At 47.9% G+C, this 133,836-nt stretch overlaps 1 protein-coding gene across 2 annotated transcripts; it reads right to left on the bottom strand.

Moving 5' to 3' along the window:
- Nucleotides 1-23,969: 23,969 nt before the first annotated feature.
- GALNT16 (polypeptide N-acetylgalactosaminyltransferase 16) lies at nucleotides 23,970-119,332 on the bottom strand. Of its 2 annotated transcripts, XM_003263623.3 has the most exons (16): nucleotides 118,581-119,332; nucleotides 57,781-57,938; nucleotides 53,927-54,025; nucleotides 53,321-53,388; nucleotides 52,699-52,764; nucleotides 50,143-50,264; nucleotides 47,164-47,251; nucleotides 45,544-45,628; nucleotides 45,113-45,216; nucleotides 39,887-40,013; nucleotides 39,057-39,149; nucleotides 36,895-36,978; nucleotides 31,174-31,315; nucleotides 30,356-30,481; nucleotides 26,204-26,343; nucleotides 23,970-25,108 (listed from the first exon to the last, which is right to left on the bottom strand). In XM_003263623.3, the coding sequence occupies exons 1-15, from the start codon at nucleotides 118,755-118,757 to the stop codon at nucleotides 26,206-26,208; spliced, it is 1,677 nt and encodes a 558-aa protein (XP_003263671.1). In that variant the 5' UTR covers nucleotides 118,758-119,332; the 3' UTR covers nucleotides 23,970-25,108; nucleotides 26,204-26,205. The 2 variants fall into 2 exon arrangements, with proteins under 2 accessions (XP_003263671.1, XP_030668388.1); XM_030812528.1 differs by having other exon boundaries at nucleotides 23,970-26,343.
- Nucleotides 119,333-133,836: the final 14,504 nt, after the last annotated feature.

Below are 133,836 nucleotides of genomic sequence, written 5' to 3'. Positions count from 1 at the left end.
TGTACTGTCCTAAAAGCTGACCAGGCTGAGTTGGGGAAGAGAGGACAGGGTAGTTTTCTTAGTATGATTGTCAACTTTACATCAGGATGGTCTTCCTTTATCAAATTGTTTTAACTAATCATTTGAAGGTTGGAATGAAAATCAGGATTAATACATAAATTGATTGTTACTATATTTGTAAGGATACTTTTATGTTCATGTTCATTTTAATTTTTTTTTTTTTTTTTTTGAGACAGTCTCACTCTGTCACCCAGGCTGTAGTGCAGTGGTGCGATCATGCCTCACTGCAGTCTCAATCTCCCAGGCTCAGGTGATCCACCTTAGCCTCCTGTGTAGCTGGCATTACAGGTGCACACCACCACGGCCAGCTAATTGTTTTTTGTAGAGATGGGGTCTCCTTATGTTGCCCAGGCTGGTCTTGAGATCCTGGACTCAAGTGATCCACCCGCCTTGGCCTCCCAAAGTGTTGGGATTACAGGCATAAACCACTGCACCCAACCTAGGGATACTTTTGGAAGAAATATTAATTTATATGTTAGCATAATGATACTAGTATTGCCACTTAGACATAGCATTTTACTGCCTAGGAAATATTTCTACATCTTTATCATCACAGCAACCCTTTGAGATAGGAAATAATTATATCTCTATTAATGGTAAAAAAAAAAAAAAAATTAGATTGCCTAAGTGATTCACCAGATCACAAAGCAATACCAAAATTCTAGATGAAAAAGACAAGGTTTTAACCTCGAAGACCTTGAAGGGGAGCCCCATAATATGAATAGCTGTGCTAAATAATGGACCTCTAATTCTTGTCAAAGGGACCTTTTTAGACTCAATCAAATATTTGGATTCACAAGACCTGAAGAGGTCTTACTTGGCACCAATTTAATCAAAAGCATAGGGGACACAGACAAGAGCTTGCCAGCCCAGCATCATCAAGTGTTTCTCTTCTATGGGAGTAGTCTTCATGGCAGTTCACACAGCCATCCAAGAATTATCCTCTGAACACACGGAAACACCCAGTAGCTCAGATGCAAGAGATAAGACTTAGGTAAGTGCAAGAGCTACCCCAGCTTAGAAGCTTCGTGTACAACAAGAGTCACTAACTCTTGTAATAGCTTCATGGACATAGTTTCTAGGTCCCTGCAAGGAACATGCCCCATTTACAAGTCATGGTATTCAGAGAAACACAAGGCCATGTCTTCCCATCAGGTATTCATTGTTTCTCCCAGTCTAGGTGTAATTTATCATATAGGGGCCATGTTTCTCATAAGCAGTCTTGTCTAGTAATACATTGCACCATTGTGTTTCCTCAGGAACAGAGCTACAATGTTAACCCAAGTTGACCATGAGTCAGTGTATTACATAATGGTGCAATGTATTACTAGACCAGATTGCTTATGAGAAGCATGACCCTAAGTGGTTACCTTGGGTTAACTTTCTAGCTCTGTTCCTGAGGAAACATAATGGTGCAATGTATTACTAAATAGGATACTGATGGAATGATTAACCTCAGAAGAAAAAGTGACATGGAAAGTTGAAAGAGTTTGTGTTAAATGGTCTTAACTCATTAAATGGGTAAAATGAATTACTATCTTGGAGGAAAGGAGGCTGGGCATAGAATGGGGAGTCAGAAGAACAATTCTCAGAGCTCATACAGGGTGAGGAAACATAATCTGACCACTAGAGTCCTGTGTCACCAACTAAGGGATTCACTGAAGCCTCAAAAAGTGTTAAAATTTGTAATAAGACCAATGGTCCCTTAAATTAAGGCTACTATAGACTTACCATAGCAAAGTTTAAAAATGGATCTTAGGCCAGGTGTGGTGGCTCACACCTGTAATCCCAGCACTTTGGGAGGCCGAGGCAGGAGGATCACATGAGCCCAAGAGTTGGAGGCTGCAGTGAGCTATGATCACATCATTGTACTCCAGCCTGGATAGCAGAGTGAGACAGTATCTCAAAAATAAAAAGTATGACAACAATAGTGTAAAGGACAATAGGGGGAAATGGAATACATGGTTGAAATGTTTTTTAACGTCGAAGGTAGACTGAAAAGTTAAAGATGTCTATTTGAGGGCCAGGCATGGTGGCTAATGCCAGTAATCCCAGCACTTTGGGAGGCCAAGGCAGGAGGATCACTTGATGCCAGGAATTCTAGACTGCACTTGAACAACATAGCAAGACCCTGTCTCTATGAAATAAAAATTTAAAAATTAGCCAGATGTGGTGGCATGTGCCTGTAGTCCTAACTACTCAGGAGACTGAGGCAGGAGGATCACTTAGACCCAGAAGTTCACAGCCTCAGTGAGCTATGATTGCACTCCAGCATGGGCAACAGAGTGAGAACTTGTCTCACAATAAAATAAAGATCTCTATTTGTAAACCCTAGAGAAATCACTTAAAAAAAAAAAGAATCCAAAAGAAGATAGGATATCAGGATAATGTGGAAACCGGTTGGAGGAGTTGCCATGGTAATGCTAACTCCCACCTTCATCTACAGGCTTTTGTTGTGGAGTATCTACTGTGTGCCAGGACCCCAGAACAAAGAACAGGTGGGAAAATAGATAACAAATAGCAATATGGTAAATTTAGACCCAGTCATTAATAATTTCATTAAATGTAAATGGTCTAAACATTTCAATGAAAAGACTAGGATTGTCAGACTGGATCATGAAGCAAGAAACCACTATATGTGGTCTATAAGAAATCCACTTTACATGGTAAGACACAGATAGGATAAAAGTGAAAAGGATGGGGAAAATATGTCATGCAAACACTAAGCATTAGAAGCAGGAGTGGCCATACTTAATATAAGGCAAGGAGACGTCATAACAAGGAATATTACCAGGGATGAAGGGGGATGCTTTGTAATGATAAAAGTGTAGCTTCATCAAGAGACATAACAATCCTAAAAATATATGCACCTGCTGTGGATTGAATATGTCTCCCAAAGTTTATGTGTTGGAAACTTAATCCCAAATTCAACAGTGTTGGAGGTAAGGCCCCTAATAAGAGGTGATTGGGTCATGAGGGTATGAGCCTTATGAATAGATTAATGTCATTTCCGCAGGAGTGAGTGAGTTATCATGAGTGGTCTTGTCATAAAATTCAGTTCAGTCCCCCCTGCTCTTTCTTGCTCTCACTCTTTCTTGCTTTCTGCCTTCCAGCATGGGATGACATGAAGGCCCTTGCAAGGTGCCAGTGCCATGCTCTTGGACTTCCAGGCTCCAGAACTGTGAGCCAAGTAAGTTTCTATTGTTTATAAATTACCCAGCAAGTATTCTGTTACAGCAACAGAAAACAGACTAACACATCACTCAATGACAGAACTTCAAAATACATGACTTAAAAACCTCAAGATATTCTAATGTGCAATATACCATTCTAATGTGCAATATACTGTTCAAAATGTTGCACACCTGAGTATCTTGAGCAGATTTTTATTTGGTTGGTCTGTGGTGGACTCGTAGTCTACAATTTTAACAAACTTCCAGGTAACCACACTTTGACTAGCAAGATATCCTACACAATACTGCTTTTCATGAGGTAGCACAGGAAAATGCCTGGTATATAGTAGGTGAACAGTAAATAGTGATAGAATCTGACTAAACAGAACAAGGCACATAAATGGCTACAAAGATGAACAAGAATGATCTTAGGCAGTAGGGATAGAGAAGAGCCTAAACTTTAGTACATGGAGCAATATAACATTTTTATGGGAGGGAATGCTGGGGGAGTGTTAAGTGGACAAGGAATCATAGTAAGTAACAAGCATAATATTGAAACACTAGTCACACTCTAGGCTAGACATTAAGGCAAGTGAATGATGGGCTAGGAGATAGGAGGGGCTGAGAGGCTGAAATCATGAGGGCACTTGAAAGATGGAGAAGTTGAAAGAAGCTAGATGATGGTCTGAGAGGAATTTCAGTGATACCTTAAAGGAGGGCCAGGCACAGTGGCTCATGCCTGTAATCCCAGCACTTTGGGAGACCGAGGCGGGCAGATCACTTGAGCTCAGGAATTTGAGACCAGCCTGGGCAACGTGGCAAAACCTCATCTCTACAAAAAATGCAAAAATTAGCTGGGTGTGGTGGCATATACCTGTAGTCCCAGCTATGCAGGAGGCTGAGGTGGGAGGATTGCTTAAGCCCAGGAGGTCACAGCTGCAGTGAGCCAAGCCGAGATTGTGCCACTGCACTCCAGCCTGGGCAACAGATTGAGACCTTGTGTCAAAAAAGAGAGAGAGAGAAAGAAAGGAAAGAGAGAGAGAAAGAAAAGAAAAAACAAGAAGAAAGAGAAAGAAGAAAAAGAAGAGAGAAAAAAGAAAGAAAAGGAGAAAGAAGCCTTAGAGGGAGATAATCTCTTAGTGATTTGCTTTCCTGTCTACTCCACTGCATAGTTTGTCTTATAAGCCTAAGAAAGATGTTTTGCCTTTGAAGATAATAGTAACCCCTTCAGCTAAATTTAGAGATCCTGTGTCAACATATCTAGCATACCCTTTCTTTTTTGTAATTATACACTTAAGTAGATGTTCAGTTTGAGACATACTGTGAAAAAGTTGGTTTAAAAGCCTTTTCTGTGCCAGAGGTAATTTTCTTTATGCTTTTCAAGAGAGTATGAAGAGGCTAATGAGAACTGATGACATCACTTAACTGAGACAGGCCCTGCATTCTTGTCAATAGATATTTGAAGTTAAAGTGTGTGGACTGTAATTTAAGAGAAATGGGATAGATCATGGTTTCTTTCTTGGAAGCCCAGGGTGGGAGGAGTTGTCATGGTAATACTAACTCCCACCTTTACCTACAAGCATTTGTTGTGGAGTACCTACTGTGTTACAGGACCCTTGGGCTTGGCCAACTATATTGCCTCTCTAGCCTTGGAGAAAAAGAGTGTAGTTGAGTCTTTTGGTGTCTGTTCCATGGTGAGTAGTTTGAAGAGTATCCCACAGTTCTGGGTCCTTGCCCTGCAGTGGCCCTGGCCATTCGAGAGATCACTTTGTCCTTGACACTGTCAGTGAGCTCAGAGACCTGTTAGAAGCATGGTCACCAACTTCCACCTACAATGCAACTCCAGGAAGGATTACCACAATGCTCATCCCAGTTTATTTTGCAAATCCCAATGGGAGGTTGCAGGCATGATGACAGAGGGCAGGAAACCTCGTGTTTCTTGCAGAGTGTTAGGAAAATATTTGAAGGTGCAGGTACTGAAAGGCTGTCGAGGACAAATGCTCATTAGAATGAAGTTGATGAGAGATGAAAGTCTTGCTTGATACCTCAATGTATCCTCGATACCCTTGCTTCTCTAAGCCAGGCCCTCTGAATCTTTTCAGGTACTTGGATGGAGAAATTACTTCTTTCCGTCTTATAAAAGGCTAAAGATCCCAGGCATGGTGGCACGTGCCTGTAATCCCAGCTACTCGGGAGGCTGAGGCAGAAGAATCTCTTGAACTTGGGAGGTGGAGGTTGCAGTGAGCTGAGATCGCACCACTGCACTCCAGCCTGGGCAACAGAGTGAGACTCCATTTCAAAAAAAAAACAAAAAGGCTAGTGATCACTACTAAGACAATTATGTATTTGAGCCTTGTGACCTGTATGTGAACGGTGAGCATCTCTGAATACTACTCAGTATTCCTGCAACAGACCAGTGTAGATATTGGGATTCCACAGTTTGTATAAGATTCTGTGTCAACACACCCCGTATCAGTGAGTCAGTGTTTGCAGCCAACACGGAGCATGTTGCCCCGAGAGCCTGTGGATGGGAGGATCACTCAGGCTTCCCAACAAGGGACAACCGCCTCACCTCCCCCTGCCCATCACCAGCTTTGATAGCCACTCCAACCCCCAGCCACCTTCTGCCTAGACAAGCTCCTCTTCCTACTTGGGCTCTAACTCCTCGCTGCAGGCCACTCCTGCACAGGGATGCCCTACTCATCCTGCTCATCCATAAAGGTAATTCCACATTTATGTGACCAGCTGTCCTAGTAACAGTTATGCCGTTTCCACCTCATTTTCACTGTTTAACTTAATCCTCGGGTAAGTGTAGAGCCAGGTGAATGATAACTATCATTATTATTTATTATTTATTATTATTATTATTTTTTGAGACAGTCTTGCTCTGTCACCCAGGCTGGAGTGCAGTGGCGCGATCCTGGCTCACTGCAACCTCCGCCTCCCAGCTACAAGCAATTCTTCTGCCTCAGCCTCCCAAGTAGCTGGGATTAGAAGCTCGCGCCACCATGCCCAGTTAATTTTTGTATTTTTTGTAGAGACAGGGTTTCACCATATTGGCCAGGCTGGTCTCGAACTCCTGACCTCGTGATCCACCCACCTCAGCCTCCCAAAGTTCTGGGATTACAGGCGTGAGCCAATGTGCCCGGCCAGTGATAACTATTATTACAAAACAAACTCTTAAGAGTTTTGCACACTTTATATGTACATTATACTTAATCAAATGTATTCCCCAGCAATATTTAATATTGCTGTTAGGCCGGGCGTGGTGGCTCACGCCTGTAATCCAGCACTTTGGGAGGCCAAGGCGGGTGGATCACGAGGTCAGGAGACCGAGACCATCCTGGCTGACATGGTGAAACCCTGTCTCTACCAAATAAAAAAGTTCAAAAATAAGGTGGGCATGGTGGTGTGTGCCTGTAATCCTAGCTACTCAGGAAGCTGAGGCAGGAGAATCACTTGAACCAGGGAGTGGGAGGTTGCAGTGAGCTGAGATCACACCACTGCACTCCAGCCTGGTGACAGAGTGAGACTCCATCTCGAAAAAAAAATAAAAATAAAAATACTATTAATACAATACTACCAGAAAGAAATCTAAAAACATTCATGTTACCGTGGAGTTACCCCTGTGTCTTAGTGGAGGCCAAGGACCCCAGGGCAGTCCAGTCACCAGCTGCTCAGGCAAGGAACCTTGTTCACCTTCCGGCACTTCTTGATTCTCTAATAGGCCGTCCTTGGCCCTTTGGTAAGGGCCAAAAGATCTGATAAAAACATAAGGACTGTTTGTTTGGGTTTTAAAATTATATCTATTAAGCTATTTCAAGAAATATTTCTAAATTGCTAAAGCTGCTCACAAAGCAGTAATCACCCTAGCATAGGTGAGATCTTGCCTTTTGCATTGATTTGCACTTGGTGCACCGTTCCTGTTGGCGATGGAGGGCAAAGGAGAAGATAGCACCAGGAGGCTCCTTTGCCCATCAGTATAAGATTCCAGCAGTATTAATGAATTATTGTGATTTTTAGATTTGATAATGCCATTGTGGTTATTTTTTAGAGTGTATACTGAAATATTTACAGATAAAATAACATACATTCACAGATAAAATGACATATATGAGATGTGCTTCAAATAATCCAGTGGAAGGGTGTAGATGAAACAAGATTAGCCATAAATTGATAACCTGGGTGGTGGGTTTCACCTCTTCTTTTTCATATGCTTGAAACTTTCCATAATGAAAAGTTAAAAAAAATAAAAGATTCGATAACAAAGTTATATCCTGTCTTGGCCACTGCATAGCTATAGTGCTAAAGCCAGTAGGAACACTTCTAAGACTGACAATGCATCCATGATCCTTACTCCTCCATAGGGCTTTACCCTTCACAGACCACATTCACTGCTCCGCTCCACCTGGATACGCTGCCCCACCCTCTCCGTGCAGCCTGAGCAGAAGAGGGAATGATGCATTATCAAAGCAGGGCCACAAAAGAAGCCTTTGTTGAGGACGACTTGTCTGGTTGCTTGGCAGGCGGAGCTTGCAGGGAAACCGAGGTAGCTGCTGTGTCAGGCTGGCGTTCTGTAAGCCTGGGAGCAGTGGGGAATGTTTGGGGCCACTGAAGCTGCATTTCTGACACATGCTAATCAGCTTGCCCAGGGATGTAAAAAGAGTCAGCACTTCAAACTAAATTCTGGTGAAATTTAACAACCCTTTCTTAACCACCTCCCTAGACTGCTTCCGACTGGACACAAGAATGCCAATAGAAAAGAAATTTCCCACCTCTGACAGCTTTCCAATGCCAGTTTGTAAAAAGCTGCCAAATGTGCCCAGCCTCACTCAGTGTGGGCATCCCCAAAGGAGAAGAGCAAATGTGTTTTCTGAATTCCCAATTTCAGGCCTCTCCACTTATCTCTACAATCTTCCCCAGTCTGGTCGGGAAGTAAGCTGTCCTCAGGGGGACCTTAGAGAGCTCCTTCAGGGAGTCTGAAGACTCATTAAGCTGACAGTTGACAGCTGATTTTGTCATGCTAACTTTAGACTGTTCCTAATCAGGAGCCACTAGTCCCTGAGGTGGTTGTGATCATTGCCTATTTGCAAAAGTAGGTCTTTCTCTAGTTTTGAGTGCACGTGGTTGCGTCACTCTGCAGGTAACGTGGACAGAGCTGGGGAGGCCAACAACATGGATGTTCCTCGTGAAGAAAAGTTAACCACTCCGTTCCCTAAGATCAGCCACTTGCCTTGAAAACACATGCCAGTGGTTCACAGTGGAGCTCACCACCCCTCCTCATGGACCCCATCCAAAGCAGCTCTTCCGGTCTTGAATGGTGTTGCTAGCCAGCCAACCTTTCAAGGCTGAGTTCTGGGTACAAGCTTTGATTTCTTTCTTCCTCACTTTCCACATCCAGTTGTTCAGCAAGTCTTGCTTTTATCTTTGTCTCTCTGCCTCTGTTCATTTATTTAAGTATTCATTTCCACAGATATTTACTTAGCACTTACTATGTGCCAGACACAATGTTAACATCTGGGGATATAATGGAATAAGACAGTCCGCCATGATCCCTCCTTCCATTCGTATGTGTCCTCCTGTTTGGGCCCTAATCACAACCCCAGTGCCTTCGTCAGGCCCTCATCAGTTATCATCTGCAATAGTTTCCTAATTGATCTTCCTACCTCGGGGTGACTCTCGATCAGTTAGTCAGTCATCATTCTCTCGTTACAAATGACAGAAACCCACTTTGACTTAGCTCAGGCAACAAGAGTGAGGGGTATAGTTTATTGAGTTGTGTAAACAAATTACAGGAATGGCCAGAGCACGGGTGAGTCTTAGGATCAAGTGGAACCAGAAGCTGATGGGCAACAGGAATGCCTGCTATTTCTGGTCCCTGCTTCCCTTTAAGTGTTAGTGTCATTCTCCCTACAGGCCAGCTTCTTTCCCACAGGGATGCCCATTGTCTTCGAGTTTTACCACTTTAGAAAGATTCCTTCTTTCTAGTCGAGTTAAAAAATCCCAAGAAATGTTCTGACTGGACTGGCCTGGCTTGGGTTACCTGCCCTGAGGACATGGTGGGATCTGTGTGGTGGGCAGCCTCTGAGATGGCCCCCAGTTATTCCCGCCTCCTGGTAGTCATGCCCTCATGTAAACCCTCCTCTTAGGGGAAGGCTGAACTTATGAATGACTCTCCTAAAATAGCATACAGCAGAAGTAATGAGATCTCGCTACCAGCATGAAGTTACAGAAGGACTGTGGCTTCCATCTTAGGTGTGCTCTCTCAGTCTCTCTGAAACTGTTGGCTCCAAGGGTAGCCAGCTGCCATGTTGTGAGACAGCCCTATGGAGACAGCCCATGGAAGTGAGCTTGGAAGCAGATTCTCTAGCCCTGCTTGAGCCTTGAGATGACTGCAGCCCTGGCTTGACACACTGATTGCAGGCAGCCTCATGAGAGTCTCTGAGCCAGAACCCTCAGCTAAGCCACTCCTGGATTCCTGACCCATGGAAACTGTGAGATAATAAATGTTAATTGTTTCCAGCCACTAAATTGTGGGGCAATTTGTTACACAGCAATACGTAGCTAATAGAGTCTATAATAAAATGGAAGCTTCTATTCAACCCACAAGGGAAAGAGCTTTTCCCAGAAAAAGGAGGCAGGCGGTTTTGGCTGATAAAGAGTAGACATCCATCACTACCCTCTAATAGTCTGTCTTCTTCCGTGCTATGGAAGAGGACGTTTTTCATAATGAAAATCTGATTATGTCACTTTCTTGCCATTCTTCCTCTTTTCTCTTCTTTTTTTCTTTATTTAGAGACTGGATCCCATTCTGTTGCCCAGGATGGAGTGCAGTAGCACAATCATGTCACTGTAGCCTCGAACTCCTGGGCTTAAGCAATCCTCGCACCTCAGCCTCCCAAGTAGCTAGGACTAAAGCCGTGCACCACCATGCCTGGCTAATATTTAACTTTTTATTTAGTAGAAACAGGGTCTCCCTATGTTGCCCAAATTGGTCTGAAGCTCCTGTCTCAAGCAGTTCCCCCCAACCCTGCTCCGCCGCTGCTTCCCAAAGCACTAGGATTATAAGTGTGAGCTGCCATGCCTGGCCTTCCTGCATGGAATTTTTTTTTTTTTTTTTTTTTTTTTTTTGCCCTGCACAGCCCCTGCTTGGAATTCTTGAAGCTCTCTATCACTCCTAGTTTGTTCATGCTGTTACAGCAAAGTACCATAGACTGGGTGGCTTATAAACAACAGAAATGTATTGCTCCAGATCTGCAGGCTGTAAGCCCAAGATCAGGTGCCAGGATGGTTAGGTGCTGGTGAGGGGAGTCTTCCAAGTTGCAGATGGCCACCTTCTTGTACCCTCACATGGAGGAAAGACAGAGAATTCTCTAGGGTGTCTTTTATAAGGGCATTAATCCCATTCATGAGGGCTGCCACCCTCACAACTTAATCACCTCCCAAGAGCCCCTACTTTCTAATAGTTAGGTTAGAACATATGAGTTTGTTCTATGGGGGTTAGGTTTCAACATATGAACATATGGGGGTTAGGTTTCAACATATGAGTTTGCGGGGGTGGAGCACAAACATTCAGTCCCTTGCACATTCTTAAAACCCAAATTTCTTAGCTTGCCACCCAAGGCCTTTCATGATCAGCACCTGCCTACCTGTCAAAACTCAGCCCCCACAAATCCCACTCCCTGTTCCCTGTATGGACCGCACTTCTTACAGTTCCACTAGTACACTCCACAATCTATCCATGCCTCTTATACATTCTCCCTTTTAGGGGCACATCTCATTCCTCAAGGCTCATACACTTTAACCCTTAATCATAGATTAAGGCTCCATTCAGGCATCACCACCTCCAGGAAGCCTTCCCTGATAACCTAATCCCTCCACCCCGCCATGTTCTGACATGGCTTATATTGCACTGTGTGGGATTGTTGGTGTGATTGTCTACTTCCCTCAGTTATCTCTGCTCTTTGAAGAGTGAACTACATATTTCACATTGGAATCCCCAGTGCCCTCTAAATAATAGGTTCTCAACATATGTTTGTGATTACTTAATCAATTAGCTAGTTAATTGATTTATGGTATCAGGGAATTACTCTCACTTGTGTCTGCCTATTCATACCGGTTCCATTATAAAGGAGTATGGGGCAGGGAGGGAGGTCAGCTTTCATTTTTATTAACTAAGGTTCATAAACAAATGAAGTACACATGACCCTTGATCCATGATGCCCTCAGAGAGTTTTACAGCAAAAACTAGAAGCTAATTTAGTTGTAGTTATGAAGGAAATCATCAGGGTTTTATGAGAGAGAATAATATTTTGAGCTGCTTGAACATGGATGAGCAGAGGCCGCTGTAAGGCCTGACATTTAAGCTGAGACCTGAAAGATGAGAAGGAGCCCCCCAGGCAGAGTCGGGGAAGCACGCAGAGGATCTGCTGTGGGAAGGTGCTAAGCAGAGAATAACTTGGTGCCTTTGAAGGATTCAAAGACTGGCACAGTGAATGAGAGGGCGGCTGGATAGGTAGGGAGGGGGCCATCATGGATTGAGGTGGGGGCTAGCCAAGGCACTGGAGCTTACTACATGGGAAACCCCCATGGGCATGCATCCGCTCTACCCATGCTGCTCATTCATTCATGTCATTCATTCATTCCTCTGTGAAACCTTGCGTCACTACTTTCTCTGCCCAGAAAGCTCTTCCCCAGACAATCTCTCTGACTCCTATCACCCAAGTCTTGCATCAAATGCCAACTCCTGCCCCGTCTGAAGTTAGCCCTTACCCCTCCGCACCATCTTCCTAGTGACTTTCCATTGTCCCATTTTATTTTGTACATAACACCTATTACTATCTTGGAATAAACTTGTGCATTTGTTGGTTTACTTGTTTCTCTGTCCCTCTAGACTATATGTGCTATGGAGTCAGGGACCTTACGTATGTTGTCTACTGCTGTGTCGCCTGTGCCTAAACCCTGCTTGGTATGTAGTAATGATAAGTATTTATTGCATTACTTCATGCAAATAGCCAGCAGTGGTTTCCTTTTTTTTTTTTCTTTTAAGCTCAGGGGTACATGTGCAGGGTGTGCGGTGTTGTTACATAAGTGAACGTGTGCCATGGTGGTTTGCTGCACAGATCATCCCATCACCTAGGTATTAAGCCCAGCATTCATTAACTATTCTTCCTGATGCTCTCCCTCCTCTCCCTGAGCCCTCCAACAGGCTGCAGTGTGTGTTGTTCCCCACCAATGTGTCCATGTGTTCTCATCTTTTGGTTCCACTTATAAGTGAGAACATGTGGTATTTGGTTTTCTGTTCCTGCATTAGTTTGCTGAGAGTAATGACCTCCAGCTCGATCCATGTCCCTGCAAAGGACATGATCTCATTCCTTTATATAAATTAGCCAGTAGCTTTTACTAGCTACCATGTGCCAGACCCAATGCCAGGTACCAAGACAAAATAGACATACATTCCACCCGGAACCCTGACTCAGGGCCGGTTTCACTGGCATGCAACTTGTGCGCCTGTACAGAGCTCTGAGCTTAAAAGAGCCCCACATTTGGTTCAATACTCCACTGTCATCATTTTGAAATTATTAATTATTTATGAATTAGATGACCCATATTTTCATTTTTCACTAAAGCCTCCAAATTATGTAGCTGATCCTACCCCCGCTTTAACTCCAGAAAGCTCCTAGCACATTCACATTTGAAAACAGTTTAGGGACAAGTCAGTAGACTTGGCATACTGTTGTTAATAATTTTAATAGAATTGCCTAATATATTTAAGGAGACATAAAGAGTAAGTGGTTTACAGAAATAGCACAGCTTAAGACTCAGTTCTGGGAATCAGACATCGTTGGATTCCAGGCTCTGCCATTCCTAGCTGTGTGACTTTGAGAGACTCACACAACATCTCTGAACCTTGATTTCCTTATTATAAATGGATATCATGATAGTGTCTACCCTGAAAAGCTGGCTTGATAATTAAATGAAATAATACTTAAAACACTTAGGTCAGGTTCTGGGTGTTCTGAAAAGCGGGTTCCATCACCCAGCCACCCGCTCCCCCTCCTTTGGCTCCTTCCACTCTCCTGCACACTCCTGGGTTGGGAAATCTGGGTCAATGTGAGTGGCTCCTAAGTGAGAAGAATATTGAAGAGAAAAAGCAAGGAACTGTGACCTTCAGGGAAGCAATAACATTTTGCTTAAAAATTGCTTGAGCAAAGAATTTGTAGATATTCGCAATTTGTATGCAAATAAAGACTCCTATATCCTGAGCTGAGACATGGCCCTGGGCAAAAGCTTGAAGAAGACGACTGTTGGACCACAGAGAAGCCTGCATCAGTTTCTCTTTGCTGCCAGTTTAAATGAAAACCTTAGATAATTTCAAAGCTGCAGTTTCCACTGCCTTAGCCTTTCAACAAATCCATTAGTATGGAAGGCAGTTTTCTAATAAGGTAGATGCATCCCCATCGGTATGTACTGCATCATCTCTGCTGTATAATCTTTGTTCTCACATTCATTGTCTGTTTAATCAAGCACTGATTTGGCATCCACTTGCAAATGCTGTGTCTCCTATGCCTGATGAAAAAGAATTTTCAGTGGGTCAAACCTCACCTAATTTCATGAAAACGCAAGTCAACAGCCAAATTAAAAGAGGAAGCCAAGAACAAACTGACAAAGAACAAACCCCCAAGACTCTTAGAACTGAGGGAGAACAGTAATTTTATTGTACTCATCACCACTTGTTCATTCATTCAAGAAACACTTACTGCAAGCACCCACCATGCATGGGGTACTATAGTAAGTGCAATAGACAAGTCTTCGTCTTCATGCAGTCTGCAATCCAACTGGAGTACAGAAAAGCACAGGCCATTCCAATGCAACCCTGATTCAAGGTAAAAGCGGGGAAGTACAGGCACTCAGGGAACCTCTAGTGGGGGCCCCTCACCCAGTGGGTAGGGATAGGGGTAGAGAATCTCAAGGAAGCTCCTGGCATTCTTGCCCTTGAATTGCATCCATTTGTCCGATCCGTCCCTGACGGGATTCCTCTATCTGCAAGGTTAACAAGATCAGCATGCATCTGGCTTGAATGCGTGCCCCCTTTATTGCCCCCTTTTAGCCCTAACCAGGGCTAGGACTGGGGTTAGAATCAGTGCCTTCCAGGAGAGGCTCATCTTGCCTCAACAGAGCCTCATTCCATTCATTCATTCATTCATTCATTCATTCATTCGCACACACTTATTGACCACCTCTTCTGTACCAAGCTCTGACAATCCAGCCACGAGCAGGACAAATACTTCTTCCTCAAGGAGTTGGGGCAGTTTTTTGGGCACCATGCCTCTTTTTCTTTTATTTACTTCAGCTCATTGACAAGTATTTAAATCTCACAGCACCCCTAAGAAGTAGTTATTATTATCCCTGCTTTGCTGGTGAGGGGACCGAGTTTCAGAAAGTTCAAGTAACTAGCTGCAGGTTGCCCAGCTAGGAAGGGAAAGGCTTCAACTCTAGGTTAGACTCCAAGCCTCTTCTCTTTCTCCTCTGCTGGGCAGACCGAATCCTGGGCTGGGAAGGGGCCTTCCGACAGCAGCTTTCTCTGTGTTGTTGATAAATATCTGTGGGTCCTTCTCGGCAGCTGACTGCCATCCTCCCTCAGGCCTGGTGATGGCAGCAAGGCCATGCGCTGTATGGTCCCCACAAGCAGAGGGCACTGGCCGAGGACTGTCTCCGCAGCCTGCATTTTCCTTGCTCCAGGGAGCCCTAAGTCATGTCAGACAGGGATGCAAAGGTGGGACAGCTATGCTCTGAAGACCCCAAACAGAACCACTCTTCCTGCCTCATAACCTTCCCTCCCGGCCCCAATATTCTGAAGGTTTTCAAAGCCTTGTTGAAACATCAAGTCCCCTGCTGAACTCACTTTGCTTTCTTCACAAGGTAAAGCAAGTGTCATGAAACAAGGTTTCAAAGCCAGACCAGCAGTCTTCCACTCAGGAACGAAGTAGGTGCTGGGACTCCCCAACCTCCTCTCTCTGGTCAACTTCCCACCATTTCAGGCCACCATGTCTGAGCTGCAAGGTCTTGCCCTGATGGCTGGAGATAGTCCTGACCAGCTGGAAAATTCAAAGCTTTAGAGTCTAGCATCTCTGGCCTGCCCAGGGTCGCATAAACATATCCTGAGGATTCCCAGACTGCTGTTTCCACTTTACAAGGCCTGACGACAGACATTTTCCCATTTGATCTGTCCTGACATCATACCCATTTTTCAGTTGAGAACAGTGAGGCTCAGGATGCCTAGGCAGCTGGCCGAAAGTCTCCCAGCTCAGAAATAGCTGGGCCAGAGCTACAGCAATTGTTCTCTTATTGTAAGGCTGAATTCTCTCCATCCCTGCTGTCCAACACAGAAAACCAGCCAAGAAATAACTGAGATGGACATATTTGGTTATAATAATTTTAAATAAGCCTCACTGCTTAATGAGCATGCAGAGATCCAGGCACCTAGTGGAAGCCGTGGGGCTCCACAAAGCACCCTGGAGCCTCCACCTCAAGTGGACAAAGCCACAAGGCAGGGTACACACGGGTCTGAACAAGCTCAAAACGAATGTCTGAGGACAAATAAGGCAGAGCAGAGAACCTTGAGGCCAGGAGGACGTTGGGAACAAATAGCCCTGGCCAGGAGGCAGGGAGAAAACATGCCATGCTGGACATAGCTCTGGGCCCCCAGGCCAGCTCAGTCAGGGGTCTCACCCTCCCGAGCCCCAGAGAAGATGCCTGGCCCCAGGCAGACCATTCGCAATCGCCTCCAGAGCTGCATCACGGGACGTTGTATCCTTGGATCTACTGTGTCCTGTGCTCCCAATGTCCTGCCCTGTGACTTTATTATTTGTTTATTTATTTATTTTGAGACGGAGTCTCATTCTGTCACCCAGGCTGGAGTGCAGTGGCATGATTTCGGCTTACTGCAATCTCCGCCTCCCGGGTTCAAGCAATTTTCCTGCCTCAGCCTCCTGAGTAAGCTGAGATTATAGGCGTGCGCCACCACGCCTGGCAAATTATTGTTGTTTTAGTAGAGATGGGGTTTCGCCATCTGTGCCAGCCTGGTCTTGAACTCCTGACCTCAGGTGATCCACCCACCTTGGCCTCCCAAAGTGCTGGGATTACAGGCATGCGCCACTGCACCGGGCCCCCTGTGGCTTTAGGTGCTTCGGCCTCTCATCTTGTTTCTATATCTGCAAAATGATGATTGTGGAACCAACCTTGGCCCATTGTACCTCTGTTCTAAGAATCAGCCATGTAAGGATATGGGATGTGGGGACAAGAGCTCTCAGCCTGTTAGAGCTTTGCACAGGGCCTCAGTGTCCTCAAGTGCAACATGGGGATAACAGCGCAAACTTGTCAGTGTTCTATGAATATACAAACTGATGCATGAAAGGCAATAAGGAGCAGCAAGGAGCATGGACCCTGGATCAGACTTCATGATTTTAAATCCTGGCCCTCCATCCTGCCAGCTGGTTGATCTTGGGCAGATATGTTCACTTCTCTGGGCTTTGATATCTAGTTTGTAAATGGGGTGGTATTGAAAATACCTACCTGATAGAGTTGTAAAGATCAAAGAAGATAAAATGTGTGTCTCAGTGTTTGGTTAGTGACTGACAGGACCAGTTATAAATGTCATTGAATGGAGTACTCATAGAAAGGACTTTGCCATGTAACTCACGGTAAAATGTATGCCCTTTCTGCAGGCTGGAGGATGCAGCACTGATTCCTTGATTAATAGACCTTCTGAGGCAGAAGCTCTTCTAGAATGAAGTCAGCAATATGTGGCTGGTATTGGGGAAGAAACTCATAAATCATGCAAAGCGAGGCTGGCATGTGGCAGCTGGTTCAGCGGCAACCCTCAGCCCAGCCCAGTGCCCACTCTCCCTCCACCTCAGAGGGATCCATCACTGCCCAGAGCTCTGTGGCAGGCAGCTGGCTTAGCAGAGGCAAGGCCCACAGCATCCAGCTCTCTGAGCCTTCTGCACCACGTGGTGATACGTGGCCCCGTTAGGGGACCAGAACCCATCTCAGTCACCAAAACAGTGGCTCTCAAACCTGAGCATGCATCAGAATCCCCAAGAGGCTTGTTAAACTCAGAGGGCTGGCCCAACCCCCAGAGTTTCTGATTCAGTAGGTCTGAGTGGGGCCCAAGGGTTTGCATTTCTTTGTCTTTTCTTTTCTTTTTTTTTCTTCTCTTGTCTTCTCCTCTCCTCTCTTCTTCATCTTATTCTTCTTTCTTCTTCTTCTTCTTCTTTTTTTTTTTTTTTTTGAGACAGAGTCTCACTCTGTCTCCCAGGCTGGAGTGCAGTGGCACGATCTCAGCTCACTGCAACCTTCACCTCCTGGGTTCAAGGGATTCTTCTGCCTCAGCCTCCCAAATAGCTGGGACTACAGGCACTTGGCATCATGCCTGGCTAATTTTTGTATTTTTAGTAAAGACGCAGTTTCACCATGTTGGCCAGGCTGGTCTCGAACTCCTGGCCTCAAGTGATCCACCTGTCTCAGTCTCCTAACTGGCCTCTTCTTTTTTTTTTTTTCTTTTTGAGATAGGGTCTCACTTTGTTGCCCAGGCTGGAAGTGCAGTGCTGCAATCATAACTCACTGCAGCCTCAATCTCCTGGGATCAAGTGATCCTCCGACCTCAGCCTTCTGAGTAGCTGGGACTACAGGCATGCACCACCACACCTGGCTAATTTTTAAATTTATAGTATAGATGAGGTCTCACTATTTTGCCCAGGCTGGTTTCAAACTCCTGAGCTCAAGTGATCCTCCCAACTTGGCCTCCCAAAGTGCTGAGATTATAGGCAGGAAACACTGTGCCTGGCCAAGAGTTTGCATTTCTTTTTTTTTTTTTTTTTTTTGAGATGGAGTCTCACTCTGTCCAGGCTGGAGTGCAATGGCACAGTCTCGGCTCACTGCAACCTCTGCCTCCTGGGTTCAAGCGATTTTCCTGCCTCAGCCTCCTGAGTAGCTGGGACTACAGGCGTGTGCCACCCGCCTGGATAATTTTTTGTATTTTTAGTAGAGATGGGGTTTCACTGTGTTAGCCAGGATGGTCTCTATCTCCTGACCTTGTGATTGCCCGCTGCGGTCTCCCAAAGTGCTGGAATTACAGGCGTGAGCCACCACGCCTGGCCCAGAGTTTGCATTTCTAATAAGTTCCCAGCTGAAGGGGCTGGTCTGTGGGACCATTGACACATGCTCCTGTGGGAATGAGTTAAACCTAGCTGTTTATCCGTGGGCAAATTTCTTCCCTCAACTGAGCCTCCCCTCCTCATCCATAAAGTGAGTGCATCAGAACCTACCTCATTGGAGTGCATATGGTAGCCTTACTAAGATTCTGGGTACCCAGAAAGTGCTCAATCTGTGTCAGTCCTCAGCATCACCGACACATTGTTGTTGAGACAACTAATGAATAGGGAGGGTGGAGTTGTGGTGATATCAAATTTATAAGAAGTGAGAGGAAAAATGGACAAATGTATATTGCGTGCTTTCTGTATGCAAGGTACTAATTCCTAAATGCCAAAATGCTTTATCATTAAAAGACAAAGCAAAACAGAAACAAACCCAATTAGAATGCTTTATCTTTAATTAATTCATTCAGCAAACATTTGCTGTAAGTCTGAGAAGCAGGTTCTGTGCTGTAGCAGTGGGAGGTATGAAGCTGGAGTAGGCATGGTTCCTATCAGCAAGGAGCTACAATCTAACAGAAAAAAAGAGGACAAGACTAGAGAAGACAGGAACACGCCACAGCGTACGGAGGAAGGTGATGACAGGCTGGGAAGGAACACTCAGCACCCTGAAGAAGCAAGCTGGAGAGGTTCTTTTCAGACAGGTGGGGGATCAGGAAGGGTTGCCTTGCAGAAGCAGCATTTATTTGTCTGGGAAAATGGGTAGCATTTAACCCATGGAGTTAACAAAGTATGGGGCAGAAGAAACAGCAAAAGCACAAACAAGAGAAAGCAGAAAGCAACTTCACACTACACGACTCAGGTCACTTTGGCTGATTGTAGGGTGAGGAAGAGAGTGGGAGCTGAGGTTGGCTTGGCTGTCTGCTGTCAGGCATTGGATAGTTGTGACCATTGGTGGTTCACGGGGCTCCTCCAAAAGCATTCCACGTTCTTTGTGGGGCAGGTGTTCAGCACACCACTGTGGGCTTGATGATGGGCATGATGACGATGCACAGGTGTGAGAGCTTGCATGGTCTAGGAGGGGGAACCCCCAGGAGCTCTAAGCACTGCCAAAGCCAGCTCACCTTCCCAGCATCCTTCAGAAGGAGAAATCAGTCCCAAGCCCCTACGATGGCTGCAGGACCAAGGCCACACCGCACACCCAAGAGAAAGCCCCCAGTGCCACTCTGCTGCTCCACCTGCTGCCCCCACAACTTATTGTGACCTGATTTAACCTTAGCATCCCCCCACACTCCCACCCCCATGGAGACCAAGGCTCTGGAAGGCAGAGTCATCCTGGGCGAGGGGCAGCCCCTGCCCTTGTGAGCAGAGAAACCTGGAGCTCTGCAGCTGCCCAACAGGGTTGTGGGAACTGCAGTCCACCCATGGGGAGAGGAGCAAGCCTCCTGCCATGCTGAGAGCCATCTCTGACTCAAACTATGGGGAGGGGCCCAGACAGAGACCCCATAGAGGTGGCCCTAGAGCAACTGTCTCCAGAGACCCTTACCTCCTGGTTCTCCTGCCAGAGAGTCCCCCAGACTCTCCTGCTATCCCTGGTTTCCCATCCAACTGAGGGTCTCCCAGCTGGGGACTCTCCACCACTGCTGGGCTCAGACCTCCAGGTCCAAGATGTGGTCCCTACATTCTTCTGGCTCCTGGGGAAGTACAGTAAGGAGTACAAGGGTAGCCGTCTTTCCCCTTGGCTTCTCCCTCTTGCAGTGAGTCCAGTGCTGAGTGTCAGGGTACTCAATCCAGGGCCCAGCTTATTCTGATTCTCTCCTGCACAGCTTCCCCTCTCTGGGCCTCCAGCTCTCCTTCCTGGTGCATGGGAGTAGAAGACTTAAATGTGCAAACGCATCACTTGGGCCACTCAATACAAACACAGGCATTCTGAGCCTCCCAGTCTGGGTCAGACCCAGGAGCATACAGGTCTACAGTCCCTCCAGGGATACTGAGCAGGTTATCTGGACCACATCTTAAGAGACACATATTTGAAAGACAAATTGTTGAAAGACAGGCTTTGTTTTCAGATGGCTTGAGGGGATCAGAAGCAACCTGAGAGCATGGCAAAAACAAGTCTTTCCTGGAATGCCTCCACCATGAGTATCCCTTCTCTCCAGACAAGGATCACTAATTCTCATGCCAACTAGACCCACCTTCCCGAAGGAAGAATACTGAGCCCTGGAGGAATGGTCCCTAGCTCAAGAAGAACAAGCTGTGTCTGTTGGGGTTGAAATGGCTCCCATAGCTTCCTTCTAGAATTCTCCCATTGTAACAGGCTGGTCTACATCACCACGATGCTGCCTGCAGGGTAAAAAGCCCAGGCCACCCAGCAAGGTGCCAGCTGAATTGCCATCTCTGCTAGTGTGGCCAGTGGACTTCACCAGACCTTAGCCAGCCCAACCTTTATCCAGCCTGAGGCAGGCATTGCCTGGAATGTCATTTCAAGCTGTCCTGGAAGCATCGCCTTCTGGGGAGAGAGAGCACCAACTCACTGACCCCTGGGTGAGAACTCCCTCTCCTTGCTCCCGTAGCTCCTGCTTTCCCCTGTAGCTTTTATCATGTGGTATCACAGTTGCTGCTGATTGGTCCATCTCCTCTGCTAGAATATTTGTTCTCGAGGGCAGGGACCATTTCTGTCTTGTTTACATTTGTGTCGTCACCCCTAGCAAAGTGTTTGGCATGTAGCAGGCACTCAGAAAATGTTTATTAATAATAGTAATGACATATTGATTAAGTATTTGGAAAGGGCCAGATGCTTTGCAATCAGGCTTCACAAAAAAATCCTTAGAGGTTATGAGTACCCCATTTAACAGGTAAGGAAACCAAGGCTGAGAGATGAAATAACTTATTCAAGAGCTCGGCCAGGTGTGGTGGCTCACGCCTGTAATCTCAGCACTTTGGGAGGCCGAGGCGGGTGGATCACGAGGTCAGGAGATGGAGACCATCCTGGGTAACACGGTGAAACCCCATCTCTACTAAAAATACAAAAGGAATTAGCTGGGCATGGTGATGGGCGCCTGTAGTCCCAGCTACTCGGGAGGCTGAGGCAGGAGAATGGCGTGAACCCAGGAGGCAGAGCTTGCAGTGAGTGGAGATCATGCCACTGCCCTCCAGCCTGGGCGACAGAGCAAGACTCCGTCTCAAAAAAAAAAAAGCTCACAGCAGCTGGCAAATGGCAGAGTAGTGAGGGATCCAGCTGAATGGGTATTTTTTAAAATTGATTTGAATTTTTATTTATTTATAGAGATAGGGTCTCGCTATGTTGCCCAGGCTGGTCTTGAACTCCTGGGTTCAAAGGACCCTCCCAATTCAGCCTCCTGAATATTTGGGGTCACAGGTGTGAGCCACTGCGCCTGGATTGAATGGGTCTTAAAGACCCAAGAGTCCACACCCCTAGTACACTCTTCTCCACGCTTCACAGGGCTGAATTCAGCAGGAGAAGGTGTCCTCAGATGGCTCTGAAGCCTCAGTCCAGGTCGGCTACCCAGACAGCCCAGCTGCCAGGCCAGGAGAGTCGGCCCTCCCCTGCTCCATCTCCAGGTCTTTCCTAAGTGCCTGGCAGTGAAGACCTCTTCCCATTAGAGAAGCTGGCTGGGTCGCCCCCTCCTTCTGGAGGAGCACTGACTCAGACCATCACAGGGACACACAAATACCAAACACACTGAGAACATTGTTGGCAATGAAATTACAGACGTTATAAATGCCAGCCTTTCCCTTCCAGGTTTCCTTTCCTGTTCCCTGGTGGGAGAGGACCACACCCCGTGCAGTGCTGGGAGACATCCCCCGCAGGCCTTGGGGTGCTGGAACCCCGGGAGGACAGTCATATTGTCCAGGTTATTTCTCCCAACTGCAAATGGAGACAGCCTTCCTGAAGGGCCGGGGGAAGAGCCCTTGTAAAAACTGAAGCCAAGTCACAGAGGCCCAGGGATCCTCAGGAACTGCTCCCTGCTGTACAAATGAGAGTCTGGCCTCGGTGCAGAAGTCCCTCCTGCCACCCCGCCCGTAGGCTCTCGGGGGACTCTCCTGCCAGTGACGCAACTGTTAATACCCAGCCTGGGGCTTTTGCTGATTCCCCCAGGGGCTGGCTAAAGGCTGACAGCCTTAGCTCCTAGGAAGAAAACTGGGTGGCACACAAAATGGGCTTTGGGAGAGGTAGTTTTGGAGGAGAGCAAGCAAGAGGAGAGAGCCTGACTCAGGAGGAGCAAGCACCAGAGCCCTCCAAGGCTGAGGGTGAAAATAGATGGAGAGTGGAAATGGGGCTCAGCGGGCCAGGAGGGAGCCCTGAGTAGGCGGTGGGTGCTGGGCTGTGCTCCCTGAGAGGACGGAGGGGTGGATGGGGGAATGGAGACTGCAGCCAGAGTCTTTTACAGTGACTTGCCTCCTAAGCCCAGACCAAGCTGGACGTTGTAGCCAAGGTGTATTCTCTGCAGCCAGCTAGGACATTGCTCCAGGCTCTTCAGGCCAGAAGTTCTGGGTAACTCCAAATCAGCAGCCCTACGGCAAAGTGGGGCTGAGGGCAGAAATGGCTGCTTCCAGGAATGGCTAGTGGTGTGCTGGCCTGCCGACCACAGTTCATATGTATGTTGAAGCAGCGTTTATTTTTACCTGGGTAGGTTCAGCTTCTGATCACAGACATGGTGGGGGTTTTCCATTGGTTTCCATGGGAACATTAGGCAGAGCATCTGCTACCCAATCAAGCAAAGCTGGTCTGGTAAGACTCTTTTCAGAATTATTTTGCTGTTTTTACCCAGGAAGTATGTCCTGCCTGAATTTGTACTGTTGCCTTCTTGTGTGGTAGAGCAGGGGAGGGCAGCTCCAAGGGGACAGGGCTGGCTCACAGGGAAGGAGAGAGGGCTGGCTAAAGGCAAGCATGGCAGCAGGGCAATATCTATTTGGAGAAGCAATTTGCTTTCCATTTCTTTTTTTTTTGAGACGGAGTCTTGCTCTGTCCCCCAGGCTGGAGTGCAGTGGCGCGATCTCGGCTCACTGCAAGCTCCGCCTCCCGGGTTCACGCCATTCTCCTGCCTCAGCCTCCCGGGTAGCTGGAACTACAGGCACCCGCCACCGCGCCCGGCTAATTTTTTGTATTTTTTTAGTAGAGACGGGGTTTCACCGTGTTAGCCAGGATGGTCTCGATCTCCCGACCTCGTGATCCGCCCGCCTGCGCCTCCCAAAGTGCTGGGATTACAGGCTTGAGCCACCGCACCCGGCCTTGCTTTCCATTTCTAAGCCCCAAGTAGGATCCCATAATGAGGCCACAGGAGCCTGGGCTCCACCTGACCTGCGCTGATTCCTGGTTTTGGTCCAAGGCCTGCCCTTGCAGTAGGGCCACCTGTTGGCCCCCACCAGAGCAGTCAGGAGTTCCTGGGGCACCACAGGGCATGGAGGCCGACGAGCAAGCTACCAGGTGCAGGAGAAGGCTAGACTTGAGCATGTTCAGTTTCACTTTTACAGAAAGGAGGCCCTGACTTTCCCCACGAGGCGGGGGAGGGTGTGCTGAAGGGCTAGGCCTGGAGGCAGAAAGGAAGGCGCTGGTGCATGTGGATACGTAAGAAGTGGTTTTATTCCAGATGTGTGTTTCATGAAGACGAGGTCCTCAAGGACAGCTAGTGGCACATGCTTTGGTCAAGAAGAGGAAAAGCAAAAACAGAATAGGGCTGAGTTGCCACAAAGGACCGGCTGATAAGTGCAGAGCCTGATCTGACCACAGCAAAGGAGAGAGAGACCCTCTTGAAGGCCCTCTGGTCAGCAGTCCTCTTACATTCAACAGGAGCAGCCCCTGCTCCCCAGCCCCAAAGGTCCATGCCCGAGTGTGGCCCAGGCCGTCTAGTCCATCCTCTGGGGAGAGGCCTTTGCCCTGGGCCCAGTTCTGTCCTAAGCTGTGGCAGGAGGCTTCCCAGATGAACAGGGGATCTGAGGCTGCACCTGGCTGTGGAAGAAACATCACGACAGAGGACAGGCAAAGCATGGCCCTGGGGGTGAAGGGCCCTGCGCTGGCAAGTCCAGAGGGGTGCGCTTGGGCACGGGAGTGCTGCCGAGAGGACGCTGGTGAGAGTCAGGAGGCGAAACTGCTGGAGAGCCCTCCAGAGCAGGTGCTGCGGGCCACAGACACTTGGCTGCCGACCCCAAGGGCCGCGTGGAGGGAGCAGGCGCTGGCAGTTTGAGCACACCAGGGAGGAAGATTGGGGGTGGCAGCTTGGGCAGACAGTGGCTTCAATCCAGAGCAGAGGTTCAGGCCCTTTGGGGATCAGGTACCTCTTTTAGAAGCCATGGACTTTTTCCCCAGGAAAATGCATGTATGCACACACATGCAGTATTTTAGGGACAATTTCAAGAGATTCCTAGACCCTCTGGAATCCATGAACTCTATGGGTATGTGGATCCTTGGCCTATGAAAGACCGGGGGCTCCTGTGGTAGGTATATCTGCCCCAGGCTGGTCTGCTTCGTAGGGGAGACCCCCAGGGTCCTGGTACCAACAGTCATTTGCCCAAGAGCCAGTAGGGTGAGGAAGCAGGGTGTGGGGATAGCAGGAGCAGTTCCAAGACAAGGCCATGGGGTAGATGTGTGGATGTGTTCTCAGCAGCTGTGAAAAAGGAACTGGGAGTTCTCTTCACAAACAGGAGCCACAGCCAGCCTCCCAGCCCAGTGCAATAGCTGACCCTTCAAGAAAATCCCTCCTGTAGTGGGGAGGGGAATAAGAGTGAGGTTGAGCCCTAATGACTTAGGGGCTCTTCATGGTCCAGAAAGGAAATTCCCTTCTTTCCAACCACCCATGATGCTGTATTGACAGAGGCAAAAACCTTTGAGAAAGCAGGAGTCAAAAATGGCAAACGAGGCTGGGGCTACTCAGGAATGTGTGTGGCTACCCGTCCTTTCAGTGGGTCCTGGAGGCAGGGACAGGGCACTAGCTGTTCATTAATGCCTGAGAGAGAGGTCTCAGCCTGACACATGGCCAAACAGAAGTGGAGTCTGTTTAATAAACTACGCTTGAATCTTCCCCTAAAGATCCCTCTGCAGCCTCTTGCTAAGAATGTGGGCACCCACAGGCACAGGACCGGAGGAGGCAGTGTCAGGCTCAGACCCTGGGGCTGGTAAAGTGTGGAAGGGACTGCATCCTTGTTCTTTCGGTGCTTTGCTGCTCTTCTATCCATGTTCATTTGCAAATTACCCATCCTTTGCTGCCAAGACACCATCCGTCCCCACCCAACCCAGCGCCACCCTGGGCTTGGCATCTCTGACAGGTCACCGGGCTTCTCACCTCCTTCCTGTTCTTTAGCTACCCCTGCAGGCTGCCCCTCTCCCCTTCCCTCTTCCCAGCCTTCAGCCTCTCCATCCACACTGCCCAGTTTCCCCTGGCCCTGCCTGCCTGCACAGCTGGGTCTCATGACCCAAAAGACCCCTGTGTGGGTTTCTGTCCTTGCTCTCTCCAGGCAACGAAGGGAAAGACCACACACTATTGTCCCGGCCCCAAGAAGCGCCAAGGGAGAGGACAAAGGGCCAGGGGCACCTACTCAGTCTCTACCCAGCAACAGTCCAGCACCCTGACCATCTCCTCTCCCGGGGCAAGGCCAGGACAGCACTGAGGGCATCGGGGCGCGCCCGCCTGCGCCCTCCTGGAACAAGCTTTGGAGAACGTGTGTTGTGGTGGGTATTTGCTGATGGTCCTGGCGGAAATGTGAGGAGATGGGAACAGCCCGCTTTGCACTCCCCCACCCTAACCCCCTTCCGGTCCCAAAGTCTCATGCAAAAGGTACAGGAGGCCCCAGGGCTACCGTCATGTGTGTGGCAACAGCTGCCACTGCTGGGCCTGGGCGTCAGCCTGACACTTGCTGGTCACCAGCTGGGCAGGCTTCGTCTCCAGGCAGAGGCCACTGACTGAATGCTGGATGAAAGATCCTTTTCTCCTCCATTTCTAGGAGGAATGGAGATGGGTTAAGAGAGGAAGGAAAAAACAATGATTTAAAAAAAAATATTGTACTTTCATTCCACATGTATGTACACAACCCTTGTATCTAACTAGGACACATCCCCCTCCTCCTTTTTTTTTAGGCATGGTCTTGTTCTTGCAGTGGTGCCACCATAGCTCACTGCAGCCTCGAACTCCTGAGCTCAAGCAATCCTCTCGCCTCAGCCTCTAAGTAGCTAGGACTACACATGCACACCACTAAGCCCAGCTAATTTTTAATTTTTTTGCAGAGACTGGGTCTCGCTATGTTGCCCAGGCTGGTCTAGATAGAACTTCTCACCTCAAGTGATCCACCTGTCTTGGCCTTCCAAAGCACTGGGATTACAGGCATGAGCTACCATGCCCAGTCATGCCCCTCATTTAAATCAGGCTGTGTGTTCCTATGTAAGAGGCTGCCCCCATCCTACCCCTAACACCAGCTTTAAGCGCTGCCCTTCCCAGCGGGGCTGTTGCTTCTGTAGTTTGCAGAAGTTCCTGTCCAGATCAGAGGAGGAGGCAAAGCAGAAGTCCCCTGTGTTTATTCACAATTTAGCTTGGTCGCCACGTGCAAATCTGCATTTCTAGCTTCTATTTAGTTATTGGACCCAGTTTCTTACGTGGCATCAGTTGCTGGGGCTGAGGATTTGCCCTCTGCCTTAGATGGGGTTCTTGTTCTCCAGGTCACCATAGTTCCTGCCTGGTCCCGACTTTTCTCCTGTTGGGGTTTTCCCACCAGCTCCCTGTAGGCACTTGAGCTTGTCAGTCCTGGCCTAGGTAAATCTTTTATTTCTGTAAACATTATTTCTTCTTCCTAAGCTTCTGACCTGTGAGGCCAGTAATCTACACCCCCTAGTGGGAAGCTGCCTTCTTTGTAGGGATGAAGTCTGGGGCCAGCAGGGTGGTGGGAGACTGGAGGTCTCGCATCACAGAGGCATGCAGGGGCTCCTGGTCAGTGCCTTCCCCTCCTGGTGCCTCCCCGACCCCGGGTTTGACAAGGGGGAGAAGAGTTGCTACTGCAGAACATTATGGAAGTGCCTGGGTGGAGGATGGAGTGTTGCTTGGAACATTTATGAGAAGGGATGAGAGGCAGAGATCCAGGTTTCAAGGCTCAGGGAAGAATAATAGTAAGATAGGTCTATTTTGGGTTTCTCTCCTATTTGCCTCCCATGCAACCACCTCCCCTCTTCCATCTTCTCTCATTCACCGTGTCTTCGATTAGAGGCAGGAGTGCTTGTGACCATGTGGAGGAAGCCCAGAGGGCTCTGAGGGCAGTGGGTGGACAGGGAGCAGCTGGGGGGAGAAAGATGAGCCCACCCAGCTGCAGGGATAGGGCTGGGGCTGCGGGGGGATGTGCACACAGGGTGCAAGGCAGGTGCGGAGCCTGCGCTCCCAGTGGGAATGCAAGGATGTGATGGGTAGGGCTGAGACCCAGCATCTCTGGGCCCACATGGCCCCCGCAGAGAGCCTAAAGGTCAAGGGCCTTTGGATCCCCCCTCCTGTTTCTTCATGCTCTTCTAGTCCTTGAGATTTACCTCACGTAGGCCAAACCTCCAGCAATGCCCAGCTGGAGAGAGTATGGCCATCCTCACCCCAGGGAGTCTTGGTGCTTGGTGCTACCTCAGCATCTAGCCTTCGGTAATATAGTGTCTTACTCTCTTCTTTCTCTTCCACTAAAGTGTGAATTCCCTGGGGGTCAAGGACCATGTCCTTTCATCCTTGTGGCCAACATGATCTGTACATTCTCTGGCACAAGGTAGGCACCCAATGACATTTTGTTTGTTTGAGACTGAGTCTCGCTCTGTCGCCCAGGCAGGAGTGCAGTGACATGATCTCGGCTCACTGCAACCTCTGCCTCCTGGGTTGAAGCGATTCTCCTGCCTCAGCCTCCTGAGTAGCTGGGATTACAGACGTGTGCCACCATGCCCGGCTAATTTTTGTGTTTTTAGTAGAGAGGGGGTTTCACCATTTTGGTCAGGCTGGTCTCGAACTCCTGACCTCATGATCCACCCACCTCAGCCTCCCAAAGTGCTGGGATTACAGGCATGAGCCACTGCACCCTGCCGTCATTTTGTTTTAAGATGAACGAATGACTGAATCACCCAATCATTAGGAAGTGCTCCCCAAATAGCAGGATTCTCACTTCCTATCAGTGCTATTAGGCACAATCTCAGGGCTTCTTGACTCTCCAGGCCACTCAATTCTGGGCTTGTCTGAGAAACAATGTCACATCACCCACTGTCCCATCTCCACATCTTGGTTCTTGCGGATTCCTTGTGAGGTAAGCAGGGGAGGGAGCCCCTTATTTTGTAAGTGAGGAAACTGAGTGAAGGGAGGGGGAGGGAAGACTGAGCTGGGGCCTGCTGACTCCATCACACCAGGTCTGAGGCACAGGAGCCTCTCAGATACAGGAAACCCAGCTAGCCTGGGAAACAGGACGAGCAGGGGACCAAGAAGGATGGCCCGGATTCCAGAAGGCATTGGCAGTGGGATAGCTGCTCATCCTGTCCTCCTGGGAGGAGAGGGGCACAGGCACCCAGAGTGCCATCGGGAGCCTGGCAGGACTTACAGGGGCAGAATGAATGAGGCCAAGGAGATTCCTACACACCCCGTAGGCTGGGTCAGCACAAAGGGGGAAATGTGTGATTCAGCCCCAGAGGGACAATTGAGTGGAGGCTTTGCTCGGAGATAATTCCTCAGCGGGAGGGGGTGGGCGTGGGCTCAAGGATTTGCCCTCAGAGAGGTGGGTGCTCTAGGTGCAGGGGACACTGCACCAGCCCCACTGCAGGGCAGGGCTGAGGGTGGGCTGCATCCCCCCACCATCCAAAAGGGCTTAAGGTTTCCCACAGGTCCAGCAAGTGGGCTAGGCACACAGATCCCTCAGACACACACAGGCTGGAGGGAAAGGATGTGGCTGCTTTCCAGAATGGCACAACAAACTGCTGTTCATCCTTTAAAAAATGTGCTGACCCAAGCAAAGAAAAAGGGGGTAGGAGGAAAACCCTGCAGGCCAAATAAGAGACCCAGGCACCCTCCTCACTGCTTGCACCGACTGAGGCAGGCACAGGGAGGGCTTCTGAGGAGGGTGAGCAGGGGAAGAGCTGGAGCAGCCTCTGGGCCTTGGGTCCCAATTCCCTGGGTGGCGAGGGAGCCCTCCAAGACAGGAAGGGAGTAGCACAGAAGGGAGCTGGCTGGCTCTGGAAATGCAGCTTCTGGTTCCACTGTCACTGGCTGCTGTGTAACCAGACCAAGTGACTCCACCTCTCTGTGTATCAGTTTCTTCCTTGACCCTGACCTGTCTCCTAGGATTAGTGGTGACAGTGTGGGTGGGAGTGTCGGATGAATGGAAAAAGCAGTGCTCACGTGAGGCTGGTCATGCCAGCTTGGACATCACTGTGTCTGGAGCTCAGTTTCCCTAGTCTGCCAGCAGTCAAGAAATACTTATTGAACATCTACTATGGGTTAAGACTGTGGGCCTAGAAGTCACTGACCTGGGTTTAAATCCCAGCTCCACCCCTTCTCAGCTGTGTGATCTGACATATATTCTTTAGATTCAGCGAACCTCAGCTTACTCACTTATAAAATGGAGGTAGTACTAGAACCCACGTCACCGGGTGGCTGGGAGGATTAGATGAGATGATCTATTTCAAACTTCTAGCACAGGCTGTCAGTAAAAGCTAACACTTATTTGAACTGTGGTGGTTGTCAGGAGCTAGGGATACAGTGTTAACAAGACAAGTGGTCCCTGCCTTCATGGAGCTCACAGCCTGGCAGGATGGCATTAAACAAATAATTACCCAAAGAAGTATTTCCTCATGGGCAGAATAATTGGCTTGACCTAGATGTAGACTCCCCCTCCCCCAGATCCTCGCTCTGAAGGGCTTATTTGAGTCAACCAGGGGCTCTCCTGCCAAGGTCTGCCACCCTGAGGCATGGTCCCCTGGGGCTGCTGGGCCTCTGTGCCAGAGGCAAGGAGACTCACCTGCTTGCCTTCTCTAGGGTTGCACATCTGCAGTATGACTGGGGATCCGGGGGAGGACATTAAGGTGGAGGTGGCTGCCAGGCACTTCCCCTGCTGCTGGATGAGGTGGTCACTGAACAGCCATGCCTGAAAGGCAGGGAGCAGAAAGGCCAAGTCAAAAATACAGCGATGGGTGGAGAGATGGGTAGATAGGGGATAAAGAAAACACATGGCATATTTTTGTAAGATTTCTACAAATAATTGTAGGAGCTAGGGTGGGTGTATGGGTATTCACTGTATAATTCTGACTATTCTTCTGTATGTTTGAATTTTTTGATAAAATACTGGGGTGGGGGAGCTTAGCTGGAGCTGGCCAGAGGGCAATCGGGGCTGTGCCAAGGGACTGTGGGAGATGAGAGAGAATGACAAGACATGGAACCAGGGCAGCTGAGAGCTGGTCCTCACTGGAGTCTCCATGACCTGCTTTAGTTTCGATGTGGGTGCAATACTCATATGTTGCACCCATGTGTGCACAGGAGTCTTGGACATTGCCTGTCGCATGAGCCGACCCCAGCTGGATCTCAGGAGAGAACTGGGCACTATCTGGGCAGCTTTTCTCCCTCGGCAAGAACAAAGCAGGTGGTGCACACAGGATACCCAAGTGACAGGCTGGAAAGGGGATACAAATGTGTAGGAGCAGGGTCTAGGGGCCCCTGGCAAAGTGGGTTTGTGTAAGATGTAATCAGAGGAGGAGAATGAGTAGGGGGAAATCCCTCACCCCACTCCTGGACAATGCCTCCAGCTCTCTCCCACTCCCATTCCTACCCAAGGTCCTTTACCTGGGCGGGCTGGGGGTTCTTGGCAGACCCTCTGCAGATCCCCATTCCAAGCAGGAAGTCACCTGCTGTGTTCTGGCCCTGAGATTCTAAGCAGTTCACCCCCTGCTTAATGATGCCGGGGAGTGCTTCCTTCACAGGGACCCTGAGACAAAAGGCAGCAGTTAGGCTTGTGCTTTGCCCCCCTCCCCAGGCTTACCTACACCCTCTGCCAGACGTCAGCATCCCATCAGCTCTGGGAGCGTCGAAGTCTCCGTGGGAAGGGGCCGGGGAGCAGCCTGGCCAGTAGGGGGAGGTGAGGAACAGGAGTGGCCTCTGGGAAGACTGGGCCTCGGCCCCAGGGGTTCCTCCAAGTGGCTCTGGGAGCCTCTGCCCTGGAGGCTGGGCCTGAGACATAGAGGATGGGGGAGCCATGGGGGGAGCTCAGGCTGGAAAAACAGAGCCCCTCAGTCCAGAAAGATGAAAGCCTCAGGAGAGCCTGGGGCCAAAACGTATGCTCAATAATGAATCCCAAAATGACAGGGAAGGGAGCGCTTTGAAGAGGCAAATTAAACACAAATATGAAAATGTGTTTAATCTCAGTAATGATAAAAGAACTACGTATCAGAGTCACCAATGTTTACTTACCATGTATGTACATTTGTACACACACACACACACACACAGACACTTAATTTAATGACAATGCCCAGTGTTGGCAACAGCTGTGAGACTGAATCTTCTCACACCTTCCTGGTGACAGCATAGATTAGCACAGCTTCTCAGGAGGGCAGTGTGCTATTATGTCTCAAAGCCCTTAAAAATGCACACATCTTTGACCAATACTGCCCCCTGTAGGAGCATATCCTACAGAAACAATTATAAATGTTGTAAAAGATATTCATCTCAGAGTGGTTGATTATATTGAAAACACCGGAAATTTCTAGATATCTAACAACAGGAGCTGGGCTAAATAAATTCAGATTCATCCATAGGATGGAAAACCCTGTAGCCATTAAAAATGACTTATGGCTGGGCATGGTGGCTCACACCTGTAATCCCAGCACTTTGGAAGGCCAAAGCAGGAGGATCACTTGAGGCCAGGAGTTCAAGACCAACCTGGGCAACACAGAAAGACCCCATTTCTACAAAAATTAAAAAAAAAAATTATCCAGGCACAGTGGCACATGCCTATAGTCCCAAGTACTTGGGAGGCTAAGGTTGGAGGATCACTTGAGCCCAGGTGGTTGAGGCTGCAGTGAGCCATAATGCCACCACTGCACTTCAGTCTGGGCTTCAGAGTGAGACCCTGTCTCAAAGTAAATAAATAAAATAAAATTTAAAAAAATGACTTTGTGAAATGATACTTGCTAGTATGGAAAAATGTTCACAGCACACTATTAAGTAAAACAGGCAAGTTTTAAAATATTACATTATTAAAACACTTTATATGCACAGGAAAATATGCTTACACACACACACACACACACACACACACACACACACACACACACTGACACCTTATGGGTAATAAACCTGAGGAAGCTGCCGGCCCCAGCTGCTGCAGGCTTGCCTACCTGAGTTCAGGTGATGTTCGTTCTTGGATTAAGGACTCACCAGGCCTGGGAGTTATAGGGGAGCAGGAGGGATTACAGTGTGTGTGTCTTCTCTGCCTCCTGTTACCTCTGTCGGTGAAAGAATCTGGGCCTGGGGGATTGGGCCATTATAAGATGTTTGGCATTCTTTGATGTGGATATCTGCAGGATCTAGGCCAAACCAGGTCTTCCTTCCTCAGGGGTGGCTAGAAGCCACAAAGTTCCAGAACTGATCTGCTCACAGGAGGCTCAGAGAGACCCTTTCAATTACTCTCCCACACCCCTGACAGCAGCCTGTGCCTCTCCAGCCTCCCTTTGGGAGGCTGTGCAACTCTCTAGCAGAGGTGGCAAACTGCTGGCTGCCAAGCTGAATCTGGACCCCGGACATGGTCTGACCTGCATAGCGTGGTGGTTGTTGCTTTTAATTAGTTGGCAATATTGAATGATTTTAAGGTTACATAGAAACCTTCAAATCTGAATCTAGCTTCCCTTGAAAAAATTGGAAGATCAGGCCACAATGAGCTTGCATTCCAGCATGGCACTAATCCACCGTGGTGAGTAGCAGCTGCCCCCTCTGAGTGAGGCTTTTGCATCGCATTTTGCCACAGTCCCCACAACTCTCTATTGTCTTATCCTTACCCCTTTGACTTACTGACATCACCTGCCTGACCACTGTAAGAATCTGAGTTTGCAACCCCTGCCATGTGCAAGCATGTTGGAGGGCAGGAGCTCCACACTCGCAGCCTCATCCAGGAGCAATGTGTTACATTTCCCTTCTCTACAGGGACAAGATGGGTACTGAGGTCTCTTTGATAACTGCTCAGGGGGAATACAGCACAAGGGGTTGTTCCAGACCCTGCTACTCCCTTGTTGCTTAGGGTGTTGTGCGAGCTGATCAGCTTTCAGAGGTGAGGTGGATACTGACCAAGAGTGGCAATGCCCAGTGATGCTTATGGAAGAAACCCTAGGCTTGGGAGCAATCTCAAGATCAGATGCAGCTCCTAAGCTGTCATCGTGGTAGCAGTCCTGGAGCAGCTGGGATAGCCGTTGTCACCATCCTTCCCCAGCTCCCCAGCAGTGCCAGGCTAAGCTGTCCTGTTTGTCAGCAGCCCTCTAAACTCTGCATCCACTTCCTTCTCTATGAGTCTCTTCTATGTACACAGGCTGCCATTAGATCCATTCCCCAAGACACTACTTCTTTCTGTTAGAAAACTGGCATACTGGTTTTGTTAGAAGAATGCGTACTGCCATTTGCTTGGAATTAGTGTCATGAACGTGCAATGTCTACTATGCAACTAGCACCCTCACAAACATGGTGTGCTTGTGCAATGCACAGCCTGAACAACTGTCCCTGACAGTCCTAATGCAAGTAATAAATTAGCAGTTGCTGAGGCCAGCTGCAGAGCTCTAACCTGGAGAAGGAGCAGAGCCACGGCAGGCCTAGGAAAGCAAAAGCCTCTTCTTTCAGCCTCCTCAGTATCCCCACTGACTGTTTGCAAGTGTAGGCAACTATTTAGGGACCCCCTGTTTGGAGGAAAGTTGGTATCACTCAGGCCTAGGGGTCCCCTTTCTAATCAACAAATTGACCCACTCCTGGCCCCTCATCCTAGGAACTGGGGGTGAGTAATCCAGATAGGAATGAGGTCTGGGGTTTCCATCTTACCAACAAAAAATTATTTTAACTTTCACACAGTGGCAGAACAGACAGAAGAGGATGTCTGCTCCTCATCAATGTAGCTGGTTCATCTACTCTCCTACCTTGTGATCGAGCCAGGTTTCTGATAGTTATGAGACACTTCTTCCCCTTGGTCCTTGGGGGTGTCATCAGACCCTGTGGCAGGGCACTGAGGTTGGAGAGGAAGGGCATTCCCAGGCCTCCCCCACTCTTCCCACAGGCTGCCCAGCTCCTGCCCTAGGGCTGGAACTAGTGGGCTTCACCCAAATGTTGTATGAACGCTGACACAGCATGAAGAAGTGACTGCTCTTTTTTCTTCAGGGTCTCAGAAATGATGCATCTGAATGAACACTGTCCCCTAGAAGTGACCACTTCAGGAAGTTGCATTTTCATAAATTAATGTTCTTCCCATCACAGCTAGTGTCCAGGGAGCTGGGGTTATCTAGGCCACTGACTTTCTTCCAATGACACTGCCGTTGCTCACATCATTCTGGAACTTCTTGGAAATTGCTCCTAGAGTCAGTTTAATCTTGTTCATTTAGAGTCATGCTGTATTTGGGACCTGGGATTATAATTATCTGGGTTAATCATCTCTAGCTTATTCACTGCACTTGGCTACAACTTAATGGTGGCTGTTGGCCAAAAATCAAACCTGTCCTCAAAGTACAAAGATTTGCCTCTTTCAAGGACATGCAAGCTCTGAGGGGTGGAGTGTTCCAGAAAGCCATGGCAGCATCCTTGAGAGAAAGCTGGCAGTGGTGGGAAACGTGTTCCCCAAGGTGACAGCTATAGAGAGAGCATGCAGCTTTTAGACATGATTGAGGCATACAGACTGTGCAATTTATTCCATTAAAAATATTTACTGAGTGCCCATTTTATGACAGGCACTGTTCCAGGTGCTGGACATAAAGCAGTGAACAAACAGATCAAAGCCTCCACCCTCATGGAACTTAACAGGCAAGTTCAGGGAGATACAACAAAATTAATTGGCCAGATAATGCCGATGATAATAACGGCTACAAGGAACATGGAGGAGCCGATGCTGGGGAGGGAGGTGGAGCTGCAAACTCAGAGTGTTCAGGGAAAGTCTCCCTGGGAAGGGGACGTTTGAGTTAAGGCCTGAGGAAGGTGAGGAAATGAACCACGTGGATGTAACCCAGATACTGAAAAGGCCATCGTAGCTTATTGCCCACAGTCCTGTGAGAACGCACACATATTCCTAGGTAACTACAGCCCGAGTGCACACATCATTTGCATTTTGTTTTCTCATTTGCCAGAGCAAACATTTCTCTGTGTTTTCTTCACAGTTTCTATGATTATAATATTAATGGGTGCATAATATTTGTTTAGATCTATGTATGGTGATTAACTGAAGCCAGCCCCTATTGTTGATTCTCTCTTCTTTTTCTTTTCTTTTCCTCTCCCTCCCTTCCTTCCTTCCTTCCTTCCTTCCTCCCTTCCTTCCTTCTTCCACCTTCCCTCCCTCCGTCCCCTCACCTCCCCTCACCTTCCCTCTTCCTCACTCTGACACTTAGGCTGGAGTGTAGTGGCATAACCAGGGCTCACTGCAGCCCCTACCTTTCGGGCTCAAGTGATCCTCCCACTCACAGGTGTGTGCCACCACGCCCAGCTAATTTTTTGATTTTTAGTAGAGACAAGGTCTCATTATGTTGCCCAGGCTGGTCTCAAACTCTTGGACTCAAGTAATCTCCTGCCTTGGCCTCCCAAAGTGCTGGAATTACAGGCATAAGCCACTGTGCCTGACGGTTTCTCATTTTTTCACCGCAGCTGTGGATCTACAGGTCAACAGCTTCTGTTTTGGTTGCTTTATTTGCTTAGGATAAACTCACAGAAGGGAGAGAACAGGGCTAAAGGGGACGAATGTCTCTGCAGCCTTTGCTATGTAATGCAGTGTTGTTTCCTAAGGGGATAACTTCCATTTCTAGATCTGAAACCATTAAAAATTCGGTTCCCGGCCGGGCGCGGTGGCTCATGCCTGTAATCCCAGCACTTTGGGAGGCCGAGGCGGGCAGATCACGAGGTCAGGAGATCGAGACCATTCTGGCTAACACAGTGAAACCCCGTCTCTACTAAAAATACAAAAAATTAGCCGGGCGTGGTGGTGGGGGCCTGTAGTCCCAGCTGCTTGGGAGGCTGAGGCAGGAGAATGGCGTGAACCTGGGAGGTGGAGCTTGCAGTGAGCCGAGATTGCGCCACTGCAGTCCAGCCTGGGCGACAGAGCGAGACTCCGTCTCAAAAAAAAAAAAAAAAAATTCAGTTCCCACCACACCTAATCTATAACTCCTAGTAATGCCCTCTCAGTTCCCCCAGAACCTTCACAAGAAGATAAAACCCGGCAGCTAGAAAGCCAGATCACCAGTGTTGAGGAGATCTAAGGGTGGGGTGGGACCCAAGCCGCTGGCCCCAACCACCCCCACCCGCCTGGGGGATGCACAAGATGAGGGCTGCACTCACGTGAGCTCTGGGTAGACGTTCTCCAGGTACCAGCGGAAGGACTTGCAGTTCATCTTCTTCCTCTGCTCTATCCGTGTAGCCACACTGTAGGAGGAGGCAGGGCTCGGGCTTTGGTCTGCTAGTGTGGAAGGCAGCCCAAGGGAGGACGCCAGAGGCCTGTCCCCCAGCCCTATCTATCTCAGGCAGGCAAGGACCAGGAGACTTCCAGCCTGCTATGTCCAGCCCTGGCCACTTGTCTGATGTCATTCTCTGACCTGCAAGCTCAAGGCAGGTCTCCTGGCTATTCCTCACTCATCAAATTCCTGCCTGGAGCTCGCCTTTCAGGGTGAGCACAGACCATACGGGACCATGCCTTTCTCTCGGCTTCTCACTCCTTAAGACCTCAGTTAGCAGACCATGAACTGGTCTTTATCTTTGCAGAATTAATGAGAAGTACAGGAGGAAGGTCCAACAGCAGGAAGAGCAAGCTTTAAACATCTTTCAGGTGTGTTGGCAAATAAAACCATTAGATGTGTCCTTGGGACACCGCCATCCTCACCTTCCTCAGGTACACCCACCACAATGGCCACTGGTTGATGGCCCTCGTCACCAGCTATCTGAGCCTCAGTTTCCTCTACATTCAACTGGGGACACTACCACTCATCTCAGAAGGCTTTTGTGAGAATCAAGTGAATTAAGGGGACATGAAGCATTTAGCACAGGGCAGGTGCTAAGTAAATGTTAGTTCCTCATTACAAGAAATATTTAGTGACGTAACTTATTTTTTCAAAAAAAGGGAGATAGATATGAATAAATAGGGAGAAGATTCATTGATGATCATTAATAGTGTTTTCAAACTTTTCTGACCACAAGCTTAAGTAGGAGATAACTATCTTACATTGTAATCTAATACGCCCCATGTACAGTCAGCCCTCAGTATCTGTGGGTTCTGCATCCATGGATTCAACCAACCTTGGATCAAAAATACTCAGGAAAAAATTTCAGGCCAGGTGCAGTGGCTCATGCCTGTAATCTCAGTACTTTGGGAGGCCAAGATATGCAGATTGCTTGAGATCAGGAGTTTGAGACCAGCCTGGCCAACATGGTGAAACCCCATCTCTATTAAAAACACAAAAAATCAGCTGGGCATGGTGGCACGTGCCTGTAATCCCAGCTACTCTAGAGGATGAGGCAGGAAAATCGCTTGAACCCAGGAGGTGGAGGTTGCAGTGAGCCTAGATTGTGTCACTGCACTCCAGCCTGGGTGACAGAATGAGACTCCATCTAAAAAAAAATAATAATAAAAAATAAAAAATTCCACAAGGTTCCAAAGCCAAACTTGAATTCGCCACGCATCGAATACCACATTGAATCCATGCAAATGAAGTGAAGTGTAGGCATTGTATTAGGTATTATAAGTAATCTAGAGATGATTTAAAATATTCAGGAGGTTGTGCAGAGGGTATGCAGATACTACACTCTTTTATATCAGGGACCTGAGCATCTGTGTGGATGCTGGTATCCATGCGGGGTCCTGGAACAAATCCCCTGCAGATGTAGAGGGGCGACTGTACATGTGTAGGTACATGCATGCACACACATGCACCCACAACTGAAATAAGAGTTTCAGAAGGACGATACTAACCCTTAGCTGCAATCAACTCTTATTTTCTATCCTGCTCTGCACTAATCTAATCTATAGTGTTCTACTTCTCTCTCTCTCTTTTTAAATGCTGGTCACGACCCACTAAATTGATTTCACAACCCATCTGCATTTTGAAAATGCTTAACTAGACCATAGTCCTAACAGTCCGTGACAGGAAAATAGGCTAACAGATCTCAGTTTTGAACAGGGAGTGGAGGCAGAACCCCAACTGCTTTCTGCAAGCAGCCCCTTCCTAAGCAGCTCCACAGATGCCTGTTCTCCTGCAGGCAGCTGTGGACAGGCAGCTCTTTTTCATAAGCGAGCCTTCTCTCCCCATGAGATTTCATGCTCCTCAAAGCCTAAGGTCTTATCTCTGTGGTGGCATTCCCTCCCAGGACCCAAAGAAGCCCATTAGAGTGGGAGCTCAGTGGCTGGGGAGGTGGTGGGTGGTTCCCTGGCTTACACACCACTTCGTATTTTGCTGGGGTTGTGCTAATGTGGGTAGAGGGAGTCAGACAGTGGAGCTGGAGGGGCCCACCTGCCGAAGGCCTTCCCGATGGCCGAGGGCCGGGCCTCATAGTAGTATTGCTTGTATTCATCCATCCACACTTCTGCAGTGCGCTTGGTATTCCTAAAAGGAGAGGAAAGAGCAAAATAAGGTCACCAGGGAAGCAACAGGGTTAGCGGTCAGGATCAAGATTAATTGATCCATGAATACAGGACGATGAGAATCTCAGGAGCAAGGTGATACTTGGATGGTATAGATTAGCACAATCCTTTTGGAAGACAGTCCGTCAATACCCATCGACTTTGTAGGCATGCAGCTAGCCTTGGGCAGCTGCTGCTCCAAACCCTGTACAAATAAGCACGAGCTCAACAAGGTGAAGAACCATCCACATGTACGAGGGTGCTCATGACAAGTCCCTCATCCTCCCCTGCCAACCTCCTCAGGAGAGCAGACCATGGAGTGGTCTTCTAGGACATTACCCACTCTCCCTTGAGACTAGGGCACCCTGTAGCTGGGGATAGGGATGGACAGATGGTTGATCAAGTCAGGGTTGGGACACTGGCATCCATGACCAGCACTTGGGGCTCCATGAGTGGAGAGCATGGCTTAGTTGGGGATTTGGCCAATTTTCCGAGACTCATATGGACAAAGGAAGTCAAGGCAAGAGAGACCTGGTGGCAACTCCCTCCACCCCTGAAGGTACCTGCAATCCCAGGATGTTACCAGAGGGGGCAAATGGGGAAACTGAGGCCCAGGAAGTGAGGTGGCTGCCCACAGTCACATAGTGATAACTGGCAAGGCTGGGGGCTTGGGCCTTGGTGTCCTGCTCTGAGTCCCGTGCTCCTTCCTTGGTGACCTACCTGATGTAGGTGAGGGCATTACCCTCAGGGAAGTTGTAGGGGTGCCGTTTCCTGAAGACATGGCCCACCCGGCTGCAGGGGACGATCTCCAGACTGCCACCACACATCCACACCCTGAAGGAGAGTTCTGCAGGAAATGGTAGCCGTCAGGAGGAGGAAGGGGTTCCTTGGCAAGTGAGGGTGGGAAGGGGCTGTCTTCCCTTCCCTTTGGTGTCTCACTGGAGGTACATGTTGGGGTCGGGGCTCCTGGGCCTGCTCAAATGGAGTGCTCCCACTCCTTGCACGTGTTCCTGACTGCCCACTCTACGTGTGCACATGCACACACACACACACATATACACATGATCCCCATGGCCCATTCCAGGAAGAGCAGTGGAAAAAGCTTGAAGGAACACCAAGAACATAAGTAGGAGGAAAACAAGCAAACAGCAGCATCATTTCCAGGCTCTGAATAGAAAGCCCCAGCCAGACATGAGCTAAGGAAAAACACATCTGCTCATCAGCCAGCTCTGTGCACCCACGAGGTCGGAAAACCAGCTGCCAACCAAACCACAGGCTGCTCCAGCTGGCACCTCTTGGGCTGGCCCCAACCTCCCTCTTGACCCAGTTGGTCTCCTTGTTCAGGCTGTCACTGGCCCTCTTGAGCCATGCCTCCTTTTGACAGCGGTGGTGGAGCTGAACCAGCTTTTGTGGATGACTGTGGTCCCCAGTGGTGTCGGGAGAGCAGTGGCCATCCTGCTGCCCAGAAGGGGACTTCAAAAGTTACCACTCTGATCTCCACTCACCAGTTGCCATTTATGGTAAGGATCCACCTTGACAGCTGGCTGAATCTCACATAATCTCTTTTGATTTCCTACTTTCCTTCATATTAACCCTGTAGTCTCTTCCCACTCCTCAGCTGGCTCTAAGGACACTCATGATCTCCAACCAGGCCTGGGGGCTCTCACCTGGCGTAGCTGGTCAGGACCCTCCCAGTAACTAGCAAAGGGCAGAGTGGAGGAAGCAGGACTAAAGCCCACCTCTGGCCAGCCTGTGTGCACCAAGTGATGTCCAGATATGGTTCAGGGCCAGGACTGGACACTTGGCCTACCTGGACCCACATGTAAGGATGGCTGTATCAATGGGCTTCCCTAGGTCTGCCTATAAACTGCCAGGCATCCGTCCCTTCTCCTGGTCAGAGCTCTGTGTTTGGCCTCAGCAACTAAGGTTTAGAACCGGGGACAGTCCTGGGGGGCAGAAGATCTGCATTCTGGTTCCATTTCTGCCATCCCAACTTTGTTATGCTAGTTAAGTCACTTCATCCCACTCAGCCCATAATGTCTATAATAGTATTAACTATTGTTATTATTATCAACAATGGCCATAACAATAGCAGTAACCATCTATTTACTGAGTACTTACTACACACCATGCTCTTTCTATCCAATATCTAATTCTCACTGCAACCATGTGAAGTCAGGATTATTACCCTTATTTTTTTTTAACGAGGACTTTGAAGTTTAAAGATATTAACCTCTCCAAGGTCACTCAAATATTCAGTTGCAGAAATGCAGCATCAAGTTCACATTGTGTCCAGCAAGCCACCCTGTCAGATTCTTTAGTTCACTCAGCAAATTTTCATTATATGTCAGACATTGCTCTAGATTCCCTTGTACTCTAGCAGGGACGTGAGGAGACGGGAACTCCATAAAATAAGGAGCAAAAAAATACAAGTAAACAAGAAAATGCATAAAAATGTAGCATATCAGCCAGGTGCAGTGGTTCACGCCTGTGATCTTAGGACTTTGGGAGGCTGAAGGTGGTGGATTGCCTGAGCTCAGGAGTTCGAGACCAGCCTGGGCCACATGGTGAAACCCCGTCTCTACTAAAATACAAAAGAAATTATCCGGGTGTGGTGGCATGCACCTGTAGTCCCAGCTACTTGGAAGGCTGAGGCAGGAGAATTGTTTGAACCCAGGAGGCAGAGGTTTCAGTGAGCCAAGATCATGCCACTGCACTCCATCCTGGGTGACAGAGGGAGATTCCGTCTCTAAAAATAAGTAAATAAATAAATAAATAAATAAAATGAAAAAAATAAAAATAAAAAATAAAATAAATAGAGCATATCAGATGGTAGTTGGGGCCATGGAGAAAAATGAACCAGGCTGGGAGCTGAAGAGGGCCAGTGGATGGTGGTGGGGGAGGACTATGACTGCATTTTAAATTAGGCTGATAAGGGGAGTTGTCACTGTAAAAGGGACATTTGAGCCAAGACCTGAAACAGGTGAGGGAGCAAGTCCTGTGGCTAGCAGGAGAAGAGCATTCCAGGCAGAGGGGCCAGCAAGGGCAGGTCCCTAGAGGCAACAGCACAGCTGGCAAGTTCAAAGAGGCCATGCTGGCCCGGGGCGGTGGCTCACGCCTACAACCCCAGCACTTTGGGAGGCTGAGGCAGGCGGATCACCTGAAAGTTCAGGAGTTCGAGACCAGCCTGGCCAACATGGTGAAACCCCGTCTCTACTAAAAATACAAAAATTAGCCGGGCCTGGTGGTGTGTGCCTGTAATCCCAGCTACTCAGGAGGCTGAGGCAGGAGAATCGCTTGAACCCAGGAGGCAGAGAGTGCAATGAGCTGACATTGTGCCACTGCCCTCCAGCCTGGGCAATAAGAGCAAGACTCTGTCTAAAAAAAAAAAAAAGGAGACAGTGCAGCCCACATGGAGTGAGGCAGGGTGGGAGAAGTGGGAAGTGAGGGCAGGTGTGTGGCTGCAGGGAAGTGAGGGCAGGTGTGTGGCTGCAGGGCTTGCAGGGAAAGGCAGATACCTTGTAGCCAGTAAGGAGTTTGGGTTTTCCTTTGAATGACATGAGAACTCTTGCAAGGTTTTGAGCACAGGAGCAACATAATCTATGTTTTAAAAGGATCCCCAACACATCTTTGTTGGGGATCCTAACTTTGCACATCTGCCAGCCCCACTCAAGGTGGCCTCTGGGCTCCCGAGTTTGGAATTCTTTGGGGACAAAAGAACACGTCTTGGTTTGGAACTCTCCCTTCCTTCAATAAAGGAATAAAAGGAAAGTCTCAAACCCACCAGCGACAGGAGTCTCACAGCTCAAAACTGGTCCCAGCGGCTGAACATCTGAGCACTGCAGCTAGCCTAGACATTTCTTTGAATTTCTTCTAAGAAACAAAACCCTTGCCAGAACCACTCTGTGGTTCACCTTTCAAGTTCTCCAACCACGGAGCCCTTGCCTCAGGCAGAGTTTGAAGTGAGCTATTTGATCATTCACTTGTTTCTCTGTCTCTAGCCTCAAAAAAAAGAAAAAAAAAAGAAAAAGAAAAAATGGCCTTTGGAGGCAGAGCAAGGAGACTGTGGGTTTCCCAGCTTTCCAAGTCTTCACAGGAAACTGGCTTTGCCAAAGCCCTTCAGGCCGAGATTGAAGACACAAAGCAGGTCACTTGGACCCAAAACACATGAAAGGGGTCAGAATGGAGGGGTCACTGCACCCCAGTTCCCAGAATTTACTCCTCCGAACCCTGCCTGGAAACAGCCTCCAAAAGCAAGCTACAAAGCTGGGGCAGTCCCACGCCCATTCCCACTCCAGCTGGTTTTGAGTGGGGATCAGGCCTGTTGCAAGCCCCCTCACTGCTATTTTCCTGATCAGGGAGAAAGAGTTAAAGAATCCCTGCTCCTAACGTCTCAGAGATACAGACTGTGCCTTTGCCAACGTCCCACAACACATAAGTGGCTCTGGTAAAGGAGCTGCATATGCCCATTAGATGTGGAGTTTCCGGACTGAAATCTGGAAGGCAGCATCCACCTCAGTCTTTCTACCTGTCAAATGGGTGAGATACCACCAGCCTTAGTTATTGCACAGAACACCTGGTCAGGAAGAAGAAGGAAGCAGTGGGAGAGGGCTCTGTGAAGGACTGGGTCCACCAAGAGGGCAAGAACAGGCCACCAAGGACCTATCCCTGCTCCTGCTCCCAGAATGGTGCTCCCTACCGCCCCCGTCTCCACATGGCTGTTTGTGAGACTGCCCCTGCAGGCTGCACTGCTGGGTTCCCTTCCTCAGGCAGACAGGGAGGCACCAGCAGGAGATGACGGGGTGGGGGTAGAGTGAGGGTGAGTGTTTAGCCCTGATACTCTCTGCCTGGTGCCATGGGCTGGCTGCATGTGCCCCAAGACCACAGCTCCATCGTGGGGTGCTCCCTCACCCTGTCTTTCAGACCTTGGGGTGGTTACAGCTCCCAGAAGTCACAGCCCTGCCCAGTACTGCACTGTCCCTGCGGTTCCCTCTATCCTGCCCGCACCATGTAAATAAGCCCTTTAATAAACACTCAAGTCGGTTGCGCCTTCCATATTCTGCCAGGACCCTAACTGATGCCACCCTTTATCTAACCTCCATCTCGCATGCAACCCTGTTTTGCAAATGAAGAAACTGAGGTTCAAAGAGTTGACTGGCTTGCCAGCCCACACATACTGGAGTCCAGAGTTTGGGCTCCGATCCCACTTGGTAACCCTTCCCTGGTAGTCTGCGGCCCGAACACCGTGAGCTGAGAAGCAAATGTGTGAGGGTCCAGCCCCCTCCAGCTCCCTACTGGAACACCTTGCCCCCACCTCTGTCTCCTTCGCTGCTGCTTCAGGGCAGGGAGGGGCAGCTTCCTGTGTTTCTGAGTCTAGAGACTGCCTAATGACAGTGGCCACCAGCACTGTGACCTGCCTTTAACTCGTCACCTCATTTAGTACTCATAACAATCTCTTGAGGAAACTCAGACTTTAAAGGGCTTTAACTTGCCCAGGGCCAAACAGCATGCAGGTGGTAGGGCCAGGGTTTGCACCCAGGCCATCTGACTCCATTACTTAGCATCTCACCACCACCCTCTACCACACACCTCCCAGCCTTGCTGGTAGGGAAGCAGCCACGTGTGTAAGCTGTGGTCTGTGATACAGTTGTGTGTTCTTCCACACACATGTCCAGCCATGTGACCACGGGCTCCCCCTGAATAGAACCTCTTTGTTTACTAGCTGTGTGGCTCTGGACAAATTGCTTAACTCCTCTGTGCCTTGGGTTTTAAAATCAGTAAAATGGAGATCATGATACTTACCTCAGAGGGTGCTTGAGAGAATTAAATGACCTCATGTGTGTAAAGTCCTTAGAGCAGGTCCTCACACATAGAAAGTGCTCTGTCAGGGTTAACTATGGTTATTACTGCTGCTTTTATTTTCACTGTCACTATTTCCCAACTCACCAAAATTCTCTCCCCCCCAGATGTCCATCTGGGCATCATACTTTCCCAAGTGGTTAAACCAGGACTTGTCAATCACGAAGATTCCTCCAGCTATGACAGGTGTCCTGGGAGCAAGGAGAGGGAAGAGGCAACACATGAGCTGGAGAAGCAAGGAGGCCCTTTAGATGGTCCCAGGACCCAAGACCGTCTGCCTCTAGATCCCTCCCTGCAGAGTCACTGGGGCAGGATGTCTGGCTAGCTCCCTGGCCCCCCACATCTGTTCCTGTGGCCTCTGTCCGCCCTGTCCCTGCAGACAGGGTCCGAAGGCCCAGAACAGAGTCAGCACTTAGTGCGCCTCAGGAGCCCAAGCGACCGATACAGCCCCCCAAGAGCCTCCCAGGCCCCTGACCCAGGGAAGGAAGGGGTCCCCCAGAGCCCACCGCAACCCTGACCTTATGGGCCTGGTGGGGTCTGTCCGGGTCATCTTCTGCTCAAGAGGGATCTGCTCCCACTTGAAATGCAGGCTCCAGTCGAACCCTAAGGGACACAGCAAGGTGAGGACAGAGCTCAGGGCAGAGCTGCGGGCTGCTGAGCCCCTTCACTCCACCACCTCTCGGAGTCTCCCCTGATCAGAGTCCTGGGCTCTTCGTGCAGTCCCTCCTTCATTCGGAATAAGCCAAGCCCCTCCTCTCAGGGAGTGTACCATCTACTGGGTAAGACAGAAACTACAAAGATAAATAAATCAATGGAGGCTATGTCAGCTGGGGATGAAAGTACTAAAAAAAAAAAAGAAAAGAAAAGAAAACAAAGGAGGAGTGCCCATACTATTAATATTTTAGTTAGAATAGTCAGGAAAGGCTCTCTGGTGACTTTGGAGTAGAGACCTGAATGAAGGATACATCCATGCAAATACCTGGAGAAAGGGAATTCCAGGCAGGGGCAGCTGCCAGTGCCAAAGCCCTGAGGTGATTTCCCAAAGGGGAAATGCCTGGCTCCCTTCAGAATCCCATTCAGACTCACGATCTAACTAATGGCTGGGTCCATATACTGGGAGTCCAGATCCCAAACGGGAAATCCACTGTGCCCGCTAGCTTCCAGCAACAGATTCTGTAGAGCAGCACAGTTCCATAGAACTCTCTGCAATGATGAAATGTTCTGTATCTGCATTGTTGAATATGGTAGCCACTGACTTCATGTGGCTACTGAGCCTTGAAATGTAGCTAGTACAGTTAAGGAACTGCCTTTTAAGTTTTATTTAATTTGAATTAATGCAAGTTTAAGTAACCAAAGGTGACTATTATCTACTGTACTGAACAGCCCGGCACAGTCCAAAAGAAATGTAATGTGAGCCACAAATGTAAGCCAAATATGTAATTCAAAATGTTCTAGTAATCACATCAGAAAAAGAATATATGAAATTAATTTGGATGAAATATTTTTAATGTAATATATCAAAAATATTGTCATTTCAACATGTAATCAATATAAAAAATTACTAATGAGGTAGCTTACATTCTTTCACACTAAGTCTGGGTAACCTGTGGGTTTTCTATGCCTATAGCACTCTTAATTCCAACTAGTCACTTTTCAAGACTAGTCATATTTCAAGAGCTCAATAGCCAAATGTGGCTGATAGTTGCCATACACAACACAGGTCTTGACCATCTCTGGGGCACACGTGTTAGGAAGTCATGTAAGGCCGAGGGCTCCCCACTCCCCATCCTCAAGACAGCTGTCACATCATGGCCTTCTGCTGGGACTTGTGGCCATGATCCCTAGGCTGGCAGCATTTGGGAAGAAAGTGTCAATATTTGGAGGGAGGGAAAAATGAGAGACTAGTCTGGCTCTGCTACTGATTGTATCAGAAGCCTGCAACTGCCAGCTCTGCTCCTTTGTCCCCAGTCCGAGGGCTGCACCCAATCCCTCTTCATTTTCTCTTTGGAGGTGGTGGAAGGGGTGTTCATGAGGCTCTCTGGCACAGCCGGAAAGAGCAGCAAGCAAGGGTTTTTGCCTGCCTAGCCTCATGTACCTCCTTTCATGTCTACAGCCCCACCCCTGGGAGCAGAACTCACCTCCACGAAGGTCAGCAGATGCTGCAAGGTAGGCAAAATTATCCAGACTGATGACATCAATGATGGGACTCACCACGCGGGTGTGGTCCTAGGAGAGAGATGTGAGATGGCGTGAGGCCTGGGACTTCTCTGCAGAAAAAGGCCTAGCTGCCTGCTCTGGGTAGAAGGTCTCTCTGAGACATGGGGCACTCAGCACTTCCTGCAGGGTGTGCCCAGGGCTGCCCCTCAACCCTGGCAGGCTCCTGGCAGCTGTCCTGCATCACCACACCCAAGCTCCTGGATGTTCCTATTTGACTCCCATGTACTCTCCAAGCCTCTTCCTCACACATCATTTTGAGCCCTGCTAGAATCTCACCTACTCCATGAAGCCTTCCCTGACTGCTGCAGGCTGAAGGATTTTTTCCTCTTTTAAGCTACTCTTACAATGACAGCCTAGATGATTCCTGGGACAGTGACTCATTGTGCTGCCTGAAGTGGCTCTTCTATTTCTGGTCTGAACTGTTGTTTTATTAATATGATTTACCTTTGTATTATAGTTGTTTGAGTCTTCCCAATGGGACTACTAGCAGCTGGAGGGCAGGGGCTCCGAGGTCCCCATGTAATCTGGGTGCTATCCCTCTCATACCACATCCACTGTTACAAGGTCAGACTCACCACTCCCCGCATCACCTCCCAGAACACAAATCCAAATCCAAAACCTTGATGAATAATGTTGATTTTGCTGGCCTCTTTTTTTGGGTGGTAGATTATGTCATATGCCACATGAAAAACTTCATCACCCTTCATGAGCCTTCTCATCTTTCGCCCTCCATGGGGGACACGGAACAGAGCCTCTTCTTTCTTCTCTTTCCCCACTCTGCTTTCACCTCCCCAAATCCTCTTGTCTGGAACTTGGAATCCAGCTCTGCCCCTCAGTTCCAATCCTAGATCAGGATAACAGAAGCCTGGGATGGGGCTGATCAGTGGAGACCTTTGATGGTTTTTCAGTGCTCTGTGGAGGGCCTCACCTCATCCTTTTTATAGACTTTTTTTGTGCTGCGATATAAAATCACAGGTTTAAAGTACACAATTGATGGTTTTTAGTATATTCACAAGATTGTACAACCATCACCACTATCTTGTTCCAGAACATTTCACCACCCTGACAAGAAACCCAATCTACTTTCTGTTTCTATAGATTTGCTTATTCTGGACATTTCCTATGAATGGAATCATATAATGTGTGGCTTTTCATGACTGGCTTTCACTTCACGTAGGTTTTCAAAGTTCATCCATGTTGTAGCATGTATCAGTTCTTCATTTTTTTAATGTCTTGATAATTCTGTTGTATGGATACACCACATTTTATTTACCCATTCGTCAGTTGATAGGCATTTGGATTTTTTCTACCTTTTGGTTATTCTGAATAGTGCTGCTCTGAAGTTATTGTGTGAACATATGTTTTCATTTCTCTTGGGTATACACCTAGCAGCTCCACTGCTGGGTCATATGGTAACTAACTTATGTTCAAACTTTCGCAGAACTGCCAGACTGCCTTCCAAAGTGGCTGCCCTACTTTACATTCCTGCCAGCAATATATGAAGGCTCCTGATACGGTTTGGGTATTTATCCCACCCAAATCTCATGTTGAAATGTAATCCCCAAGGTTGGAGATGGGGCCTAGTTGGGGGTGTTTGGGTCATGGGGGTGGATCGTTCATGGCTTGGTGTTGTCTTTGTGATAGTGAGTGACTTCTCATGAGATCTGGTTAGTTTAGAAGTATGTAGTACCTCCACCCAACTCTCTCTTGCCCCCACTCTTGCCATGTGAGGTACCTACTCCCCCTTCACTTTCTGCCATGAATAAAGCTCCCTGAGGCCTCCTCAGAAGCCAAGCATACGCCAGCGCCATGCTTGTACAAGGTGAGCCAATTAAACCTCTTTTCTTTGTAAGTTATCCAGTCTCAGATACTTCCTTATAGCAATGCAAGAATGGCCTGATACAGCTCCTATTTCTCCATGCCCTTGCCAGCACTTGTTATTGTCCATCTTTTGGATTATAGCCAGCCTGGTAGGTGTGAAGTGGCATCTCATTATGGTTTTGAGTTGCATTTCCCTAATGACTAATGATGCTGAGCATCTTTTCCTAGGCTTATTGGCCATTTCTATATCTTCCTTGAAAAAATGTCTACTCAAATCCTTTGCCAATTTTTTTTTTCTTGAGATGGAGTCTCGCTCAGTTGCCCAGGCTGGAGTGCAGTGGCGTGATCTTGGCTCACTGCAACTTCTGCCTCCTGGGACCAGGTGATCCTCCCGCCTCTGCCTCCCAAGTAGCTGGGAGCACAGGCACCCGCCATCATGCCCAGCTACTTTTTGTACTTTTGTAGAGATGGGGTTTCACCATGTTGGCCAGGCTGGTCTTGAACTCCTGATCTCAGGTGATCTGCCCTCCTCGGCCTCCCAAAGTGCTGGGATTACAGGGGTGAGCCACCGCTCCAGGCCCCTTTGCCAATTTTTAAATTGGGTTATTTGTCTTTTTATGGTCGGGTTGTAATCACCTCATCCTTTTCTGCCATCTGTCCAAATCCTCCCTGTTCTGGAGAACAGTAAGCACGTGGCAGGGGCCCTCCTACCCTCTTCTCTCTTTGAGAACAACATCCTCTGCTCCCTCTTGCAAGGGTTTCCCAGCCTGGACAAAAGCTGTCCCAGCACAGGACCTAATTCTCCCAGGAGAAAAACCACACCCGTTTGCAGCAGGAGCTTTGTAGCTCACCCAGGCTTTCGTCCAATTTCATTCTCACAATAACCCAGTGGGATAATTATTACAATTATCCCCATTTTCAGATGAGAAAACTCAATAAGGTGAAGTCACTCAGGGAGAAGTAGACTATTTGGGCTTCCTACGATGCCTGCCCAGCTTCAAAGACTGTCCCATAGGCCTCGGTGCCGGGCACGTAGTGGCTGAGTCCCCAAGGACGCCCAGCTCCCCAGGGCGGCTCACCTCCTTCACCCGCTGCAGCATGGGTGGCAGCCACTCAGTGTTCACTTCGCAGTGGCTATCCAGAAAGGTGAGGACGGTAGCTGCAGCCACGTCCGCCCCACGCACTCGGGACCGGATCAGCCCTGCAAGAGGAGTAGACAAGGCTTGGCGCTGGGACTGGGCCAATTGGCTTCCCACCTGTCCCCCAAAGTCCCAAGGCTCTCCTCTCCTTCAGGGGCTGAGGTTTCCTGAGTTATTGTGATTAGATTTGACTTTATACTTTTGCTTGTTTCCTGCCTCCCTCCCTTGCTTCTTCTTATCCACCCATCAACCATCATCACTCCAGGGTCACACCCCGAGTGCCCTCTATGTGCCAATCACTGTCTGGGCTCTAGGGACACACTGAAGAACAGTCACAGTTTAGAGCGTGGAAAGTGCAATAAAGTAGTTTGATCCCAAAGGAGAACCAGAAAACAAAACTTCTTCCCATGGGAACCTCCAGGTGGTCCCCTCCAGCCATACCCCTATGTGTAGCATGGAGATAATCTTCAGACTAAGATAGGCTTAAGTTTGTATGGCAGCCCCTTCCCTTCCCTTCAGCATGTTATTTAACCACTCTGAGCCTCAGTTTTCTTATCTATAAGATTCAGAGAGATAATAATCCCTGACTATCAGGATCAAACAAGATGATAGGGACAGAGCTTGGTGCCTGGGAGACCCACACACGTCAGATTCTATTCTTCTGTGCCTGTCCCCTGAGAGCCTCATCAGCCTCATTTTGGGCAGCACTCTGCTCTGGGCGGGAACCTGCCTGGTCAGGAGGGAGGAGGCCCAGCTTCTCCTGCCCCTGCTAGAGCGGCCATGCCTGCCCTGTGAGCTGTGGGAGGGAAGGGCCTCACTCTTAGAGCTCTGAGTATAAGCAGCTCCTTGGAGACATTTCCCTAGCCACGCCTCTGCCCCACACTCTGCCTCTAGCTGCCTACCAGCCCGCCAGCCAGCCAAAAGCCCATCAATCTCCACTCCAAAAGTGTCTACAAAGCATCGAGTCATAAATTTACATTTACTGTTGTCAAATCCAGGGACAGCATATTCCCAGACTTGACGGTACCTACAACCCAGTGGCTTGGGTAGTATTTAACTTTGGCCACTTCCATCATGGTTTGAAGGTCTCCCTCACTGATATTCTTGTGGCCCCTTGGCCTGACTGGTCTTTTTTCTTTCCTTCTTTTATTTTTTTTTTTTCTTGAGACTGAGTGTTGCTCTGTCATCCAGGCTGGAGTGCAGAGGCCCAATCTTGGCTCACTGCAACCTCTGCCTCCCCGGTTCAAGCGTTCAAGTGATTCTCCTGCCTCAGCCTCCTGAGTAGTTGGGGCTACAGGCATGTGCCACTACACCCAGATATTTTCGTATTTTTAGTAGAGATGGGGTTTTAGCACATTGGCCAGGCTGGTCTTGAACTCCTGACCTTGAGTGGTCTGCCCACCTCAGCCTCCCAAAGTGCTGGGATTATTTTAAACGTATCTATCACATCCCTCTCACTCTAAAACCTTCAGTGGCTCCCTGCTACCTCTGCCTTATGAAGTCAATGCTTTCTTCTGGCTTCCAAGGTCTTCTATCATCTCAATTCACTCCATCCATTCCCCCTGCTGACCAGGCCTGGGGTCTCGCAGGAAGGGAGTATGAGTAGAGGGAGGTTAGGAGGCTGGCCTTTGGGTTGGGCCCCACAGGTTGGAACCATGGCTGCTCTATTCATCACCCTGGGCAAATCGCTGAAGCTCCTTAAACCCCAGTTCCTTTGTCTGTACAATGGGCACAGTGGGCTGAGTACAAGGGCTGAAAGTAGCAAAGTGGATGCCCGCAGGGAAGGAGCCCTCAGGAAAGGGGCTGTTAGTATTGTGCATGCCCGTACCCCCGACTGATGCCTTTGCTCGCAGAGTGCACAAGCCGGCATGCCCTCCCTTGCTCCCCTTTACCTGTCTCATGATGCCCCCACACCCCATTGAGGCCCATTCCTCCATGGAAGCCTTCCCTGCTCACTCCAGCTCTCCTCTGATCTCTATGCTATTCATACACAGCCACAACCAGCCTGTGGCTGCAGTGGATTCTGACCCCTTGGCTATGTAGTTACCCTCCAAGGGCAGGGACTACGCTTTGTACTTCCTTCGAGTCCCCTAGAGTGCCATGCACAATGCCACGCTATAGCAGCTACTCCAAAACACGTCTGGATTGGAAGTGAGATCACATCTGCTTTATGCTTCTGGATTTTTCTCAAAGCCTTTCCACACAGCCTGTCTCATGCAATCCTTACAATCACCCTGCAAGGCAGAAAGGGACTGTCTTATCCCATTTCTCAGGAGAGACAGCTAAGGCAGTCAGAGATGGAGCAACTTGCCTCCAGTTGTGCCTTGATGGGGCTGATCTGGGAAGGAGGAGTCTTCTGCAGAGCCTGGTCCCAGCCATCAGGAATGCAGCAGGGCCATGTTGGCTTGGTGTGCCACAGCACCAAGAGAGAGTGGGGAGGTGCAGAGGATGTCACCAAGATGGGCCCTCGGTGGGACCCAGGGTGCAAGGACTCACCTTCCCGCCGATCATTGCGTAGGCACTTGACCTTGGGGATCCTGGTCAGGAGTAGACAGTCTTCCGCTGAGGACGTAAAGAGGAAGGCAAGCTCATTTAGACATGGGCTTCAGGCCACTAGTAGATTGGCTGCCATGAAAATTGCCCCATACTAAGCCCAGGAAAGGGCTGGGGATGGGGATGGGGAAGGGGTATGGTCATCACTACTGGCCGAAGGGTTGCCCTGCCCCACTCTCAGGCCAGACTGAAGAGTGCCTGTACCTATGGCAGTACTCCACTCCACCTCAGGGAGCACCGGAGAGCACGCTGGGGGTGGTTACCAGCCCAGCTATCATCTGCATTTAGCAGTTGTAATAATGAAGGATGCTGTTGATTTTCTTTACTATTTAAAAAAAATATCATCTCACTAGTGTCCCATCCAAAGCAACACCCACTCTTCTTTTCCCTCCTTTGACACCAGGGAACAGGACCAGAGAGGGGTCCTAGAAAAGACAGGATCCCTGCCGGGGGCAGAAAGGTGTCTGCGATGGTCAGGACAACCTCAGGGTGCTTGCCTTGGTGTTCTGGGGAAACGGGGACGAGGGTGGAATGGAGGGCTGCAAAAAGGAAGGTGACTACTCACGATCTGAACTGAAGTCATCCACTAAAATGATCTCCTGGATCAAGTTGGCAGGAGTTCGGTTCAGGACACTACAGTAGCAGTGGAAACAGAGAAAGAGCCTGGGATTTAGGAACCACCTCCCATTTTTACCACTCCCTGGGCCGCGGGTCTCCCCAGCCCAGGGCCGGCATGCTGGGCACTCCTACCTGAATCCTATTCTTGTCTAAGTTCATTGAGGAAATGGGGAGATGGGAGTTCAACTTGACCACAAGCCCAGGCTTAGCAGGAAGAATCCACCTCCAATCCACCTCTCTCTGACACTGACAGACACTGCTGGGCTTCCATCACCCTCCTGAGGCCTCCTGTCTAGCCCGGCCTCCCTCAGCTCCTGACACCTGCATTTCTGCCCTCGTCCTGGACATCTGACCTGGTGTTTGACTGTCGCATTCCTCTAACAGTTTGACTTCTGGGGTCTTCCAGGCCCTGATTCACCAGTCTCAGCTTCTCAGAAGTATAGGACTCAGCCTCCAGCACCTGCTGGGCTTCATGCTGTCTGGCCACAGCGCCCAATCCCAATGTCCTCCCCTGCTAGCGCCACTGAGATGAGAGTCCCGTGGCTGGACTTACCTCTTCACCGTGCGCAGCAGGGTGGAACGGGCCTCATTGTGGAAGGTGATGATGACGCTGGTGGCTGGCAGGTCTGAGGAGTAGGACACAGACGGGCAGCTGAGAAGGGAGCACAGAGGTCAGAGCCGGCCATGAGGGCATCCTCAGGGCAGGTCAAGGTTTTTCTTTGTCCCGTCAATTGTGCCTGAGAATACTTCTGCGAGGCAGAGAAGGCACACCCACAGCCAGGCCAGAGGCCCCGCGCCTCCACCTCCATGCTGCATCCCACACTGGCCCAGAGCCCAGATGCCACCCATCCTGGGGTCCTGGGAGGGAAGCAGCAGGTTGGGAGACCTTCCAAGGCCCAGGGGCTCTTTACCAGATATCTCAGAGCCCCCAGACGGGGCTCCCTAGTATGTACAGGTACTGCACCAGGCCCCAGGATACAGCCCTGACCACACTCTGTCATATGGTGGGGGGTATATGCGAGAGGGAAAGCTACCTCTTTGTTTGTCCTGATACCCTGGAGCTTCTTCCTTCTCTCCTCCCAGCTCAGGACATTTGGTAGCATCTGCAGAGGAATCACCCCTACCCTGGCTGCCAGGGAATTCCTCCCTCTCACTGCCCAACACTGACAGCCCTGCTGCAGACAACAAGCTGGGGAGCAGTCTCGCTCCTCCCAGGGTCCTGGGTCCCCTGGAGGAAACAAGCCTCTGATAAGACACCAAAGGCCTATCCCGTCACTCCCTCCCTCCCCAGCCATCCACAGACACCACATTTTCTGGCCTACTGCTCCCTCTCCTCTAGAAAGGGAATGAAAACAATTCATTCCTGCCAGACTTCATCCCTGTTGTTTCTGCGCATGCATTTATTTGCGCTCCTGGGGTGCTGGAAGGTGGCCTCCGTTGCTGGTTTTCATAGCAATCTTCTTTATTACAATTGCTCTCTGACTATTCCAGCGGTGACCATTTTTTCATTATGGCATTCATTCTACTGACAGCAGCTTACAGCCCGAATTCCCAGGCCCATTTCCTGCCCTGCAGAGCAGACTGGGTCAGACAGGCAGGAGTCCCACTAGCCTGGGACCCCCCTGGGGGAAGTCTTGAGAGGCTGTGCAATAATTCTCCTTGAGAGGAGGTGTAGGGTAGTGGTGGCGGAGGGAAATTTACCTTCTATTCCTTGAGAAACCATGCTGTTCAAGGGCCTACGCACTGTGGGGGGCGGGAGTGAGCTTGGCCAGCTGAGCTGGGGTGTGCTGGGAACAGCAGATACCTCCTAAGTGTGCACCCTCCCAGTGCTGACCTCCAGGGCCCCAGTCCTCTGTCCTGATCCCCCAACCATCTGGTGCCCAGGAAGGAGGGAATCAGGACAGCGACGTCTCCCTGAAGGGGGCAAACCCACCCACACCCCATCTGAAGGGTGAACTTGACCTCCCCACTGGCTCCCTCCAACCCTTTCGGCATGCATGCCTCTGGGATTGATGTTACTCAGCATGGGGGTTTATCTGGCTCCCAGGAGCCAGGAGTCTCTAAAGGGGTTTGTTCCAGCCCTGAGTTTTGAGTTTGGAGCTGGTGGGGTTTTCTCTGTGATCCTCCTCAGCCTGTCTTATGTGGTTTATGTCCCTTTGCTCCCCTGGAGGGGGCTCCCTAGATTGAGGGCTGGACCAGAAATGAACCTGACAATTTGGAGTCCAGCGGACACTACAGCCTGCAGGGCTGCAAGGAAGAGCAGCTTCTACCAGCGAACTGGCCCCACCATGGCCTGCCCACCAAAGCCAGCATGTCCTTTGCTTCCTTACACATGTGCACACACACACACCGTGAGCCACCTCGGCTTTCTTTTTTTTTCTTTTTTGGGATGGAGTCTCACTCTGGCACCCAGGCTGGAGTACGGTACCGTGATCTTGGCTCACTGCAACCTCTGCCTCCTGGGTTCAAGAGATTCTCCTGCCTTAGCTTCCCGAGTAGCTGAGATTACAGATGCCCACCACCACGCCCAGCTAATTTTTGTATTTTAGTAGAGACAGGGTTTCACCATGATGGCCAGGCTGGTCTTGAACTCCTGACCTCAAATGATCCACCTGCCTTGGCCTCCCAAAGTGCTGGGATTACAGGCATGAGCCACCGTGCCTGGCCCACCTCAGCTTTCTGACAGGGCCCAGCGGCAGCATGTGGCACCTCATCAACCCACCACCACCCTGGATTTAAAGCGTCTCATTTAAAAATGTACATAGCCCCCAGGGCAATTCCCCCTTTAAGTTTCTCAGTGAGCACCTGAGAAGGTTCAGGGTCAGGTAAGCTGGGGGGTGAACAGAGATTATCCAGGACAAGCCCTCACTTCACAGATTGGGGCCAGCAGATCCTCCAGACCCTGGGACTAGGTCAGCCATGGCTAGGGCTGCCCGTGAAAGGTCTCTAAGTGGAGCTATGTGGATGTAACCTCTTCTGCAGCACAGGCAGACAGGAGGGGACGCTGCCCAGGACTGGGTGAGAAAGAACTTCTGAGGCCCAGCAACAGCCAGCAGACCTGGTGTTGGCCTTGCCATGTAGCAGGAGTACTGCCTTACTTGGCTGCATGAGTGGTTTCTGGAGGCTGACAGTGCTGGCGTTACAGGACAGCAAGGCCGAGGTCTGGGGTTCCCCCAGCCCTGTGTTCATCTCACCTTGCACAGGCCACCAAGCACCCTGGACTTCAGGCATGCATCTGTGAGTGACAAGGAAAGTGCTAGAACCAGGCCCTCTTGCACCCTCACCTCACCTGTACTCTTTGTGCTGTGAAGTAGCTGCTTCAGAAGTAAAGGCAACCTTGATCCAAGTCATTGTTGCTACCCTCAAACCAGGACCAGACGGAGGCCCAGCCTAGCTCTGAGCACATAGCTGCAGGCACAGCCATGGGTCAGCTCCAACAGCGCCCTGGCCATTCTGTGAGATGTCTGCACAGAGCGCAGAAGAGGGGCCCAACCTAGCCCGGGTTGGGAAGGAGCCTTCCATGGAGGAGAGGACAGTGAGCCAAGTGTCCTCGAAGTGAGCCAAGTAGCTCAAAGGGTAGGTGGGACAGAGGAGGTGCGTTTGGGCAGAGGAAACAGCATGTGTGAAAGCAAGGAAGGAAGGAGGGAGGAGTCTGGGACTGCGGGACCATCAAGTGCTGGGGGAAAGGTGGGTAAGGCCAGGTCACGGGGAGGGGAGGGTGGTGCTTCAGCATCAGGAACTCAGACTGTTCCTGCAGGTGATGGCAGGAAGAGGAAAGGCTGGAGATGGTGACTTTCATGCTCTAGACAGAACACACAAGGGCCTAGACCCAGAGAGGGGCTAATGCCTTGCTTAAGGCCAGTCACTCACACTGAGCTGGGATGAGAGTGGAGGCTTCCTTGGTCCTGGTCTAAGCCTCTCCCACCTCACCATACTGGGAGAACTAAGAACAAGACTAGGAAGCATTTCTGGGATTTACTGAGGAGGTGGAGCTGTGGTGCAGGAAAGGGAGGTCAATGGGGTGGGGCACAGTACCCCACTGTTTGCAATGGGCAGGGCTGTGACTCTCTCCACTTTAGGCACCACCAGTAAAGCCCCAAGAGCGCCTGGCTCACCCACCCCCACGGACCTCCTTTGGTCTCCTCCCAGGTCACTTTTGCTGGGACGCCAGACTGAAGTGCCTTGGGGCGTCCTTGGCCCCAGCTGAGCGGTTTCCTTGGTCTTGGCAGGGCCTCAGTAGGTCAGGTAAACAAGCAACAGAGGGTGAGGGTTTTTGAATGTCTAAATCACTGGACACAGTCTGAGGAAATCATCCTCATTTCTTAGATACATGTAAAAGAAGACAAACTAAACAATGTTGGCCTTTTCTCAGCCTTTCTTCCTCCACCGAAACGATGGAGGCTGTACCTGTAATGGCGGGTGTCCCGGATGGGCCGGTCCGGGCTCAGCTTGTCACTCTCCAGCTGGTTGAAGGCGTGCTGCCTGTAGGGGTCCTCTCCGGCCTTCAGCTGCTTGGCCGACAGGTAGGCCTTCTCATCAAAGCCTTTCGAGGGAGTTCCTGTCACCTGAGATGAAGGTCAGCATCAGAGAGGATCACAGGCAGGAGGACCCCACCGCATGGCGAGTGCTCAGCACACACCAGGCGGGAGCCAGCCACATGGCCTCATTTGTGCCTTACGCCAACTCTATGAGGAGGAGACCATTATCTCCCCCCATTGTACAGGTGAGAAAACTGAGGCTCAAGAGGATTTCTTTCTTTCTTTTTTTTTTTTTTTGACACAGGGTCTCATTCTGTCACCCAGGCTGGAGTGCAGATCTTGGCTCACTGCAACCTCCACCTCCTGGGTTCAAGTGATTCTCCTGTCTCAGCCTCCCGAGTAGCTGAGATTACAGGTGCGCACCATCACACCTAGCTAATTTTCATAGTTTTAGTAGAGACAGAGTTTCGTGGTGTTGGCTAGGCTGGCCTTGAACTCCTGACCGCAAGTGATCCGCCCACCTCGGCCTCCCAAAGTGCTGGGATTACAGGCATGAGCCACCATGCCCGGCCATCAAGAGGCTTCTTAAAAAGCATCCAGGGTCAGAGCTAGTAAGTCACAAGGTCTGGATTTAAACTGGTCATTCTGATTCCAAAGCCCATGCTCTTAACCAATGTTCTTTGCGGGATATGGAGAGGGTGAGTCCTGGAGTGCACCAGACCTCTAAGGCAAGGTGTCCTGAGGGGACTACAAACCAGAATGGACACTGCCAAGCGCCTGCAGATTGGCAGTCTCCTAGGGAGAAACCTGGGCCTAGCCCTGGGCTAGGCATTATATGAGGCACCCGATCAGTAAAACACCAGGGCTTGGACAAGCTGCTGCATAAAGAACTACCTGTAAGGACAGCAAACCCCTGCAGGCTGATGCCAGAGATACCAGAATTCAAGTGCTCAGACAGTGATGCATCTTCTCTGGGACTTTTGCTTGCTCCTAAAATGGCCCCTGTAAGATCCACTGGTCCCCAGGCACTAAGTGCTGGGCAGTGATGGATGGCAGATGCCATCGCCCATCCCCTTCCTTCATGGCCACACCCTACCCTGTGCTCCCAGAGTCTCCAGCAACAGACACTGGGGCAGGACACATCTGAAATGAACAGATGGATGCACGCACCCTGACATCTCATTACTTGAACCAAACTGCTGGCTGGATATTCTCCAGAGTGCCATGAAACATCATCAACTGTAGGTACATTCCAACTCCAACTTTCCACCCAACCATCGGCCCTGGGCTGAAGCTGTGGCCGCAGAGGAAGCAGAAAGGAGGGTGAGAATTGCCCACTCACAAAACCCTTGCATGAGGACCCTATCACAGGCCTAGTCCTAGAGGGATGGTCCCAGCAAGGCAGCTAGACCTGTGGGGAGTGGATCACTGTGTGGAATGACACTGGGACTGTCACCAGCAGCTCAGGGCCTCTACGTTCCCCTGAGAGCTTGGCCCCCAACCTCACTGGACAGGCATGCCCAGGGTCCAGGGAGCTCTGATCTCCAGAACTGCTGCCACTCTGTAGCGATGCTACCTTCTAGGGTTGCCTCCTGTCCTAGGAGCCAGTTGGAGGTTCCCCGAGGGCAGAACAGTGAGGGAGATGTCCTCGTGTCCACTGGGCCCACCCCATGCTAGACACAGATGCTCATGATGGTAACACTGCTGTGGCTGCTGTGCTGGAACATTGAGGTGGTGCCATGCCAGAGACTGAACAGATGTGGCAGAGCCCCCAGTGAGCTCAAAATTCATTTCAGGAAAGACGGAAGGATGGAAGGAAGGAAGGAGGGAGACAGGGAGAAAAGGAATGTTCTGGCATGAGCCCTGGATTGCCAGAAGGATCCAAGCCATCCAACTCTGAAAGGGAGAGTGATTCTTTTTGTCCTTCCCACCTGGGAGAGCAATGGATGCCCTCTTAGCTCTGGGTCAGGGAAATGGAACGGAGCCTCCAGTTGATGGCAAAGGAGCTAAAATTAAAGAAAAACTGCAGAGGGATGATTTGCTGAAGCTCCCAAAGGGAGAGTGTGCACTTCATTATCCTCCAGGTCAGCTGTGGGAAATAGCCATGTTTGTTTATTTAGGACTTACGGCCACTCTGTGGGCTCAGGAAACCTCTGAGTCCTCATCCCACACTCATTCATTGCCCAGTGAACATTGACTGACAGTCACCCATCTACCAGGCACTGGGGCACCCTTCTGAATCACCTAAATATGCATTCATTTGTTTATGAATGTTTGCATTCACTCATCCATTCATTCATGCATTCATTCAACAAAGCTCCACCGAGCGCCTCCTATGTGCCAGGAAGCAGAAGTAAGGTTTCTGAGATAGTTCCCCCTGCCCCAGCCTGCTGCCTTCCCCACTTCATTCAAGCCTTCCTCAGGGCCATGGAGACTGTGGTGGAAGAATGTCTGCTCAGGCCCAGGCTCTCTAGAGAGGTTCCTCCCAAGGCCTCGAAATTGAGTTACACATCCTCAAAGATGCTACTGGGAAAAGTAAAGTCTGCTGTTCCCTTCCACAAGCCATACTCTCTGGGTGATCCAACCCCACTCCAGGTGGTATCAGGGTTTGGGGTTTGACTCTTCACCTTTGAGACAGGTGTCATGGAAACAGTAGGCCCAGAGGCCTTAGCTCTCCTTCCAGGATGACCCTGCCATTCCTTAGGGTTGGAGCTGAAATGTCAGTTGGCCCTGAGCCAGTGAAGTGTAGGGGATCCTGAGGAAGGGTAGGTTGTGGCTCATGGCCACAATTCCATGACCTCTGAAGGGCTTTCACTTCCTCTCTCCTCAGCTTTCTCTGGCCTCGCCCCGGTCACCACCCAGAGCTGTTCGACTTCCAATATGTAACCCCAGTTCCCATGCCCAGACCATAATCATTTCCTCCCAGCTCTTGAACTCCTCCTTTTGCCTTTAGTCCCATTCTTTGATCTTGAGACTTCAGATCTTTGAATGTCCCATGGGTGCCCCTAACTTGGCATCTCAAAACAAATTCCCCACTTATCCCAAAGCTGCTGCTGCTTCTGCATTCCCTGTTGCAGAGATGAGCAGTTCCACCCAAGTCATGAATTCACAAAATTGTCTTTGATGCCCTCCCATGTTCCATAGCCTGATTCAATGTCTGCCCTGTGTATTCATAGGCAGTGTACTTAACAACACTGGTATTAACTCAGCAAATACTGAGTGAAAACCTACTGTGTACATACACTGGGTAAGAGGCTGGGAATGTGGAAATAAACAAAAGGCAACATAACCCCTAGAACAGGAATCCAAGCATCTGGTCCCTTTCGTGCCCCATCCCATGCCAGGCTTGGCCATGGAGGATCAGAAAGAAGAAACCTCCAACCCCAAGCTCAGAGCAGAGCTGGAGAACTGACCACAGAACCTCACCCCACCCCAGCTCCCACTGGAGTGGGAGTCTGCAGATGTCGTGTGACCAGTGGATGCTGTTTCCCTCCTCCCCTCTTCTAAAGGGGAACTGTGCTGCTGCTAGCCTGCATTCCGTCCACGTTGCTCACTAAGTGTATTGGCGAGGGAGTAAACGCATCATGTGGCACTTGGCTGCAGGACCATGAGGAGCTATATCTGGACCAGCTCAAGAGACTGGAGATCCTGGGCTTGGAGCCACTAGATGGGACCGGCTTGGCTGCCCTCTCTGGAGGGGGTAGTGAGAGTATTTTGGGTTGTTGGTGGAATTCTTATGTCAGGCAGGGGCACATGTCACATGACACTGACATCTGTGCTTTACTTCTCTTTCTTTTCCACTAGATGGTGAGCTCTTCCTCATGGGGCTCCCTGCACCTGGCACACAGTAGGTACTCAACAGGTGTTTGCTGAATCAAGGAATAGATGAGTAAATGAATGAATACCTAAATATTGTCCCTGCTCTCAAAGGACCTATAATCAATTGGAGAGAAAACAGCAAACAAATGGGACCCTGTGATACATCATGCGACTTTCAGTGCCCCCCTCTCTCTCACAGACTACAAGCCCCCAAGCTCACAATGGCCTAAGGCGCTCTCTGGGCAGGTGTCACCTTGCTGAACTTGCTTCCAGTGTTGCCCCTTACGCGCTCTGCTCCAGCCACACTTTCTTTCTGTGGAAGGCTCCTCTGTGTAGGGCCTGCAGGGCCCTGCTCAAACCTCACCTCCTCCGTGAGCCTTCCCCGACCACCATACGTAACTCTGTGACCCCAACCCAACCCTCTCATTCCCTGCCCTCCTGCACTGTTTTGCTTCTCCTATGGCACTCATTGCAATCTCACAGTCTATATGTGCTTTACTTATTTATTTTAGGGTTTTGGCTACCTTCCCCCACAAGATTATAAGCTTCACCAGGGCAAGGGTTTTCTGTTTTGTCTAATGCTGAATCCCAAAGCCCAGAGCAGAACCTTGGTGATTGTAGACACTCAAAAACAATAGCTACTGAATACATGTATAATCTCAAGCCTCTCCTTCCTCCTTTTCCCACCATCCCTGCACCTTTGGCCAAATACAACACTTGAGACTGAGGTGGACCAAGCTGGCGTATGGTAGTTTTTGCCTGTCTTGGAGATCTTCTTCCCCACTCATAGGCTCCTGGCAGGACTTTCATTCACTGTCCCCTGTCCCACCAACACCCCAAGCACCACCACAAGGGTGAGCACAAGACCCTGGCTAGGCCAATCTCATTACTGCACCTCTAGACACAGTGATTGGTTCAGGAATGGTCGTTTGATTTGATCTGGGCCAGTCAGAATCTTCCCTGAGACTTTTCTATACAATGAACTTTTTTTTTTTTTTTTGCCAGCACTGCCAAGAGTGCAAAATGAGAATCTTCTTGTCCATCACATGGAGAAACCTTGTCTGAAAAATGAATCAAGAAGAAACAATCAGAACCAAGAGATGTAAAGTATCTATCTACCTACCTACCTACATATTTTTTTTAAAAAAACTGATTTGAGTTGGGTGTTCTTCTCTAGTGACCAAAAGTTCAGAGATATCAGTCCTGCAGTTCTTCCAATAAACAGAAAATCATTCTCCACAAGTAAAAAACAAAATCAAACCCAAAACCCAACAAGTGAGTCACTGACAACAATGACAGTCACTGGTGGCAATGCTCCATTCCAAAATATCAGGCCCGTCTTTGGCATTTGGCCAGCGGCTTAAGTCTAGAGTTGGGTGGGGCATTCCCAGCCTTCCCCAGCAGGCAGGGCTGTGTTCAGGCTTAGAGACTGGGGGTTCCATCTGGACCATGGCTCCAGAAGCCCTGGTGTTGCCATGGTGAGGAAGGAAGGTTGGAGAGATGGTGAGTGACAGGCTGAGGAGCCTCCCACATCCTTCCAGCCTCCTGCTGAGAGTTCTTGGCTGATGTTTAGACAGTTGCCTCCCTCCCCAGTCTTTGTACTTTTAGGGACTGCCAAATCCAGCACTTCCGTGTCCAATAGGTCAATCACATCTGAAATGGTTTAAGTTGACATAATGACTTTTTTCTATAAAATGGGAAGAATTACTGTCTCACCTTGGACAGCTTTATTTTCAGTCTATCATTTCGATTAGACCTTGAAACTACCCTAACTTGCTTCAGTTTTTTTTTCCAGCTAGATTTGCTTATTGCTTCCTGCTAAATTTAGGAAACAAACAGCAAAGAGAAGGTTTAAAATAAGAAAGGAAAATATTTTCCATGTCATTCTCATCAAAAACAGTTCAGTCCAAATCTCCAAGCCTTGTAAACTTTCTTTTAAAACATACACATACCCCTAAATTTTAGATTTAAACAGCTCTGACTCATTTTAAATAATTATTGCCCAATTTTCTTTTACTGCCAGTAAAACAGGTACCTGCTGGGTTTACCTTTCACTAAATTTCAATGAAACTGCAAGTAAAAAGGCTCTGGCCCTATTTTATGGATGGCCCCTGATTTTTTTCCTCAGTCTGCTATAAACCAAAAACACCTGGTGAATAAAATGTGATTTCCAACCACTCCCCACTCCCCTGGGAGTAAAATCTTACCTGATTCTCTGTCCCAAGTTGAAAGACTGCCATTCATTATGAGAGCTGGGAAGCTAAGCACATAATTCAACATCTCTGAGCTCAAGGTCTCAGGTTCCAGCTCTTCCAAATGAAAAGGAGGGTTCCACAGGGCCTCCCTGAGCCTGCCTCAGGAAGTAGCTAACCCCACTGGGCTGCCAGTGGTCTCATCCAACCAGACAAGGTGCTGCAGGCTGCACAGGGCCAGGAACCTCAGGTTGGGTACAGGGGAGGCCTGAGTGGAGTATCAAGGGTCCCTCAGGAGTCTGCTCCAGACATGTCCCCATCTTCTGCTGCACATTGCCTCAAAAGTGGCAATTATAGAAGTGACTGGCCAGGGCTTTGAACTCTCATGGCCCTGGTATAGAATGGCAGTTCTTACTGCTCTCTGGCCTTGGAAAGTCACTTACCCTTTCTGAACATGTTTCTTCTTCATCTGGAAAATGGAAATTATCAAGAATGCAATGTATATAATGTGCTTTGCACAGTGCCTGGCACATAAATTGTGATTATTATTATTAACTAATTATTATTAACTATTATTATAATATTACGCTGTCTGCCTTTTTATCAGTAGTTCTCAACCTTGGCCACGTGGGAAGATGGCAAAAAGCCTGATGTCCAGGCCATACCCAAGACCAGCTAAACCAGAATCTCTGGAGGTGGGACAAAAGCATCAGATATTTTTAGAGCTCTCCAGGCAGTTCCAATGTGCTACCAAGTTGAGAGCCGCTGCTTTGTACAAACTCATGATGGTGAGGGGCTAATCATGGGCTGGGGAAATCAGAGGATCTTGGAACTATGAGGGACCTTAAAGGCTGTCTCCTCTGACCCCGTTTCCAGGAAGGCTAACCGTGAGTCTGGTTTTCGGCCTCTATTTGTATCGACCAGGAACTTCACATCAGCAGAGCCAACTGAAACTCAGCTAGAGCCACCATGGTTACTATGGAAATCCACTACCTTGCAACATTTCTGTCCAACAGGCCTGGGAGGCCCTAGTTTAATTACATATCCAGAACACGAGATAGGAGCTGCCTAGGGAGACCCACCCAAGGCCTCCAGTTAGATTTCCCAACACATCCTAATATGACTCCTCCAGGGGTACTGATGACTGCACAGCTTTCCAACACTAGTGGTTTCACTGAGAAAGAGTTCCTGTGGCCTTATGAGTGCTTGTGGTTCCAGTGATCTCACCAAGAAAGTGGAGGGAGGCCCATTGCTTATTCCCTAGGGATCTGAGCCAACCAGGGTCCTCTACCTAAGGCTGGGCCAAGGCATCAGGCCCGCCATTCCAGGCAGTCTCTGCTCAGACCCGAGGGTCCCCTCCAGGTCAACCAGGCTCCCCAGGTCTCCATTTCCCACCCTTTGCCCAGCCCAGAGGCCATCTGAGGATGGAGGGAGTGTGAGGCTGGTTCATGCCAGAGATATGTGATGCTCAGCTTGCATCTGATTATCAGTTTCACCAGTGCAAATTGAGCATCCCTGGGTCTGTGAAGGGTACAAAAGCCCTGCCTGATCCTTCCAGCCACAGCTGCTGTAGCCCAGGGTATGGGGAGAAGACTGGGCATCTTCAACAGGAATGAGCTGATACTGATGGCTCATTGAGGGTCTACTGTGCACTGGGTGCTGTGCCAAAGGCTTATTTCTATCTCCAAATGCTCCTCTTACCCTTATTTTACAGAGGTGGAAACTGAGGCCTAGAGAGGTACAATAGTATGCCCAAGGTCACATAGCTGCTGAGTGGCTTAGCCGGGACCAAAATTGAGGCTGTCTGGCCACAGAGCCTAAGCACAAAGCCTTCTCTGTGTGCCTTCAGACCAGCTTGTGACTCAGATGTCCTTGGCATCCCCCCTTGCCAATTCTGAGTCCTCAGCTCCAAAGCAGGCTGGCCTCTGGTGCCCGGCACACAGCTGGGTCCTGACAAGCTCAGGCTGGAGGTCACTTCCTTCCTTGGCTTCAGGGCATCAGCTCATGGCTCAGATAGGGACTTGCCCAGTGCTGCCAGTTCTTGGCCTGGATATGTGCTTCTTGACTATGGCTCAAAAGAACATGGAAAAACAGAAAAATACAAGAGTTTGTATACTTAGACCAAATCAGCACACCACCAGATTTCCTGGGTCCTCTCAGCCAGCGACACCCTCAAGGTCCTGATGACCCTCAGTAGCAGTCACACCTAATGGGAGACAAAGTCGTTCTTGCTCAGGGTACCAGTCCCCCAAACAACCTGGTCCTGCTCTGTGGCTGAGGAAAAGGACATGAGCAGGATGAATTGCTGAGACAGGACAACCTCAAGGCAACTGAGGCCCCAAGAAACACCCTCTGGCTAACATGGGGTTCAGGTCGGTGCCACTTCTGCTGTAGTTGCAAGCGTAAAGCGTCAAGGTCTGCATGCCATCATTGCACTTCAGGTATTTCACAATCAGTATCTATCGAACACTGACTGATCACACTTTAATTAAAAAAAATTTTTTTTTAGAGATAGGGTCTTGCTCTGTTGCCTAGCCTAGAGTGCAGTGGCATGATTCTAGCTCACTGCAGCCTCAAACTCCTAGGCTCAAGTGATCCTCCCACCTCAGTCTCCCGAGTAGCTGGGACTATATATATTATATAGATAGATAGATTTTTTTTTTTTTTTTTTTAGAAACAGGATCTTGCTATGTTACCCTAGGTGGGTCTCAAATTCCTGGCCTTAAGCCATCCTCCTGCCTTGGCCTCCCAAGGTGCCGGGATTATAGGTGTGAGCCACCACTCCTGCTCCAACATATTAAGGGGGAAAAAAAAAGCGATAATGGGCCATATAACACATAGAACACTTACAGTGTGTCGATTGCAAAGATGGTGACAGCCTTCTGCCCCACCAACTGAGGTCGGGACCAGCAGGGCCAGGATCCAATTCAACACATTAGAACTCAGCAAGGCTTTGGTTGCCAGCTGGGCATCTTGGTTTATAACACTTTTCAGAAGAGAGAGCCAAAAACAGAGCAGTGGCTGATGCGGCACACTACTGGCACTGTGGTTCAAATTTAGAAACACAATACCTGTGGTTTGTGACTAGTAATTAATCGGTTAGGCTATACTCTCACAATAATGTCCACCAATAGGACAGAGCATGACAAAGGCAGATTTTTTGAATCAGATTAAACGTAAGGAAAAGGGAGAGGGAAAGGAGAACTTGGGAAAGATCAGCCTGCCTCTCGTGTGACTTTCTTTGAGGCTCTGCTGTGGTTTGAATATGTCCCCTCCAAAATTCCTGTTGAAACTTAATCCCCATTGTGGTGGTATTAAGAAGTAAGGTCTTTTGGGAAGTGATTAAATCAGAAAGGCTCCGCCCTCATGAGTGGATTAATGCGTTTATAAAACAGGCTTCGGAGAGAGTTCACACCTTTACGCCCTTTCACCTTCTGCCATACGAGGACACGGCATTTGTCCCCTCTGGAATACACAGCAACAAGGTACCATCTTGGAAACAGAGAGAGCAGCCCTCATCAGACACCAAATGTGCTGGTGCCTTGATCTTGGGTTTCCGGCCTCTGAAACTGTGAGAAATCAATTTCTGTTGTTTATAAGCCACCCTGTCTATGATATTCTGTTACAGCAGCACAAAGACAGGACCACTGCTGGAGCAGGTGTGACCTGTCCGCTCAACAGGACCATGCCCCTGGACTGCCTCTACCCCTGTAGCCCGCATTTTATCAAGGCACAAAGTAGCCATAAATTTTGGAAAGAGGGATAATACTATTTTTTAAAATTTTATTTATTTATTGAGTTGGGGTCTCATTCTGTCACCCAGGCTTGAGTGCAGTGGTGCCATCATAGCTCACCGCAGTCTCAACCTCCTGGGCTCAAGTGATCCTCCTGCCTCAGCCTCCCAAAGTCTTGAGGTTACAGGTGTGAGCCACCGCACCCAGCCCTAATTTTTTTTAAGACAGAAAAAACCCTTTTGATTACTTCTGGGATGCCATAAAGGCAGTTTTATTCCATTAGAAAACAGAGACACAAATGTTCCGATCATAGCACATTTTAGATGCATGTGCAGGGATCAATGGAAATGTGGCATTTATTGCAATTTTGAACACTACACTGAACCACACATTGTTAGTAAAAACAACACAGTTTCATGTATTGTAATGTGATAGAAATAAACCACTGATTAGGTATATTTGTCCATGTTTCCCTTTATGGCCAACCACCCTGCAGTTAAACAGACCTTAAAGGGAAGACACAGCTCATGCTTGAAAAAGATTCAGTGATGTAAAGACATACATTCTCCTTGACTTAATCTATGAATTTAATGCAACTCTGATCAAATAACAGCTGTGTTGGGGGAAGGGAGATTCAGCTGGAAGAGTTTAAACATGAGAGAACAATCAGAGAAAATCTGAAAAAAAAAATAAAAAATAAAAAATAAAAAAAACTACCTACCAGGTTTAAAGATATACCATAAGACTACAGATGCTATTCATATAATAGTATCCTATATCTATAGGATATAGATCCATATCCTATATAGTAGTATGTAGTAGAATACTACTATACTAGTAGTACCTGTAGTCTTATAGTATGTCTTACTATAAACAGATCAATAGCGGAGAGATCATAAATAGACCCAAATACACGTGGAGGATTGGCATAAGATACATTTGTACTTCAACTGGCAGTGGGGAGGGAGAGCTATGCCATTCAGTGAATGACGTTAGGAAAAGTGACTAGGCAATGTGGAAATCAATAAAGCTGGATTAATTTCTTCAACCAAAATAAATTTCAGGTAGCTCGAATATTTAAATTGAAAGAGAAACTTAAAAGTATGAAGAAAAAAATTGGTCACTTTTCATTTATTTTCAATCTTGGCCATAAAGCCAGTATGTCATAAAAGAAAACACTATACAAAGACTTAACATTTTTATATGTCAAAAATGTCATAAAGTCAAAATACAAACATCACATTGGGAAAAAATATTAAATAAAAGTATGACAAAGAACTAACTTCTGTAATATACAAAGAGCTCTTATTAATCAATAAGAAATGAACCAATACTTAAAAAGGAATATAAGCTTAAAGGATATGAAGAAGTTCATAGAAAAATGAAATATGTGGCTGGGTAGTGGCTCATGCCCATAATCCCAGCACTTTGGGAGGCCAAGGCAGGAGGATCACTTGAGGCCAGGAGTTCAAGACCAGTCTGGGCAACATAGCAAGACCTCATCTCTACAAACACACAAAAAAATAATAAAAATAATCCAGGTATGATGGTGCGTGCTGTAGTCCCAGCTACTCAGGAGATTGAAGCAGGAGGATCACTGGAGCCCAGGAGTTAAAGGCTGCAATGACCTATGATCATACCACTGCACTCCAGCTTGGGTGACAGAGTGAGACCCTGTCTCAAAAAGAAAAGAAAGAAAGAAAGAGAAAGAAAGAAAGAAAGAAAGAAAGAAAGAAAGAAAGAAAGAAAGAAAGAGAAAGAAAGAAAGATGAAATGTAGGTGGCACATCTCAAGAGGTCATGAAAGCTTTGTGCCCCTTTCCCCATATGGGCGGCACACTATTGGCATATGCCTTATGCATTTCTTCCATCTAGCTTTTCCTGAGTTATATCCTTTTATAATAAACATAAGTACATGTTAAAAAAGGAAAAAGAAGACAAAAATAAAATGCAAATGGCCATTAATAAATGAAAAGATGTTCAACTTCATTAATGACTAAATAAAAATGCAAATTAAAGCAAGATCTATCTGGTTGATTCCACCAGTAATAAAAAAATACAGAAAACGAAAGTCAAAAACTAAAATGAGACATAATGTCTTGCTAATTCATCTCGCAAAGTTCAAGAATAATTATTAATGTTCGGTATTTTGACAGTTTGAAGAAATAGAGGTTTTATACATTGGTGAATGACACATTGGTATAACCATGACAGAAGGCTATTTGTCAACATCAGCGTTTAAAAATATTACTCTTTGACTTAGCAGAAGTTTCATTTCTAGGTAAAAATACACTTGATTTCCTGAGACAATTACAGTGTACATTCCTATGCTCTCTGGAGTCCTTCTGAATGAGCACTTGTCCTGGTTTAGGCAATAGATTATATGATCACCTTATATTTCTAGGCATTAACCCTACAATTAAACTCATGTAAATATGTGAAATGTACAAATATATTTATGACTGCATTATTTTTAATAAAAATGGTGGAAATACATATCTATCAGTAGACAACTGATTATAGTTTATCCTTATACTAGAATTCTAAAGGAGTGTTAGAAGAAATAAGTATATACAGTGTGATTCATTTTATATAGATAGTTTATAAACATATGCACGTGTAAATGCATAGGTATACCTGAAAGAATACACAGGAAACCGCTGTACAGGGGTCACCTCTGGAAAATGGTATGGGGTGAGATAGAAAACTGAAGACTTTTACCTTTTCCTTCATACACGTCAGGTTTTTTAAATATAAATAAGGATTTATTTTTTATAATAAAATTTTTAAGAAACAGGTGAACCTTAATTCTCTACCTAAGATAAAAGGATTGAGCTAATTACTGTCATCATTACCATCACCATCCTCAGAGTGAAACTCAGGGATAAATACATTGATGAAAAGTAAGCCCCTCCTCAGCTGTAACATCTGAGGGCCGAGGTACCGTCCGGAGTAGCTTAGTCCTGATGGACAGGAAGGAGAGGAAAGTGGAGGAGGGAGGGGAGCAGGACGTGGAGGCTGAACTGCAGAGTCGGGGTGGGAGGTGCTTTTGCAGGTGAATTCATCATTCGTGTGATGGTTGGCAACCCAACTTGACTTTGCCTGATTTCTCCCCAAAGCACAAGTCTAACAATTGAAAACAGGGTGGGGCTGGGGGTGAGGGCCGAGAAGCCAAGCCTTTCCTCACCTGTACTGCAGACATCAACCACAGAACACTCCCAGGAGGCTGGTACTTAGGCACTTAGGCACATGGGCAATTGCTGCCATTTCCTTTTCCATCTTGACCATTAAAAAACATATTTTCTAAAGTGCCTGATGTTGAGTGCTTAACTTAGTAACTTAGTTGAAGGGGGCAGGCAGGGCAAGGAGAGCTGAAAAGGGATGTCAGTCAAGTTCCTCCAGCTAGACCACAGCCACTCCACAGCGGCAGATGAGTTAACCTCTGAGTGAAGCAGTTTCCATAGCTGCGGAAAGGAGGTAATGGTACTGCCTCGGGGTGTCAAGCACATCGGATCATGGGAGGCCATCACTAAATGACTGTATGAAAGGAGGGGGTTCAGCAAGATGATCTCTGAGTCTTCTTCCACCTCAAATATCAAATGAGCCAGAACAATATCCACTCATCCTATCATTTTTCAATACATACATATTGCAGATCATGGAGCAAATGCTCAAACAGTGAGGACTAGGTCTCTGGACAAGGCTGCTGAAGAGCTGAGAGCTTATTTGTGGTCTGTAGCTTTGCTTGGCACACAGTAGCTGCTTGAGGTATGTTTGTCATGTGAAAAAGTGTGTTCATTGTGCCCCAGAGACCTAGGCTCCACAGGAGCTGAAGGAGTATCAGCAGCTTTGATTAGGTGTCACTAAAATGGGACTTGCTCCCTTGGGGATCTCGAGCTTTGGACAGGAGATAAAAATACAAAGGATTCTAGAACAGAGGAGCCCCAGGAGATGAGCTACCCTGTGAGTTCCACAGGTAGTTCCTGCCAAGTGCATGAGCTAGGCAGATGCACATGCTAGCTTTGGGTCCGAGAGGGACAGAGATGTGTGTTTTATTGAGGTTGAAGGTCCTCTGTGAGGAATGACATTATTGCAGGTTAATGGTGGATAGTGCTTTTCTTCCTTACCTAATATCTTTGAATACTGCATTAAATTGTTTTTAAGCCACCGGAATGGTTATTAAATTAGTACCCTTTTGGAAAACAGTCTGGCAGTACATTTCTATTGCTTTATCCTTTGGCACATGGCCTCTTCTATTTCATTCTGTCCATTACCTTCCCCTAGACATGGCAGGGTGCCCCAAATCTCCCATCTACCCAGAAGATTTCAGTTTAACCTTTGGAAAGTATAAGTGACAAGGGTAAATATGCCCTCTCACCCAGGATTCCTATTTTAATCATGATTCAACTTATAGACAAATATTAGGCAGAAAGATGTTCATGATGGTTTTGTAAGAATGAAAATTTGAAAATATGTATCCATGTGCCATGTTGTTTTGTAACAAACCTGCACATTGTGCACATGTACCCTAAAACCTAAAGTATAATAATAAAAAAAAAAAGAAAATTTGAAAATAATCTAAATGTTAACAGCAGGAACAAGAGTAAATAAATTATGTTTTCTCAACTGAATAGAATATTTAGCAACAATTTACAATGTTTGATATAGGCTGTGGGGAACTAGGTACTGTTTAATACATTATTAGTGGGAGTATAAACTGGTATAAATCTTTTAGAGATAAATTTAACAGTATGATCAAAAGTAAAAAAGTGTACATGTGATTCAATTTTAGGGGTTTTTCCCAAGGAAACAATTAAAATTTGGTTTCACTTATAATAGCAAAAGATTGTGGAAAAAAATCCCTAGTTCCAACCTTAGGGAATTGGCTCAGTAAGTTATTATATAACAACAAACAGCCAAATTAATTTTGAAAAGGAAAAACAAAGCTGGAGGCGTCACACTTCCTGATTTCAAAATATATTACACAGCTACAATCATCAAACGACAGTATGGAATTGGCATAGACACAAAGAGACCACTGGAACAGAATAGATACCCCAATAAACCCATCCATATATGGTCAACTGATGTTCGAGAAGGGTGCCAAGAATACGCAATGATGAAAGGATAGTCTTCTACAAATAGTGCTGGGAAAACATGATATCCACATGCAAAAGAATGGAACTGGACCCTTATCTTATGCCATACACAAAAATCAACTCAAAATGGATTAAAGACAAATATAAGACTGGAAATTGTAAAACTCCTAGAAGAAAACATAGGGGAAAATCTTCATGCCATTGGTCTTGCAATGATTTCATGGACATGACATCAAAAACACAGGCAACAAAAACAAAAATAAACAAAGCCGGATTAAATCTAACTAAAAAAGCTTCTGCACAGCAAAGTACACAATCAACAGAGTGAAAAGACTGAAAGAAAATATTTGCAAGTCATATTTCTTATAAGAGGTTAATTTCCAAAAAATATAAGGAACTCCTACAACTCAACAGTAAAAAAAACAAAAACAAAAAACTAGTAACCTGATTTAAAAATTGGGCTCAGAATTTGAATAGACATTTCTCCAAAGAATATATACAAACAGCTAACAGGTACATGAAAAAATGCTCAATATCACTAATCATCAGGAAATGCATATCAAAACCACAATAAAATACTTGTCAGGGCTGGGCGCAGTGGCTCACACCTATAATCCCAACACTTTGGGAGACCAAGGCAGGTGGATCACCTGAGGTCAGGAGTTCGAGACCAGCCTATCCAACACAGTGAAACTTCGTCTCTACAAAAAATACAAAATTAGCCAGGTATGGTGGCGCATGTCTGTAATCACAGCAACTTGGGAGGCTGAGGCAGGAGAATCACTTGAACCGGGGAGGCAGAGGTGTCAGTGAGCCAAGATCACACCACTCCAGCCTGGGCAATAGAGTGAGACTCTCTCTCAAAAAAAAAAAAAAAAAAAAAAAAAAAGATACTTGTCAGGATGGTTATTATAAAAAAAAAAAAAAAGACAAGTGTTGGTGAGGATGTGGAGAAATTGGAACTCCTGCAGGCTGTTGGTGGGAATGTGAAATGGCGCAGCTGCTACAGAAAACGGTATGGAAGCTCTTAAAAATATTAACAATAGAACTTCCATAACATCCAGCAAGCCCACTCTGGGTATTTATCCAAAAGAATTGAAATCAAGACTTTGAAGGGATATTAGCACTCCTTTATTCAGTGCGGCATTATTCACAATAACCAAGATGTGGGAACAACCCAAATGTCCATGACAGATGAACAGGTAAAGAAAATGTGGTAGATGCATACAATGAACTATTCAGCCTTGAGAAAGAAGGAAATCCCGCCATTTGCAACAACATGGATGAACCTTGCGGACATTATGCCAAGTGAAATAAGCCAGTCCCAGAAAGACAAATACTGCATGATTCCACTTATATAAAGTATCAAAAATATGATGATGTCAAATTCATAGACATCAAAATGTCAGACTCATGGTTGCCAGGGGCTACTGGGGGAGGTGTAAAGGAAATGGGGAATTACTAATCAACAGGTGTGAAGTTTCAGCCAAGCAAAATGAATGAGCTCTAGAGTCTGCTGTACAACATCGTACCTGTAGTCAATCATAATGGATTGTACACTTCAAAATTTGCTAAGAAGGTAGGTCTCATGTTATGTGTTCTTACTGCAATAATATAAAAGAAAAAACCACACATGGAATTAAAAGGCCTACATTTTCTCACTCATTGACATGTGATCTATTAGAAGTTATTTAAATTTTCTGCATCTCCATCTCTTCATTTATAAAATTAAACCATAATAGAACCTGGACTGAACTCTCCAATTCTGTCAAGAGGGCAGAAATTTGCTGTTGGCCTTTACCAGTCTGTTTCATATTTCAAAAGAATATTGGGTATTGCAAATCGGAACTGAAGGGGTAAACTTATTCCACCTGCGATTGACTGGTGTTTTCCTGTCATTTTAAGAGGCTAAATTTGTAGTGGACAAATGTGAAAATACTTGTACAATTTTAAAATGTCATCATTAAACGTGAGCTGATCCCTCACCCCACCCCCAAAAACAGCCTGGAAAAAAAGTGATGGAAGACTCCTTAAATAGAACATATTGCAATTATAAAAATGATGCAGAAATCAACATTTTTAAACATGGAAAGATGTTCACTAGACACAGTTAAATGGAAAAAAATTAGCTACAAATTAATATGTGCATTTTGATCCCATTTTTGTTTATCTGGATGTTCTCATTTATCTTGCTGAATAATTATACCTCTGAAATCAAGAAAAAATAATAATATTAGCTATGAAAGCTCTGTAGCAGTACAGAAAAATGCTTGCACAATAAAGGGAGGAAAGGGCAGGATAAAATTGTATACACTCTGTGATTGCAGTTATGTAAAAATTACGGACCTTGACAAGAAGGGTATACTGAAAACTAAAAACTGTGATTTGTTAGGATGGGAAGATTATGGGTGATTTTCCATCCTTTCGGTTGTTACTATGTTTATGTAATTGTTATTTTTTAAGTGGGAGAAAATCTTTTTAGACTTTTTCCTCTGTAGCCTCTCCCCTCCTTGGAATGGCTGTCTTTATGGTAAGTAAGGCTGCTTACTAAATATAACGCATTACACGGGCCTAGTGTACAGCTTACTGCTACTGTAATGGAGAAAGGATGGTCTCTGCAACACATGGTTGGAGCTGACTTTGCCTGGGTGAAGCCTCTGCCATCTCTACCCTATTTCTTATCAGCCCTGATCCCTGACCCCAAGCCCCAGATACTGTTGGGCAAACCAGCCCCTCCCTTTGGGTTCTTTAGCACCTTCAGGCCCCACCCATTTTAGCTATCTTGGACCCCATCTGAAGGCTCAGCACCTTCCTGGGGCAGAATGACGAGCAAATGTGAACCACCAATGATGGGTCAGGGCGCCCTCACACACAGCTGTGGAAGGTATATTTCTTTGTAGAAAACAACTTGGCAAATGCATCAGAAGCCTTTAAAATGTCCACAACCTCTGGTCTAGCAATTTTGATTCTAGGGTGTTATAAAATAATAAGTAATGAAGATGTAAGTACAAAGATACATGCTTAATATTTTTTATAATAGTAAGATATTGGAAATAACCTAAATGTCCAATAATGGGAGAGTGGTTAAATTATGGCATATCACAAGGTTGCCATGTAAAATACAGGATACCCAGTCAAATTAAAATTTCAGATAAGCAACAAATAATTTTTTTGGTATGTCTCAAATATTGCTATAAGATACACGTATTCTAAAAATGTATTCTTTTTTATAGTATTTGTTTATCTAAATTCAAATTGGGATATAGTTATACTAAAAATTTATTCATTTTTATCTGAAGCTCTAATTTACCTGAATGTCTTGTATTTTCACTTGCTAAATCTGGTCACCCTATACATCCATATGATGGAATACCATATAGCCATTAAAATTCATATTTGTAGTGTAGTAGCTTTCAAATTGTGTTTCTTCTCTTCCCGTGCTTTAACTAGAACGTCTCACCTTTTATCTCTTTTATATTTTACACTTCTGTGCGAGATTTGGTTTAAAAATAAGGGTTCCATTACTAAATAAAGTTTGAAAAACACTGTTTTAGAAAACTAACAACAGGAGACAGTGCTCATAAAATAGATATTACATAGATAAAAATCACGTTAAATTTAGTATGATTCTAGGTTTGTGTGTATATGCACATACACACACAGAGAAAGAGAGAATGAGAGAGACAGACAGACATCAGACACACTGGAGAAATCTTTTTTTTAAGAAAAAACAGTTATTATTTCTGGGTGTTGGGATTATAGGTGATTTTGGGAAGATTTCCAGAAGATTTTTTTCAAGTTTTCTTCAATGAATAAATGTATTTACATTTTGAAAAAGAATCACTATTAAAAATATCTACCTTCTCAGATGACACTAATACTTTAACATCATTAATTCTCTGTATCTTGATTATTAAATCAGGCAGTTATGAACTCTCTGGGGATCTAATGAAATCTGTATCCCATTCTCAGAAGGCAGATTCACAGAAAACTTTGCATACAGCCCCCCTACCTCAACTTCTTGTTAAGAATCCCTCTTGAGATTCTGTTTTCTGTTTTCTGTTTGTTTGTTTGTTTGTTTGTTTTAGATGAGGTCTCACTGTCACTCAAGCTGGCGCCATCTCAGCTCACTGCAACCCTGCCTCCTGGGTTCAAGTGATTCTCCTGCCTCAGCCTCCCAAGTAGCTGGTACTACAGGCACACACCACCATGCCCAGCTAATTTTTTGTACTTTTTGGAGAGATCAGGTTTCACCATGTTGCCCAGGCTGGTCTCAAACTCCTGAGCTCAAATCATCCACCTGCTTTGGCCTCCCAAAGTGCTGGGATTACAGGAGTGAGCCACCACGCCGGGCCCTTCCCTAGATTCTTGATTCTAGAATGCAATTACTTAACTCTGCCTGCTTATAAAGCTACCAACTCTGGGCCGGGTGCAGTAGTTCATGCCTGTAATCCCAGCACTTTGGGAGGCTGAGGCAGGCGAGTCTCTGAAATCAGCCTGGCCAACATGGTGAAAGCCCGTCTCTGCCAAAAATACAAAAATTAGCCAGGTGTGGTGGCATGCACCTGTAATCCCAGCTATTAGGGAGGCTGAGGCAGGAGAATCACTTAAACCCAGGAGGTGGAGGTTGCAGTGAGCAGAGATGGCACCACTGCACTCCAGCCTGGGCAACACAGCAAGATTCCGTCTCAAATAATAATAATTTTTTAAAAATAAAGCTACATACTCTGTCCTTGAGGCAATGGTTCTTAACCTTTTCTGGGGGATGTAGGGAAGAGTGCTCGCACACCTGCTGAGACCCTGTTAAAAGCTATGGACTCTTTCCTCAGGAAAAAAGCACACATAAACTCTCACGCAGCTTAAGGTGCTTTCAGAGGCTCACAAACCCCTGAGGTCCATTCTTGGAGTCCAGATTCAGAATCCCTGGTGCAATCCCAAGCCTTTGGCACTCCCTGGAGCCCTGAAATGCCCAAGTTCCTTCTGGGCCAAACTGGTTAAACATGGATTTTGAGAAAAGGAACAAAGCCAGGGATAGAATTAGCTCAGCGCTCCCAGGGGGCTGCCTCACAGCAAGCACTTTTAAAGTGTGCGAGAGAGAATATGATGCAGAGGAAGAATTTCTTGTACTCTGAGTACTACTGAAAAGCATTCAATTTGGGAGGGCTCCACCGACAGGAAGAATAACCAGAAGGTAAATCCCAAGTTGGTACCTCTTATTTCCTATGTCCCATGCCTTTGGGATGGGGTGGGGAGGGGAGTGTGGGGGTAGGAACAGGAGTTTTGCTTTAATTCTGAGTTGGATGTCCTCTTGCTTTGAAAGATCTCTCAAGCAGCTGTACCAAGAACCAAACTCCAAGACCTCTACCAACTGTCATGGCAAAGGGGACTGCTAGGACCTGGGAGGAGGGCCTGCAGGAGAGGTGGGCGATTTGGCAGTAGCTCTCCAGAGGTTAAATGGGCACACCCCAAGTGAAATGGAAGATTCTGCAGATGACTCAAATCAATATTTAAAACCATTCCTGCAGGCTTCAAACATCACCCCAGACCCTGATAAGCAAAAGCAAACATGGTTTTCTGAGATCAGAGAATGCCGCCTGGGCTCCCTAGAGGGTAATGGCTCTTAGAGGTGGCCTTAGAGGTGGCAGCAGCAGAAGCATCACTAGCCACAGCCCCAGTGACAGCAAGAGCAGGAGTGGCATCACCCCAGTGCTGATGCTGCTCAGTGTTTCCATTTCTGGGTCTGCATATTTGTGTGAATATGTGAGTGTGCTTACGTGCGTACACAGGCACAAGCTTTGCTGTGGACAGGGATGTGTCTGTGTGTATCAGAGCATATGTGTGTGTGCGGGTGTAGCACACACATACTTTAAATACAAAAGTTCTTCAAGGGGGCACAGAGGGGTTCACCCAGTGGTTAGAGATTCGCTTATTTTGGAATTGACTTTTTTTTTTTTCAAGTTTCAGAGCCATTTGTGGGGAAAGGAGGCAGCACCCTAGGAAACATCCCTTCCTAAAATGTGCACACACATGCTAAAAGCAGCTGCCGAGGGGCTGGGGAACAGAGGCCTGGCTCTCTAGGGCCTCATCCCTGCATCCTGCCTCTAAGGCTGCTCAAACTCTGTTTTTTGTTTGTTTGTTTTGAGATGGAGTCTTGCTCTGTCACCCAGGCTGGAGTGCAGTGGCGAAATCTTGGCTCACTGCAAGCTCTGCCTCCCGGGTTCACGCCATTCTCCTGCATCAGCCTCCCAAGTAGCTGGGACTACAGGTGCCCACCACCACACCCAGCTATTTTTTTTGTATTTTTAGTAAAGACGGGGTTTACCGTGTTATCCAGGATGGTCTCGATCTCCTGACCTCATGATCCACCCGCCTCAGCCTCCCAAAGTGCTGGGATTACAGGCGTGAGCCACCGCGCCCGGCCGGCTGCTCGAACTCTTAACATCTCAGAGCTGCTCCATCAGACCCTGTAACACGGAAGCCTTCGTGTCTTAGAAGGAGATAGGGACAGAATCTGTGGGAAGCCTCCACTGTAGCCTGACAGTTCCATGGTGAAGATAGGGTTCCCAGCAGCCAGCCCAGGAAAGTGACAGTCACAGGCCTCCCAGAGACCTGGCCCAGGAGTTTCCTCAACACGCTTTTTGGAGGCTCTATGACGCAGAAGCGTGGCTAGGGCTCTGGGAGGCAGGAAGACTGGGTCTGAGTCTCAGCTCCCCACAGTGGGCAAGGTGTATAATTCACTCAGCCTCCACCTCTGCACCTGCAAAATAGGGACAATGACAGAACCTCTTCCTTAAGGACATTAGGAAGACTCGAAGTAATGCCTCCACAGCATACTGCTCAGCACTCCCCACCCCACCTTATGGATGAGGCTGCCCCAGCTCTGGAGCTGACCCTTGGAGGTCAGCCACAGCCTTTGCTGCAACACCATCGCAGTGGAACATCTCCCTCTGCGCCATCCTGTGTGCCTTGCAAGTATTCATTCCAAAGTGCTGCCGGATAAACTTGCTGCATGCAAACCTCCGTCTCAGAGTCAGCTTCCTGGGAACCTAAGATTTGAGGCAAGATCCCTTAGGGAGCAAATGAAGTGAGAACAGCCTTGACAAACAATTTTGGAAGAACAGTAGGGACAAAAACCTCACTGGAGTGGATTCAAGAAAGAACGAAAGGAGAGAAACAGCACAGCAAGCATAGGCAACTCTTTCCAGGAGTTTTGCTGCTTTACTGGGAGCACAGAGATGCAGAAACAGCATGCCATTTCCCCAGGGCTACTGCACGTGCTGAAATCGGGCCCTAGATATGGACACCTGTCTTGTCTGCCTCAGTCTCAACTGCACACAGATGTTTCTTATGCTTCATCCAAATTGTCCAGTTGTTCTCAGCAGAAGAACTGCTCTGATACAAGCTAGTTCATTCTAGCTGGGAGCAGAAGTGCAAGGCCTCGGCCTTGGGTGATGTCCAGAGCTGAGTGTCAGGATCTCTGAAGACACAGGAGGCAGCTCCCTCTTGGCTGGGCCTACCTCTGCAGGACAAAAGCCTCCAGCCCTCGGGTAAAGGCAGATGCCTGGCCTCCCCTCACTCCAACTCTCCTCAGTCACACGCCCCCTGCTTACAGCTCCAGCACCACAGAAGATACCCAGTAAAGCCACTAGCAACCTTCCCACTAGGCCCCCAGATCTGGCTTATTAAATTGTCTTCTGTCACAAGGACCACTTACTTACAACAGTTGTTGCTGTGGCAACCAGGCAGCCAGCCTTCCGCTCCAGCTAACAGCCATGAAGCTCCTGCTGACTACTTGGCTTGGGCAACTGCAGGGGAAGGTGTCCCCAAAGTGTCTGTGAGGCTGGAACATGGTGGAGGACGTGGGAAGTGTGCGACAGGGAACGGGAGGCTGATTGTGAAGTGCAGAGATTTGGAATTGTTCTATCATTCCCTACCAACACGTTGGAAGAGCTATGAGATGACTCCCGCCAGAGGGGTTCCCACACCTTCTTGCGATGTAGGCCACTTCTCCAGCAACACCTCCTTACCCACTCCACTCCCTATCTACAAGCTGAAGGAGGGAGGGCCCTCCAGGGGCAGAGAGAGGGCCACACACAGCTAGAACAGAATCCTGCCAATGCAGGCGAAGGGCACTGGGCACTCGCCAGCCCTGAGAAAGAGGGGGGCATCAGGAACTGGCATTGGCAGGCCCCAACGTTGCTGTTGAGAGGCTGTAACTCCTCTGCCCTCCTGACTCTTCCTGAGAGAGGGGCTGCTTTCTTTAATCAGCCCTGAATGTCTCTAGTCTGAACTTGTAGCTGAGTGACTAGAGATTTTGAAGTTGCATAGATGAGTGTTCAACCTTAGTTCTTTCAGTTGCTACCTGTTTGACATGAGGCAAATTACTTAACCTCTCTGAGCCTCAGTTTTTGAAGCTGTAAAATAGGGATGAGTACAGTACCGACCAACAAACTGTTTCAAGGATTAATTGAGATCGAGCACATAAAGTATGTAAGACACAGTGCTGGCACATAACGAGCTCTCAGTACGTCGGTAGTATTATAGTTATTATTGTTATTGTTATCATCACCAATGATTATGTCACTAGAAGACCTAGAGGCTGAACACATAATTGAGAGACTTAGAAGAACTGAGAATGATAAAAGCAAACCTCAGCATATGATCTACAATATGGTATTATTTTTGTTTTAAGAAAAATGTTAACAGTGGATATCTCTAAGTGACAGTGTTGTTTTTCTTTGTAGTTTGTTTTTTCGGCTTTTCCGAACATATAATACTAATGCAATTAGAAAACAATACTCTTAAAGATTGAGGATGAGCATTAAAAGTGAGCTAAGTACTAAAAAGCATGGACTGGTACACTTTAATGGGTGAATTGTATAGTATGTGAATCATGCCTCATTAAAGCTGTTATTTTAAAAAGCCTTAAAACATGAGTCAAGGTGTACAAGAATAGCCCATTCAAAAATTCTTAACAGAAAAATGTATAAACTAAAGCAAAGAGTAAAAAAAAGAAAGAAAATGAGGCGAGAGCTGGAAAGCAGAACTATTATGTAACAGTTAAAAGGTCTGATAACTCACTCTATTGGAGGGGCAATAGGAAATCAAGAACTTGCAAGTGTATACAGCTGCAGGGAGTGTCAATTGATACAACCGCCAAAGAGGGCAAATCAGTGAAAATCACAAATGCTACAAATGGACATACTCTCTCACCCAGTGATTCCTTTATTAGGAAATATATCCTATAGATATTTTGCATGATAAATGACATATGTACAAGGCAATGAACCACAGCATTGCCTGTTAACAGTAAAAGACTGAAAAAGCCCAAATGTCCATCAGTAGGTGGCTGATTGAATAAGTTATGGTATAGCTACACAATGAAATAATATGTAGCTGTAAAAATGTAAATAAAAGAATAAGGAAGCTGTCTTCTGATATGGAAAGATTTCCAAGCTATACTATTAAGTGAAAAAGAAATCAAGGTACAAAACAGTATATGTAATATGCTATCTTTTGTGTAAAAGGTGAGAAAAGGCATCTATCTATCTATCTATCTATCATCTATGTCTGTCTATCTCTATCTATCTATCTATCTATCTATCTATCTATCTATCTATCCATCCATCTATCTAGTTTTATTTTGTGTTGAGACAGGGTCTGGCTCTGTCATACAGGCTGGAGTGCATGGTGTGATCTCGGCTCACTGCAACCTCTGCCTCCCAGGTCCAAGCGATCCTCTCACCTCAGCCTCCTGAGTAGCTGGGACTACAGACGTGTGCCACCATGCCAGGCTAATTTTTATATTTTTTGTAGAGATGGGGTTTTGCCATGTTGCCCAGGCTGGTCTTGAACTCCTGAACTTAAGTGATCTGCCCACCTCAGCTTCCCAAAGTGCTGGGATTACAGGCATGAGCCAACACACCTGACCAAGACTATATATTTATATTTTCTTGCATATGTGATGTGGTTTGGCTCTGCGTTCCCACCCAAATCTCCTGTTGAATTGTAATCCCCAGTGTTGGAGATGGGGCCTGGAGGGAGGTGATTGGATCATGGGGGATTTCTTACGAATAGTTTAACACCATCCCCCTTGGTGCTGTTCTCATAATAGTGAGTTCTCATGAGAGCTGGTTGTTTAAAAGCATGTAGCACCTCCTCCTTCTCTCTTCCTCCTACGCCGGCCATGTGAAGTGGCTCACATCCCCTTTACTTTCTCCCATGACTGGAAGTTTCCTGAGGCCTCTCCAGAAGCAGAAGCCTTTATGCTTCCTGTACAGCCTGCAGAACCGAGAGTCAGTGAAACCTCTTTTCTTTATATATTACCTAATGTCAGGTATTTCTTTATAATCCAAGAATATATTACCTAATCCAGGTATTTCTTCAGCAATCCAAGAATGGACTGATAACGATATGCATAAAGAAATTCTGGAAGGGTCCATGAACAAATCGGTGGTTGGAGGGAACTGAGAACTGAGCAGATGGGGGATAGGACTTTCCAGAGTGAAAGAAATACCTTCTTATACTCCTTGGTCTTAGAACCTGATTAATATGTTACCTATGAGAAATTAAGTACTCCAGAAAAAAAAAAATGTGAGTGGTTTCAATGAAAGAACAATGGCAAAATGTTAACGTTAATTTTTTATTTTTTTATTTTTTTTGAGACGGAGTCTTGCTCTGTCACCCAGGCTGGAGTCCAGTGGTGCGATCTCAGCTCACTGTAACCTCTACCTCCTGGGTTCAAGCAATTCTCCTGCCTCAGTCTCTCATGTAGCTGGGACTGCGGGCATGTGCCACCATGCCTGGCTAATTTTTGTATTTTTAGTGGAGACAGGGTTTCGCTATGTTGGCCAGGCTGGTCTTGAACTCCTGACCTCAAGTGATCTGCCCACCTCGGCCTCCCAAAGTGCTGGGATTACAGGTGTGAGCAACTGTGCCCAGCCTAATTTTTCTTTTTTTTTTTTTTTTTTTTTGAGACAGAGTCTCACTTTGTCCCTAGGCTGAAGTGCAGGGGCGCAATCTCAGCTCACTGCAACCTCAACCACCCTGGCTCAAGCGATCCTCCCATCTCAGCCTCTCAAGTAGCTGGTACTACAGGCATGCGCCACCACACCCAGCTAATCTTTTGTATTTTTGGTAGAGACAGGGTCTCCCCATGTTGCCCAGGCTGGTCTCAAACTCCTGAGCTCAAGCAATCCACCCGCCTCAGCCTCCCTAAGTGCTAGGATTACAGGCGTGAGCCATGGCACCCGGCCAACTGTTAAATGTTGAGGTGGTTGATGGGCCCGTGGAGGTTCATCGTATGTTTAAATTTTTTCGTAGTAGATTATTAAAATTTTAAAAAGTATTCATAAAAATCAAAAGGTGGAAACGATCCAAATGTCTATCATCTGGTGAATGAAAAAATATGAGGCATACCCATACCGTGGAATATTATTCATCAATAAAAATGAACAAACTACTAATATAAACTACAACACAGGTGAACCTCAAAAATATCATGTGAGCCAGCGCGGTGTCCTGTGCCTGAAATCCCCACTCCTTGGGAAGCTGAGGCAGGAGGATCCTTTGAGCCTAGGAGTTCAAATCCAGTCTGGGCAACATGATGAGACTCTCCTCTTTAAAAGTAAATAAACATTAAAAAAATCAGGTAACGTGAAATAAGCTAGTCACAAAAGACTGCATATTGTAGGTTCCATTGATATAAAATGTCTCCCCTAAAAAGCAAATCCATAGAGACAGAAAGTAAATTAGTGGTTCCCTAGGGCTGGGGGTGGGAAGGGGAAGTGACTGTATATGGGCATGCAGGATCATTTTGGGATAACAGAAACGTTCCAAACTTGATTCTGGTGATAGTTGCACAAGTGTAAATTTAGTACAAGTCCTTGAATTGCAGTTAGAACTAGTGAATTTTTTGGTATGTAAATTGTACCTCAGTAAAGTGGCTTTTTAAAAAGGTAAAAGGGGGCTGGGCGCGGTGGCTCATGCCTGTAATCCAGCACTTCGGGAGGCCAAAGCAGATGGATCATTTGAGGTCAGGAGTTCAAGACCAGCCTGACCAACATAGTGAAACCCCATCTCTACTAAAAATACAAAAATTAGCCGGGCACAGTGGCACGCACCTGTAATCCCAGCTACTTGGGAGGCTGAGGCAGCAGAATTGCTTGAACCCAGGGGGTGGAGGTTGCAGTGAGCCGAGATCGCACCACTGCACTCCAGCCTGGGTGACAGGGCGAGATGGGAGGTCGAGGAGGGTGGATCACAAGGTCAGGAGTTCGAGACCATCCTGGCCAACGTGGTGAAACCCGTCTCTACTAAAAATACAAAAATTAGCTGGGCATAGTGGTGCACGCCTGTAGTCCCAACTACTCAGGAGGCTGAGGCAGAAGAATCGCTTGAACCCGGGAGGCAGAGGTTGCAGTGAGCCGAGATTATGCCACTGCACTCCCGCCTGGTGACAGAGCAAGACTCCGTCTCAAAAAAAAAAAAAAAAAAAAAAGTATGGGTTCTGGCACTTGGCCTCATTGGGTAAAAATGCCAACTCTCCCAGTGTAGCTGCTCCTTTATCTTCCTGTTCCCTTATCAGTAACATGGTCCTGGGAATAACTAATGCTTACTATAAAGCCAAGCATTGGTTCCAGCACTTTACATATATTAATGCGCTTAAGCCTCACAACTGTCCTATGATCATCATCATTTTACAAATAAGAAAACTGGGCACAGAGAGGTTAAGTGACTTGCCTGCGGTCACACAGCTAGCAGGCAGTAGGGCAAGCAGTCGCCAGATTTTAAGGGCCAAATGCTTAACCACCATACTGTACCACCTCACAATGACATCACCTATTTCAGGTTGTTATAAGAATTAAATAAAAACAATGAATACAAAGTACTTGACATACAATAAGTGCTCAATAAATGCTAGTCAGGGAAGAAACTACTGCTTAACTGACTCAAATGGCTTGAATTTGTCCAATTGTATTTTGAAGTGTTTGGGGAGAAAAAAGCCAAGCCTGTTTTAAAAAGTATTCTGTCTGAAAGAAAAGTGCTTAACTCTACAGAGCCTCTGTAAGGAAATCCCTTTTCTATCTGGTTTAGACATTAAGGGGTGGAGCAAGAAGTCAATGCAGTTCCTACCGCATCTGGGTTTCTTTGCAGCAGTGAGGCAGTGTGCTGAGGAGTTTAAAGCCCAGGCTTTGGGGCAGGACAGAACAGGGCTTGGTCCTGGCCCCTCTACCAATATGGCCGTCTGATCAGTGACAAGATACTTAACTTCTGTTCAGTCTCAGCTTCCTCGTCTGTAAAATGGGTTGGAAAAAAAAAAAAACCTGTTTGCAGGTTGCAAGGATGACATATTGTAATACGTGCAGAGTGCTCAGCATAGGTCATGGCACATATTGAGGGATTAATAAGTTCAGTCAATTATCTTCCACCTAATTTTCTTGTCACCACAGATGTATTTCTCATTACAGCTCATTAAGGAAGTGTAGCACTTTGTAGAGGAAGGTTAGCAAAGGTCTTGTGCTCTCAGCACTGTGATCTGACTCTCCACACTAGAAAAAGGCTGCCCAATGGGCCAACCCTGTCATCAGCCTGGAGGGATGACGGGAACTTTAGCCACTGTGTACAGCAAATCAAACCGGTAGGGGGAAGCCACCATCACTAGACTAATGAGAAAAAGATGAGGTGCTTTAAGTAGATCTGTGAGTTTGGTATAAGAAAGGTTATTGTGGGTAGGAGGGAATGATTCTCCATCTCCCCAGAGAACAGAGAAAGAGCCACTGGGTCTAGACTGGGGCAGGAGGCTGGCTAAGCTAGCCTTAAAGGACTTTCCATGGGCCATTAAACTGGCCAAGGGTATGGAAGGAGACTCGCCTTGGTGTCATTAGGACGGAGATGCGCTCAGGAGCAGTCAGCTGTGCTCCTTCCCCGGGGCTCTGGGATGGCCCTCCCATTCCCTGCCCTGCCTGCGTTGGCCTCAGGCTCCTCTCCCAGGAGGAGCAGGGCCCAGCAGGGGCAGTAGCATTAAGCAGCTGACTCACCTTTTCCCCTCTGTCTCAGGACAGAGTTCATAATGGGAAACAAAGATGTGGTCCAGCATGCCAGCTAAGAGCACTAACTCAGGAATGAGGCAACCTGGATGGGAGTCCCGGCTCCCACTCACTAGCTGTGTAGCCTTGCACAAAGTACTTCAACTCTCTGTGCCCATTTCCTCTGTGCCCCACGTCCTACCCCACATGGATATTGGGAGAAGAAACTTCTTATCATGCCTGGGGACAGAGTTAATGCTCCATAATTAGCAGCTACTGTTAAGCTTGTGCTGAGGTTAAGACAAAGGCATCCACAGGTCCCCTTTCCCACCTGAGATTCTTGTCTTGAGGAAGGAACCAGGATGCCATCAGGCCTGTGCCCAGGAGGGGTATCTGAACCCCTCCCAAGTTAGCAGTGCCTGTGAGGTCACGCCCATTACAGGACTTCGGGTGCCTACTAATGACCATGGTTCCTTCTGCTTTTATGGCACTGATCAGTTTGCAAAGCAATTTCACATGGTTTCTCAGTTGAGCTCTTACCTAATAAGCCTGTGAGCATTCTCATGGTAGCCATTTTACAGATGAAGAAATGGGGGAAGTCAAGGGAGGCGACGCAGCTAGTGAAGAAGGACTGAAGTCCAGGGGGTGGAACTCCTGTTCCACATGACTTTGGGCCTTCCTGGCAGAGGCGAGGATTGTCTTTCCCCATCCCACTCCCTCTCCTCCTGAGTGCCTGTGCCTGGTGGTCGGTGAGCGCAGCAGGGAGGCCTGGCAGGCTGGCTCAAGGTCAGGGCTTGGCACATGTCTGTGGAAGAAGGTGACTTTCCCACTGTTCTGACCAAGAGCAGGGTGGGTGGAGACCTTGACCTCACTGGGTTGTGTCCTTGTCAAGTCAGCTGTATGAATAGCTGGTCTACTGGGAGCCACCCAGCCTACAGACTCGGAAAGTCACAGCCAAGTCTCTCTCTTATCTAATAAGCCGGGGAGGGGGGCTTATTAGATAAGAGCTTTGGGGACGAGCTTCAAATGTTCCCACATAAAATTTTATTTTACTTTATTTTTTGAGACAGGGTTTCATTCTGTTACCCAGGCTGGAGTGCAGCGGCGTGATCTCGGCTCACTGCAGCCTCTGCCTCCTAGGCGCAAGCAATCCTCCTGCCTCAGCCTCCCGAGTTAGCTGGGACTACAGACATATGCCACTATGCCCAGTTAACTTTTTAAAATTTGCTGTAGAAACAGCGTCTTACTATGTTGCCCAGGCTGGTCTCGAACTCCTGGCCTCAAGCAATTCTCCTGCCTTGGCCTCCCGAAGTGTTGGGATTATAAGCATGAACCACCACGCCCAGCCTGGAAGAAGTGTCCTTGACACTTGAGCTTCTAACCCTGTCTCCTGGCCAGCGGGCTGCCGCACCTCAGAACCATGTCTCTCAAGGGAGCTCTGTGGGTCCTGAAGCTTCAGGGAACCTTCCCTGGTGACGTTACCTTCCTCTAACACAGTTTAACTGTTGTCAGTCATGGAACCTGGATGGAAGGTTTTGGCACTTAATTCTTTCCATTTAAGGCTGAAATAGCATTTCCATTCGCCACACTCATTTACGAGGGCTGGTAATTTTCTGAGACCATTACCATTTGGACTGAGATGGTTCCAAGCCCAGAGGTGAAGCATATGAGTTATTTTCCTAAGCCAGTCTGAATTCTAGGAGGCACTTTCAAGAGTCACATTCTTAAAGTGAATCTTTCAATCACTCTCTGCCATAGCATCTTGGGGTCAATGAGAGCCTTACTATTTTTGCAACCTTTTCAACTGCTTTTGTCAGTTTAAAACCATCAACAGTGAAACCAAAGGGCAAAGCCCCTGCCAACATCTTGTCTCAACTCCTCTGCGGAGGCACCAAACACAGATGATTCTGGGAGTCTGTCCCTGCCGTGCTGTTCCCAGCCGCAGGCAGCCTGGGTTCAATTCTGATGTCTTGGGACAGCTTTTTCTTCCCCCGCCTTCCTGTTTGCTTGCAAGGCCATCCAAGATGTTGGTTTCCTGAGGCAAAGGGTCCTTCTCCTGGGAACACCATATTCAGTAAAACAGCTGCCTCCTAAGAACCTTGCAAAGATCTGGCAAGATCGTGTGGGTCAAAGTGCAAACTTGAGAGCATCTCCAAATAGCAGTTCCGGTGAGAAAGATGAACACATGGCGTGTGACAATAACTACCACTGTGGCACTGTCTCTTGCTTTTTAAAACCTTACACATTAGATCATTGATATTGACCAACAAAGCATACGTTCATATGAAATTCATTAACAAAAATAACTCACAACAGGCCAGGCGTGGTGGCTCATGCCTGTAATCCTAGCACTTTGGGAGGCCGAGGCGAGCGGATTGCCTGAGCTCAGGAGTACAAGGCTACCCTGGGCAACACGGTGAAACCCCGTCTCTATTAAAAAGCAAAAAAATTATCTGGGCCTGGTGGTGGACACCTGTAGTCCCAGGTATTCGGGAAGTTGAGGCATGAGAATTGCTTGAACCTGGGAGGTGGAGGTTGCAGTGAGACCGCGCCACAGCACTCCAGCCTGGGCGACAGAGTGAGACTCTATCTCCAAATAAATAAATAACTCAGAACAACGTCTACACGGGGTTCTGGGGACAGCATTTGTTTTGGGAAGCCTAGTATCCATTTCCTTTTCCTAAGAGCACCCAGGTTTCCTTCCAGGGAATTGCCTCTTGTTTCTGAGGGCAACCTCACCAGGAGGGTGAATCCAGGAGTCTGCCCCACCACCACTATCACCACCATGGAAGCCAGGGCAGTCCTTGTAGGCCCCTGTGGAGGCTGCCCACTTCTTCCCACCAAAGGGCAAGCACAGGACATAGGCCGAGCCAACAAGCCCCTCTCAAGCCTTAGACCTGAGGCCAACAACTGAGAGTTGTAGAGTCTGAACCTTCCAGCGAGCTGAAGCCTTCAGAAGTTTTGACCACAGAGACCTTCTGAAGCATCCTGGTTTCCAGCCTCCCCTGCATCACATTCCCTGATGACTTCAGTTAGTTGTGCAAACTTAAAACCAGAGACTTCAAAATGGATTCACTGGGCCTCATACAAGTTCAAGTGTTACATAATGACTTCCACATGGACTCAGCCACTCTCAAGACTCTCCAGCACCTCAGCATCCCTCAGAGGCCCCAAAAGGGAAAACAATGAGACTTCTATTTGACTGGGTATGGTGACCCACGCCTGTAATCCTAGCACTTTGGGAGGCCAAGGTAGGAGAATTGCTTCAGGCCAGGCGTTTGAGACCAGCCTGGGCAACAGGGCGAGACCCTGTCTCTACAAAAAATTAAAAAATTAGCCAGGCATGGGGGTGTGTGCCTATAGTCCTAGCTACTCAGGAGGCTGAGGCAGGAGGATCACTTGAGCTCAGGAGGCTGAGGCTGCAGTGAGCTGTGATCACACAACTGCACTCCAACCTGGGTGGCAGAGTGAGACCTCGTCTCTAAAAAAAAGACGACCTCTATCCACTCGCTAGGATGACAGCCCATGCCAACACCAGACTCAAATATGCCCCTGCTCCACACGTGGGTTCTCTCATTCTCCAGGTGTTGGTTTTTCCGGACCTCATATTGAGTTTTGAAGTTTCTGATGCTGTGGAAGCTATTTTCCAATCTACAGAGTTCTGGGTTGATTGAAACCGACTGGAAGTTCTGATCCTTGAAGAGATAGCCTAGGAAAGGCCCATTAATCTCATTTTCTCTGAGTAATTCCAGGTGGCAAACTAGTGAGGCCTGGTGCTGCAACTCACCAGGCCTGGCTAGGTGCTCGGTCAATGCAAAATGAATGAAGGAAACGTGGCCAGCCTGCTGGGTGTTGGGAAAGCATAGGGGCCAGTGTTACTGGTGGGAGAGCCGCTGTTTCACATGGGCCTCCTGTGTCAACGGGGGTCAGGTTTGGCAGCATCCCCACTAAAATTCATTCACCACCAATTGCAGCAGAGGTTTCTTTGCTGCGGGCTGTCAACCTGTTCCAACTGCCTTCTGGTTTGCCTTAATGAAGAACAAGTGCCCTGTGGCTTTTTAAAGACGCAGCAGGGGGTAGTGGGAAGAGTCCTGCCGGGATGCTGGAAGCCAGGAGGCCTGGATACCAGCCCTAGTCTGTCCAAACAAGCTGTGCAACTTTAAACAAATGATACTCTCTCCTGACCTTCATTTCCTCCCCTGTAAATTAGGCCACTAGGCGGCCGTCCAGGTCACTTCCTAGATTTGACTGGCCCTTCTTTCAGTCCCTGCTGGAAAGCAGTGCACAAAGAATTGAGCTAGGCAGTGGCAGACACTGTTAGTTTGATTTGGACTTGGAGGGTCACTGATCCCAAGAAACACTTTCGGTTCTTAGCACTTCAGTCTTTGAGGACTTGAGAAACTTCAGGGAGAATTCAGAGCTCCTGGTGCTATGGAGGGTTTTCTCTGAGTCCTCAGAATTAGTCACCAAATATCCACGCGAGGATCAAGAGGATAATTTTCTACAGGAATTGGGCCCTGCAGTTAGGATTTTTGGTTAGCGTATCTCACTCAGAGGCAGCTGCATTATTTCCAAGCTGTGTTTTCACCTCAAATCTGAACACAAGAGGCAGTGTGGTCCAGGAGAAAGAAATGCAGGTAGGAAAGATGGGCTCTGTGTTAGCTGTGCTGGCCAGCAGATGGCTGTTTGCCTTTGGACAAATCACTTAATCTCTCTGGAGGTTGGACTTGATTTCTATTCACTTATTTATTATGTATTCCCTGGAGCATTACTCACAGGGAGGCAAAACATCCAGAGACGTGTAAGGGAGGGAGCAGGTACCCCCTCCCACTTCCAGTGAGGGAGCTCAGGCTACGGGAGCAGTTGAAATTGCCATATTGCACCAAAAGGGAAACGCTGTGTGCTGCTCAGTTCTGTTTGCTAAAAAGAAAGATTACCCATCCGTCAGGAGATAAATACTTCTTTCTTGCACTGAATTCTACAGTTCACTCATCCTTGCGTTTAGCCAGTAAACGCTTACTGAGCATCTGGCTAGGCAGCCACTGTGCTGGGCCTGCAACAACAACCAGACCTGAGGCTCCTGTCCCCAGGGAACCAACAGGGATTTTATCTCTGGGATGTATTTCACACAGTGGAGATACAATGATGTCAATGGCAATTGTACAAAAGATGCTCAAAGGGGCCCTATGAAAGTGAAGGGTGTGATGCAGAGTTGCACAAAGATGGACCAACAGTGGGCAGAGTCACAAACCATGGTGAGGTGTGTGGGGTCTTGATCTGGAAAACCAGGAATGGTGAGTGACTCATATGTCCTGGAAAATCTCTTGATTCACTGATGGGGGCTACACTGGTCAAGAAGACGCTGAGTGTTCTGTGGCAGGCCTGGGGCAGAAGGGTCCTGTGTTTTTGACTGGAAAAAGGGCAAATTGTGTGGAGATGCCAGTCAAGAGACCTGCCTGATCACACTCCCTTTCTTTTTTTATTAAAACATTTACATTTTATTATAAAATTTTTCAAACATTCTGAGAAGTTGAAAAAGAGTTGTATAGTGAACACCCATCTGGATTCCACTGTTAACATTTTGCTGTATTTGCTTGATCATACAGCTCTCCTCTATGCATCCTTTCATCTGTCAATCAACCCATCCTGATTTTTTGGTGCACTTCAAAGGAAGCTGTAGACCTCAGTATATTTCACTTAAACACTTCACATGCATATTATTAAGTAGGAGTTATAATATGTGTGTGTAAAATGCACAAATCTTAAGAATGCCTTTGGCCGGGTGTGGTAGCTCATGCCTGTAATCCCAGCACTTTGGAAGGCTGAGGCAGGTGGATTGCCTGAGGTCAGGAGTTTGAGACCAGCCTGGTCAACATGGTGAAACCCCATCTCTACTAAAAATACAAAAATTAGCCGGGTGTGGTGGCAGACACCTGTAATCCCAGCTACTCCGGAGGCTGAGGCAGGAGAATCACTTGAAACCTGGGAGCCAGAGGTTGCAGTGAGCTGAGATCACACCATTGCACTCCAGCCTGGGCTACAAGAGCAAGACTTCATCTCAAAAAAAAAAAAAAAAAAAAAAAAAGTGCCTTTGGATGAATTTTGGTAAGTGCACACACCTGTGTAGTCCAAAGCCCTACCAAGAAATAGAGCAGTAATATCATTCCAGAAAGTTCCCTCATCTATCCCTTCTTACAGGATTCTGCCCTTGTCCCGCATGCCCTACCCTTTGCTGTCCTACCCTATGAATTCTGTGCCCTGTGGTTCTGAGCACCTGGCCACAGTGAGTTGCCCAGGCTGGGCACCTCACCCAAAGACAAGCCAGCTAGGTGCTGGTTAAAGAGTGATCTTTAACCTCTTTGCCCTGGCTTGGCAGGGTAGGCCACACCTACCAGAGGCTCTTTCGAGAAGTGGGAAACTGGTTGCACTGGGGCGGGTGGGGGAGTCAGACCAGGATGCTGAGCTGAGGGGCCATGAGGCAGATCTGGGTTGGGGTCACTATGGTTGCATGCCATGTGCCAGCAGAAGTGTGGAAAAGCCAGAGCTAGTGAGGGGTAGGGGGTGTGTATCCAGAAGACGAAGAAACTCTGTGTGAGAGATGGCACCGTCCCTGAGGGACAGATGGAGAGGGGGGCTCAGCTTCCTCCCCTTTCAACTGCAGTTCCAGTTCTCTGGTGTCCTCACAAAACCCTCTTTCTCTGAGGGTCAAACAGGCCCTTCCTCCATGCGACTGCCACAGCCCCAGCTACAATGGTGCCTACAATGGAAATGTAGACGATGGTACATTGTGCAGGTGCAAAATTGACAGTGTGGCATGAAAATTAAAGGATCTTTCTTAAATGGGAGCCATCCATGTGTGATGGGCTATCGGCATGACCTCACTGCTCCTGGAAGATGATAACAATAATGACAACAGTAATGATGAGAAAGCCACACGATACTACACATTTTAGAGGTGTAATCTCATTTGATCCCCCCGACAATCCTATTCCCACAGCAGGCACTTTTATAGTCCCTGTATTAGTCCATTCTCATGCTGCTATAAAGAACTGCCCCAGGCCGGGTGCAGTGGCTCAAGCCTGTAATCCCAGCACTTTGAGAGGCTGAGGTCAGGAGATCGAGACCATCCTGGCTAATACAGTGAAACCCCGTCTCTACTAAAAATACAAAAAATTAGCCGGGCGTGGTGCTGGACGTCTGTAGTCCCAGCTACTCGAGAGGCTGAGGCAGGAGAATGGCGTGAACCCGGGAGGTGATGCTTGCAGTAAGCCGAGATCTCGCCGCTGCACTCCAGCCTGGGCGAAAGAGCGAGACTCCGCCTCAAAAAAAAAAAAAAAAAAAAAAAAAAAAAAGAGCTGCCCGAGACTGGGTAACATATAAAGGAAAGAAGTTTAATTGACCCACAGCTCTGCATGGCTGGGGAGGCCTCAGGAAACTTACAATAATGGCAGAAGGGGAAGCAAACACGTCCTTCACATGGCGGCAGGAGAGAGAAGGGCCGAGTGAAGGGGGTTAAAAGCCCTTTATAAAACCACTGGTTCTCATGAGAACTCACTTGCTATCAAGAGAACAGCATGGGGGAACCACCACCGTAATTCAATTACCTCCCACCAGGTCCCTCCCACGACACATGGGGATTATGGGAACTACAAGAAGAGATTTGTGTGGGGACACAGCCAAACCATATCAGTCCCCATTTTGTGACTAAGGAAACAGAATAGAGGTATACTTTGCCCAAGTTCACACAGCTAGTAAGTTGTGGAACCAGAATTCACCATATTATGAAGCCACAAGTCACAGCATTTTGCTGAATAAGACGTTCCTGTACCTAAGCAGGTGCTCAGTGAAGGCCCCAGAGTCCTGCCCAGGGTGGGTGGCAAGTTTTCCACCCGGGAGCATTATTTGTCATGAGTGAGCAGCCACGTGTAAAAGCCTCCTGGCCCTGGCTCCCCAATGTCACCTTCGTCTGCACACGCCACATGGGGTGAGTTAACTGGAAGTTACAGCCCTGGAGCTGACATGCTGCTGGGAGCGCTTCCTTATACCTATCTGTGTGCAGCTCCTGAGACAGGTGCATTGATCTCTCTCTCCTTGCTGCTGCTGATGGGCCCACTCGCCTCTGGAGTCTGGAGGGTGGCAGGTTGGCCTGGCTGCTGGCGTTGAGATGGTGGCTCTGCTTCCTTGTGCCTGAAGAGCAGGCATCCCTTTCTCAAGGAACTGCAGCAGGTGTTTGGGGGAAGATAAGGAGGAGGTCCAGCCCTGAGAAGTTGAGTCTAGTCTCAGGAGAGGGTCAAAGATTGTATAGCAGGGCAGGTGTGAGCACCAAAAGGCAGGAATCCATTTTTCCAAATCAAGATGAGTAAGGATGAGCCAAATCATTCTTAAGCACACCTTCCCCTGGTATTTATCCACGCCTCTGTTATCACCAATTCCCACCTTACTGTAAGCAACTTGAAGACAGGAGCCAGAATGTCTTGCTCATCTTTGATTTGCCAGCCCCCTGTATAGTTCATGACACATAGTAGGTGCATAATGAATATATCTTAAATGAATGAATACATGACACAGGGAAGCTGAGAAAGCAGAGGGACAGTAATATGAACAAAATGAATGCAGCACTTACTAAGCGTTGGGCACCATTCTAACAGCACCACTTAGAGTAAATAATCAAATCTTCTTAACTACCCTGTGATGTAGGTATGAGGCATAGAGAGGTTAATTATCTTGCCTGAGGTCACACAGCTAGTAAGTGGTAGAGCTAACTTTGAACCCAGGCAGTTAGATTCCAGCACCGGTGGTCTTCATCCCTGTGATGACTACCATCCTGTCTTTCCTACTCTGGAAAAGCTCCCTGGCACATTATACAAAGCTCCTCACCAGCCTGAGCCCAAGAGTCGGGACTTGTAAGAGGCCAAGTGTGACCCTGGCAGACAAACCAACATCCTGGCAACCACAACATGGGTGATGCAGACTATGAAGGGCCAAGTGAGCAAAGAAACTGCAGCCATATCAATACTGGCCAGCCTCCCTCCGATTCAGGCAACATTTACTTTGTGCCCACCAAGTGCCAGGCACTGTCCGGACCCTGATGCAGCTAAACAGGTGCACTCCCTGATGCGCTCAAGGAACCCAAGTGAATGACATTAATGATCCATCATTTGTGGATCGTACTAATGTGTGCATAGTGTCTTTTCATGTAATTCTGTGACCATAATCATGCTCATTTTATTGATGAAGAAACTGAGTCTGAGAAAGGTGAGATCACTTGCTCCATAGTAACTGCACAAATTTACAGGTATCTGCATGGCAGGTGCTGATCTGGTGGTACATAAGTGAACACCACAGATGGCCTTGCCCCTCATGAGCTGTAATGCTAGTGGAAGAGGTGGGATGGAGAGCAGTAGAGAACATATAAAAAATCATCTCGGCCAGGTGCAGTGGCTCACGCCTGTAATCCCAGCACTTTGGGAGGCAAAGGTGGGAGAATCACTTGAGGTCAGGAGTTTGAGACCAGCCTGGCCAACATGGTGAAGCCCCGTCTCTACCAAAAATACAAAAATTAGCCAGGTGTGGTGGTGTGCACCTGTAATCCTAGCTACTCAGGAGGATGAGGCGGGAGAATTGCTTGAACCTGGGAGGCAGACATTGCAGTGAGCCAAGATAGCACCACTGCACTCCAGCCTGGGCAACAGAGGGCGACTCTGTCTCAAATAAATAAATAAATAGGACAAATTCTTAAGCCTGCACTTAGAGGAGATACAGGGCCTGCACTTAGAGCAGATAAAGGGCCCATGTTCACATTATCCTTATAAAAGGGAACCCTAGAAAACCATTTCCAAGGGCGATCATCATGGGGAAGGCAACAAAGCAAGGTACAGGCTGGAGAGGGTTGGGGAGAGGAGCCAACCATGGTCAGATCTGAGGAGCTGGGGGTGTTCTAGGCAGAGAGGATGGCCTGTGCAAAGCGCCAGGGCAGGACAACTTGAGGTCCTATTGGAAAGAAAGGAGGTCAGTGTGGAAGGAGCACAGTGAGTGGAGGGAACAATAGGAGATGAGGAAAGTCAGGGACTTGAATCCAGGTCTGCTTGACTCTAGGCCTGTGCACTCCAACGCCACACAACACTGTGTCCACGCAGGTAGAGTGCAAGGGAACTACACAAGGAATCGCCTCCAGGGGACGCGGGTGGTCCCAGGTTACAAGCCTCTCTGAAAGCGATGAAACCTCACCATGCAACTTGAGTTGTCTTCACATAAAGAAAACAAAGCCCAGCTAGTGCAGACATCATCTTCGTCAAGTCTGACGTTTCTCATAGGTTCTCTGGGACAAACCCCATGACATAACGTATGAAAATTCATAATCCTAACACTTAGTCTTTGAAGTGCTCTGTGCATGCAAATACTTACCAGCAGGAGGCAATTTCAGAATGAGTGTTGTTTCTTTAACGACCCTCATGGTTACTTGGGGTTTAGACAGGCACTGGGGACAGTCTCAGCTCCTACCCAGCGCCCACCCTCGGGCAGAGGACCGTGTCTGGAGTAATGGGAGACTATACTGGGTTCTTCAATACAGGCTTGTAAAATATCAGGTCTCAGAAATGGCACATGCCTGTGTGCTGGGATGGAGAAAGGCTGACGTCAGAGTTCTTTAACAAGCCACTTCTCCTTGGGGTCACGTGAGCACATGAAGCCCAGGAGTGGAGGGTTCAGCTGGTGTCATGACTACACAGGGATGCAGCCTCCAGCCCTGCTGGCAACAAAGGAGAGAGATTTCCACCGCCAGGCTCACAGAACATTGAAAGCGGGGAGGGCAGACAAGCAGAGCACTGGGTCCACCAGCTTTGCAATTGTCCTTCTTTTCCTCTCATCCTTTTCCTCCATCCCAATCCAGGGATGCTTTGGGGACTTTGAGTGGGACCCTGCACACCTAACAAGGTCTGGAGCTGAATTAGGTTCTCCCCCTCTTTATATGCCTGTGTGGTTAGGAGCCCAGATGTCTGCTCTATATCCTAGCACTGTGACTGATTAGCTGTCACACCCTCTCTGAGTCTGTTTTTTCATCTGCAAAATGGAGATACTGACAGTTCTTAGTTCACTGCATTAAATCAGAGAATGTGTCAAGCTTTTTGCTCTGGGTATGACATACAGTAGGCCCTGTAGGTTCAATCATTGCAGAGTCCCCAGGTGCTCACGATGGACCAGGCACTGTGGAGGTCAAGTACAATTGTTGACTCTGTCCACTGGGTATACAAGGAACAGCTAAGGAAAAGCAATCTGTAGCACAGTTGGGTTGGTTCACAGCAGCTGCTGCCCTGTTCTTGGGGGTTGGTGTGGGCATGTGGTGAAGACTCCGTGTTTTTATTAGCCATGAGCTAACAACTCATTGCAGCGAAGGCAGTCGGGGTCCCCCTAAGGGCTGTAACCTCAGCTTCTTCCCCAAGGGAAGGAAAGGGGAGAGAAGACATCATGAAACTGATGGAGCCAGGCCCTCTCAGGGAGCTATACAACCTGGAGGTAAACAGCCTTTGGGCCCTGAAGTTGCCCTCTGGATTCGAATCTGGATGTTCCCCCAATCTGCCACCAACTCTGGGACCTTGGGCAAGTGACTCAACCTCCATGGGCCTCATCCAGGCAACAATGTTCATTGTATACTTTCTAGGGGCGGGCACTGTGCTGGATGCCTCAGCTTCCTTATCCAGCAAAAATGGTAAGAAAAAGTTATGGTGATTCCTCAAAAAATTAAAAATAGAATTACCATATGATCCAGGAATTCCACTTCTGCATATATACCCAAAAGAACCGAAAGCAGTGTCTTGCACAGATATTTGTACACCATGTTTGCAGCACCATTATTTACATTAGCCAAAAGGTCGAAGCAGCCTGGGGATGAATGGATAAACAAAATGTAGTATAGACATACATACGAGTATTTATTTTTCAGCCTTAAAAAAAGGAAATTCTGACACACGCTACAACATGGATTAACACTGAGGACACTACGCTAAATGAAATGAGCCATCACAAAAGACACCACTTACAGGATTCCACTTATATGAGGTACCTAGAGTAGTCACAGTCATAGAGACAGAAAGTAGGATAGTGGCCTCCAAGGGCTAGGGAGAGGGGAAATGGGGAGTTAGTGTTTAATGGGCATAGAGTTTGAGTTTGGGAAGATGAAAGAGCTCTGTAGATGAATGGTAGTGATGGTCACACAACAATGTGAATGTCTTTAATGCCATTGAATTGTACATTTAAAAATGGTTAAGATGGTAAAGTTTATCTTATATGTATTTTACTACAATACAAAAATTTTAAAAATAAGAAAAATAAATCAATACTAGGCACCATTACTTCTGCTGCATAGGGAACATGAGTAGGTTATTCTAGGCTGGACTCTCCTGTAGTCTGTGTGGCTTGGGAACAGAATAAATACCAGCTTCAGAGTGAAGTTGCAGTCTCTTCCCCCAACAGCCCAGTCTTATTTCTCGGCCTAGGCCCCCTCCATTCAGGCTACAATCCCATGAGATGACCCTATAAGATGACCCTACAAGATGGAATTGGGGTTACTATGCCAAGCCTTTGTTTAGGCCACACCCCTCACCTGATGTTCCTTCCTGTGTCCACCAAGCACGTGCTCATCTTCAAAGATTCAGCCCTCAGTGAAGCTGTCCAAGACTGTGCTATACTCGGCATACACCCTGCCACGGCCCCCACAGCCCTTCCCACACCCACTCAGTCCCTTACAGGGCTGAGCAACTTGAGGGCAGGAACTGGGTCTTACTCATCCTTGTAAACCAGCTTCTAGCTTAGTGCTTGTTGCACACAAGAAAACCAATGCTTTTCAGTGGAGATGTACGTAACATTTATTGAACACACTTACTATGGACAATGTTCTGAGATTTACAAAAGATTGTCTCATCTTAACAACTCTAAAAGGTAGTGCTATCATTACCTTCAGGGTAAGGCAAGTGAGGCACTCACCTCAGGTGCAAATGTAAAGGGACCCCCAAAAACTCAGTAATCAAAGTATGTAATATTTTAATGAAGTATTTTTAAAAATCGAAATTAATGCAAAAAATTCTTAATGAACAAAATATTAAAATTTAAGATAAATAGCCAGGCGTGGTGGCTCACACCTGTAATCTCAGCACTTTGGGAGGCCAAGGTGGGCAGATCACCTGAGGTCAGGATTTCGAGACCAGCCTGGCCAATATGGTGAAACCCCGTCTCTACTAAAAATACAAAAATTAGGCGGGAGTGGTGGCGAGCGCCTGTAATCCCAGCTACTCGGGAGGCTGAGGCCGGAGAATCGCTTGAACCTGGGAAGTGGAGGTTGCAGTGAGCTGACACTGTGCCACTGCACCCCAGCCTCGGTGACAAGAGTGAGACTTTGTCTCAAAAAAAAAAAAAAAAATTTAAGGTAAAGACAGGATCTGGCTCTGTGCATAGATAATTTGCCTCACCCTAATTCCAGCCCTGTCAGATCCTGTCTTTATTTGAAATTTGATCTTTTGTTCAACAATTCATTTCGAGGTATTTATCTAAGGAATTAATCAAGGCTATGTGCAAAGATTTGCCTTCAGGAATGCTCATTGTGTTGTTTATAACTATGAAACACTGGACTACATATTTGGTTAGACAATACGAAACTGCCAATTTGACAATTTTTTACCTAAAATACAATGTCATAGAGTCCAACCTAATCTAAACATTCATCATTTATGAACTGTGATTATATAGTCTATGGAACAGTAGACAACAATGAAATCCTAGACAGATATTTAAAAATATTTGGAAGAAGATTATGATACAGAAGAGTATTCATGATATAGTGTTAAATAAAAAGAACAAGTTACAAACAGTATAGAATCTATAATTTTTTTAAAAAATCAATCAAAAAAGATCTGAATCAATTATTTGCCAAAACATTAATAGCAGTAACCCTGAATGGTAGGATTTGGGGTGATTTTTGTTTCCTTCCTTTTGATTTCCTGCCTTGTATATTAAACATATATTATGTTTAAAGGGACAGAATATGACCAGTGTGGTGGCTCACACCTGTAATCCTAGCACTTTGGGAGGCCAAAGTGGAAGGCCTGCTTGAGCCCAGGAGTTCAAGACCAGCCTGGGCAACATAGTGAGACCGCGTCTTTCCAAAAAATTTAAAAATTAGCCGGGCATGGTGGTGTGCACCTGTAGTCCTAGCTACAGGCTGAGGCTGAGGTGGGTAGATGCTTGAGCCCAGGAGTTGGAGGTTACAGTGAGCTTTGATAGCACCACAGTACTCCAGCCTGGGTGACAGAGGGAGGGCTTGTCTCTTAAAAAAAAAAAAAAAAAAAAAGAGATGGTATTTCATTGTGGTTTTGATTTGCATTTCTCTGATGGCCAGTGATGATGAGCATCTTTTCATGTGTCTGTTGGCTGCATAAATGTTAGAATGGTGATCATTAAAAAGTCAGGAAACAACAGGTGCTGGAGAGGATGTGGAGAAATAGGAACACTTTTACACTGTTGGTGGGATTGTAAACTAGTTCAACCGTTGTGGAAGACAGTGGGGCGATTCCCCAAGGATCTAGAACTAGAAATACCATTTGACCCAGCCATCCCATTACTGGGTATATACCCAAAGGATTATAAATCATGCTGCTATAAAGACACATGCACACATATGTTTATTGCAGCACTATTCACAATAGCAAAGACTTGGAACCAACCCAAATGTCCATCAATGATAGACTGGATTAAGAAAATGTGGCACATATACACCATGGAATACTATGCAGCCATAAAAAAGGATGAGTTCATGTCCCTTGTAGGGACATGGATGAAGCTGGAAACCATCATTCTGAGCAAACTATTGTAAGGACAGAAAACCAAACACCGCGTGTTCTCACTCATAGATGGGAACTGAACAATGAGAACACTTGGACACAGGGTGGAGAACATCACACACTGGGGCCTGTCATGAGGTTGGGGGAGGGGGGAGGGTTAGCATTGGGAGATATACCTAATGTAAATGACGAGTTAATGGGTGCAGCACACCAACATGGCACATGTATACATATGTGACGAGCCTGCACGTTGTGCACATGTACCCTAGAACTTAAAGCATAATAATAAAAAAAGGAGAAAATATAATAATAAAGGCTTTTTGTCTTTGATCTCATACCTTTCTATCAAAAGAATCTGTCATTTGTCCTTTGTGAAGACACACCCATTTTGACTATTCAGCCCTTTTACAGATTGGCCTTCAGGTCCTGGGATCTCGTCTCTCTTGCCTTGGCTCTCAGCAGGGAAGTCCTTTCTCCATGACCAGTGCCTTCAATGCCAGCCCATCGGGGTTGATCTTCAGGTTCAGAAGAATCGAGAATCACTTTGATTGTCGTCCAGGCAAGTGACCACAGTGCCACGTGGGTGACAGGCTTGGGGGAACAGGCATTTTGCCTTCAGTCCTCCACTGCACCCTCCTTCTCAATCTTCATACAGCTGAGATCCAGGAACCTTAAGTCACAAGCTCTTTCTTTCCTTTTACTTTAAACATGTTTTAAAATTAGAGTTTTTTTTATTCCAAAAAGGACAAAGAATACGATTACTTGCACTGCCACCAGAATTAACAACTGTTTATATTTTGTTAGATTTGCTTCAAGCTTCTTTCTTTCTCTTTTTTTTTTTTTTTTTTGAGATGGAGTCTCACTCTGTTGCCCAGGCTGGAGTGCAGTGGCGTGATCTCAGCTCACTGCAACCTCCACCTCCTGGGTACAAGCGATTCTCCTGCCTCAGCCTCCTGAGTAGCTGGGATTACAGGCGCACACCACCACATCCAGCTAATTTTTGTATTTTTGGCAGAGACAGGGCTTCACCATGTTGGCCGGGATGGTCTCAATCTCTTGACCTCGTGAGCCACCAACCTCGGCCTACCAAAGTGCTGGGATTACAGGCGTGCGCCACCATGCCCAGCCTTCAAGCTTCTTTCTTATAAAAAAACTGAAGCAAACAAACAAAACCACAAAAACAACAGAAACAAAACATTACAGATAAAGTCACACTCTCTTTTGATCCTCTCTCCCATCCTTCTCCAGGACACTCACTGTCATAAGTGTGCCATGTATCTTCTTTGGTCTTCTTTTTCTTTCTTTTTTTGGAAACAGGTGATATGATTTGGCTGTGTCCCCACCCAAATCTCATCTTCAATTGTATCTCTCAGAGTTCCAGCATGCTGTGGGAGGGACCCAATGGGAGGTAACTGAATCAATGTGGGTAGCTGAATCATCTTTCCCGTGCTATTCTTGTGATAGTGAATAAGTCTCACGAGATCTGATGGGTTTATCAGGGGTCTCCACTTTTGCTTCCTCCTCATTCTCTCTTGCCACTGCCTTTCATCCTCTGCCATGATTGTGAGGCTTCCCCAGCCATGTAGAACTGTAAGTCCAAATAAACCTCTTTCTTTTGTAAATTGCCCAGTCTCAGGTATGTCTTTATCAGCAGCGTGAAAATGGACTAATACAACATGTCTCACTTTGTAGCTCAGTCTGGAGTGCAATGACATGATCATAGCTCACTGCAGCCTCATGACCTCCTAGACTCAAACAATCTTCCCACTTCAGCCTCCAGAGTAGCTGGGACTACTTGGTGCATGCCACCATGCCTGGCTAACTAAAAACAAATTTTTGTAGAGACAGAGGCTTACTATGTTACCCAAGCTGGTCTCAAACTCCTGAGCTCAAGCAATCCTCCTGCCTCAGTCTCCCCAAGTGCTGGGATTACAGGCATGAGCAACTGTGCCAGGCCAGTTCCACTTTTATACTTTGAGATGTATATGTGCATGCACACACACGCACACACACACACAGACACACCCAAGGACGATACATGGAATTGTTTTGTATTATTTTAATTTACATAAATGGTATCATACTAAATCATCAGTTCTGCAATGCAGTTCTTTTCCTCCCTAACATCATATTTTTCAGCTCCATTCATACTGATATATATATATATATATATACTGATCAATTTCATTTATTTTACTCCTGCAAGGTACTCCATCCCAAGTGGGTGGTCCCACTTCCTTTGCATAGAGCTCTCTAAGGTACAATAAATAACACCAAGAACTTCCCTGACCTCAGGGCTTCTACTTTGGAGAGCCTAAGCCAATTGCAGGGGCTCTCTCCAGGCTGCACCCTTCTAGTTCCTAAGACCTTCCAAACTCTGCCCCAGTCCCTCTATCTTCCCACAGCTATGGCACCTGCTATGGTCACCCCTTTCTCACTCCAATCCTTTGTCTGATCCATGAGTACCTCTCTGCCCTCTGAAGCTCCCCACCTGACTTGAAGAGATAAGGGAACTAAGATCCTTCACAGAATCTGTTTTCCCCTTGTAAGCTGTGCCATCAGGTGGTGGGTATCCTGACAAGTAAGTGTGTCCATGGCTTTGAAGCCGGGCAGCCCTGGTAGAATCCTGGCTCTGTTGGCAAGTAACCTGCCATCTCTGAGTCAGGTTCTGATGTGTAAAATGAGGACAGTAATAATCAGCTCGAGGCCTGCTGTGCTGGTCAAGGGGGAAAGTACCAGAACAAACTGGACAGTCAAAAAGTGCTTCTATCCCTGTCGTCCTCCAGTCTATTCTCAAGCCAGCAGCCGCAGCAATCTCTCAAAATCATATTACTCTTCTGTTTATGAGATTTCCAAGGCTGCATCACACATATACAAGGCTTGGCAATATTTGCCTTGGTCTCCCAGATTGCTTGCTCTGGGGGAAGTCAACCACCATACCATGAAGACACATACTATGAAGGCCTCCCACAGGAGGCCTGTGGAGACCCACGTGGAGAACTGAGGTCTTCTGCCAATAGCCAATGCCAACCTGCCAAGCATATGAGAGAAACACCTTCAATCCTTTAGATAACAACAGCCCTGGCTGACATCTGTTTGCAACCACATGAGAAAACCAGAACCATTTACCCAAGCCACTCCCAAATTCCTTGACCCAATGAGAAAGAATAAATATTGTTTTAAGTCATTAAGTTTTGGGGTGATTTGTTATGCAGAATTAGATAACTAATATACAAATTAACAAATAATAACATATTACAAGTTTGCATACTAATTTGTGTAACAATTTGTATACTAATGTTTGTATAGCATTTACTACGAGTTAGGCACAATTCTAAACTCTTGATGTGAATTAACCTAAACTCTTGATGTGAATTAACTCAATCTTCAGAGCAACCCTCTAAAACTCGGACTACTAGTATCCTCATTTTCCAGACGAGAAACCAGAGGCATGGAATGCTTAAGTAACTTGCTAGTAAGTGGCAGAACTAGAATATGAACCCTGACACTTTGGCTGCAATGTCTGTGCCCATAATCACTATGCTATGCTGCATCCTGAACAAAGCCATCATCAGAAATTTAGCACCAAGAAGCAAGACATGTTCTCAAATCCACAGCTCCTGTTTTTAAGCAAAGAAGAGGAAAGACAGAAAAAGAGCCAACCCCTCCCATTTCCCCCAGACCCTGCCGATTGCTGCTCTTCTTGGGTTTACGGCTCTAGCTATGTCCTATGTTGCCAGTAGGCTGACCCCGGACCAGAGCCAAGCTCACCTCCACCAAGTATGTGAAGGGGGTATTGAGACTTTCCTGACAGGAATGCTTACTAAAATGTCACACATCTCCTTAGCTAGGATTCTGGCCCAAGGAGATGAGAATGTCTCTTCTGCACATGTTCTGGCTCAGTGTAAGCCTCATCCCTGCTTCTTCAAAGTGGCTGATGTCTTAAAGCATGTCAGATCTCTAAAGTGGAGAAAAATCACTCCAAGAAGACAACCTCACCTAATGCAGGATTAGTAAATACAAGGTGCATGTCCTAGGGTCCCTTTCCAAGCCCTTTACAGACATGGCTAATCGATCATAGCCTCTTTCCCGCTCAGCCTGGAGGCTGCTCCAGAATCCTCACCACAGTGCTCCAGGCTGCCACTTCCACAGGTTCTGAGTTGGCATTAGAGCTGAGACCTACTTGTCATTCTGGTTGTAACAGGACAAAGACGAAACATCAGAAGCAACAGACTGGAACTAATCCCTCTACCTTCCAGGGGAGTAAAAGGCTTCTCGCCTCCACTGCTCCTATCCCGCCTCCAAAACCCATTTTCATCACAGCAAGAGCTTAGAAGGGATTTCTAAAAGAGAAGACACTGCACAAAATATTGACCTTGTTTTTAACGATGATATGAGGACTAGAGCCCATGCTGGGAGGTATCCCATGCTCACGGATAATGGTGAATCAGGAACCAATAGCTCAGCAGCAGCTGGACTGGAAAGATCTAATCCTGAAGTCAAGGTAAACTAGGATGCGTAGCCAGATTCTTCACTTTGTATACAGTCACGCATTCCTTATCCATTCTGAGAAATGCGTCATTAGGCAAGTTCATCACTGTGCAAACGTCAGAGTGCACTTACACAAACCTAGATGGTATAACCTCCAGCACAACTAGGCTATATGGGATACCCTATTGCTCCTAGGCTATAAACCTGTACAGCATGTTACTGTCCTGAATGGTAGGCAATGGTAACACAATAAGTATTTGCATATCTGTATGTATCTAAATGTATAAAAAGTAGAGTAAAAATACAGTATAGAAGATAAAAAATGGTAGACTTGTATAGGGCACATACCATGAATGGAGCTTGCAGGACTGGGAATTGCTCTGGGTGAGTCAGTGAGTGAGTGATGAGTGAATGGGAAGGCCTAGGATGTTACACGACTTTATAAACACTGTACGTGTAGTCTACACTAAATTTATTTTTTAAAATAAAGTAATTGTGCTGCAACATTACAGTGGCTACAGGGTCAGTAGGTGAGGAATATTTCAGTTCCATTATAATCTCATGGGACCACTGTCGTATATTGTAGTCCATGGTTGACCAAAACATTGTTGCAGCACATGACTGTATAACCTTCCTTGGACAACCTCCTAGCACTTTTTATTTATTTATTTATTTATTTATTTATTTATTTATTTGAGATGGAGTCTTGCTCTGTCATCCAGGCTGGAGTGCAGTGGCGTGATCTTGGCTCACTGTAAACTCCACCTCCCAGGTTCAAGCAATTCTTGTGCCTCCCCTTCCTGAGTAGCTGGGATTACAAGTGCATGCCACCAGGCCCGGTTAATTTTTTTGTATTTTTAGTAGAGATGGGGTTTCACCATGTTAGCCAAGCTGGTCTTGAACTCCTGACCTCAGATGATCTGCCCTCCTCAGCCTCCGAAACTGCCGGGATTACAGGCGTGAGCCACAGCACCTGGTCCCTCCTAGCACTTAAGAGAGGGGATATGAATGAATGTGAGTGCCAGCACTGCCCAGTGGAAATAGACTGCAAGCCACGTATGCAAGTTAAAATTTTCTAGTAGCCACATTAAATAAAAAGAAACAGATGAAATTAACTTTAATAATATGTTATTTCACCTAATATGTCCAAATATCATTTCAACATGTAAAAAATACTAAAAGGTATTTTAGTTCTTTTTCTAAGTCTTTGAAATCTGATATATATTTTACAGCAGATTTCAATTCAGATACTAAATTTTCAGCACAGATACTTGATCTGTATTGAGATTTCACAAAAATTTACAGTTGAAAATATAGATTCCACATACCGAAGTTCTAAACATTCCCAAATGTTTTCCCACAACTAAAATGGGTGTTGTTTCAAAACTTAAATCAATGAGAACCAAATAAAATGAAAAATTCAGTTCCTCAGTTGCATTAACCACATTCCAAGCACTCGGTGGCCACCTGTGGCCAGCAACCACTGCATTGGTGAGCACAGTCTGGACCCTGTGATGAGGAGGGCCCTCCCCAGCCTTGGGCAGATGCCAGCCTCCCATCAGAGCTCCTGTGACTCGGCTTGGCTTCGGGGATCCCAGGGGCTGGCTCCTCTGAGCACTCTTGCTCAGACCTGTCACCTTATGCCCAGTTTTCCTCTCTGCCAGGGCCCTCTCTTGGGCTCTCTGGTTGGCCTGCCCTCAGCTTTGCCCCGGCGCTGGCCTTCGGATCTCCCAAGCTCCATAGGTCTTGAGCTAGCCCATCCTCACCCCGCTGTGAGTCCCAGTCCCAGAGCCGTGGCCCCGGTGTGGTTCAGGGATGCTGCATTGTCTGGAAGAGGTAGTTGGGTGATGCTGTGTTCACTGCTATACAAAAAAAAAAACAACTGGAGTTGGCACTTTTGGGGTGCATCCAGCGATGAGCCATTTCCTGTTGTTGTTTTGGGAGAAGGCCCTTGCCGTGTTCATGCCCCCGCAAGGCACCACCAAGACTGCACTCACACATCATTCTGGGTAGCCTCCGCTTTCCACTTGGAAAAGTGCTTTGGCCTGCTGCTCCCTTGCCTTCCCTGGTCCCTGCGGTGTGTTTGCCCTGACCTTTGGTTCTCCTTCTTCATCCGGCCTCCAGGTTGGTGCGGTATTTGTGGGGGCTGTGCTCAGTCCTGACTGCCTTGCCCCTTCAAACCACCAGATCCCCAGCAAGACATCACTAGGCGATCACATGTTCTTTCTCCCTGAGCCCCAGGCTGCGCTTCCCCTCATCCCTGGGATAATGCCCCAAGCCTGCCACACGCCCCGCATCTCCCTATCCAGTGAGAACTTCCACAGGGAGGGGAAAAGATGACTTCCAAGGAAATAATCAGGTCACGGATGTGTGAGGCGTCAGAAGTGAAGCCCCCTGGAACGGACCGCTGATCCGGCAACTTTGGAAGGCAATTCGGGTTGCCTCAGTGGGCTGTGGCAGCCCAAGGCCAGCTTCCCTTGACATGAAAGACCTTGAAATATCAGAAGCCCTCCCCTACAGTTTGTTTAAAGAAACTACAGGCAGAGCTGCTGTGAGAAGATGAACGGATGAAAATCTGAACTTTGACAAGAAGCATCTCACAGGGCATGACTGCCAGGGGATTGGAATTGTGTGTGACCTAAACCACAGAAAAAAGGTGCCTGCAGCTTGCCAGAGACACACGACGCTGTGTCATACCAGTCACCTGGACACTGAGGGAGCCATTGAACCTCAGGGGACACACCTCAGACAGGCTGGGCAGAGCCGTCTGCCTCCTGAGGGCAGCCCCTTTTATCCACCACCTGCCCGAGAAACAGCTGCGCAGTGCCCACCCCTGCCCAGCAGTGACTACCCCCTGCACAAGTGCCTGTTCTGTGTCTTAGGGAAGGCCCTGAAAGGCTTCAGCCTCCAGGGGGTCTGCTTGAACAGAGGAGAAGCTGTGGGGAGGGGCAGGGATTCCAAGTTCCTGCATTGCCAGAAAACAATTTCCAGAGCCCCAACTGTACCAGAAGAGAACACCACGAACCAGACAAGGAGACAAAGGCGGGCTTGATCAGGTACCACCATTCAGAGGCATTCTCCATCCCACACAAAACTCTCCCTCCAGACAGAGTCCTCCCCAGCCTGCCCACTCCAATATTTCAACAAGGCCTCCATTATCTTTTCCGTTTTACATCGCTTCAGGCACCAGCACCCTCCACCAGCCTCACATCACACACTACGCATCATACACACACACACACACACACACGAACGCACACAGACACACACACACACACACTACATACACAGAAACCCCACATCTCACACACCACACACACATACACAAACCCCACACATCACACACACACTACATACACACAAACCCCACATCACACACAGTACACTACACACACACAAACCCCACACATCATATACACACCACACATACCACACACACACCTCCCACACACACAACATATAACACACATACATACAAACCCCACAAATCACATACACACACACACTACATGCAAACAAACCTCACATCACACACACCACACACATACACAAACCCCACACATCACACACACACACAAATTCCACACAGACACCACATACTACACACGCATACACAAACCCCACACATCACACACCAGACATACCACAAACACACACTACACCACACACACACACACAAGCCCCATATATCATACATCACACGTTCCACACATACCCATACAACACAACATACACACTACACATACACATACCACAAACACCACACACCACACATACTACACACAACACACATTGATCCCACATTTTAAGGAAATGAAGTGTTCCAAGACACAGAACATTTTCCAACGAACCTACACTTACCTCCTTAGGAACCAACACTTTTATACACACACATATCCTGGGAGGGAAAAAAAAATCTTAAAAGAAGAAAAAAGAACCAACACTAACAACTAAATTTGACCATCTTGCTGGAAAATTTTCTGAAATGAATGACACAGTTCCCTGACTTACCAGCCTGTGCACCGAGTGGAATTTATCACTTCCTGATGATTCAGGGACGGATTTCTGAGCCTATCTTTACCACAGCCTGCAAGGCCTAACGGTCTGGCCTCTGCTGTGAGCACTTTTCCTCCTGCTCCAGCTGCCCCTCTAAGCACACACTCTCCGGGGATGGTGCCCTGGCCTAGGCTGTCTGGAACACTGTCTCCCTAGATGTCCGCATGGCTCACTCTCTCTTTGCATGCCAATGCCGTCTCCAATGAAGTCTTACCAGAGGCCTTTCCTGGCCATCCTTTTCCCATCTTTCTGCCCCCTAATGCTGCTTTACTTTCATAGTATTTGCCACCATCTAATATATCTTTCTGTTTATTTTCTGCCTCTCCCCAGTAGAATATGAGCCCCTTGAGAGCTTGGATTTTACCTGGTTTGTTATTTCCAGGCCTGTAACAGTCCTGGCACATAGTACGTGCTCAGTAAATAATTGTCAAGAGAATGAATAGATACTGCCTTCAGCATTCTGATCCTGTGTGTATGTGGAGGCAGGGAGGGCCCCTCCTACCTCACACGGCCCTTCCTGGCTAGGCCTTTGCTGTCAGCTGTCACTTCTCAGTGTGTCAGCAGCTCCTAGCAATTCCCTCATCTTGCTTCATCCAATCTACTATATTTGTAACCTAGGAAAACTGAAAGTTGCCAGGAGATAACCAACCCCCTGAACTACTGAAACCAATTTTATAAACAATGTTAATTTCCAGACTGTGGCCTATGGGCAATTCCATGCCTGTCTTCCGAGTAAAGTCCACGGGTGTTGTGGCTATTTATGCTCTGCAAAGGGGTCTTTGTAGCTTCCTTCTGGTCTTCCTAGATTGTTGAGAGATCTGAAGTCCACCTGTAGATACTTCTGCATACATGCCTGTGTGCATTCTCAGACACACTCACAAATATCTTAGGCTTCTAGTACAGCGGGCAGGGAGCTGCGTAGCTCCATCAGACCGTGTTTCAAGGAAAGAGAAAGGGGAAGGAAGAGGGCCAGTTTATTCCTTATGAGAATTTAAACGTTACAGCCCTTCTTAACACATGTGGTTGAGGTCTCTGTACACCTCACCCTCTGGTCTTATTCTCCTTAATTCAAGCACTATGAGGACTTAAGCCCTGGCTGAAGGCCACCTCACTTTTGTGGGAGAAGTTCAACAAAGTCCAAGATGATTTCAGCTGATAGGGACCTCTGAGATCCTGTAGTTCAACCCTCACCTGACAGATGAGGAAACTAAGGTCGAGAGAGTGGAAGTGACTCACCTAAAGTAACAGTCCCTTGAGGGCAGGGCTGAGCCTAGAAGTGGGATCACTTGGACTTCATTCACATCCTCTCTCCACTCCCTCTCTCCATCCCCTGCTGACAGCCAACATCTGTTTCCATCCTGGGCCACTCCACTCTGCCTGGCCCACCTAGGGGCCAGGAAAATCCTGCAACGGCACAATTCGCATTAAGGCACGTCACCCACCTCTGAACTCTGAGACAATGTTGTCCGTGCTCTACACAGAGCCACACCTCACTTTATGAAACAGCAAGAAAGAGGAGCTGGTGCTCTTCAGCGAAACGCGAAGTTGTTCCTAATGGGTCTGGAAAAGTGGAAAGGCTATACCTGGGCAGACCTGCCTCAATGCCTCCTCAAATTTTGCCTGAGCCTTATCTTGCCTACATAATATGATCGACAAGCTTCTTCCAGTCGCCCCCTCTTTCCCAAAGTACCTCTGGCCTGCCACTCCTGTCTGGTCTGAAATGTTCACAAAAGTTCCCTGGGCGACCGTACTGTCTCTAGCCAGATACAGATCAAGGGCGCAGCTGAAGTTTAGGGGTGTGGGGAGACAGGCAGGCCAGGGCTGTGGCTTCTCCGTAAGTACACAGCTCAGGGGCACTGCCAGCCAGTGCCACCCCAGGCAGCAACAGTCAGGGGTCTGGGAGACAGGACAGGTAACCTGGAAATCACACCTGGGTTGGATTGGGAAAATAGAAGTGGAATATGGGAAGGTCAGCCTCAAGGTGCCTCCACCAGGCAGAAACACCTATGCAGGCCTCAGTCCTGGGAGAGGAAAGCTGCTAAAGACCAGCGCCTCCGACTTTGCAGCTTTGTCTCTTACCAGCCTTAGCTTCCTCTCTCTGTCCTTGCTTGGCAGCTCCAAAGGAACACGGCAGAGAGGAGCACAGCAGCAGTTGTGGATTTCTGGTCGTCACCCCGTCCTGGTCTGGCCTCAGTGCATGGGGCCCGCCTACTTCCCAGGGTGCAGGGCTCTTGCAGTGCAATAATTGGGCCCTATTTCATGACACAGAGTCTTTTTTCTCCCTTTCCCGCTGCTGTTGGGAGCACTTATGGGCCAACGGAGAGTGTAGAGAGAAACCCTGGCCGGGCCTTTGGACTGCTCCGATGTTGGATGGTTCTGTGAGAATGTTTTCCTTCTGCTGCAAAGAAATTTCTCTCCCTGCATCTTTCACCTCCTGGCCCCAGTTCTATTCCTTGGAAGCCTATAGAATAATTCAAATAAGTCTCTTGCCTTTTCTGAAATTTGGCTCAATGCTAAGTTTTGATGGGGAGTCAGAAATGTGAGATGTGGTTAAGAAGGTTATACTTTGATTTTGGAGTCAAGAGTGATCTTAACCAGTCATCAAATATGTTTTAAAAATAATTATCCTTATTGGTTTGAACATTATCCCGTCAATGGATGCTTATTACAGAAAACTTGGGGGTAAAAACCTAAAAGATGGAAGGAGGGATTGCCCATAATCCTACCTCCCTACTGCCAACATTTTGTTCTGTATGGTTTTTGCATTTTTTCCCCAACAAATGTTTGTGGAGTGAATACAAAGCAAGGTGCTGATTCAGGCGCCCCAGAAAAGATGTGCTGATAGACCAGGCTTGGATCTTGCCCAGAAGATGCTCCAGGGGAAGGAAGACATGAGCCTGGGCTTTGGAGTCAGAAACACCTAGTGTCAGGTGCACTTACTAGTTGTCAGAGCATGAGTAAGCGTGTTTTACTCGTATGAGAACTTAACAATGGTACCTATTTCATTAGGTTGTTGAGGGGATTCAGAGAAGTAAGCCTGTAAAACACACAGCATCCAGGTCTCCAATGAATGTCGTCACCATCAACATAACAGAGCATACAGTGATTACGGAGGCTAGACAGGTATGGGTCAAAGACCACAAGCTTTCAGAGAAGAGGGACTAAACCACTTGACACCATTTTCAGAGTGGGCTACACACAGTCGGTGACTGTACCAGGCAAGCACACTGATTAACTGAACTGAATTTACTGCCCAAGTATAATCAGCAGTTGACTCATGTCTGAAAGCTTGGCTCCTCTGCTCCTTTCCACGTCTGTTTAGCCTCCTGTGTCTTTGCTCTACTCTTCATGGGGAAGGTGCTTAAGGTCTCAAGAAGCAGACAGGGTATAAATCTTCAATATTCTGACTGTAATGAAGGCTTGGCTATAGGCTTCCCTCTGACCTCAGGGAAGCTTCCTCCATTACAGTGAGATAGTCCTGTGGGCAACTCAGCCTGGCCCTGGTCTACCAGTGTCCTCCTACCTCTACCTTAAATGGCATTTCCAGACCCAAGGGTTTCCTCTGCCTGCAGCAAGGGCAAACACAGCCACCAGGGAAGGAAGCCATGCTCCCAAAGATCTCAGAGCAGCTGGGGGGTAAATTGCTGTTACAGCACAGAAATAAAAGACCTGCAGAAGAATAAGCAGCACCCTAAAGCTAGTCCCGTGCCCTTGGACCTCTGGCCTTCCAGGAAGGTAACTCCCGGGCTGCCAGCCCTCCTCCCCACCCCCAGTCTTAGTTGCCTCTGGGCTGACCCCATGTCCCAGAGGCAGGTCTTGAAATGGCCCAGGAACAGACCCCATTGACAGGAAATCAGGCCCTTTATATCTGAACATTTTTGGCCGGGCGCGGTGGCTCACACCTACAATCCCAGTACTTTGGGAGGCCAAGGTGGGAGGATCCCCTTGAGTCCAGGAGTTCGAGACCAACCTGGACAACATGGAAATACCCTGTCTCTACAAAAACATATAAAAATGAGCCAGGTGTGGTGGCACACACTTGTAGTCCTAGCTATTCTGGATGCTGAGGCAGGGGAGTCACTTGAGCCCAGGAGGTGAAGGTTGCAGTGAATCATGACTGTGCCACTGCACTCCAGCCTGGGTGACAGAGTGAGACCCTGTGTCCGAAAAAAAAAAAAAGAAAGAAAGAAAAAGAAAAAGAAAAGAAAAAAAGAAAAGAAAAAAATCAGAACATTTTGACAAAGGGAATTGTGGGTGTTTGTGCTTCTTCCTCCTCACTCTCTTTCTCGAGTGTGGTACCTAAACCAATTAAATACAAAATCACTTTCTGTTATTATATTTAGGCAAATCATATTCCCACAGTTCCAAAATGCACACATTATAAATAAAATATAAATTATTCTAGATCTTATTAAAGCATCTGCTCTCTGAGAACACTACCAGAAAAGCCATCATTTGCATCCCCTTCTGCTAGGTAAGCGGTGGCTTCCTGCGAGGCCTCGAGGGTTCCTGTGGGACCTTCCCCTGACAGGAGAATGTCCCTCCATAAGCAGAAGCTTCACAACACCTTTCAGGAGAACTCCCCCTTCAAGCCATGTATTTACATCTAGAAATGGAGCTATCATCTGCTTATCTCAGGATCAACAAACCTTGCAAATCATTTAACTCAGTTTCAGCAGACAAAATAACCAAGGTCCAGAGATGTTAAGTATTGTGTCCATGGTCATTCACCAGTATCCCAATTTCAGGCTAAGAAAATTCTTGCCTAAATCTTTCACAGTTCTAAATAGGAGACTGTTGACGCAAATGAGTGCACCTATACCGAAAATGAGTAGTCTTTTTAAAAAATGTAAAGTGAAATTCCATATAACACCTTAGCCTCCCACCCATGCCTGTTAGTGAACTGGCATATGGAAAACCTAAGTCCCAAACCAAAACAACCACAAATGTTCTCCCCAACTGTGAGGACTGAAGACTCAAGGCCGGCTGTGTCGGCCCTGCCTCCCAGTTCGGCTGCTGTCCTGTCCCAGCATGCATCAGTGTAGATTCAAGGGGATGTCCCCAAATCTACTGCCTCCCCCGTCAGATACAGCATGGAAAAATCACAAACCTTGCCGCATCGTAAGCAGCCATATAGGGATGGAATCAGAATCTCCCTTTAGCTTAACAGATTCCATAGCCAAATTTTTCACATCAAAATTGGTGACACATGGGCCGACAGCAGGACAGAATATTAAAAATCAGGACCTCCTTGAGAAATCTGGCCATACGGTTGCCATGCCAACACTCTATAATGCCAAACAGCCAGCTCCAAGGTCCAGAAGCAACTTGGCTGGCTTCGAATAGTCCAGACATTGTGAAAGCAGAGCTGCCTCCAGGTCCAGGCACTTCTGCAGACCCTCCCTTTCCCAGCTCAGCTCTCTGATTCCCCAAGGGAGCAATGATGACGCCTGTCTGAATTTGCCAGCCTCTGACAGCAGGGCTAGCCACATCATTCTTCAAGAATCTGAAAATCCACATGCAGCATCCTGGCCCAACTAGACAGAGAAATGTTTCTGAATAAGCGGTTACCACAAATTGCAGGGAGAAAGTAAATCCTCAGCTGCACCTGCCCCTTTTAAGTTGAACAAAGGGTTCAATGCCTGCAGAAGCTTGAACATACATCCCCCACCTCCTTACTTAGAGCCAGGTTACAGTTGATAATAAAATATTCAGGAGATATGAATATAATATAACAATATTAAGGGGATGCGAAGCATTGACTGCTCCCAGAAATGGGTGAGAATCCTGTTTCACTCCTTTAAGAAGCCTTGCTGTGCACTTTAGGAGGCTGAGGCGAATGGATCACATGAGGTCAGGAGTTTGAGACCAGCCTGGGCAACATGATGAAACCCCATCTCTACTAAAAATACAAAAATTAGCTGAGAGTGGTGGCACATGCCTGTAGTCCCAGCTGCTCGAGAGGCTGAGGCATGAGAATCGCTTGAACCCGGGAGGTGGAGGTTACAGTGAGCCAAGATCATGCCACCTCACTCCAGCCTGGGTGACAGAGTGAGACTCCATCTCAAAAAAAAAAAAAGAAAAAAAGAAAAAAAGAAATCTTGCTGTGTGCATCAATGTGGGGATGCAAGGAGCTTCCAGCACAGTTCCTGCATGCATCACTTACATTCAGCTGCAAATCACATGGAAGAAATAACTGGAAGAGAGGAATACAATGATACAATGCAAGGCAGTTGTCAAAAGTGGTGCGTGACTGGGGGTCACTGCTGGTGGAACAGGCATCTAAAACTTAAGAACAAAGAGGGAGCTGGCTGTGCCCCTAAGTGGCCACAGAAGGCTCTGCCACTCCCAGGGGCTTCCATCCTCCCTTTCTTCCTGCACCTTCACTTCCCAGCTCCCAGGTATCTCCCTGATACTCCTTCATACTTTAAATTTAGCTTCCCGCTCTGAGACCTTTTCTTACCTGCAGAGTGAAACCCTGTGGGAATAAGCAGGGACAAGAGGATGTTTACTGGTGATTCTCATGACCTACAATTCCCACCCCTCAAAATGAGTGCTGAATCCTTCCAGCAGGTCCCCTACACCATTCTGGGACTCTTGAGAAATGTGAGCGGCCCTCCCAGTGGATCTTGCAGGACTCTGGAAGGAGCAGGAGAGAGGTGCATGGGCCAGGTCAGGGTTCAGGTTCCGGGTTCCAAAGCAGAGGCTCTGAGCAGCAGTCCCCTGTGCTCTCTTCCCTCCTCTCCTCCCTGCCCAGCCTCTTTCTCCGCCCCTTCCAACTCAGACCCTCTTGCCATCGCCTCACCAGAAAGAGGGACAGAGCATCTAGCCAGCCTGCCTTGCCTGAGACTAGGGCTGTTCCTGCCACTGAGTATGAATGTGGCAGCCTGGGCTCCTGGGGAGGAAGCTCCCTGGGGTCTGGAGGCCACTGCTGGTTTGGACAGTTCCAGCTCCAACCTGTCCCTCCGCTCAGATCACAACACTCTGGGGTCTCAGCACAGGAGGCTTTTCCTTATCAGCTTTCTGTCCAAAGGGTGACAAGTGCTTTGGAAACTGTGTCCTGGGAGAACAGCCCAGAAGGGAACAGTGCACCTAATCAGGCTTGCCCCCAGAGAGTTCACCCAGACTGGTATCTAGGACAAAATCCACAACCTCACCCCCCACCCAGGTCTCCTCAGGCAAAGCCCTGAAATAATGGTTCCTTTGCAGGGGACTCGGAATCTGGGGCAGGATGGGAATATAAGGGGACACTCTCCAATGAACTTCCCGATATTCCTGGGGTTCAGATCCGCGTCTGGATGCGTTTCTCGGATTCGGCTCCACACAAGCCTCAGCCCTCCGGACCTTGCACCTCCCCCGCGGAGCTCCTCACCCCTCCACCCTCAGGCCCAGATCTTTCCTTGTCGGAATCGCCACGCTTCCTCACTCCTTTACCCCCGCCCCACTCGGCTCTCCTCTTCCTGGTCCTCATCCGGCCAGGCTGCCCCGCCCTGGTAGGTCCCGAGGGTCGCCCGAGGCTCCCGTCCACCAACCGCCCCCTTCTGGAAAAACGCGCCCGCTCGAGCGCACTCTCGGCGGGTGCCAAAGCCTCCCGCCTCAACAGGTGCCCCTGCCTGGCCACGCACAGCTCTGTCACCTGGGGCTCAGACGGAGACGGCCACAGGATCGCCCCCTGCAGGGCGGCTGCGGCTCCGCACGCCCCCGCCCGGGTCCCCAGAGCGCCAAGGGCCCCCGCAGCCCCGCCGCCGCCCCCGCTGTGCCACACTGCCTTTGTTTCCCTGCCCGCTTAGATGTCGCGAGGCTGACTTCATGCAAGGGTATCGCCAAGCTCGGGCGCTGACACTGCCCACCTACCCGTGGTGGCGGACCCTAATGTTGGGAGTGAGGGACGCGTACAGTGCGAGACCTCTCCTCAACCCAGAGAACTCCGGGGGAGCTGGGTGTCCGCGCCGAAGAAGCGGGTTCAAGTTGCCCCGGGCTCAGAAGGGGGTTCGAAGCCAGGCGCAGCGCCTAGAGAGCCTTCCCTACCCACGCCCCCACCCGATGTCCTTTGCCCCCAGAAGGCTGGAGAGGGGCTGCGCACTGCCACCTACGCGCTCAGCTGCGAGTAGCTCCCACCGCCCGCTCGCCGCGCGCTAGGCCCGGCAGCCTTCCGGGGCACACGAGGCTCCTGCAGCCCCCAGACCCCTGGCTCCGGCAGCGCAGAGCCCGGAGAGCCGCCACGTTCCCAGCCGCACGCGCACGCCGGGCCCACCAAACTTGCAGCACTTTCTCCCAGCCCCCACCCTCTGTCACCCTCCCTTAGTCGGTGCGCCCCAGCCCCGCCGCCCGGCAGAGGTTGCCATAACAACGGGCAGGAATGCTCCAACATATACAAAGCCGGCCCGGCGCAGCGGGCACTGAGCCCCTGGCCGGGCCCCGCGCCCTCGGCCGCCGCGCAGGGGCTGGACGCGCGCCGCGGCTCCCTAGCCGGGGCGTACTCACAATGAGCGGGATGGTGCGGTCCTCGCGGAGCTGCTCCGGCCTCCTGCCGGCCCTCTGCGTGCCCCGGCCGCCGGAGGATGCTGCGTGGGCTCGGTTGTCCTGCCATAAGTAGTAGAAAGTGCCCAGGATCCAGGCTACGGTCAGGATGGCGATGGCATTGGCGCGGATCTTCCTCATGGTGGGCAGACGGGCGCCCCGGGTGGGGGACGGGGCCGGCGTGCTCTCGGGGCCGGGGCGGGGGCGCTCGCAGCCCCAGCTGTTTGTTTTCGCTCGCGCCTAGCTGCTCAGTCCTGCAGAGCAGAAAAAGGAGAGAGGTGGGGGGGGCGGGGGGGGGGTGATAGGGAGAGACAGGATCGCGGAGCGATCCTCACGGTCCTAATGCCCTTCAGCCCCGAGCGCGCGCGTCCCCCGGGCGCCCATTCATTCGCGCGCAGGGCCGGCCCCGCGCTCCAGCCGCCGCCGGCTGACCCACCCGGCCACTGCGCACTGGGAGAGAAGCGCGCCGGGGGCGGCGCGGGCCTTCCTCCCGCGCCCGGGAACCTGGCTAGACAGACGCCCGCGGCGGAATGGCGACTGGCCAAAGCCAGCCTCGGCTCCCACCGCTAGGTGACCGAACGCCTGGCAGCTGCCCCCGCGCGGCCCTGGTCGGTCCTGCCTACCCACATCCACCCCCGGACCGAGCGGCCCTGAGTCACCGACTGGAGACGCGCGACCCCCGACCTGGGCCCGCGCCGCCAAGCTGCAGTTCCGGGCTGCGCTCTGGCGCGGGATTCAAGGTGTGTTAGGCGAGTGCTTGGGTAGGGGCGGCTGAGGGGGGGAGAGTCCTGAGTTTGTACTGGAATCTGCAGCTGAGATTAGCCAGACAAGGCCCGCCTAGAGGAGGGATTGGAAGCTGGTGCACTTGACATTCGAGGAGAGCGAAGGGAAAACGACGCTGCCTCACACCCAGTGCTAGGAGAGTGGGGTACGGCCCTTCCACATTTTTCACTGGCCTGGGACTCCCAGATTTCACGATGCTTCCCTCTATCCCGCCTCACTGACCCCTGGACAACCCTGAAATATCATCGTCAGCATTATTTAATCGGAAAGAAGGGAAGCAAAAGAGGCTGGATGATTCTCCCAAGGCCACATGGCGAATTAGTGGGCAGAGCCCATTCTAGAAGCCATGTGTCCATCTGACACCTTTCGACAAAGTGCAAAACGCGGTGGTGAGAGACGAGGACACAGACATTGAGATTCCGCTCCAGCCCTAGAGGCACTGAGAATCAGGCGTGAACTACTCTTCACTCCAGGCAGAAAACAAGTGACTTAGATGAGTTTTGGGAGACCAGCACAGTGTCGGGCACAGAGCGCTCAATGAATAGATGTGTAACAACAAAGTAGGGATCCAACAGAGGAAGAAATAATTTATTGTAAGGTGGTTTTGGGGAAAGCTCTCAGAAAGGTGGATGAATCACTTAAGAGGCAAGGAAGGGGGAAGTGAGGACAGGGGAGGGACTGCAGAAATAGGCCTTGCAAAGATCCAGAGGATGGAAGAGCTTGATGTGTTCAAGAGAGAGAGCTGCCAGGCGTTGCAGGGGGGCCTAGGATTTGACAGGAGTTGAGGTTGGCCAGGCTGGGTGAGTCTGAACTCAGGAGGTCCTTGAATGCCGGGGCAGAGTTGTTGAGGAGTCTGCTTCCTGCTGGCACTGCTGGACACCATGGCTCCACTGAAGACCCATTATGGGTCCAGCCTCTAAATGAAGCCACCTGGGGAATCAGGCAAACTGAAGTCACAGCATCATGCCCCCCACAAGCATCCCATGAGCACCACCCTGACAGATAGAAGTAAAATCAGGTGGCTTTTCTCCATTTCTCCAGCACTCGAGACTGAACCGCACATATAATAGTTGCTCAATACATTTCTGCTGAGGTGAAGAAACCCCTAGTTGGGTTTTTGCTGCGGAAAACCCAGGGTCATCACTGCAATACGATATCCTCACTCAGAAGACTAATGACGAGGACACTTAGACGAGTCCAAAAGTGACCCAGGCAGGAATGGGATCTAGAAAGAAGAGAAGCACAAAAGAGGGCCTCACAAACGGTCTACACAAGTAGCCAGGAATTTCAGGCATAAGGTGTGGCAGTCACAAACAACAGGGGAAGGAGTGTGGAGACGCCAGATGCTCTCCCAGGTCTCTCTCACCTGGGGAGTTTAATAAGACTGTGCCAGGGGCCAGGGCTCGTTTGCATAGATGGAGAAAACCACCGCCAAGCCACCGTCCGGTTTCCGCAGGAATCCCGGGGCAGATCCAGTGGTCGTGCCATTGGGGGAGGCCAGGAAAGACCTTGCTCCTTGGGAATCAGGCTCCACAGGCCTCTCAGGTCAACCAAGAAAATGTAAGGGAACTACCCTCCTGGTGCCCCCATTTTCACACATCTCTCAGGTAAGCCAGGTGAAAACTTGGGGAGTAGCCCTGTTGTCATACGCTGCTCCCCTCATCCCAGCCTGGTCTGTGCATATCTAGTTGCCTTTGGATGTGGGATCCGAAGACATCACATCACCTATCACCTCCTGGTAAAAGGCTCCAAACTCACCCCTCGGCATGGGGATGAAGCTGGGCCATGCTGACTGAAACCAGGCAGATGGGGCTTCTGGTGACTCCAAAAGGAAGGCTCCATGGGGGGGAAGCAGGGAGGGGTGGGATGGGCTGGAATGTGGCAGGGTTTGTCACATCTCACCACTTACTGCCCAGGGCTCAGTGGTGAGGATGCTATATATCTGCCCCAAATGGTCACTCGTGGTAGTTCTGTCCCTGAGAGAAGGTTTGCTTGGCCCCTACCACCAGAAAGACTGCACAGAAGTGAAGTGTAGCCTCTCTAGATGACTTCACCACAGCTGTTCCTTAGTTGGGCACTTCCCTGGGGGATGATGGGGGTGGGGTGGGGGTAAGACAGCAAGTAATTACCATGCTCATTTGACTGACAGGAATTCCACATAGACAGGAGTGGAGTAATGTGCCTGAAGCCATAGGCACTCTGGCAGAGCTGGAGACCAGGAATTGCCACCTTGGCTACAGTCTGTGGTCTTTGTTTCAGATTCTAATCCCAAGTGGGTGCAGAACTGGCCCTCCCTGGGATAGGTTTCAATGCTCAGAAATGACAATGAGTGTTGTTTCCTTTCTGGTACTAGGAATGGACTCCAGCAGCATCACAGAATCAAAGCAACACCTAAGGAATTCACTGTTTCTCCACATACTTTGAACTTTGAAAACAAGAGCCATCATAATAGCTACAATTTACTCAGTACCTACCAGGTGCCAGCCACTGTGCCACCACTTCACCTATACTGTCTCTAAAGCCCCTACAACCCTGAGCTAAGGATGATCATATCCCCAGCTGCAGATGATGACACTGAAGCTCAAAGGCTACTCAACTTGCCTGGAATCCTACAGCAAGTAAGTGGTGAAGCTCGGTTTAAGTCCTGTGCCATTTTCAACGCTTGTGTCTGGGTACGAGTACAGGGCTTCTGAGGCCACTGGGAAATCTACAGTGTGGTCTGAATTTCTGTATGCAGGAGCCTCACTTCCCCTGCCCACAGTTCTCCATTTTCTCATCCATAAAAGGAGGGATACAAGATGTCCTGGGGGGACGGGGGGTCTGGGCAAAGGGTAAGCTGGGCAAAGTTCCACATGCCCCTGGGGCTCCCAGATGCCCCAGGGAGCTCTCCGCCTCTGGGCCTTTGGTATGGGGGTTGTGGAGGAGTGGATAACCGAGGGGGAAAGGGTACAGCTCAGTGTAAGGCCCTGGCTCTGGAGTTGGACAGCCTGAACTTGAATGCTGATCCTGTCACAAATTAAGAGAGTGGCTTGGGCAAATTCTTAACCTCAGTTTCATCAACTGCAAAATGAGGCACTGACAGCTCTTACCTCACAACTTTGTTGGGAAAGATAGGATGAAATAAAGTCGTGTAAAATCCAGTGCCTCGTAAGCACCCCCCAGGGGCTCTCTCCTGCAGGCTGTTGCTGGCTGCTGGAGGTGAAAGGGGCCTCCTGAAAGGGATTGCTGCCAAGAACAGACCTGATGCCAGCCTCTTTGGCCATGGCTAATGTTCAGCAGTCATAGACTGTCCTGCCCGTGGGTGGGTGGCTGCCTCTTCCAGAGCCTCTGCTGAGCAGGCTGGAGGCAAGGTAGGGGAGAGGCACAGAGCAGGGCCCCAGCCTCCCATTTGAGGTGCTGGGCCAGCTCAGAAGCTCTTGCTCTGTCCGCAGCAGCAGGGCCCAGAAGGTAGGGAAGGGACCTGATTGGATACCCTTACTGGCCCATGTCTGCTCTAAGCAAGAAAGAAGGCAGGGATGGTGGACAGAATGTATGTTACCAAGCAACAGGCAATGTGCTGATACACGATCTCAGAATACTCACAACGACCCTGTGAGGAAGGCGCAATCATCCCCCTTCCACAGGGGAGGAGACTGATGCCCACGGAGGTGCCAGCATAAAGTGGAGCATGCGCTGCCCACTGCCAGCTGAGCACACTCAATGCACCAATCATCTCTAAGGAAAAGATATTTATAAGGTAGTTTCTATAAACCATTATAGATGGAGGAAAGGACTTAGCTCTTTGAAAGGAACTTGGCAGTTTTCTTATTGTCAATCCTCCTCCTCCTATTTGTCTGATAACCCTGGTTTACTACTTATTAGTTTCTGCCACTGGAGTATAAATTCCAAGAGGACTGGGGTTCTTGTATATTTTCTTTACCACTGTTTCCCCGGTGCTTATAGTAGTGGCAAATAGTACATGCTTGTTAGTGTGTAGTATTTGTTTTTTTTGTCTGTTTGTTTGTCTGAAGCCCTTGGAATGCTATCGCATAGGTATTTGTTGATGGAAGGAAGGGAGAGGAAGAGGGAGGGAGGAAAAAAGGCAGTGTAGCTCTATGAAAAAATGCACTTCTCTCTTAAGCACTTGAGAAATGAGTATAGGACTAGAGCACAGACAAAGGGGGTGACTCGTCTAGGGTCAGGGCGGGCCAGTGTAGTGAGTCCCCTGCCAGTGCTTCCTCCCCAAGTCATGGAGCCAGGGCCAAACCCTCCTGCCCCAGGATGAGGGCGAGAGAAAGTCCTTTGTGGTCCCATGCGAAGTAGCAGAAGGAATGACCCCAATTCTGGTGGACAACTGCAAGAACCATAAATATTACTAGGGATCATGAAATAACCCAGGTGTTGCATTTGGGAATAATAGGATTGCAGAGGCTGCAGGCTAATTAGAAATGTGTCCAGTGATTTTCATTAACAAGCAAGGAATTTGTACAAAGGAGAAATACATAAATAAAACCACTCCTCAGCAGAATTGATCCCAGAGGCAGAGCCCTTTCCAAGGCCTCTCTGACCTTCCCTTCTCCACTACCTTCTCCTGAGCCCCTTCCCCTTCTCCATAGCCTCTGCAGAGCTGGGTGGCCAAGGTCCTCAGATAAGACTACGTGGCCCAAGATGCCAGGTTAGTGCCTACCACATGCCCGTCTCTCCCTTGAATGGGAGCTCCTCTGAGCAGAGCCTGGCAGCCTCCTTTTATGTATCATGAGTTTCTAGCACAGTGTTGGGCATCTTGGCAGCACTCGCTAAATATCTAGGCAGAGTAAATGAATGAATGAATATTGAGGGTGGCAGCTGCTGCTACTCCCCATTCTGTCCCATGAAAATGCCAAATAGCCCACTCAGACTATAAAGCCAGTGCTTGATTGCCCATTGGCGTGGAATTTCCAGTCCCTTCCTTTCCTTTCCTTCTTGAACACCTACCATGCCAGGCACTTCTAGGTACTGGGGATACAAAAATTAATAGAATCTGTTTGTAGCCTCTGAAGAGTCCAGTAATTGACAATGGGGAAATACACATAGATAATCACAAGATGAGACCGGGTGTGGTGGCTCATGCCTGTAATCCTAGCACTTTGGGAGGCCAAGGCAGGAGGATTGCTTGAGACTAAGAGTTCCAGACCAGCCTAGGTGACCTAGTGAGCCCTCATCTCCATTAGAAATTTAAAAATTACCTGGGCATGGTGGTGCATGCCTGTAGTCTTAGCTATTCATGAGGGTTAGTGAGGAGAATACCTCGAGCCTAGGAGTTTGAAGTTGCAGTGAGCTATGATCATGCCAGTGCACTCCAGCCTGGGTGACAGAGCAAGACCCTGCCTCAGAGGAAAAAAAAAAATCACAAGATAATATAATAGAGCTCCACAGAAGCACAGATTACAGCAGTAACACTGAAGCAGGAGAGAAAGAGGGTAGGATTTGGTGGTCAGTTTGAGGTGGATGTGAGAGAAAGGATTTGAGAATAGCATGTAAGTTTCTTGCTTAGGAGACTAGTGCTTTGGTGTAATGTAACCATTAACTGAAATGGGGAATATAGGAGGAGCAGCCAATTTGGGAGGTGTGTTCAGTGAACTTGAGTTCTCTGTGGTCAGTCCAGGAAGGCATCTAGAAATCCAGATCTGGAGCTCCAGGAGAGTGGACGGCGCCAGTCCGGTAGAGATGAGAAAGCCAGAAACACAGCTGGGGTGAATACGTTGCTGGGTACCCAGCACCTAGGCATGGCAGAAAGGCCATGTTGTCAGAGATGAGGGCTTCTGGATGCCTCGTGTGAAGATGGAGAGACAGAAAACTGGCATTTTTTTCTGCCTCTGTCAGATGCCTTAATTCAAGTCCCTGGACCCAGTCTCTTAGGAGTACTCATTGCTTTATTGGGAATCTCATCTGGTACATATCAGGATGGACCCCTTGACCTAGGGTTGAATAAAATTTGTCTCCATATCAAAAAAGTCAGGTGACAAGACCAAAGAGAATTTGAAGAGAGATCCATAGTCCTGGTCCTGCATTTCCTTCAGTCTAATGGTGCTTATAATTGATATCTCCATTTTCCTTGTGAAACTGGGAAGTAGAAATTAAAGCAATGTTCCCAGGATTGGTACATATTTTGAAGCTCTCAGCAAGGCTGAAAATATCCATCGATATATTCTGAAGTGTAATTTCTACTCCCTTACCAGTCAAAATAATTGAACGGGAAGAAAAAGCTGTTAATGCAGGAGGCATATAACATCAGATCCACATTGCCTGGAAATTTACCATTTCAAAGCAATTGACGGCTTTTACAGCCAATGTTTACAGTCCTACATGTCCCCTTCTCACTGAAGCCACCCTCTGAAGCCATCAAAAGGCCCATCAGTCTGGCTTGGACACTGAAATTGCTCAGTGTCTGGAGCTGATGCCAAAACAGGGAGGATTTTAAAATATCATCCTGCCATTTTATCAGCATTTAAATTTTATGGAGTTTCCTCCTGGTAGGTGGTAGGAAACAGCTGGGGCTGTCTGTCAGTGCTCAGGGAGCCAGTGGTGGCAGAGCTCCATGGTGGCATGGCCAGGCACATCCTCCCCACGCACAGCTTGTCTCCTTAGTTGTCTAGTCTAAGTTGACATTTATCCCTTTTGCCCAACAAGAAAATACCTGCCCAGTGACAGTAAGCCAGAGGGCTGCAAGTTTTTTGGCAGAGAGATGGCACTATGCTGCCTCTCACAGACTCTGCCTGGACCCTGAATCTCAGCCCAGAGCCCAGCAGGATAGACAGACAATAGACTTTGCCGGCAGCCATCTTCTGTCTTCTGCCAGTACTTGTGTATAGGTAGGTGGGCGGGTGCATGTGTGCGCATGCTCTGTTTTCAATTGGAATTTGACTTCAGGCTTTTCCTGGAATTACTAATTTCTTTCCTCCTATTTGTGTCCACCGGAGGAAATTTCTAAATCCATGTCTGATCATTTGTCTTTCCTTCCACCGCTGAATCACTTATCTTTACAAAGACCACTACCTAAAGATGGAGCACTCAGTATTTTCTTGGGCAACTGGGAGATAGGAAACCTGGGTTTTAGAAATGACACTTCAGAATATATCGATGGATATCTTCAGCCTTGCTGAGAGCTTCAAGATATATACCAATTCCAGGAACATTGCTTTAATTTCCACTTTAGTAGCTGATACGCTGTCAGCTAGCATGATGACCCTGGAAAAGTCACTTATCTGGGCCTCTTCCTCATGTTTATGGGGGGGGGGGTTGGAAAAAAAAAAGAAAAGAAAAGAAGAAAGAAAAGTACTTGGAAGGTCCTTTCAAGTGCTAGCATTTTAGAATTCTATTTACTTGTTTTAATGTTTTAAACCATTCCCTGCCTCAGCAAGAATGATGGGCAATCAACTAGGATACAATTTTCTTTATTATCATTTGATTCCCCTCCTACATCTTACACACGCGCACACACACACACACACACACACCCCAACAACTTAAAATAGTCCATTTGCTCAAGAATCTGGAAACTTCTGGATTATAGCAGACTAAAAAAGAGAAATTGGAAGAATGTACAAGAAATTGGTACATCTCGGGATGCCTCTGAGGAGGGGAATTGAGGGGAACATGAGTAGGAGAGAGACCTTCATTGTATACCCTTTTGTGCCTTTTCAATTTTTTTACCTCTTTACCTAAAATTTTTTTCCATCAAGAAAAAAGTTTTCCTTCCTCTTTCTTCTACCTCAGGCCTCTCTGCAGCTCAGTGCCTAGGGGAAGAGAAGCCCAGTGACTGAGCTGGAGTCACACACTGGAAGCTGCCATCAGACCAGGCCCTCCCTAAGGCAAACATCCCTCTCTAGCCAGGCTGGCCAACAGCCTTGCTCCCCTGGCTGCCCCATGGGCCTGGAGGGGTTCTGTGGGTACACACCCGCTGCTGGCTACCCCTGCCACCGGCACTCATCTGAGCTGTTGAGCTGTGTAGGGATTCCATTCAGAGTGCTCCAGTAAGGGGCTGGCCCCATAGCTCCAGCACCAACCAGATGGGCAAAGAGGCCTAAGAATTCAGCAAAGGGGGAAGTACATCCAGCCTTAAATTCTCCAGGCTGTGCCATCCCGTTTCAAATGCAGACTGCCTTTGTTTGTTTTCTACTACTGATATAACATGAGGACAGGCTCATAAAAAAGAATAAAAGGGTGAGAGATGAGTAGGAGACAGGGTCCTCACAGATCCCTTTGCTCCTGGCCTCATCCCCAAACTGCTTGCCTCCATGTGGCAGAGCTGAGCTGCAGGGTCTCTGGCAGGGTCCCACTGCCCTGGTCTCCCCAGTGCTGGCTCCTCATCAACTTTCCCTCATGACATCCAGCCTCCACCTGACCTTCCTCTTTTGATTCTAATCTTTAATGGGTGCTGGCCCATCACTTGTGTGTCCTACTTCTCTTTGCCCCTCCTCGGATTTCTGATCCCCCCCCCATTACCTGTTTTGCCGACTTATGGCACTGCCACACTGCCAAGAAATAGCCGTCATCGCTGAGGTCTGCTTCCTAGTCTGGAGCTTTCACTTGCCCCACAACTGAGATTGTTGGAAGTAGGAGCCTCTACCCTCTATTCACATTCCCCATACCCTACCTCCTTCCAGAATCAACACAGCCAATCTCCCCTTAGCAAATAAAAAATACTCATGTCCTTCCTTTGTGTGACCCCTTACTGGGAATGCAGAGCTCATGACGCTTAGGTCTTGTAAGTGGTCTCCGTAGATAGGGTGGGAAGAGGCCACATTGGTCCTGTGAAGTCCTAACTCTCTTTGCTGAAAGATACTCTTTTGAAAATGGCTCTGCATGCTGCCCGTGCTCAATCTGGGGTGTCCTGGCTGTGCTGGAGCACTGACTGCTGACCTCACATTGCAGGCCCCAGCGTTTGCCACTGCAATGAGCAGCTTCTCCTGCCTCCCCAACTGCACACAGGCCCAGGTGGGGCTGGGCTGTCCCCTAGCAGGCCATGGGAAGGTGGAGGCAAGAAGATCATCGGGAAGCCATGACAGTCAGACAAGCAGCAGCAGATGGGGATGCGCACTGGGTGGACTGGACTAATAGCATGAGGCAAATCAGCTTTGGGGACAGAAAAAGCCAAGTGGGAAGTGTAATAAATACTAAAACCAGAAAAGCCTGAAGACAGTCCATCTAGGGAGCAGCAGGAGGATGACTAACATCACTGGAGTTTCGGTTGGAGGGGAGGATGGCAGGAGGGGCTGGGGTGGTCAGTATTCCAGGCGCTAGGGGCAAGAGAAATGGCACAACATAAGTCTCTCGAGAAGGGTAACTCACCTTCCAAGCTGTTGGACTCATTGGCTGCCACAAGAAGAATCTATTTAAAACACACCAGGTATTTTGCCTCATTCTGTTTCCCTGCCCAGAAAAGGCTGGAGCCGAAGGCTGAGGGAAGGATTCCAGCATCAGGACCCTGCATGGATGACATGGCTGAGACCATTCAGGATGGGGAAGATCCCTGCCCCATCCTGAATGACCCACACTTACATCCCCCACCCCCACCCAAGCTGCCAGGCCACTAAACTCGCATATTGAACACAGTCCCAAAGGCAGCTTGTGGTACCATTTCCACTGGGAAATACTCAATGGCTTCCTTCACCCTGTCTTCAAACTTGTCAGAAAGCAGATGCTGCTCAAATCTGACAGCTGCTCTTAAGGGCATGCTCAAAGGGCACTCCCTGACCAGTGGGAATATTCTTAATGATGACTAAGAGGCCTTGGGTGTTAAGACTATGGCAAGACAAAGGAGTGAGCATGAAAGGACATCAAGGGTAAAATGGCCCTAGGGAAACCATAAGGGACTTGAATTGGAAAACACCAAGAGCCTCGCTCCTTTCTCTGGACTGTGTATCTTCGGGAAGTTCTAAATTTGGAGAAGACCTGACTCCTTATCCACCTGCCACAGAGAAAGTATTAATAAAATATAAGGCTAGCGTCTAGGAGAAGTGGCCCAGGAGAGCCATCTATGCAAATTTTGTTTCCTTCCTACTTGAGAGGGTTGGGGATGGGAGGTCCTTCCTTCCCTGGCTCATAAGCCCATGAGTTGTGTAAAACACTGTTCAAGAAGGCAGAATATAAGCCCTCTGTTGTGCGTGAGGTTCATATTCTTGAAAAAATTAGTGTATAAATCAAATTTTACGTGCCAGAGAAGCTGGCTTTTCAAAATAAATTTGAAGTCAATCCTATGTTTAAACAGAAGGATGGCTTGTGAAGGTGAATAACCATCCTAGGTCACATTTGCAAACTGGGAACTCTGAATGTCTGACTTGGATGGTGGGGCAGGGAGTTCTGTCTAGAGATTAATCTACGGTTTGCTTTTACGTTGCAACTAAGCATTACTTTAAAGCAAACAAAAGACTGAGTTTTTAAAAAACATTTTTAATGGAAAATTTCAAATATATATATATATAGAGAGAGGGCCCAATATAATAAACACACAGCTTCAATGATTCTCAACCCATGGCCAATCCTGTGAGAAACATGAACTTTTGAACCAGCTGACAGACATAGAGGATGAACTTCGTGGTACAGAACAAAAAGAATTAGTCCTACTGAGGCTGCAGTATCCAAAACGTTTCTGCATAAATGCCCTAAACTAGAGCCTAAAGTATGAAACAAAGCGGTGGAGGATATTATTGGTTCGCGACCAAGTAAGAATCTTGGGAATTAAAACACAAAACAAAACCACACACACATACAATCTCTCTGAAGGATGCAAATTAATAGTAACACTGGTTGCTTTCAAGGAGGGCAGAAAGACTGAAGCGATTTTCATTATATGTTTTTTAAAAATTTTATACTATGTGCACATTTTACCTATTTTTAAAAATTAACTTATTAAAAACAAACATGAAGCTTTGCAATAACCAAATCCACTAGATGTGACAAAAGGGAAAACTGCCTGGACTCAATATATAAGAGGACTTATATTCTGCCTTATTGAACAGTGTTTTACACAACTCATGGGCTTCTGAGCCAGGGAAGGATGGACTCTCATCTCCAACCCTCTCAAGTAGGAAGGAAACAAAATTTGCATGGATGGCTTTCCTGGGCTATTTCTCCTGCACCCTGGCCTTATATTCTATTAATACTTTCTCTGTGGCAGGTGGATCTTCATCACACTTTGATCTGGATTTACTGTGTTATAGTAATTTCCTCAGCTAGAAGAATGCACAACCTTCCAATCCCAAAATGTACATCATTAGAAGAGGTGCTTCACATATTAAAAACACCAGCCCCTGGTGGTTATATGGATATATGCATTTGTCAAAATTCATTGAGTTGTATTCTTAGATGTGTGCACTTTATCATATGTTACTTATACTGCACTTTAATAAAGTATTGCTAAAAACGAAAAAAAATCACAGTCCTTGTGGACAAATAAGCCAAAAAATCACCACTTAGAGGTTTGTTGGGTTGATGGTTCAGAGAAAGCTGCTGTTATTAGGAAACATTATGTGGACTTTCTGCAAAAACTTACTCTTTGGAAACCACCACTACAGCATGTGCTTTTGGTTAAGCATTCCATGGCTGAAACGCAACTCTATGCTGAAATGCCGAGAGGATGAGGCAAAATCTTGGCCAAGGTCAAGCTCTGTTGATGGTCTGAGAGGGGGATGGCAGCCAAGTGCTCTGCACTTGTATAACGTTTAAAAAAGAAAAACTAACCTAAGTCATCTTCTGTTCCTTTTTGTAGCCAACTTTAGTCCTGCTCATTGTGTCCAAGAACTCTGAGGGAGCCATATGTGCAACAGCTCAGGCTTACCAAACCTCCAGGGCCAAACATACGTATCTTGATTAAAAAGAAACAAAGCCAGCCAACAGGGCCTTAGTTGATTCCATGGGATATAAGGAGAAATTTTAGAATTTTAGATAAAGTTAGGGTCCATCGAGGAGAGGGCAGAGAAATGTAGTTGAGCTCCCTGTTTGGCTAGCTGCCTACTTTTTCTGAAACAAACAACAAAAGGACCCCAATTTGGTAAAAAGCAGGGGCTCATGTCTAGATCTAGGTGATTATTGTGAAAAGAGCTCCAAGATGAACACACTTGATATAAATCTGTGTTACACAACGAAAAGCCAATCCACTTTGGGACTGAAACTAAGCACAAGGATGGACTAGAAATTGTATTTTCTGTCAGGTCATAGGGGATGGATATATACAGAGAAATGTCTTCAGCAGCTTATAAAATGCAAACTTTACATTTTGCACATGTCTGTCTAGCTGATGCCCAGGCAAAGGCAAGCAGGACAAAGTCCAAGGCATGTCAGGGTTATACAAGACAGGCTCCAGAGATGCTTCCCTGACTGCCTGTGAGTTCTTCATGTCTTAGCACTCATGGATGGGTAAGAACGTGTTAACACTGTGGATGCCTCCAATATTCTTGGGCTGTTACAACACCACACACAAAACACAGAAAGAGTATTTTTACTTATTGGTTTAAGGTTTTTTTTTCAAAGTACCCAATTCAATTCTCCATTACATGCATATATACACATATATACATACATATATATACACACACACATATATGTGTATATATACATGTATATATACACATATATGTGTGTGTGTATATATATATATAATCTTAATTTCTTTATCCTTAAAATGAGAAACAGTCTTTCCCTACTCAATCTCCTCCCATCTACAACACCTGGCACACTTGCCTCATTTCCCTTTTACACTTATCTCCTATTAAATCCTACAGCACTGGCAATGTGGTTAAACATACAGATTTCCCTTCTCTCTTTCTGATTATTCAGTGGACTGGGCGATAGGGAAATGTGAGTTCCCTAAAGCCACACACAGACATCTCCGGTGAGACAGGTATTCTGACACCAGATGGAGAGAGCAGGCTTCTCCCTGGTCAATGAGGCCATGGTGTGGCATCCTGCTTCCCTCATTACCCTTCTTTCCATGCAGTCTCCATTCCCAGCGCTGGGGGTGGGACGAGAGTGTGCAACAAAGCAGAAAGTACACAGTACTCAAGGGAAAGGGCCACATAAGGAAACAGTGGGGTGGACTACAGAATGCTACAGCTAGGAGGGCCCTTACGGCACATCTAATTCAAACCTCTGTAGATACAGAAAGAAGCCCAGAAAAGTGATCTGTCCAAAGGCACACAGCTGGTGGCTGGAACCAGAACCTCAGTCACCAGCACACTTTTTTCTGATCCTCCAATACATGACAGAACTAGGTATAGGAAAGAGCAAAATTTAAAGTTCAGTTCATGAACAAGCCCCCAGCCCACCCCATCCCCACTAAACAAATAAACATACCTCCTTTAAAATATCCATGTTTCAATCTCATTCCTTTTCAGCCCCCTGTAGCTTACTAAGCTCAAAATTTTGTTTCTTACTCAGGACTTAATAGATACCCTGGTGGCCTGAGTGGCCAGAATTTCAACTCCGCCCTGGCGTGCTGCAGCCTGAGAAGGGAGATCTTTAGGAAGCAGAAGTAGGGCCCCGGCGTGATGGCTCACACCTGTAATCCCAGCACTTCTGGGAGGCTGAGGCGGGCGGATCACCTAAGGTCAGGAGTTCGAGACCAGCCTGACCAACATGGTGAAACCCCGTCTCTACTAAAAATACAAAAATTAACCGGGTGTGGTGGTGCATGCCTGTAATCCCAGCTACTTGGGAGGCTGAGGCAGGAGAATCACTTGAACCCAGGAGGCAGAGGTTGCAGGGAGCCAAGACTGCATGCACCACTGCACTCCAGCCTGGGTGACATGAGCAAAACTCTGTCTCAAAAAAAAAAAAAAAGCAGCAGCAGAAGTAGATTCTAAGTAGCCATTTCAACTCAGGAATATTCTGAACCCAAACATCATGCTTATAATAATGCTGCCTATAAACTCGGCAGCTTTTGAAGCTTATGCTGGGAGAAAGGCAACAGGCTACCCATCCAGCAAGAGAGAAAAATTCGAGAATAACAAATAGCAAAAAGCAAATGCTTTGAGTTCAGTCTGGAGGGTATGACATTATCTCCATTCAGTCACAACACAAAATGACCTTTGAGGCAGCCTGCACCATATCAGAAGGGGGTACAACCCAGGATGTACGAACTAGGTCCTTTGACAACTCTATTCCTCTGCAAAGGCAGTTCTTGATTCTCTCAAATGATTAACCATTTGGTCCGGTTACCCAGTTTCTAGGGGCCTCCAACCAGAGTTGGCCACAGATAAAGCTGGTTAGAAAAAAAACAATGGTCTAATGTACTTCCCACCTTTCTAAATAATATGTTAGCATTTAAGAAAGGCCTTGCTTCCTCAAGCAAAGGGAGTGACTAATACATCTCCTAGCAGGCTGGTGGAATAGGTACTTTCGAACACATGGGCTGTGTGGCTGCACGTCATCCCTGCTCCATTGCCTGATGCAAAACTGCTCCAGGAGTGGGACAGGCAGA

The sequence above is a fragment of the Nomascus leucogenys genome, chromosome 1a, assembly GCF_006542625.1.
Source record: "Nomascus leucogenys isolate Asia chromosome 1a, Asia_NLE_v1, whole genome shotgun sequence".
NCBI lineage: Eukaryota > Metazoa > Chordata > Mammalia > Primates > Hylobatidae > Nomascus > Nomascus leucogenys.
The sequence above is the reverse complement of the archived record's forward strand: the minus strand, read 5'-3'. Positions and strand labels throughout refer to the sequence as shown.

Bases quoted from the DNA above. Each gene is read 5' to 3' on its own strand.
- GALNT16 (XM_030812528.1), bottom strand. From the start codon at position 118,757: ATGAGGAAGATCCGCGCCAATGCCATCGCCATCCTGACCGTAGCCTGG. The intron at 52,765-53,320 runs GTGAGTAGTCAC...TTACGTCCTCAG, and splicing joins GGATGACTTCAGTTCAGATC to CGGAAGACTGTCTACTCCTG. The intron at 31,316-36,894 runs GTGAGTGCAGCC...CTTTTGTCTCAG, and splicing joins AACGTCTACCCAGAGCTCAC to GGTCCCTGTGAAGGAAGCAC.